General features: G+C 39.3%; 2 protein-coding genes across 2 annotated transcripts; one reads left to right on the forward strand and one right to left on the reverse strand.

Annotated features, from left to right (window-relative positions):
• The first annotated feature begins 897 nt into the window (after window positions 1–897).
• Window positions 898–43,239, forward strand: myofl (myoferlin like). The gene is made up of 54 exons (XM_062994816.1): window positions 898–1,044; window positions 1,491–1,546; window positions 3,587–3,678; window positions 13,839–13,947; window positions 14,061–14,157; window positions 15,767–15,942; window positions 16,649–16,777; window positions 19,057–19,119; window positions 19,295–19,345; window positions 19,499–19,529; window positions 19,688–19,803; window positions 20,611–20,737; window positions 20,854–20,957; window positions 21,741–21,809; window positions 21,900–21,943; window positions 22,047–22,129; window positions 22,894–22,932; window positions 23,026–23,150; window positions 25,136–25,249; window positions 26,454–26,631; window positions 26,731–26,855; window positions 26,946–27,055; window positions 27,186–27,378; window positions 27,903–28,058; window positions 28,206–28,337; window positions 29,323–29,486; window positions 29,939–30,053; window positions 30,402–30,504; window positions 31,540–31,676; window positions 32,107–32,271; window positions 32,696–32,783; window positions 33,996–34,073; window positions 34,212–34,393; window positions 34,564–34,722; window positions 34,876–34,977; window positions 35,086–35,247; window positions 35,814–35,979; window positions 36,062–36,135; window positions 36,875–36,886; window positions 36,984–37,082; window positions 37,193–37,321; window positions 37,810–37,965; window positions 38,076–38,167; window positions 38,246–38,416; window positions 38,542–38,690; window positions 39,633–39,772; window positions 39,912–40,000; window positions 40,588–40,683; window positions 40,841–40,982; window positions 41,535–41,634; window positions 42,090–42,271; window positions 42,612–42,721; window positions 42,808–42,955; window positions 43,149–43,239. The coding sequence occupies exons 1-54, from the start codon at window positions 957–959 to the stop codon at window positions 43,182–43,184; spliced, it is 6,153 nt and encodes a 2,050-aa protein (XP_062850886.1). The 5' UTR covers window positions 898–956; the 3' UTR covers window positions 43,185–43,239.
• Window positions 43,240–56,363: 13,124 nt separating this feature from the next.
• LOC134314259 (gamma-aminobutyric acid receptor subunit pi) lies at window positions 56,364–114,423 on the reverse strand. Its single transcript, XM_062994817.1, has 10 exons — window positions 114,341–114,423; window positions 95,963–96,045; window positions 69,840–69,952; window positions 67,856–67,923; window positions 66,134–66,351; window positions 63,979–64,061; window positions 59,817–59,954; window positions 58,955–59,107; window positions 57,615–57,801; window positions 56,364–56,730 (listed from the first exon to the last, which is right to left on the reverse strand). Exons 2-10 carry the CDS (start codon window positions 96,007–96,009, stop codon window positions 56,364–56,366), a joined length of 1,374 nt encoding a protein of 457 aa, XP_062850887.1. The 5' UTR covers window positions 96,010–96,045; window positions 114,341–114,423.
• Between the last annotated feature and the right edge of the window lie 29,756 nt (window positions 114,424–144,179).

Consider the following 144,179-nt stretch of genomic DNA (forward strand, 5'->3'; position numbering starts at 1 on the left):
ACGTCATGGCGACTGCTGGTATGGATGCTGCCCCTACAGTAAACGCTAAAAGTTTTGAGCTTATTAGCGGTAGTTTTGCATGTTACATGTAAAGTTCAAGCTTGTATACATTTTGTACACAACGTGCACTTGTTCTGATGAAGAATAGCAACAAAGCTGATCAGAAAAACCCAAAAAGTGTTGCCTCATGAGCAGATATTTTGTGCACAGATATTTTTGTGTTGTTTACGTACATTCATCCACCTGTTTTGGTATATTCGATCGATTAGCTAACAAGCCGCATTACATATAAATATGCTTTGTTATAATAAAAGCATAAACAAAAGGAGTTTTATCATGGCGTCCATTTTTACCCAACCAAAAACCACTTGGACGCACATCATGTCGTAATTACGACCTCCGAACTCGTAAGTAGGAACCTCCGAGGAGGACTTGAAGGTAGCATAACAGTTTTTCCACTGCATTGCATGTTTTCTTATGGCCACTAGATGTCGCTAAATCACTACAAAGTTAAATAACGCTCCGGATAAAATAATTGCACTGTGGCCGCAATATTTAAATAAACAGTTAAATAAAATGCATTGCTCAATTATAAATACAGCCTAATTACTAACATGCTTCATGTTAATATCATGTGTATTTAAAAAAAAAAAAAGTCAGCTCAGCATGATATTAGACAGTTTAACTGATTTCTCAGCGCACCTGAGCTGTAGTTCATCATGCACTCCATATACAGACTGTACAGCACTGATTGCCTTAATAAAACAGGGTGGATACCAGATTTCATTCTATTGCTTAATCTAACGTGAGCTCCATCATCTCCCTCCTCTCCCTCCTCTTCCTCACTCTCTCAGTCCGGCTTCAGCACCGAGCGCTTCCTACTTCAGCCAGCAGCTCTCAACTCCATGTAGCCTAGAGAACATTTTACTGTTCGGATTCGTCTTTTATTCGGAACCATGCTTAAAGTGGTGGTCGAGTCCGCTAAAGGAATTCCTAAAAAGACCCTCGGTATCCCGGACCCCATCGCAACGGTCATTTTTAAAGGTGAGTTTGGAGTTTATGGAGTTTTACATTGTTCTATAGAGTTGGACAAATGCTGTATGTGGAGTCACTTTCTGTACAGACTGTAGTCACTTAAACCAGTGCTGTTTTCCTTCTAAATGTTTTAAATGCCTATAATAAGGGTCTTTATAACATGTAAAACTTTAAATATTAGATATTCAGCTTTTCTTTTTGTTACTTTTCTTTTATGCATCTATTGTTTGTATATAAAATCCTGTTTTGTGAAGTACAACAAATTTCCTTAAAAGGACAAAACCGGCTCCTCAGTGTTTGGAAAAAACGCCTCATTTTCAGGAGCTTTATAAACACAATTCTATATAAATCTCAGTGCTTTGTGTAGAATATGCTACAAAAGTGTAACCATGAAGTAAGTTTGAGTAAACCATGAACTATTTTTGGTCTGTGCTAATTTGCCTGAACTCTTCCAGGTGAAAAGAAGAAAACCAAAGCCATTACCAGTGAGTTAAATCCTGTCTGGAATGAAGTAAGTACTGTACACTGATGCTCATCCAGTTACTGTTTATTTACACTACTGTAAATCTACTCTCCTGAATCATATAATACTAACTGTTTTAATATTTATTAAATCTTTACCTCTTCCATCAATCTCCAGGAAACTCTGTATGCGTGTCCTTTAGAACATACAAACCACCCCCCAAAATGTACATGGTACAGTAGACCCTTGACTTACGAATTTAATTGGTTCCGAGGGGCTGTTCTTAAGTCAAAATGTTCGTTAGTTAAACCTATTTTCCCCTTAAGAAATAATGTAAATAGAATTAATCCGTGCCAGACCTCCCAAACCACCCCCTTACCTAACCTCTCTAATGTCTTAAAAGGTCTTTTTTGTTATAAATACAAGTATATTTTCCCTTAAATCTTAAATTATAGAATAGACATTACTGTAATAAACAATAATAAACAACAATACACAGTACTGCTGTACTGTACATAAACACACACCACATTTCACACAGTACGTGTGCTATACCATACACCATAATAAATTTCATTCTTTTTATCTAAAATGAATCTACCAGAAACAACAATAACTTTCATATTTCTCTATTATTTCCTTCTTTATTTCAATAGTGTTGTATTTTTAGGTGCAGCTGAAACATTTAAGTACTATGTTGCTGTCATTGCAGTTCTGAAAATGGTCCATCATCCAAATAATATCTGATTATCTGATAGGTCATGTCTGAAAGGGGGAATCACCTCCATGTCACTGTAATAGCCACTCCTACTACAGCAGAAGAATACAGAGAGTATAGCGTATTCCATTATATGTGTTTGGATCCTCTGTAAGAACGCTGATTGGTGTAAAGAATGGCAGCCGGCTTCACGAGACAGGATGAGACAGGATGTGACAGGATGTGTTCTCCCTGCCCAGTGAACCTTTAAAGCAACAGGGAATTGCCAGAGTGCACAGATGTGTTAAATACATCCAACTACAAACACAAAATAGTTTGCAGTGTATGTTGTGACAAGTATTAAAATTATCTGTATTTTGAGCCAAATTGAATTTGACAAGGGCAAAATCATTATGGACAGATCAATGGGTTAAAGTATCTCCAAAATTAACAAGGGATGCTTACAGACAGCCCTGGTGAGCACCCACCGACAGTGGTCTGAGGATTGACAAGCTAATCCAAGAAAAGATTGATGCCAATTGATATGAAAGCTTTGCTGTCTTGTACAGACCAACAGAAAGGCTACTCTGGCTCGATTTACAGATAATTTGTAATACTTGTCACAACATACCACTACTCGGGCGATCCCTGTTGCTTTAAAGGCTCACTAGGTGAGGAGCACACATCGTGTGACACTCCTGAAACCAACTGCCATTCTGTACACCAATCAGCATTAGGTTCTTACAGCGGATTCAAACACGTATGATGGAACAAGTTATACTCTCTGTATTCTGGCTGATACAGTGACATGAAAATGATTCCCTCTTTCAGACCTGGCCTTCAGTGTTTGCTGCCTGTCCGAACATCAGTAATCAGATATTATTTGGACGGTGGACCATTCTCAGGATTGCAATGACAGTAACATAGTAATTGAATGTATCAGGTGCACCAGTGTTGTTGAGATTTTTAAACACTGCAGTGTCAATAAATGAAGCAGATAAGCAAAAATATAAAGCAGAGTTCTGAGCTCAAGAATTGTTCTAGTTCATAATGGCTAGAAGGGAATTAACCTAGACTTTAGAAGCACTTTATTAGGTACTGGGACATTATTCATTATTATTCATAGTTTTATAAGTTACACCCACCATACACTAGACTCTACAGCCCCTGTAAAGGTAGTGAAGGTAATAATCAACAAATGTGCATAATTTGAGTGAAAATAATAAAGTGCATGAAAGTGCATGAAAGTTCATGGAATTTTAAGTATCTAACTGTACACCAACATTGTGTGCCAACATGGTATGTGTCCCTTGACAAACTCCACAGAATTCCAGCATTCCTTGTAAATACTTTACTTGTTAAATGCATTTTTTGATTTTGCTTCATTTTAGGTTCTCGAGTTTGATTTAAAAGGTTCAACTTTGGATGCATCCTCCTTCATTGATGTGGTCGTCAAAGACTATGAGACCATCGGCAAGGACAAGTAAGAAGTTCACACAGATCATAATTTAAATAAATAACCACTTCAGATTGCTTCAGTAGAGCATGTAGTATTTTTAACATTGTGGTAAATGAAGCAGGCAGCAGCTGTTTATGGCACATTTGAGACTTGCAGGTCACTGTAGTAGTGAACAGAAGGTCAAATCTTTGTCATTTCATTGCATATATTGTTTAAAGCTTTTCTGGACCTGTGAGTAGAGACAGATATACATTTTGCTGTTTTGTAACTACATACCTTTTTGAACAGATTGACTGTAGTTACTAAATAATGTGCAGTAGTTACTGAATGATACATTTCCAGATGAATAGCTGAATAATATGGTTTAAAACAGCCTGCATTTTTCAAAAGTTAAACATCAAGCAGTCAGAGTTTCAGTGCTGTTTAGGACGTAATGGTTAAACCTATGTGGACGCTTGTTCCAATCATTGAGTTTAGGTTTTTCAGCCACACTTATTGCTAACAGGTGTTTTAAATCAGAGGAAACAATTTAGGGAGGTTCCTTTCCTGTTCCACCATGACTGTGCCCGTGTTCACACAAGATCTATATTGACATGGTATGTCAGGTTTGGTGTGGAGGATCTTTAGACTCTGACCTCGAGCCCATTAAAGACCTTTGGGATAAATAAGAATATTAATTGGTAGCCATGCCCAACTCCCCAAAAGATCAAATTCCTACAGACACAGTTCAAAATCTTCGGGAAAGCATTTTTTTTTAGAAGCGAGCAGGCTGCTGTGGCTGCAGAGTAGCAACTCCATATTAATGCAAATGGTTTTTTAGAAGCTCGTTGTCAGATGTCCACACACTTCCGGATGTATTTTATGAAAACAAACACTACTTTGCAGGCAAATACTATGTGTGGCAGTTTTATTAAATCCACAGAATAAAGAGCATTTTTTATTTTCCAGTCTATTTTTATGTTGCTAACCTGTATTTGAAGAAGAATTTTCCCAACACTACAGTAAAATTCCTTTTAAGGTGTTTAGTTAATGCAGATTGCAGAAGAGCCCATTTGCACAGCCATCCATTACTGCCCCACCCAGCTTTCACGTCTCTACTTGTGGTGCTATGTGAGAAGTATCCACTCTGAGGTAATTTAATACAGCAGGCACAATTCAATGTCCCACGTTGCTGTTTTACTCCAGATAAAAGCTCCCCAACTGTCAGGTACTCAGGTATTTAGTAAAGGCTCGGTTTAACCTGCAATGCTTTTCCTGTGACCAGGTTACTCCATATGTTTTTTTATTTTACACTGTGCACAAACACTGTATAATATTAATAATGGTGTAGTACTGATTAGAGTGAAAGATTACCAGTGCTTGAAAAAGTAATTTGCTTTTAAATAAGTCATTCTTTCCTATTTTTAAGGGGCTGGTAGACTAAACTCTCTTAGGTTTGCTTTGTTGTATTTGGAAAGTGAGTAGCCTTGCAGCACAAGGTAAGCAATGTGAAAATGCTTGTCAAGACTCGTTTTTTAAATCTCTTGTTTAGGTAGAGCATTTCTCTGTGATACACTGCTTCAGACATTATGAAGCTTTCTAGTGGAAGTTGGTTGCAGGAAATACATTTTTACTGAGAAGTTGTGATGTTTTGTAAAACACAATAAAAAGAATAATCTATGGTTTGTTAGTTCTCTTGAATCTTAATTTAACTGATAAAAATAGAAGAAAGATTTCCAATGTTTGTACTGATAGATTTCATCGTACTGTGTAAATACACTGATCAGCCATAACATTAAAACCACCACCTTGTTTCTGTCACGTGGGAGAGAAAGGACTCAAGTGCGGAGATTAACTTAAACAATAATTTTATTTTTTAAATGAAAAATTAAACACAAAACACAAAACAAAACCAATAATGAACCCCGCTGGAGGCCGCTGGGCGATGCAGGCAACGAAAACTGAAAAAGGAAAACAAAGATTAATGCAAGGCGCGAACCCGGGTCGCGCCAGTGCACGACGGTTGTGTTGCCAACGCGCTAGCGTAGCGCGGGTGAGGGGGTGTGTGTAGACGCTGAAAATAAAGCGGTAGGTATGAACCGGGTAATGGCGTTATAGCCGAGCGCTTGACGGCATCACCATCAGGCAGTTACTAATCCCACTATCGCTGAGAATAAAGCGGTGGGTGTAAACCGGGTAATGGCGTTATAGCCGAGCGCTTGACGGCATCACCATCAGGCAGTTACTAATCCCACTATCGCTGAGAATAAAGCGGTGGGTGTAAACCGGGTAATGGCGTTATAGCCGAGCGCTTGACGGCATCACCATCAGGCAGTTACTGACCCACCAAGCTGAAAGCGCTAAGGCACTACAGCAATATGACACGGGAGTTAAGAACTCCCGGACATCAATAGCCCCCCGCACGGCGGTGGGCTACGGGAAGAACGCGATCGGCGTGGCTTCGCTGAAGGTTGCAGCTAATGAAGTTCGCCGATCTGAAAAGAAAAGAACAGAACAAATCAGTTAGACAGCCTCAGAAGTGCGGATTCGAACCGGGGATGTTGGCGCGAGAGCCGAACACTTAACGGCCTCGCCATCCAGCGGTTACGAAACCAAATGACCACTTAAGATGAGAGGATAATGCGGATACGGCTGCAAGCGATATCGCTTGCTGTTTAGCAGCACCGCTAACGCTAACCGAATAAAGAAAAAGCAGCACGAGGGCTGCACGGCGTCGCACCACGCTAAAGCAATAGGCTAAATAAAGATGTTACCTCGACCTTGCAGTCTACACACCCTAATGGCACATGCCACCAGGGGATACCGTCTGACCTATAAAAGCGTGGATGCGCTGCCACCAGAGAACTGAAAAAACAAACAAAAGAAACAAAAGCAGACAAAAGGTGCGACACCCGCTGCTGTGCAGAGCTGGCTTAAGTAAGCCAGCCCACAGCTGCAGGCGATTCGCCCTAATTGGAAGGCCTATTATTTAAGGCCTTCCTCTACTGAGCTCTGTAAGGCTCTGTGACATCAGGGAAGAGTGGTAAGTACCACTGACGCCACAGAACCTTACAGTTTCTACAATCACTGTCCTTTTTATCAGCTCCACTTACCATATAGGAGCACTTTGTAGTTCTACAATTACTGACTGTAGTCCATCTGTTTCTCTACATACTTTTTAACCTCCTTTTACTGGATAATGGTCAGGACCCCCACAGGAGCACTACAGAGCAGGTATTATTTAGGTGGTGGATCATTCTCAGCACTGCAGTGACACTGACATGGTGGTGGTGTGTTAGTGTGTGTTGTGCTGGTATGAGTGGATCAGACACAGCAGCGCTGCTGGAGTTTTTAAATACCGTGTCCACTCTATCAGACACTCCTACCTAGTTGGTCCACCTTGTAGATGTAAAGTCAGAGATAATCGCTCATCTATTGCTGCTGTTTGAGTTGGTCATCTTGGGACCTTCATCAGTGGTCACAGGATGCTGCCCATGGGGAACTGTTGCCTGCATATTTTTGGTTGGTGGACTATTCTCAGTCCAGCAGTGACAGTGAGGTGTTTAAAACCTCCATCAGCGCTGCTGTGTCTTATCCACTCATACCAGCACAACACACACTAACACACCACCACCATGTCAGTGTCACTGCAGTGCTGAGAATGATCCACCACCTAAATAATACCTGCTCTGTGGTGGTCCTGTGGGGGTCCTGACCATTGAAGAACAGCATGAAAGGGGGCTAACAAAGCATGCAGAGAAACAGACGGACTACAGTCAGTAATTGTAGAACTACAAAGTGCTTCTATATGGTAAGTGGAGCTGATAAAATGGACAGTGTCTGGGAAACAAGAAGGTGGTTTTAATGTTATGGCTGATCCATGTATAAACACATTTAGAATTTGATGCCTGTGTTTTATTAACTTTTCTATTAATGAGACCTTTTAAAGGTTTGGGAACTGATGAGTGCATGGAATTTATTGCCATTCCTGCTTGATACGAGACTTGAGCTGCTCACAGTCCGTCGTCGCCCCTGTCTGATTAACAAGAGTTAACAAATCATAGTTTCAGCTTTTTATTATATAACTATTCTGAAAATGGGGTTTGTATTTTAGTGTTTGGTTTAAGTTTTTGGTCACTATTGCTGTCTTCATAGAGATCTTGACCTTTTTGCTGAGATGTGACTCATGGCTTGGATGATAACAAACCTGATTAAATTCCATTTATTCCCCAAACAAATTAAAATGTTCCACAAATGTAAATTGTCATCAGCAAGACTTCAGTGCAGTAAAATAAAGACTGGCAAAGATTTTTTCCTTACATTCCACTGCAGTGAGATTGGATTTAAAATAACAAACCTCCCTTTTTGTGAGCTATCCTAAAGAACATGTTAAATTATGATTAATGATTAGGGAATTCCAGACTGAAAGCTAACATGATGAGAATTCTGTATGGAAAATGTTACTGTATTGCCTGTTGTTTATATCTACTAATGCTTCTGATGGTGGATGTGGATGGAGTCTGTTCATGGAGAGGCTTAATGTGGCCGCTCAGGTGGCGCAGAGGTAAAATACGCTAGCACACCAGAGCTGGGATTTCAAATACATTGTATCAAATCATTCTGCCATCCGGCTGGGCTGGGCGGCTATATGAACAACGTTTGGCTGTTGTTCATCGTAGAGAGCCGGATAGGGTTCTCATAACTGATTCTGGCTGATTGATGGCGTCTGCACAGAGTAGAGGAATAATGCTGATCAGGGTGTGGCTCTCCGTGCACAAGGCTGGTTGGCATGAGAACTCGCCTCAAGCAGGTGAAAAGATGCAGTCAGGTACTGTTCATGTGTGCTGAATCAGGGGCGGGGGTCAGTACCAGTAGAGAGGAAGCATAACACAATTGGGAAAAAATTGGACACGCTAAAATTGGGAGATCAAGGGAGAAAAATGCATTTAAAAAAAAGTATGCTTAGGCTAATTTACAGGCATATATGTAACATACTGTGCATATCTCGGTCAGGAATATATTAAATGTTGGGCTGATGGTAGTTACTTGTAGTACACGTGGTAGATCCAGCAGATATGGGCAGCATAAAGAACTGAGTGACTTGGTTAAGGATCAGATAACTGGAGACACACATCTGGGTTGAATCAGAACTGTTTTCTCTGAGATCATGTAGACAGCATGCACTGTAGGAAGATCCAGAGACATTGTACAGAACTTAAAAAACATGCGGGTAATGTTTAGGTACCATATACCACAGCACACCTCCAGATGTCTTGAGGAGTCTGTGTCTTGGTAAATTAGGCATATTAGGCAGCTGGTTCTAATGTATTAGCTCGTCAGTGTAAAATGTGAAGACTTCGGCCATCTGTCATCAGAGAACTGATATAGAGCAAAGAGGAACTCTTTTTTTTTTCATTCAAAACTCAACAAATGGCACCATGTGAAATCATATCCACACCAGTAGGAAACTGTGGTTTTCATCAGTTGTTGGCTTCCTTTTTTTCTGCATGATATTCCATTGGTTCCTTCTCTTCCCTCTCCTGCTGCATAGCAACCGACATTGCCAACAAAATAATCACAATAATGACTTACAATACTGTTATGGTGAATGTACTGTATATGGACCTCAGTTTTGAATAAAGGGCTACAGAACATTTACAACTGTGCCTCAATGCACTCAAGTTTACGTCTCCTCCCTCAAAGCCTGGTGGTTAAACGTCATGCTGGCTGGAACTCATGGACCTCATGCCTGTGGCTCACTCTGATTACTCACAGTCTTGCTTTTTCCAAGCCTCCCCCACACTGCTCCAGTAGGTCCTGGACTGACTTCTCTGTCCTGCTTACCAGCACAAAAACAAGGCACAATTATGTTGTTTAGTTTTTGTCTAAACCTGCTGCTAAACTACCACCTGTAAAAGCTTGTTTTGCTATATGTGGAGATTACATTGATACAAGATTGTACAATGATGTCTAACTTTAATGCCATAAATTGCGAAAGCACTGGCAGTTAAAATAATCTTACTCTCAGCCAGGGCGGTGAGCAGTCTCCTGGCTAAGATTTAAACCAACCTGGTTATAAATTACTTTAGTAAATACAGTATAGCAAACTGGTTCACAGATAGTCTGAGGCTGGATTGTAAGGTTTGCTAGGCTATTGTTCTTGACAGGTTTGCGAGCAGGACTATTGCAAAAGTACTGCTGAAACAGGGCTATAGAGTGCGACCAATTTGGTCACATGTGCGACCTAATTTCTCAATGGTGCGAATAAAAAAATTCTGAGGTCGCACCGGTGCGACCAGCCGTTCGAGGGGAAAAAAGTGTCCGCGACTCTGAAAGTCCCCCTGTGGTTCAACAACAGACACACATTAGGCCCATATCGTGGTCTAAACAGGGGTTTTCAACCTTTTTGGACATGCGCCCCGCTCTGTGTGCCGACCGCAAACACCATCTGCCCCCCCTCCCCCCCGACGTCACCAATCGCACAAAAACATTGCGAAAGCTCTCGACAAGTCAAAATAATTAACGTTGTGCACATTATACACACGATGCAATTTTGATAATTAAAAATACGTATTACTCCATAAAGATAATTACATTTAACTTCACAGGCAGAACGAGTCTGGCTCGGTTACCACTCTGTGGTAATAGCAGTGTAATTAAGCCTGAGCTTTATAAGGTAAGCGAGTAGGGTTGCCAACCGTCCCGTAAAAAACGGAATCGTTCCTTATTTGGAAACTAAACGTCGCATTCCTATTGAAATAATACAGGACGCGCTTTGTTCCGTATTTTTATCAATGGGAGAGAAATGCTGCTGATTAGACTGAGACAGGCCGATATGTATGAAACAGAAGGAAACTGCTGCTACCGTGGTAATTAGAAAGCATTTGGTTGTTATTTTAAGTAGTGTTCACTTTTAGTCTTAGTAATGCCGTGTGTGGGCAGGCATATCAGCATAACAACCTGTTTAATACACCGTTGTTTGAGTAGCGCAGTGGGCAGAGCGCATCGCGCATATTTTTCCGTCCTAAGTTCGAATCCGGCTTAGGGTGAAACACAAGCAGGGCCAGCGCTATGGGGGCACTTTTCTCACTGCCCCCCTAAGCAACGCAGTCCAGAACCGGGGCTGCATGTCAGTGTGCAGATGGATTATGTAAAAATGTTGTTTGCACTATTGAGAAAAACTGTTACCTATGACGGTGTAAGACCCGTTATATTTTTTATAGGTGCAACCTTAACCGCCTACCCCCCACTCCCGCTCAGGTAAACACCTGCCATCCCACCCCCCACCCTATGCCCTCTGCCAACCCGCTAGCCCAGGATGTTCCTTATTTTCAGTTCTGAAAGTTGGCAACCCTATAAGCGAGTCACAAAAATTTTTCCAGTGACTGGTGTTTATTTAAAACCGCAACATTCATTATAACAGTAAAAGAGATAACTGTGCTTGCTGTGAGATGACAGTACTGCCCACTTAGCCACTGTGCCCCCCCCCCCCTTTCTTGTAGAATTGTGCTTCAAATAAAGAACTTTATATTGACCAGATTGTTAGTTATTTACAAGTCAATATTGCTTATATGGACAGCGATAAAAAAAAAAAAGTGAACCTGTTAAACTGCGGTGTTAAATGCGATGTGGTCGAAAATTTGGGTGCACCTAACTTTTGTGCTGGTGCACCTAAGAAAAAAAGTTAGGCGTACCAGTGCAACCAGTGCAAAAAGTTAGTCTAGAGCCCTGTGAAAGTCGAATCTGGATCTAGAGTAATAGACTGTTGTACTACCCGTGCACCATTATTATTATTATTATTAATTATTATTATTATTAAAAGGGAAGATTTTACTGGAACCCTTAATTTTTTTTATCATTATTTTTTTTCTATTTATTTATGCATTTCCTCCCAATTTTAGTGTAGTCAGTTTGTCTTCTGCTGCTGGGGATCCCTAATTGCACTCGAGGAGGGTATATTGCTGCTCACGCCTCCTTCGACACATGCGCAGTCCTAGCGGACCCCTTCTCATGCATTCTGCACATGTGCCTCTATATGCTAATCAGGGCCCTTGCACAGCGTTTGAAGACCCCACCCACATAGTCCGGTCATCCCGCAGACACGGTGGCCAGTTAGTCTCTGCTTCAGGCAATGCCAATTATGCCTGCTAGATGGCGCCCAGCCGACCGGTAGCAATGTTGAGTTTCGAACCGAAGGAGTTCAGAATCTCGGCGCTGGTGTGCTAGTGGAATATCCTGCTGTGCCACCTGGGCGCCTACTGGATCCCTTTAGTGTAAAATAACTACACACTGTGTATGCAATTTTGTCTAGCAACTCTTAAGTCTGTATCGTTTTTTAATCATTTCAAGGTTTTTCACTTAGTTTCACTTTTCCTTTCTGTTTTTACCACCCTTGTACTGCTGTAACAAGTTAATTTCCACACGGCAATCAATAAAGTCTTATCTTTTTTTATCATTTTCTTCTTCTTCTTCTTTTTCTTCTTCTTCTTCTTCTTCTTATTATTATTATAGGTTTGCCCAGCATTAAGCAGGTGTATAAAAACAAATACATAAAATAAATTTTACGCTTTAAGCATTGTGGCAAAGGTCAATTCCCTTTTCCAACATAGCTATGCCTCTGTGCTATGTGCACAAATCGTGGTCTGTAAAAGTTTAATAAGTTTGGTTGGAAGGAGCTCCAGTAGATAGAGCCTTGACCTCAAACCCACTACTACCTTTGGGATGAAATAGTGCATCAATTGAGTATCAGTGCCTGAATTTACAAATGCTCTTTTTAATGAATGTGTATAAATTCCCTCTGATATACATCCAACATCTTGTGAAATGCTGTTCCATAACAGTAAAGACAGTCATGCCCATGGTTTTGAAATGAGTGCCCCAAGACTTTTGGCTGTTTAGTGTGAGTATGTGTGTGTGAGATTTATCCAGGTATTTAGGTTGTCTTGTTCACATAGCAAGAAGGGGTGCTCAAACAATGTAGCATAACAGCAGACCATTTCTGGTTAAAATCTCTCATCCATATGTCCATAAAAGTATGTGATGTAATAAATGTGGTGAAAATAACATGTTGAAATCTCATGTCTGAGTGCAGCCTGTACTTGATCGTGTCAGTGATGTGTCACAGTGATTCACTTAGCATTGCAAAAGCAAACAAGGGAAATTCAGAAATCTCTATTATTGCGCAGCATTAAGCAAACAGGTGGGGCATGAGGAAGCGAGAACTGAAACTATATCCCCCGCCTGATGGGAAGGTCAAAAAAATGTTGGCTTATACCAAGTTCACACTACACGATTTTCCAAGTCGTCAGGTCGCTGTACAGTTCACACTACACATCTGGATCTCTTGTAATCGGGAGTCTTTCAAGTCGGTGTGGCTTTCACACTACACGACTGATCAGCGATAGGGGGTTTCACACTACACCATCTATCACCAAGTGGAATCGCAGGCGAGCTTCTCTGGTCTCCCAAAGTACTTTCTGTCACGAAAACAAACACGAGAAGTGACAAAGGTTTAATGATACCACGTCCAAAAATGCATGTCAACAAGTAGCGAGCGATTAAAGTTTGTGCGCTGATGTGCAGCGTAAAATCAAGTAGGAAAAATAGGAACAGCATGGATTGTTCTATAGTGAGGTAGAGGTTAATAAATATTTTTTTGCAATGCAACGTTAATGTTATGTTTTGTAGAGAACGATAAGGTCAGAAATACTGTAAAACTTGTGTGTGTACTGATGTATTCTGATATAAACTATATTATGCCCCTGTCCCACCTTTTTACAACTCCTCCCCTGCATTCCCCCTCACCCCGTATCTTGCGTTCTCATTGCCTGTTTGACATAGCACTCATTGCCAGTCGGGCAACTCAGATCCAGATATTTGACATGCTAAATATCTCTCTTCGGTCGAGCGCTCGGTGAGCCACTTGGATCGAGTTGTTGAGCAGTTCACACATAGCGATTGAGAGCTGAGTTTCGATTGCCGAGTGAATGCTTAGTTGCTCCGAGCCGGCAAATCTAGCGCCGACCAGGGAAAAAATCGTGTAGTGTGAACTAGGCATGAATGTTTCCAGTCTTCCATCATAAGATTACGTTGAATTTTACTCATCATAGTCTAGTACAAATTTTAGATCAGATTTGAACTTGTATACATCATGTATCATGTCTTTAATGATGCTTATATACTGTTTTTATGTTATCATTTTGCAGATTGATTGGCTCTGCGAAAATCTCTTTGCGTGACTTGGCCGGTGGTCAGTCCAGGTCTCTTCCTTCAAGAAACACCCCTCTTTTTAATGAAAAGAAGCAAGATACAGGGGTTAGCCTGCTATTTACAACATTATTACAATTAACACTTTACGTACAAGCTTTATACGTATACACAATGTTGAATGTGCTAATGTGTAAGATGTCCGGGATTTAATATTTCAGGCAACAGTCAGTGTAGTCATTGGATATGAGCCTCCTGCTAGTTCTATTCCTAATCCAAATGCACAAGTGGATGGAGATGTCAGTGCTGGGGATACAGGTCAGTCATTAATGTTTTGATTTAATTATATAATGGATTGCAGTGTTTTCAATACATACATTAAACTAGGGTAATGTGTCCATTTTGCCAAACCACTGTAAGATAGCACACACTCACACATTTATCTGTTCCAAACTATGGGCGATTCAGTGCAACCGATTCACCTTTTGCATGTTGGCAGGATTGAAAAAACTAAAGCAAACTCAGATGATAGTAACATGCTAGGGTTTAATAATAGCATACCTGAAGGTCCCTGTCCTCTAACAGCATGTGTCACGGCTTGCCACTTTTGCTTCAGCAAATAATCCAACAGTATAAAAACTATGTTCCTTAATAATGAACTTCACCCTCTACAGTGCATATTATTATCAAAGTATTCAGGGAATCTGGAGAACTCTGTGGTTGTAAAGAGCAAAGCCAAAAACCACTGCTAACTGCCCTGATTCTTTATCCCTCGGATGGTGCTGCATTTTACCCCTATTACAACTGGTACTAGACTAGCCTACCTGCAGTCCAGAACTGTCTCCAATTAAATATGTTTGGCACATTGTATGATTTTTCCCAAACTTTTATATCTAGTTTAAAGAATTTTGACACAGCTCATATTGGTTTGGGCTGAACTTTAGTTCTATTTGTGTTTCAAAGGGCCAGTGTGCACTAGTGCAACATGCAAATCAATGATGCAAATTAGTGTCTGAACCAAAAACAAAAAACACAAACAGACAACAGCCTGAAGAATGGTTACCAGCACCCTAACAACGCCCATGACCCTGTCGCCAGTTTACCGCTGTTTCTTCCTTGGACCACTTTTAATAAATACTGACCACTGCAGACCGGGAACACCCCATAAGAGCTGCAGTTTTGGAGATGCTCTGACCCAGTCGTCTAGCCATTACAATTTGGCCCTTGTCAAACTCGCTCAAATCCTTATGCTTGCCCATTTTTCCTGCTTCTAACACATCAACTTTGAGGATAAAATGTTCACTTGCTGCCTAACATGTCCCACCCACTAACAGGTGCCGTGATGAAGAGATAATCAGTGTTATTCACTTCACCTGTCAGTGGTCATAATGTTATGTCTGGTCGATGTATACTAAGGCCCTAGGTATAGCGCTGTATCAGCAAGAATTGAAAATGAACCCAGTTTGCATGATCATTAACCAAGGTAGAGCAACACTGGAGCTAAAACAAGCTAGACAAAAAGATAAAAATGCAGTGGCCAAAGTTATGGAACCAAAGCAACAAATAAAAGACACAAAAAACATCTACTGACTGCAACAAAGAGAGTGGATAGAAAAGGCATAGTGTAGAAATGAAAACTTAGTGTCACAATATGGCGAGCTGATCAGAGCATCTGCAACAATCAAGTTCTCTGAAAAAGGAAAGAGAGAAATCCAGAACACCTGGAGCGAATTAACTCTCAACAAAGTGCAAGTGACTGCCAATGCAAGCGACACACTATATTTGATCACAAATCCAGATGAGTTTAAATGAAATGAAAAAAAACAAACATCTGTCTCAGTTTCTTTGACATTTATAAAGCAAAATCTTTATAGAACGTGGTGAAAGGCAGCTTTCTTAAATTGAACTCTGTTTTATGTACCTCTAGCCGTTGCTCCTGCTGGAACAGAGGGTACTGATGGGGAAGAAGAAACTACTGATTGGGGCAGTCCCAGAGCTCCTGGGGAGGCACCCACAAACCAGTCAGGAAAAACTCCCCAAAAGATAAATCGCATGGGACGAAAGAGACACAAACCTCTGGCTAATAAACCCCAGGATTTTCAGGTATGAATCCCTTAGAGAAGCAGAATAAAATTTAACATATGAAAGTTTGTCCAGCATGTATTTGTCCGGTTGTTACTAAAGTAACATAGTAATATAGGCCTAGTATATAAAACATTAAAACATCTGCCATAGAGCATAGGCCCAGTTTACACTAGATGGACAAAAGTATTGGGACACCTCTTTTTATTACTGTATTCATATGTTTCAGCCACAGAAACTGCTAACAGGTGTAATAAATTAATTATATCAAGGTAATTGCATCCAAATGTGCAGCAACAGTTTATGTAAGTGGCCCCCTGTGCACAAAGCAAGGTATATAAAGACCCGAGGAAAAGCTCAGTCTAAAGAAACTCCAGTGTCCTGAACAGAGCCCTGACCTCAGTCCCACTGAACAGCTTTGGAATGAACCGTAAAATCAACTGAGACTTTCTTGACCTACATCAGTGTCTAGCCATACAGATGCTCTTTTATCTCAACGAGCACAAATTCCCACAGTCATACTTCTTGTGAGAAGCCGTTTTTAGTAGAGTGGCTGTTGTTAAAGCTAAAAAGATCTCATAGAGGTCACTATTTTAATACCATTTGCTTTTGAAATGGGAGGTCAAACAAGCTCATGGTCAGGTGTCCAAATACTTTTGGCCATATAGTGTATATGGTGGAGCAATTTATGTGTTTAGTGATTTAACTCAAATGCATGGTTCTCTAGATTCGCGTCCGAGTCATCGAGGGTCGGCAGTTGCCTGGCAATAACATCAAACCAGTAGTCAAAGTAAGTGTTTGTGGACAGACACACAGGACAAGAATCAGGAGAGGAAACAATCCATTCTTTGATGAGGTAAGCTAATTTTCATTACATGCCTGAACTTGCATTGCTGAACTTGCTTTGAGATACCCATGTTTAGTCAGTAAATTGTTACAGTTACACCATAAAGGTTATCAGAATGGGGTCTTGGTTACAGAATTATGTCCTGCTGCCTTGCCAAATATGGCTGGCAGATGGAGCATGGAAGTTCCTCTTAAGAGACAGTCACCTGCACCTCGTTGTCCATTAATCTGCTTCAGGTGGAAGCGTTTCTATTTATCACAGTTTCTTCCTCACAGATTTGCCAGCTCCTTTGTTGGGAAAACTGCTTTTCTATTGAAACGCTGAGGTTGGTCGGGTACAGTTTTCTGCTGGTGCATGATGCCAGCATACTTTGCATCTTTTTAAAAACTTAGCCAGAGAGAACCGCCCTGGGAGGTTTTTTTTTGCATACACGTTCCCACATGTGGAACGATTGTGGCATGTTTGAGTTAATAAAATAAACTGTAGAAATAACACTAAGTAATACAGATTCTGTGCCCCTCATCATGTTGCTACAGTTAGTAAATTTTAACCTGTGCATATTTTTTTTTGCTCTGGAGCAAAACCAGTTACTACTATTTAAAAAGAAAATGCAGAACAATAACGTATATACCAGAGATATGCAGTTGGGGGTGAAGTGAGGGCGAAGGAACAAAAACTACAGAACTCAGTGGAAAGTTAATGTTGAAGTCAGGATGTTTAAAAGCTGCGTCTTGGTTTTTTGCACCTTGCTTTAGTATCTTAATCCATGTTGGATGAGGTTAGTTTGACTTGTGAAGGTTGAGTACAGTCAAGTCTATTTCAATTTCTGGTGACCATATTGATAGTGTTTCTCCTGAAATGAGCAATGTTTTTGTCTTTAGGCTTCTTGATAGCTTGTTCATTATTTCTTCAGTTGTATCCATCCATCTTGTTGCTGGCCGTCCTCTTTGTCCTTTACCTTCAACTCTTTCAAAGATAACTGGCTTTACTGTGCTCCTAAAAACTAACACACACACACACACACACACACACACACACACATATACATTTATTTTCATTTATTTTTCCCAATCTGTCCTGGTCAGGCTAGTAGTGGGTCCGGTGCCTCTCTGAAGTACTAGGATATAGGCACAAATGCAACCTGCACAGGGTGCAATTGAAAAAAAATACAATGACTGACAAAACAAATTACTACACTAAAACAAACCCAGAAAATGCTGCTGATTTTGAATAAAAGTCTAGTGGGAAACTTGACGAGCCAAAATATGCCCTCTTGGTTATAGTCAAGTCTGTGTGGGCACAAGCCCAACAATAATGAACAAAATAAAGAGGGGAGTTGGTGATAAATCCAAAGGCCTTGACTAGACATGAAGCCTAAAGGAACCCAAGCGCACCCTATGGAATAAGGATTGTCCAGAAACCACGTCCTGTTTAAATCATCTTATGCAACTCGCGTGTCTGACATGTTTTTTAGCTGTCACGGCTACTCTGTAACTTAAAATATAAAAGTTGACAACAAAACAGATATTTAGCAAGAAGTACAAAGAAATATACTTGTTGTTGAAGGCTTTGTGTTTATTATGCAGTAGGATTTTTATGAGAAAGGAATAAAACCTGTCGACCCATTTTAAGACATCTTCACAACAGGAACTGTGCAGAAAACCAAGTTCTTGCTAAATCAGTTTAGCAGTTTAATGAAAATCAGCCAACAGTACAGTAAGGGGGATGGAAAGTGTAAATAATTATAAGCCAAAGGTCAGAAATCCAAACATACTAACAAAAGTAACTAAGGTCTGAAAACAGAAAAGAGTTATACAAGGTAATTCTCTCACAAAAGCACACTCAGTATGCTACTCACAAGAAAATAACTAAACTTCACAATGAACCAGATACAAACAGGATTATATATACAAACAGGCAAACAAACTGATATAAACCAGGTGCAGTGAGTAGAACTGTGGCGACGTCGAACAAATGAGCAAATAACCCTCCTGGTTGGTAGCTGTAGATGCCGATGGAATCATGACCCTCCGCAGACTCCTGGGATATGTAGTGCCTGGTGGGATTCACTGAATCATATGAGTTAGTTGAGAGAGTCAGTTGAACGACTGGGTTGTGGTTGATGGGCTGTGTGACACTTCAACACTAACTCTCCACAAGGGTCCAAGTCTCCTGACCATGTTTCTGATCTCTCATTAACTATTGTTTTTCTTGTCTCTCCTCCACTCTGAACTGTTTTGCTATCCCGTTGTGATTATACATTTATAACAGTGCTAAATGTTTGACAGATTTTCTTCTACAACATGAACATGCTGCCTTCTGAGCTTTTTGATGAGAACATCTATATCCGGGTAAGATAAATGGACAATTGCTTAGTCTATTTATTTATTTACTTACTTTTTTTTTAATTGAAATTCCACGTCTCATAAGGCTTTGCAGTAATTTCAATAGTAACATTTACTTTTACACACTGTTGGTCATGTATGGCTTCCATTCTTACAGATTTCTACCTCTCTTTGTATTTAGGTTTATAACTCATCGTCTTTGAGATCTGACTGCCTTTTGGGGGAGTTTAAGGTTAATATCTTATACATTTGTTGTACCTTTTTATAATGTATTTTTTGCTCTTGATTTTGCTTATAGCTAAATGTTCAGTGTATAGTTTTGATAAATGACTTTTATTACATGGTCTGACTAGTTTAAATAATATGTATTTAAATCTTCCAACAGCTGGATGTGTGCTATATCTATGATGAACCTGGTATGTAAAATCTTGATCCTTCACATTACATATCATACTCCAAAATGTGATGGAGTCCTGTAACCATACAAATTAAAGAATTATAGCTTCTTCTCTGTGCATGTATAAAGGTGATATTTTTGACTATATGTATATTGTTTGTTACTTCATGTCTAAAGCTCATGCCATCATGAAGAAGTGGCTCCTCCTGAGTGACCCAGACGACTCCAGTTCTGGAGCGCGAGGGTACTTAAAAGTCAACATGATCATCGTGGGAACTGGAGATGAACCTCCGGTACATTTAAATACCACAATTCTATTTTACTGGGTGCATGTGCATGACTTAACTGGAGAAGAGATGGCACCAGGATGTATTATGGAAAGAATGCTAGTCTGTGGAGGCAGTGTATTGCTCTGGGCAGTGTTCTTCTGGTAAAGCTTGGGTCCTGCATGCATGTGTTACTTTAACATGAACCACCTGCATAAACATTGTTGCAGATCAAGTACATGACTATTGTATTCCATAATAGTAGTGGCTTATTTCAGTAGGATAATGCGCCATGCCACACTGCAAAAATTGTTCAGGAATGGTTTGAGGAACATAGCAGAGAGTTCAAGGTGTTGAAATTGGCTTCCAAATTTCCTAAATCTCAGTGTAATTAAGCATATGTGGGATGTGCTGGACAAACAAGTTTGATGCATGGAGGCCCCACCAATATCTGGGTGCCAGATACCACAAGCCACCTTCAGAGTTCATGCCTCTACAGGTCTGGTTGCAAGAAAGGGACCTACACAATTTTAGGCGTAGCTGGTTGGTGTACATGTTAGTGTAAACTAATAAGTATGGGTAAAAATTTTTAATTAGTGTGTTTACTGGGGAATTACACCAAAGGTTTTATGTACAATATTTGTTTGTTGATATAATGTTTGCATATTGCTATTTTGGTTGGCTTTATTTTTCCAGATATTTGCACCCAGTATTTGTGCTCAGTGCAAAATTTTGTATTCGGAAATAAATGGCAAGAATCTGTAGCAATCATGTTATGTTTGAGTAGTGGTTGATTCATTTATTTATTCTGTATCTTTCTGTTCGGCTAAATAGGTGGAAAACAAAGAGCAGAACGAGGAGCAGGACGATATTGAGAGTAATTTGTTGCTACCTGCTGGGGTCACGTTGCGCTCAGCCACTCTTGCACTGAAAGTGTACCGTGCAGAGGACATGCCACAGAGTGAGCCAGCCATCACACTACAGCTTAACAGCAATGTCATTAAATACTTAATTACAGTGGATTATTAACATTGTGCTAACTGTGGCTGTTTTTCTTTTTTACTCTTTTTTTTTTAGTGGATGATGCTTTTGCCATGACAGTCAAGAACATGTTTGGAGGAGAGGGGGACAAGAAGAACCTGGTGGATCCATTTTTGGAAGTTAGTTTTGCAGGCAAAAAGGTACAGAAAAAAACATAACCTCTAAACCTCTGTACATGAGTTATTCGTACATTATATTGAGATTATATTGCAGAGGGACTCAGGTTGTACAGCGGTCTAATACGCCAGTGCACAGCCCAAGCTCTCTAATTCTGGACTTGCTCGGGTATCCAACAGACACAATCGGCCATGTCTGTGTGAGTGAAGGTCAGATGGCGTTCTCCTCATTGGCATTAGGAAAAGCAAACATCCCATTTTGTAAAGGCTATGGCATAAGTGATTGAGGATTCACATAGAGCATAGCACGACTTCATATGCTGTTCTGCGCTGATACTGATGAAAAAAAGAGACTGGTCACTGCACATGTGTCAGAGGGGGTGGGTGCTAGTTTGTGGCTGTGCAAGCAAAAAGAGACATTGCAGTAGGGAATTGGAAATGACTAGATTGGGAAAAAAATTCCCATTAAAAAACATGTTATAATATTCCACGTTTGGGTTTACCCACCACCCCTGTAATCCGGGTTAGGTTCACAAATGTTTTTTGCTTATATAAATTGTTTGCTTTGAATCGTCTGACCAGCCAAATCCTGTCCTTTGGCTGAAATAAGAATGTTTAGTACTTGATACTATCCCAAAGCCATGCTCAACCCCAGCTCCTGAGGAATCCCTAGCCAGTACCGGCTAGCACAGATGTAGCCTGTAATATTGTTACATCGGCAGGTCATTGTTCCATGTTGAATCCTTGTTAATAAAAGTGCTGGTTAAAGAATTGTAATAAGTTATTATTCTTTTGTTTCTCCTCAAGCTGTGTACAAGAATCATTGAAAAAAATGCAAACCCTGAGTGGAACCAGCTGGTAAACCTGCAGGTTAAAGTAAGAATGTGTGATTATACAGTACACATAAATTAATGCATGTCAGGGAAAGAATACAGCTAAGTTACATGTGTTTTGTTCTTTTTTAAGTTTCCATCGATGTGTGAACGCGTCAAGCTTACTGTGTTTGACTGGTAAGCTCCCAATGCTTATGCTTCCAATGGCTTATTTCATGTAACAATGTTCAATTTTTGTTTGTGTTGCACCCCAGCACACTACATTATTTCTGTTTTGCAGGGATCGCTTCACAAGCAATGATGCTGTAGGAACCACCTTTCTAAACCTGTCCAGAATAGCATCATCAGGTGGTGATGCAGAAGGTAAAAAGTTTTTTGGCTTTAGATTTGCTACATATTTTGGATTTATTTTAATATTTTACCACCACTTTGTCCTGATCAGGGTTGTGGCGGGTCAGGTTTCCCCAGAATCACTGGGTGCATGGCGGTAACACATCTTAGACAGGGCGCCACTCAATTACAGGGCCTTGATCATCCCCCATCAGACACAGCCGATCATGTCTGTATGTGTTTACAATCATGTAGACACTTGACCGTCCGATAGCACCACTGGCGATATGTGTCCCAGCTGTAGTGGGCTAGAGTAGTTAACCACTGCACCACCTGAGCGCCTTTTGGAAAACATGTCAAAACTATTCTATATTAATCTAGAATGAAATTGCAATTTAAATTGATAATAGATCATTAGAGGCGCTCGGCTGGCACAGCTGTAAATTACATTATCGCTGGGGTCCAGGGTTTAAATCCTGTGGTGCTTTTGGCTGGTCGTGCATCTACATACAGACATGATCGGCTATGTTTCCGAGGTGGCCGAGGTCCCGCGATGGATTGTCTTGTTGCCCAGGGTGTGTTACTGCATTGTGCTCAGTGATTCCAGGGAAGCTGTACCTACCACAACCTTGACCAGGATAAATTGATGGTGGTGAAAATATGAAAATGAAATAAAAAATGAAACAGATCACTTGATGCTAGACTGTATTTATTAATATAATTTGTTCCCTGCAAAAGAAAAAGTGACTGAAAATGTTATCTACATTTTTCTATAACTGAATACGATGTCTTTTCAGCTGGAGCAATTACTGAAAATGAAGGGCAAGGATCTGAGGGTACCTGCTTTTAAAATGATTTTGTAGTAATCTGCTTGATCATTTTATAAATGTATATGAATTTTAACACTTTACTCTGTTTTTCTTTTTCAGTAGAAAGAGTAGGGACTGACGTCGGCTTTCTTCCAGCTTTTGGCCCTTGTTACCTAAACCTTTACGGGAGTCCAAGGGAATTCTCTGATCTTCCTGACCCATATGTAGAGCTGAATTTAGGCCAGGTATAGGCTACATCTGTACACTATATGATCAAAAATATTTGGACCCCTGATCACAATATTTTCAAAGACAAATGTGGTAAAATAGAGTGATCTCAATGTGATCGTTTCAGCTATTACAACAGCCACTCTTCTGTGAAGGCTTCTCACAAGACTTTAAAGTATGTCTGTGGGAATTTGTGTCGATTCAGTCAAAAGAGCATTTGTATTCCTGGGCAATTAAGTTGGTCAAGAAAGCCTTAAGCGATGTTTCAGTTTATTCCCAAGCTGTTCAGTGGGGCTGAGGTCAGTGCTCTGTGCAGGCCACTGGAGTTTCTTTTTGTCTTAATAGACTTTGCTTTGTGCACAGAGCACAGTTGTGCTGGAACAGGAAAGTGTTACGTGGAAGAAAGGAGAACTCAAATGCAGAACTTATAGAAAATTAATATTTTATTTTTATTTAGAAACAAACAGAAGAGAAAAAGGTAGAGAAAAACAAAAACCAATCGGGAAGTCCGATGGCGCCGCTTAACCAGCAGGCAAACAAAATACAAAAGGAAAATAATAAAGTTGGGCGCGAACCCCGGTCTTCCAGGTACTAACCGGGCGCGCTAACTCCGCGCTATTACAGCACGGATGACGGAGAGCGGAAAAGCGCTTAAGGCGCTAGAGCGCAGGAACGCGGGAGGCGTTAACTCCCGGAAAACGCTAGCCCCAGCACAGCGGAAGGCTAGCGATGTACGCAACCGACGTCCACCTCGCGAAAGCTTGCAGCCGAGGGAATTCGCCGATCTGGAAAAGAGAGAATAATGAGTTAGGACTTTGATAGAAAAAAGAGCGGATTCGAACCGGGGATGACGGCGTAAGTGCCGAATGCTTAGCGGCGTCGCCACCCAGCGGTTATTAAATCCAATTACTAATTGGATACAAGAGGTTGCACGGATACCGCAACAAGCGCACACGCTTGCTGTGTAGCAGCACCGCTAATGCTAGCGATAAACAATAAGCAGCGCGAGGGCTGCACGGCGTCGCACCACGCTAATCCTAATAGGCAAAATGACGAAGAATACCTCGACCTTGCAGTCTACACACCCGAATGGCGCATGCCACCAGGGGATACCCTCTAAGCCTACGAAAGCGTGGACGAGCTGCCACCTGTGAACCAGGAACAAACAAAAGGTGCGACACCTGCCGCTGCACAGGGCTGGCTTAAATAGCCAGCCCCGCAGCTGCAGGTGATCAGCCCTAATTAGTCCTCCTCCTATTTAAGGCCTTAGTTTGTTTGGCTCTGTAAGACCTGTTTCGCTGGGAACTCGGGGTGCATTCACCAGCTACCGCAGGTCTCCTAATAGAAAGGGCTTTCCCTAAACTGTTGCTGCAACATTGGAGCATACAATTTCATTTACATATTTGATAACACATTAGTATTTGTTGTGGTTGAAACACAAGAATTCAAAAATTCTAATCTTTGGTGGTGCTGTTGGTCTGTCGGGCAACTACATGATACAGACATGATTGGCTATGTCTGATGGGAGCAATGGCAGAGGCCTGCCATTGGATTAGTGTCCAGGGAAAAATGGGCCCACTGCAACCATGGCCAGGATAAAGCTGTGGTAAAATAGTGATGATTAACCATTTAAAATTGTTCTGAGATACCTTAGATTGTCACACTGATGGTCACATGGTCAAATCTAACATTGTTTCATTAGTATGTTTCATTTCAGTAGTTGATCATTGATATATATTTTGCAAGCACACGGTTAATAAATACTTATAAATCAGGATATATAAGTCAGGGTTGAAAATCAAACAAGGTGAGGGATTACAGGAATGTATCCTATATTGAGCACTAAAGTTAAGTAAAAGACAAACATTTGCTAGTTCTAAACCTCTGACAAGATTTTACTGTAGTTTGTCACTATTTGCTTTTCTTTACAACTTTTTTCCATATTTGAGAGTTACCCCGTGGCTGTAGGTGAGGTGGTTCATACCATGTCTTTGTACCACAGGGCGAGGGGGTGGCCTACAGAGGAAGAGTCCTTATTGAGCTTATGACTCGGCTGGATAACAAGATTGACAAGAAGGTGGATGAAATTCCCAGTGATGACATCCTTGTGGCACAGGTAATAACATCTACAGAGAAAAGTGAGGTTGTTAAAGCAATGATAAATGTAACAGGTGGGTTGCGCCTCACCGCTGAAGTGGCAGGTGTAGCCCCATACCTGTGAGACCGGGAAGACAGAACCCAATAATCTGAATAACCTTCGTCATGAATTCAATGTCTAATTAGAATCCTCTCCACTTAGGCAGCGGCCTAGGTAGGCAGTAGACAGCAAGGCAGCTCACTAGGTTTTCGAACAGACCCAATATTAAAGTTGGGCAAAATAACAGAAACAAATTAAAGAAATAAGAGTCGAAGGTATGACACTGTACATGCTTTGCCATGGCAACTTACTTTCTCTGGAACCAGGTTTTCTGCTGGAGCGGGATTCCAGCATACTGCATCTTTCTCAGGAAACTCAGTCGACATCACAGCACTGTTACCGTCACAACAGAACCGCCCTGGATGAGCAAGCTGCACCAGAGGCAGCCCTTTTCTGGAGCAGGGACCACATTTTGGAACTAGTTGATGGTGTGGTGGTCCCGCTCATATTGTGCCGTACCCAGCTTGTTTCTATTTACATTCACATTTACATTTTCAGCATTTAGCAGACTCCTTTATCCAAAGCGACTTACAGTAGTGAGACAGTATACAGTCTAAGCAATTGAGGGTTAAGGGCCTTGCTCAAGGGCCCAGCAGCAGCAAACTGGCAGTGGTGGGGCTTGAACCAGCGACCTTTTGATTACTAGTCCAGTACTTCAACCGCTAGGCTACAACTGAGTTTTAGAGTTCACTATTGGGTTGGGAACTGGAATGTTGCAGTCACAGCCAGAGTAGCCTATCATATTGTGAACCCAGATCTCAGTTCTGCGCTATCCCTGGTCTGTCCTCTTTCTCTGTGGCAGGCTGTGGATGTTTTTGTGTCTTTCATTTGTTACTTATTTCCATTATTTTGGCTATCACGTTTATTTTTCTATATCACTTTATTGTTTGTGGCTTAGCCACAGTATTGTCCTGCCCTGGTCAAGCATTCAGCAGTTCGAATAATTTTCAATTTATGCAGGTGCTGGACTCTGAGGGGTCAAGGGCCACTGGTCAAAAATTCCCCCTCTAAATGTTTCAGGAATTTGATATTCCACAGTAAAGCACTTTGATCCAAATATTGCTCCACTGTTTTTTTTATCCACATAGTAATGTTGTGTATTGAACCTCCCTTTTGTGAGCAGAAATACCAAAGAAAAAGAAAGTACTCGCTGTGTGCAGTGTTCCACAGCGCATGCATGCTCCAGGAACCTGGAGAACCCATTCAGTTTGAGGTCAGCATCGGCAACTATGGCAACAAGTTGGACTCAACATGCAAACCTCTGGCCTCCACCACCCAGTACAGCTGTGCTGTTTTTGATGGTAAAAACCTATGGCTACTTGAATACATAAATATATGAACCTAGTAACTATGAAATGAGTGTAAAGGCTCAATGTATGTGTGTTCATTTTTTTCTCCAGGAAATCGCTACTACTACTTACCCTGGTCTGACACAAAGCCAGTTGTTATCCTTACATCGTTCTGGGAGGACATTAGTCATCGTTTGGATTCAGTGAATATTGTTGTCTTCATTGCTGATAAGCTGGTAGGATTTAAATTACTCTGTGGCATGACGCATATAGTGATACACAAAATCTCAGAGTTTTGATAGACAGTGTTTTCATGTCTCCAATAGCAAAGCAACATCACCTCACTTAAGACAGCTATGTTGGCAAAAGTTCCTGAAACAAGGCTAGCTGAGATCTGGCTAAAACTTATCAATCAGCTCATCGAAGACCTCGCCAGGTAAATCCTAACAGTATCATGAGCAGTTGCTTTGCCGACATATGAAGTAGTGTTCCAGTTTTAAAAAGGATAAATGTCTACTTTCTGTTACTTCTAATAATAAATAGAAATGTGGATTTCTTTCTGTTAGATATCCATTGCCAGACTTGGAGGGCAAGTCTAACCTGACAGCACTTGATTTTCAAATAAACAAGCTACGAGAAAGAACCATCATAAACATCAGAGATGCAGCTCAACGCATGAGGGAGGAGGCTACAGATGTTAAAGCCACAATCACTGACATCGAGGAGTGGCTGGAACGGCTACAGCAGATTGCAGAAGAGGTCTAATATTTACTGTCTTACTTTTAATTGCAATTTTTTAAACAATGTTTAACAATGATGTTGCACATTTTCATTTATTTTTATATTTATTAACCACTTTATCCTGGACACAAGGCAGAAATACCCTGGAAAGGGCACCAATCCATCTTAGGACTTCAGCCATCTTCTCCCCTCAGACATAGCCAGTCATGTGTGTGTAGAAACAGAGACATTATCCACATTCTCTACTCACATGCACTGCAACACATCTCCCTTAAATTATGCCAGTAGTAGAAACAGGGCACCAATCCATCTCAGGACTTCAGCCATCCTTTCCCTCAGACATAGCCAGTCATGTCTGTGTAGACGACCAGTTGGTCGACAGCACCGCCGAGATTCGAACCCGGATCTCAGCGGTGAATGGGCTAGCACAGTGCACCACCTGTGCCAGCGTTACACATACAATTTCTTATTTCTGCTTATTGCTAGAAAAAGGAAGACTTATAAGTAAAAATAGATTTAAGGACATTTTCTTTCTATTGCAGCCTCAGAACAGCTTGCCTGACATCATTATTTGGATGCTGAGAGGAGAGAAACGAATGGCGTATGCACGCATCCCAGCCAATCAGGTTCTCTTTTCTACCCATAGTGAACAGGCTACTGGAAAGTATTGTGGCAAGACACAGACCATCTTTATGCAGGTAAATTGTTTGTGGGTCATACATTAATTATGAGAAACATACTGTAGTTCCTGAGACAAGAGCTATTAAGAATTACTCATGTAGATGATACATACTCCTGGATTTGTAGACATGAGCCCAGAAAACACTCTGACATGTTCTTTCCAGTACCCAATGGACAAAAACAAAGGGGTGAAGATTCCTGTGCAACTGCGTTTGAACATGTGGCTGGGCCTGTCAGCTCATGAAAAAAAGTTTAACAGCTTTGCAGAGGGAACATTTAGTGTCTATGCTGAAATGGTAATGTATTCTTATAATTATAATATATAATTCTTATATATTCTTATTAAAAATGAGGGCAGACAATGGCCACAGACCAAGATGGCCAAATCTGACCTATAACATGAGAATAAAATATATACAAATATTTAAAACAACATTTCTTCTGAAACAGCAGTCATCGTTAACTAATCAAATTTTTTTGCCTTGATGTTTTCTTTGCAAAAAAAAGTGGATGACTTCCAATCACAGGGTCTGTAATGGGTCTGTAATGTTTTTTTTTTTTTTTTTTTTTTTTTTTTTTTCACCATCTACAGGAAATGCTAAAAAATCTCAGTCTGTGTAGTCCAATGCCTTTGACCTTTGAGCCCTCAGACTGCATAATGCTACTGTGATAAATACAGCCAAATGGGCTTGGAAGTACTTCAGAAAACCGATGTCAATTAACACAGTTAACCACTGCATCAAGAAATGCAATCTGAAACTCTATTACACAAAGAGAAAGCCATACGTCAATTCCATGCCAGAAATGCCATCTCTCTGGACCTGAGCTCATCTCAGATGGACCAAAAGACAGGAAAAGCATGTGTTGTTTCAGCTTTTTAGAAAAAAACTAAAGACAGTTATCAGTGAAAGGGAAAGGTGCAAAAGCCAAAATCTGTTATAGTATGAAGGTGCATCAGTACCCATGGCATGGGTGACTTGCTTGAGGGCATGATATGAGTATGTTTTTCCAATGGTTATATGTAAGAGCAAGAGAAAATGTCCCAATTTTTCCAGAAATGGGGTTTGTATCTGGATTAAATTGAAACTAGGATCTCATTCTTATCAGTCTTTAAATCAGCCCACTATTAAGAAAACTTTCTCTACAGAGTTTTTTAGATGAGAATTGTGAATACTCACATCTGGCTTGATAACTGGAGTAACATTACACCATACATGTTTATCTGGATTAGTTACATTATGTAAGATGTGTGTAATGATTGAAGTATTTTCTCTGTGACAGTATGAAAACCAGGCTCAGGTTTTTACCAAATGGGGCACCACAGGTCTGGTGGGCCGCCACAAGTTCTCAGATGTGACTGGTAAGATTAAGCTAAAGCAGGAGTGCTTTTTGCCCCCACGAGGCTGGGAGTGGGAGGGTGACTGGTACGTCGACCCCGAGCGCTGGTAAGTAATGGTTAAAAAATACAGTCTTTTTTAACATGGGAAAGAGTCTCAGGCATGTAATTAGGAATGTGTTTTTATAGAAATGTAAACAATACCCCAGTGCCAGCTGCTAACATCCTGTAGAGGAGAGTGCATGAGTTGGTCTGGCTGGTATTAGTGGTGCTTCCTGAGATGTTATTCACACTATTAAGCTTACAATCGGAGGAAATGGAGGCTCTTGGCTTAAATTTGCAGTTGGCTTGGGGGTCAGACACACTTTTAATGTGCCAGTTTTTCTCTCTGGCTGCTGTGTTTAAACAGTCAGCTTGGCTCATAAACGCATGAGGACTGTTATGGTCTGAACTTAGAAGCCCTCCTCCTCCCCTTTCAGCTGCATACCACTAGGTCATTTACTCTAAGCTTGGAAATAAATGTGTGTTTTTGAGAGCAGTGTGTGTGTGCACTGTGAACAGTTTGCTGACAGAAGCTGATGCAGGGCACACAGAGTTCACGGATGAAGTATATGAAAATCAAAGTAGATTTCCTGGTGGGGAGTGGAAGCCAGCGGCTGAGCCCTGCACTGACGTGGTAAGGAAGGAAAAAATTCTCTACAGTTTTTCCATTGAACAGTGCAGTTTGTAGTCATGCATAGTGTAAAATAGGGCCGGGTAACATGTCACTAACATGTCACTAAAAGGTTTTGCTTCTGCTAAATCAATTGTGCAAAAATGTTTTATACAAATACTACCCATAAGCCAAAACTGATATTTCACTGATCCTATCCATTCAGAGCATGCTCCTGCCCTACATTTTACCTTCCTGTATTTTGTTGGCCGGCTCTTATGACAGGTGCTGTAATTTGAGCCCATACAATGGCTAGAGCGAATATGCAGAATTTCACATATTTGCTTAGAACCGACTAATGTGTTTGTGCAGAATGGAGAGAAAGCACAGAGGCCCGATGAGATTGAATGTCCTCCAGGCTGGAAGTGGGTCCAGGAATGGAGCTTCGATAGCAACAGGGCTGTGGATGAAAAAGGTTTGATTCTCTGCAATATCACTCTTAATGAGCTGCATTTAAAGTGAAAGTCAGTCACGCACAGTCAGTTAAGACAGTAAGTTAATATGAAAAAAATACACGTCTGTATAAAGACTGAACTTTTGCAACAACAGGAAATTTTTTCCCCCAACATATAGGGGTGTATTTATACGTTTTCTATTTCTTTGCAAGATATCTACTCCATTTACAAGTAGTAATAATAGGGTTTCTTTGTTGAATATTGTGTAGTATATATATATTTTGGTTAAGTTTAGGACAGTATACACTATACACAAAGTACTATAGAAGTACATTTTTGTATTACTTTTAATTTATTTAACCAATTCTGGATTGCCCCTGGTGGCATGGTGGTGCAGTGGGTAGTGCTGTAGCTCTACGCCAAGAAGGGCCTGGTCCTTTCTTTGTTAAGTTTGCATGTTCTCCTTGTGTCCAGATGGGTTTTCTCCAGGTACTCTGGTTTTGTCCCACAAGTCTGTAGAAATTGGCTTAAGTGTGTGTGTGAATGTGTGTGTGTTTGCCCTGTGATGGACTGGCGACTTGTTTGGGGTGTTTCCTGCCTTTCACCTATTGAATCAGACCCACCGCAACCCTGACCAGGTGGTAAAACAGACAATAAGTAAACAAATGAGCAGCCGAAAGAAGCAGGCTTAAAGCCAACTGCATGATTTCAAAAGACACTTAAAGTGTAAATGCAGAAACTCACACTCTGAGAGCAATATTCAGGAAAAAATGGCAACCTTGGATGTGTGAACTGCACACAACTGCACACAATTTTTGAATGAGTGGAGCACCAATCTAAAAATCAATAACCTTTCTGTGTCCTCTCTACCTAAGTTGCCTAATTATGTTGATTTGACTGTTGCTGAAAGTAAATTACTATCAATTTGGTACATCAATAGATGACATTCTGAATGGTCTTATTGTATAAAAGTCATAGGCTCAGCTACAGTGTATAATAGGGATGCATTTGACATGAACAAAACACAATGATTTTATCTTTCTGTGTCACACAAGGTTGGGAGTATGGCATCACCATTCCTCCTGATGATAAGCCCAGCTCGTGGGTAGCAGCAGAAAAGATGTATCATGTGCATCGCAGGAAAAGAATGGTCCGACCACGCAAAAAGACAGCGAATGCCCCCACCATAGAGGTGATCACCTGACACAATCTGTTTAAAACCTAGGATATAATTTGCTCCGTGATTTATAGGCATGACTCAGATATGCGTTTTATCTTTCTGCTTCAGGTGAGATTTGTGCTTAGTGCAAATTAAGAAAACAGATGTTCCCAAGTTGACATAGAGTGTATTAATACATCTGCATGGTGTTAGAGTTGGTGGAGGCGGTCAGCAGTAAATACACTATATGGGCAAAAATATTTGGACACCTTGTTGGACATCTCGTTTCACACTTAGTGAGAGCATTAGTATGGCTGGGCACTGATATTGGTCAAGAAACTTTGAACAGTTTAGAATTTCTTGAATATCAGTTTGGCAAGATTAATTCCTGCTAAAGTGAATAATCTAATCATTGATTGGATGAAAACTTTGTTGTGTCATATTTGTCTTTCTGTCATAACAGAAGAAAGATGTAGGTGACGGATGGGAATACTCCTCTTTGATTGGCTGGAAATTTCATAGGAAAGAGCGCTCATCAGATACGTTCAGGCGAAGGCGCTGGAGGAGGAAGATGGCTCCGTCTGATCGTGTTGGGGCATCTGCCATATTTCAGCTGGAGGGGGCTTTGGTGAGTTAACAAATGCTCATGTGACAGTTTACAAGATAGCTACTAAACCACATTAAGCCCACAAGTTACATGTGGTAAGGCATCCACATGACAGCATTAAATGAAGTGTAATGACAGGACTTGTAGAAGGACTGAAGACAAGGAAGTTCAGGAATAAGCTGGATTGACAGCAACATGCTGTGGATTGTATTATTAGTGGCTAATCTGCCACAGGAAATTGGAAAAAGCTGACCTGTACAGCCAACCATGGCTCTAGAGACGTGACATGTATATAACATGTATGAACAGTTATCTCACCATATTCCAGTCATACATATGATTACTGGTTTCAGTTTGAAATCTTTTGTTAAGTAAAAGTCACACAAAGCTATAGCTGTTTGTAACTGTAAAATGTGGGTAAATGTTCTTTGTATTTGGTTTCCAGGGGGTAGATGTGGATGAAAAGACCAGCAAAAATGATGCAGCCAAGCTTTTTGGTGCCAACACACCCACAGTTTCCTGCAACTTTAGCAGTGAGTAGCTCTGATTCATGCCATCTAATTAGGGTCCTGTTTAAAAGATCCACACACCCCTCCCTTTCCTCTGAGGAAAACAGGGCTGCTGAAAACACACTAGATTAAGATATTGTGAGTGTACAAATAGTTTTGAATGGTACTGATTAAATAAACAAATACTTTTGCAGCAAAATAACATTGACACACAAGATTTTAACAGATTTTCTCTATATAGGGATATGGTTTTTCATCTTGTTTCCAGTAAGGGAATAGACACATAGGCAATGTTTTGACACAAACATAGGAGTTTTTGTCACTGATGGTTATTCCTAATTAGTCATCATTCAGCTGTGAATCAGCTTTGGCTTTTAGCCATTTGTTAATGTATCTATTATTTTATCTAACCCTAACTGAAGGTCAGGGGTTTGGTTTAATGTTAGGTTTATCCAGCCATTCATTCTAAAGGTGTTTATTAGGGTTGAGCTCAGGGCTCTGTGCAGGCCACACCAAAGTTGTCAAACTATGTCTTTATGGACCTTATGGTCTTTGTGCACAGGGGCATAGTAATGTTAGAACAAGAAACAACCCTCCCCAAACTGCTGCCACAACATTAAAATTATACCATTTCTTTTTCATTTCAGTTTTATTAATTGCTTTATCCTGGTAAGAGTCACGGTGGGAAACACTGAGTGCAAGGCAGGAACACTTTGGACAGGGCGCCAGTCCATCCCAGTCCATCCTTTGACTATCCCCCTTATCCACCCAACATAACCATTCATATCTGTATAGACACCTGGCCAGATAGCACCTCTGAGATTCAAAGCCATGTATCAGCGGTGGTGGTGTGTTGATGTGCGTATATTGTATATTGTTCACCCTGAAAACAAAAACACACTAAAGAACTCTTGTTAACAAAGGATTATGTTGTCCAATTAAAACACTTGAAAAAAATAATTCGTCCATTGTCCATCGTGCCCTGTTCGGGGTGTATTACTGCACTGCACCCAGTGGTTTTGTGGAAACTAAACCCACCATAACCCTGCCAGGACGAAGTGGTGGTGAACTATAAAATAATGAGCAAAAACATTGTAATCATTATTTTATAACAGTTTTTCATGCTATGTTCATTATATTTGACTGTAAGCATTAATTATTTGCCTCTTTAATATTATGAAGGTTTTCGTATTATTATAACACATAAATAAATACATGCTTTTGATGTCATTTTAGAGTCTTACATGTACCATCTCAGAGTGTATGTCTATCAGGCCCGGAGCCTTCTTCCCATGGATAAAGACAGTTTTTCAGGTGAGAAAATGTTCACTACAATGTATTGCTATACTTTTTGTGGAAGTGGACAGTATTATCCTCTGCTTTTCATTTTATTAATGCGTCCACTGTTGCACAGCACCTGTTGGCCTCATTTGCATTTGGTTTTTCCTACAGATCCCTACTGCCACATATCCTTCCTTCATGTAAGCAAGACCACAGAGATTATTAAGGCCAACCTCAACCCCACATGGGACCAGACCCTTATCTTTAATGATATTGAAATCTATGGAGACCCACAGACTGTTGCTGAAAATCCACCCAGCGTAGCCTTGGAGCTTTTCGACAGTGACCAAGTGGTATGAGTCTGCTTGATGAGGAGCTTTATTACAACACAGAATTTAGCATTTACTATCTCTCATGCATTTGAGAATCTGCTCCGATTTATTACTAATATGAGTAAGGTTTAATAAAAGAACAGATCAAATCACAAAAAAACAGCTTCTGTTGATAAAGCTATGTATTGCAGGGGAAGGATGAACCCATGGGTAGGTGCATATGCCCCCCAGTAGTGAAGCTAAACCCCAGCACACCAGTGAACACCAAACTGCTTTGGTTCCCCATCACCATGAAGGGCCGAAATGCCGGACAGATGCTGGTGGCTGCCGAGCTCTTGCTGAAAGATAAAGTATGTTATTATGATTAAATCACAGTGGTTGCCATGTATGCAGGATTGTTTAGTCACTGTTGTAATGACATGGCTATACATAATGGTACAGTTTGCTTGCACTTGTGTACTTCACCTCTAATGATCTGGTGTGTTTCTGTTTGTTGTGTACAGGGAAATGAAACTGAACTGCCACTGGTTCCACCCAGAAGAGGTGAGCAACTCTACATGGTGCCTCAAGGGATCAGGCCTGTGGTGCAGCTCACTGCTATTGAGGTACTACTTTAAAGCATGATAATATTCCATTAGTCAGCAGCAAAAGAAGAGACTATCTGTTCTGTATGCATTTCCCTGATTCTGTATGTGTATGTGTGTGTTTTACAGATCTTGGCTTGGGGTTTGCGTAACATGAAAGCATATCAGCTGGCTGCTGTATCCTCCCCCTGTCTTATCGTAGAATGTGGAGGGCAAACGGTTCAAACTGCTGTCATTAAAAACGTCAAGAAAAACCCAAACTTTCCTGGATCGGTTCTCTTCCTCAAAGTGGTAAGGTTCATATAATGGTATACAGTGGGGAGGAGAGACTAGTATTCAACCTTTGTTTTCGTTCACACTTGCAGATTATTGAACCAGTTGTACTGACAGTGATGTTTAAGGTGTTAAGACTTTGTAGCTTTTTTCCATTTAAGCGTTGTTAAATCATTGAGAATTTGGAAAGACTGCCTTACTGTTGGTGATGGCCATTTATTGTAAAAATTATTCCCAGTCAGTGTTTTACTATGTATTTTATGTGTTAATACAGCAAGACTCATATCAGATCATTTCAGATACTTTAAATTATATATATGAAATCTTGGGTGACACAGCAGCAATCTACGCTAGCCCACTTCCACTGGGATCCAGGATTCAAATCTTCATCAATGCAATCAGCATGTCTGGCATTTACACACAGGCATTATTGGCTATGTTTGTGGATGATGGGGGGTGGCCGAGGCTTTGGCTGATTCCGGGGAAACTGGACCCTAGACAACCCTGACCAGGATAAAGCAGTGTTAAAAAAAATCTAAATTTACAGAAATATATAACATATACAGCATATATTCTCCCTGTAGCTTCTTCCCAAAGAGGAGATGTACACTCCACCCATAGTGCTGAAAGTGATAGACCACAGGCCCTTCGGGAGAAAACCCATAGTTGGCCAGTGCACTATCGACTCTCTGGAAGATTTCAGATGTGATCCCTTTGTAAGCACCACTGAGGTGGCAAGGAATGCCAGAGGTAAGAAATCTGATACTGCTTGCTGTCTTTGTCATTAAATACTGTGCTAAAGATTTGAATTCCCTGGATGTTTGTGTTTCAGTGGCCATGATGGCCGCAGGCCCTAGGGATGTGATAGTTGATATAGAAGGCAGAGGACCAGTTCTAGAGAATCAGGTAGAGAAATCATGTGCAGAACCATGTGGTTTATATATATATATATAAGTTTATGAACTATGAACACAGTATCAGCTGCTGCTCGGCCTGTCATGATTATTATACAATTGTCAAAAAACATAGTGTGTGCTTGTTTAACTACAAATCTATGTATATAAATAGAATTAAACATAATATAATGCTTGCAACTAGTCTAATCATAGACAATAACTGTTAGCACATGGTTGGTGCAGTGCTTAGTGTTGTCCAGTAAAACCAAACCTGCCACACCAGGATAAAAAATTAAAAATAAATAAATAAATAGATATTACTAGCTGTCAACTTATATTTTTGGTTATTTATGACAACTCAGATGGTTTAGCAGTCTAATATGCTAGTCGGCTTCTGCTAAGGCCTAAACTCTCCAGTTTAAATCTTAGCGAGCCTTGTCTGGTGGCTGTAACTGAGAAAGGAAAGGTTGGATTGGGTTTCTCCTCTATGTCTCTGCTACGTCAGCTCCTGCTGCTTGGCTTAGGCACCAGCACAAGTAACAGAGCAACACAAAGGACACTGTGCAAACTTCATAAGTGGTACAGCTCTCTGTGAGAATCTTCCACTGGTGTAAAGGAGGGGCCGATGCCAAAAATTGTATGATTATGACAGGCCTAGTTGGTGCCGCACTGACTCATTTAGAAAATAAATGTATATTGAAAAAAGAAATTCTTAAACCTAATGTTTTGCCTTGCATTTGTTTTTACAGCCTGCTGAAAAGGTAATGCATGTTTTTACACCAGTCAGATGCTTAATTTTGATTCTGGATTTTGATTCTGTTTCTGTGGAGTTTAATACTGATTCTGAACTATTTGTAGGTGGACGAAGCTGTCGACTGGTGGAGTAAATTCTATGCATCTATTGGAGTACATGAGAAATGTGGCCCCTATCTCCAAAAGGGTTATTCCACCCTAACAGTAAGTTCATCCAGCCCTTCCTCAACATCCTGTATAAACTGCTATGATTCTCTTCTACTTTAGGAAGACTGAAAGAATGATGATGATTATGTTACATCTTGTCTTTCCAGGTCTATGAAAATGCACTTGAGGATGTACCAGATTTCCACAGGCTGACAGACTTCTGTAACACATTTAAACTGTTCAGAGGGAAGAGTGATGATGGGGAGGAGGATCCCACTGTAGTGGGCGAGTTTAAGGCAAGTATTTACGGTGATCATCACAGACTGGGTTTCAGAAAGCAGCTAATTTTAACTGTTTAGTCTGCTGTCAGGAAATACCAAACGTCTGTGAACAATTAGGCTCGTATTGCAACGAAATCCATAAATGTTTGATGTTATTCTGCCACCTAGTGATGAATGTAGTAAAACACGTATCATGTCTCCAAAACATTCCACCTATAAATTTGCACAGCCTTAAACTAATACTTTGTAAAGTACTTTGTAGGAGTAACAAAAATGGACTTGGCCATCTTTGCTCACTCTTCCTTGCAAAAGCCCTCCAAATCTGCCATGTTGTGAGGGCATCTTCTGTGCACCGCCCTCTTTAGATCAACCCCACAGATTTTCAGTTGTATTCAGCAAATCATGTCTGTGTAGATGCCCAGCTGACCAATAGCACCACTGAGATTCAAACCAGGAATAAATATGAATAAGTTAATAACTTTAACCACTGAATGTGTTTACAGGGTTCATTTCGAGTGTACCCCTTATCAGATGACCCAGATGTCCCAACACCTCCTCGGCAGTTTCGAGAGTTACCCGAGAGTGGGCCTCAGGAATGTGTGGTTAGGATTTACGTGTTGCGCTGTATTGACCTGCAGCCCAAAGACAACAATGGTCTGGTGAGTGTTCAGACAGCACACCTCTAAAGCAGAGGGAGTATTTAACAGTATAAAACAGAGGTTTGTGTTGATTTTTTTCCTGCAATTGATTTTACGTTTTTTTTCATTAGTGTGATCCCTACATAAAGATTACTCTCGGAAAGAAAACCATTGACGACAGAGATTACTATAAACCAAACACACTAAACCCTGAGTTTGGAAGGTCAGATGTTAGTGATGGCTTAAGTTTGAAACAATAATGTAAAAGCATGTCATTTATTATGATCCATTTGTTTTGCAGAATGTTTGAAATGAGCTGCTTTCTGCCACAAGAAAAGGACCTGAAAATCAGCATTTACGACTTTGATTTATTGAGCCGGGACGAGAAGGTCGGGGATACAATAATTGACCTTGAAAATCGGCTCCTGTCTCGATTTGGTGCACATTGTGGCCTCTTCCAGTCATACTGTATGTAAGTATTAGTCCTAAATGTCAAGGGTTGTAAAGATATTCAGACACAAGCTTGATTTGATCAGTTTTGTGTATGTGTGTATTATATGTATGGAAATGTGTATATTATAACTATTTCCTGAGCAGTTCAGGAGTGAACCAGTGGAGGGACCAACTCAAGCCATCTCAGATCCTGCAAAACCTGGCCAGACTGAGAGGACTCCCTCAAGCAGAGATTGCAGAAGATGGCAGTACACTACGCTTTGGAGGACGGGAATACAACCTGAATGACTTAGGTATTGGAGGCATCCAGATATATACAGCATTTATTTATTTATATTTTAATTATTTAATTTACACTGCTTAATAATTTAGATGTTAATTTCTGTCTTTTTTTTTGTTACTTTTATTTTTTGTGGTTAATGCAGTTGTAGTTTTGCCACCCATTATTTGGTCTTGTTGGAACTTTTTTAGGTGCCTTTTTTCATTTTTCTAATCTTGGTCAAGTTCACAGTGCATCTGGTTTTCCAAGATTCACTGGGTGCAATGCAGTATATCACACTGTATATTGGGTGCCGTGGTGGCGCCGTGGTGGCGCCGTGGTCTATTACAAACAGCAGGTTTAAATTCCTGCAGTGCATTTGGCTGGCCGTCATCTTCACATACACGATTGGCTATGTTTGGGGGGTTTGGGGGGCAAAGCCCTACGATGGATTGGTACCTTGTCCAGGGTATTCCTGCCTTGTACTTAGTGAGATTCAACCCCAGATCTCAGCCGTGGTGGGATAACATAATAGACTATTGCATTACTAGAGTGCCCACTGTATCTACTTGCAATATGTAATTATGGCTCTAATATGATGTTTTTTTTTTGTTTTTTGTTTTTTTACTGAAAATACTTATTAAGTTCAGTTTTGTTTGTTTGTGTTATGGCTAGATCGCCTCAGCATTATGAAGTGTTAAAATGGCCTTATGGATATGTTGAAGGAACATAGATAACAAACATTGAATTTTAAAAACATTGAATTTAAATGTAATCTAGGTGTTAAATGGCTTGTCGTAGTCAGTATAAGTCTTCATGAGCATACAGCTCCAGTCAAATTATTGTAATCCATTTTTCATTCATTAGTAGGTACTCGTTATTTACTACAATATCAGTACTATTGTTTACATTAGTAATTAATGAAGTAGTGTCAGTGTGATACTAATAGTAACTGTATGTAACACTCCATTGCTAGAGGCCAGTAAAGTGTTGCACCAGCACCTGGGTCCAGCAAAAGAGAGAATCTGCCTGCATGTCCTGCGCAGACAGGGCCTGGTGCCCGAGCATGTAGAAACCAGGACACTGTACAGCTCCTTCCAACCCACTCTTTCTCAGGTAAGTACTGGGCAACAGCACCACCCAATTCCAGCCTGCATGAAATCTCATGTACAGGCATGTTCAAGAGAAGAGTGTTTATGAAACTCAGGACATATTTTAATAAAACATATCTAACCTGGCTGATATGTTATTACAGGGGAAAATTCAGATGTGGGTGGACGTATTCCCTAAAAGCCTTGGTAATCCTGGACCTCCGGTTGACATCACTCCACGCAAAGCCAAAAAGTAAGAACCTTGTCTAATCATATTGCAGGCTTGTAGGTAGGAAGTGGATGGAGAGATGGATGTATAAAGGGAAAATATGGATAGATAGGGCAGATTAATGGTTGAATGAATGGATCAGTGATTAGATGAATAGGTGATTAACGGTAGGATCGGTGGATGGATGGTATAGTGGTGGGGTTAGATTATTTGCAAAAAAAAAAACAACTAACCACTCACAAAAATATGCAGCAGCCATATTTGCTAGCCCACCACCACTGAGATCTGAGTTGGAATCCCAGCTGTGCGATCAACTGGCTTGGCACACACACAAGCACAGTTAGCTGCTCTCAGTCCTCCACAGCCAGCGCAGAGGGCAGTAAATAATTTCAACAGAAAGAGAATTGGAGACGACTAGATTGGGAGCAGATTGGGTCATTTAATTCTTTGTGCTTTTTTAAAACAATCACAATTTGGGTTTTAAAAACCAATAATAGTGACTCAAAAATAAAATCTGTATTTTTACATGAAAGCGTGTTTGTTCTTAAAGCTTGCATTTGTTAAAGTAGTGCTGATGTGTTTTATTTCCCATGTTCCTCCTTTTGTTAAAGGTATTACCTACGAGCTGTCATTTGGAATACCACTGATGTTATCCTGGATGAAACTAGCATTACTGGAGAGAGGATGAGCGATATCTATGTAAAAGGGTAAATATCTGTATCATTGTATATATAATTTATGTGTAGAAATGAATTCATCATGAGGTAAAATTTAATATTTAATTTTATAAATGTAGTTTATATGTTGCAAAACTGAGTAAGTAGTAAACTAGTGTTGTAGTTTAAAAAAACCTGCGTTCTACAGGTGGATGCCCGGTATGGAGGAGGACAAACAGAAGACTGACGTACACTACAGGTCTCTGGATGGAGATGGAAATTTCAACTGGAGATTTGTCTTTGGTTTCAACTACCTGCCTGCAGAGCAGTTGTGCCTTGTGACAAGAAAAGTGAGATAACATAATAAAAATGCCATATATAATGTTTTAGTTGCTCCCTTATTTTATTAAGGGTCACCACAGCAGATCATTCTGATCTGCATACCTGAACAGTTTTATCACAGATGTCCTTCCTAGCGCAACCTTTCTTATTGTACCTGGGCTTGGGACTGGCACTGAGAGTGCACTGACAAGTGCTGGAGTCAGACATAGTCAGTCACGTCTGTGTAGATGCCTAAACTGCTGATAGCACTACTTCACTATCCAACCACTGCTAAGATTCAGGTTAGAATCTCAGCGATTTTATTAGCTGGCCAGTTGTCTACACAGATATAATTAGCTATGTCTGAAGCGAAGATGGACGAAGGCCTGTATGGCTTTGGCGATTTGCGGCTCATTTAGAAACAGCATTTTTTATTGAATTATGAAATATAATAATCACAAACCCCAAAATATGTCAGTAAAAACTAGGCAATGTTTCATTCATGTTGCAACAGCACAGTTACTTTAGTTTTTTTTTTTTTATTCAACCACTGATGAGTCACTTTCCTTTTCTGTTACCAGGAGCACTTCTGGAGTCTTGACAAAACTGAGTTTAGGATTCCTCCCAAACTGACCATCCAGATATGGGACAACGACAAATTCTCTTTGGATGACTACCTAGGTAAATCAAATAATTTCTTAAAACATGAGTATTTTAAGCCACTTTTTTAACCTTTTATTAACTGCCACACAAGGTGGACTAGTTTAGCTAGCAGCTTTATTAAGTTTTTAGATTTACATTTAAGGGATAAATAACAGATAACAAAAACTTACTTATGCTTGAATATGGTCTGCCAGTTGCAGATGTTTATTGTAAATCTTGGGTACATATATTGCATTGTTACCCACCCACAAAAACAGCTGTTTAACAGTGCATTTAATTTAGTACTTTATATAATTTTATAAAACAATGCAATGTGCTATTATGGAATGAAACACCATATAAACTCCATAGCAACATTAATATGTTTGCTAGTTAATGATAAAGCAAATGTAGTATGAAACAGTGTGTATTAGCATGATGCAACATTGTGCAACATCTTTTTATACAATTGTGCTGTTTGGACTTCTTTGTAGGCACAGTAGAGCTGGATTTGATTCACCTTATCCCTCCATGTAAGACACCTGAGAAGTGCAGTCTTGCCATGCTAAATCAAGAAATAGACAGGAACCAACCTGCCAAATCCCTCTTCGCCCAGAAGTCTGTCAGAGGCTGGTGGCCCTGTGCCATGGAAGAGGATGGCAAGAAAGTTTTGACTGTAAGTTAAACATTAAGACTTTACTGAGCACTTTTTGTATACTTTCTATATACAGTTAATATCAAGAATATGAAATCCACCTAAGAAAATAAGGGTTTCTAACTCTAAACTGCTCTACAGAGCTATATTTTATTTTTAACGGTTTATTTGTTTATTGGTTGATTTGTTTTGTTTATATATATATATATATATATATATATATATATATATATATATATATATATACACACTCTAATCATTTAGTATGATGTAATAAAGAATTGTTTAATGTCGTTTAGAATAATTAACCTTGCCAGTGCTCTAAATTCAGCCGTTTATAAGATATTGTATTGTGTAACAGGGTAAAGTGGAAATTACTTTGGAGATTGTGGATGAGAAAGAAGTGGAGGAGAGGCCTGCTGGAAAAGGAAGAGATGAACCCAACATGAACCCCAGACTGGAGCCTCCAAAGTAAGATTCCATATAACATACGAGATCTCTCTATAGCACATTAATTAATTTTATAATAATCTTGCCTCATTTATATTTCCCAACAGCCGCCCAGACACATCATTCTTGTGGTTCACAAATCCATGCAAAACTATGAAATTCATTGTGTGGCGACGCTTTAAATGGGTCTTTATTGGAGTCCTTATTCTCATCTTAGTGCTCCTGTTTGTTGGAATCCTGCTCTACTCCTTACCAGTAAGTCATTTTAAATCAGTTAGGTGTACCATCCACTACTGCTGATATAACTGATATAATTTGATTCAATGAGTTTACAAACGACTATAATATGACATTGAGAGTTAAAATAAATCAAGTTCAAATAAAAGTTACAATCAGATAATAACCATGTGCCTGACTAACTCTCTCTTTATCTCTCTTTTTCTTCTAGAACTACATCTCAATGAAAATTGTGAAGCCTTTCTAAAGGGTAACTAAATGAACACGTGTCAGGCTTATATGGCCACAACACATTAACTAGGAAACATGAACTCAATTTATTAATTCAACTACATTCTTGTCATATACAGTGTATCACAAAAGTGAGTACACCCCTCACATTTCTGCAAATATTTCATTATATCTTTTCATGGGACAACACTATAGACATGAAACTTGGATATAACTTAGAGTAGTCAGTGTACAACTTGTATAGCAGTGTAGATTTACTGTCTTCTGAAAATAACTCAACACACAGCCATTAATGTCTAAATGGCTGGCAACATAAGTGAGTACACCCCACAGTGAACATGTCCAAATTGTGCCCAAAGTGTCAATATTTTGTGTGACCACCATTATTATCCAGCACTGCCTTAACCCTCCTGGGCATGGAATTCACCAGAGCTGCACAGGTTGCTACTGTAATCCTCTTCCACTCCTCCATGATGACATCACGGAGCTGGTGGATGTTAGACACCTTGAACTCCTCCAGTTTTCGAAGGGAGGGGATCATGCTCTGTTTCAGAATGTCACAGTACATGTTGGAATTTATGTTTCCCTCAATGAACTGCAGCTCCCCAGTGCCAGCAACACTCATGCAGCCCAAGACCATTATGCTACCACCACCATGCTTGACTGTAGGCAAGATACAGTTGTCTTGGTACTTCTCACCAGGGCGCCGCCACACATGCTGGACACCATCTGAGCCTAACAAGTTTATCTTGGTCTCGTCAGACCACAGGGATTCCAGTAATCCATGTTCTTGGACTGCTTGTCTTCAGCAAACTGTTTGCAGGCTTTCTTGTGCGTCAGCTTTCTTCTGGGATGACGACCATGCAGACCGAGTTGATGCAGTGTGCGGCGTATGGTCTGAGCACTGACAGGCTGACCTCCCACGTCTTCAACCTCTGCAGCAATGCTGGCAGCACTCATGTGTCTATTTTTTAAAGCCAACCTCTGGATATGACGCCGAACACGTGGACTCAACCTCTTTGGTCGACCCTGGCGAAGCCTGTTCCGAGTGGAACCTGTCCTGGAAAACCGCTGTATGACCTTGGCCACCATGCTGTAGCTCAGTTTCAGGGTGTTAGCAATCTTCTTATAGCCCAGGCCATCTTTGTGGAGAGCAACAATTCTATTTCTCACATCCTCAGAGAGTTCTTTGCCATGAGGTGCCATGTTGAATATCCAGTGGCCAGTATGAGAGAATTGTACCCAAAACACCAAATTTAACAGCCCTGCTCCCCATTTACACCTGGGATCTTGACACATGACACCAGGGAGGGACAATGACACATTTGGGCACAATTTGGACATGTTCACTGTGGGGTGTACTCACTTATGTTGCCAGCTATTTAGACATTAATGGCTGTGTGTTGAGTTATTTTCAGAAGACAGTAAATCTACACTGCTATACAAGCTGTACACTGACTACTCTAAGTTATATCCAAGTTTCATGTCTATAGTGTTGTCCCATGAAAAGATATAATGAAATATTTGCAGAAATGTGAGGGGTGTACTCACTTTTGTGATACACTGTATATATATAACTGTTCTTTAATATTAATAACATTTATAGACTGGTCAACATTTATGCGGTGTGCTGATGTTCTTGCACTGTCACTGCACAGATTTGTATTGTTTTTATTGCTTAGCTATTATAATTTACATTATTAGTTTACATTACAGTAGTTACATATAAACATCACACGTAAATACAAAAATCTGCTTTTAAATTATCATTCCATTTATTGAAGATATAGAAATGTACTTAAAGTCTATCTCACTGACGAGTCTTTCCAGGCAGGAACTACTGTACATGTGTAAGGTCCTGCCACAGTGTCTTAATGGAATTCAAGTCAGGACTTTGACTCGGTCACTCCAAAACCTTTATTTTGTTTCTTTTAAGCCATGCAGCATAACTGAACTGCACTTGAGCTTTAGGTCATGAACAGACAGGCGGAAATTCTCCTCCAGAATTTTCTAACAGTTCTTTCCAGTCCTACAGGAAAAAAGCAGCCCCAGACCATCACCCTACCACTGCCATGCTTGACTGTTGGTCTTCTTATGGTGGAATGGGGTGATAGCTTTATGACATATGTAACAGGACCCATGTCTTTCACTCCTGGAAAGGTTCGCCACTTTTTTCATTTGTGGAGAATGGCTCTCACTGTGGTTTGCTGGAGTCCCAGACCCTTAGCAATGACTTTGTACTGTATATATTGACATTTTATATTCACTGACACTTTGTTTTAGGCTTTATTTGTCAAAACTCTGAACAAAAATAAATATTACATAAAACTGTCAGAATCGTATTATGTGTGTGTTATTGGATTATAACACCCATGGAAAAAATTTAATTTTTGATTTATAATCAATAAAATGTAATTATGGGCGATTAAGTGTAGAATGATTTAATTCCATTTTCATGTTTCAAGACTTTGTCCTGGTCAGAGTCGCAATAGGTCTGGCTTTCCCGGAATCACTGAATGCAATGCAGTAACACACACCGGACAAGATGCCAATCCATTGCTGGACCTTGGCCAGCAACACCCCCACCTTACATATCCTATCTTGTCTGTATGTACACGCCTGACCAGCCAATATCGAACCATGGATCCCAGCGGTAATGGGCTAGTGTCCAATTCATTTGCAAAATCAAACTGAAATCATTGAGAGGAAAAAAATTAATAAATAGTGTTGTGGTTGCATAAGTGTGAGAGTGTGTCTGTGTTCAGAATTAACCAATCACATTAAAACTCATTTAATGAGTTAGCTCTTTTATGCCAAGTTCACACTACATGATTTTCGGAGCTGTCATATTGCTGTACAGTTCACACTACACAACTGGGTCTCCTGTAATCGCGAGTCTTTTAAGTCGTTGTGTATTTCACACTACACGACTGATCGCAATAGGGGATTACACACTACACCATCTACCATCAGGAGGAATCTCAGGTGTCAGGTGAGTCTGTCTGGTCTCCCAAACTATGTTTTGTCAAACATACACGCGAGAAGTGACGAGGGGTTTAATAATACTATGTCCAAAAATGCACGCCAGCAAGAAGCAAGCAATCAAAGATGTTTGAGCGCCGATGTGAAGCGTAAAACAAGTAGTTAAAATAAATGAATTTGAGTGGATTGGGCTACACGGCCAGCAGGGATCGACTGTTCTGTAGTGAGTTGGAGGTTAATAAATATTTTTTGCAATGCAGCGTTGGTATTATGGTTTGGCGTGGACGATAAGATGACAAATACTGTAAAGCTTGTGTGTGCCAATGAATTCTGATATAAACTATATTATATGGGTGGGCGGATCGATCCAAATATCGATATTATTGATACCAACGTTGGTATTGGAATCGGATCGATACTAGTGTGATGGGATCGATACTTTAGTTGAAACTTTATTTTCGCAACATTCAGTACGTTTCTCCCGTTTTATCAGAAAGTAATGACCATGTGTGTACCGGTACGACAGTAGCAGCTCCTCTCACATCTTACATGCACAGCTTGCTCCAACCCTCCTTCTCTGCTGTGTTTTGTTGTGGTACCGTTACGTTGTTGTTAAAATCCTAACGGACATCAGTAAATTGGTAGGCATTGGAAGATTGTAAGTTTGAACACTTTGCTTTGCACATACAGAAATAGGGGCAATTTTATGGGAATAATAGTGTAAACTATAAGTACGTAAATTACAGACGCACTTTGCGCACCCTACGCATGGTACGCAAATGAATCGGAGCATGCGCAGTGAGGCTTTTATTCCGTGTGTTTGTGTTTTGGTGAATAAGAGCTCTTTTCTTTTGACTTTGTGATTATAAATGTAAACACAATAGCATCTATTTTTTGGCATTCTTTATTTTAAATCAACAAGGACACATGTATTCGGTCAGTATTAAAAATGTACACATTTATTCACCCAGCAAACACAACTACGTGGTATGAGTTAGCCGCTTGGTGGTAATACGCCATGATGGTAACGTGAGAAAGTAAAGCACCCAGAAACAAGAAATCGGACCGCTTTAAACAACTAAATTTATCTACAACCCGACTGAGAGCAGCTACTTACAAAAATGTATGTATTACAATAATAATATGATAGAAAAATCACTGCAATTAGCTTAGCAGCTAATACTAGCGACTAAGCTAGCAAGTACCGGTGTTGTTGAGCTTGGATATTAACTCACAGCTGTAATGTTTTTGTATAGTTAGTGTACTGCACACAGTGCACAAGTCTTTATCTTTCATAACAATAATAATAGTGATGATTTATGAGTTATTTGGGTTTTAATCAGTATCTCAGCTGTGAACTAGTTGGATAGGCTAGGTATTGACAACTTTACATGCTATTCTAACTTTATTACTAGGGATGGGCAGATCGATCCAAATATCGATAGTATCGATACTTAAGTTTTACTTTTTCTCCGCCACATTTAGCACGTTTCTCCCATTTTATCAGAAAGTAGAAACCATGTCTGTATAGCCACCGCTCCTTTCACATCTTACATGCACACCTATAATAACTTAAAAAGAAACAAAATTTAATTTTTTTTTCATATTTGTACAACCTATGCATAGTTTTGAGCAATATATTACTGTCCCCAGTATTATCGTCATTACCGCAACAGTGTATGGTTTCTGTAGGGAATCATTTGAAGGTAACACTTGTTTATGTTGTAACCATGGAAACAAAGACTTGCAAGGAAGCACATGCCTGCCATGAGAGAAGATTGACATTTTAATGTCTGGAAATGGAGTATTTTAATCATGTATTCCTCCTGATCATAGAGTATATTTATTCAGCGTCATTACCATTTACATCAGTATGGCAGTACTTTACCAAAAAAAAAAAAAAAAAGAAATTTACACATTATTTATATGTATTTAAAGTGCATCTTGTACTAGCTATTGACTAGCTTTAGCAAATCCATGGCCTTGCTAGTTTTTTTCTTAAAAAAAGTAAAAATTGTCATTACCGCAACACGTCATTACCAACACATAATGACATTTTGCTATGCCACTTCGCAAATAAATATGATATATTAAAATTCTATATAAGCTCATTTGTAGCCATCATTAAGTCTTTGCTCTAGCATTATCCTGACATAATTAAAACTAAATTATTCCTAATTTTATTTTTCAAAAGTTAAGATGGTCAAAAGAGCCCACAATTGAAGAATCACCCAAAAATGAATTTAAAGTTTAAAACATTTGTTCTCCAGTAAGTAATACTTTTGTTTACTTTGTTTTTGTAAGCCACAGAAGTGCAGTAAAAATGTAGTTTTGTTATAATATTATTGTATATGATTGTATGAAAAACCTCTAACTGAAAATAAATTAAGTTATTTAATAATTTTGTGTATTTTGTTTGTTTTACATCCTATTTTAAGAAGTAAAAACACGTTCAGCTCGCATAAAACCACCCGGTTTCTTGTGCTCGCTGTTCAGTTTGACAGTGAAACGCTGTTTTTTCTCTCGTGAATCATCCGATATGCCTCAGTGCTCAAAACACAACAAGGAAACGTGTTGGATTTGATTTTCTTCAGTATTTGAGCTCCTGTACAGCCGCTGTTGCGGTGCAACTGGACAAATTACCTCAGCAAAGATCCACATGATGGCGCAAAAACACCACAAAACATTCTGAAAACGGTTCATTTGGTCAAATTTCCGTTTATTATCAAAGCTGTTATAAATAACGAGTACAGATTATTATTTTCATATATGGAATTGCAATAAAGTATTTCATTTAAATGTAAATAAGCAATATTATTTATATCAGGGGACTGAATTGACTGGGGACAGCACCAAAGCTTTAAATTAGCCCCGCCCATTTCTGGTGGTTGATTGATATTTTCGAAGCTTCCGATGTCATAGTCACGTGAGGGTAGGGACTCGAATATAAGCTCCGATACACTGAGTCGACTCTAGTGTTGCCAACGTAGCCACTTTGTCGCTGTATTTAGCGAGTTTTTAGACTCTCTAGCAACTTTTTTGTTTGTTTTCATCTGTTAACAGCATTGATAATATTGATGGGCCAGTGATAGCTCAGTGGTTAAGGTACTGGACTAGTAAACAGAAGGTTGCCGTTTCAAGCCCCGCCACCACCAAGTTGCCACTGTTGGGTCCCTGAGCAAGGCCCTTAACCATCAATTGCTCATTGTGTAAGTCGCTTTGGATAAAAGCGTGTGCTAAATGATAAGCTAATTTGGTTGCTAGCGGGTGGAACAGCAACCATGTTGAGGTTGTAGCGGTAAATGTTTGTACCGTTCATGCTTCTTATTTTGCACAAAGAGAGTATTTTGTTTGTGTCTGTGTCTATTTACAAGTACAAATAAAGTACTTTTATCTGTAATTGTACATAACTGTTCTTGATTACTGTCTTAAAAACAATGGTTCTTTAGTCTTGACGATGGTTTATTTGTATACTTAAAGGTTTTTGTGCATTATGAAATGTAGGTCTAATTATCATCAGAAAAACAAATAATAAAAACCACATTTAATGTTGGTCCACGATTTTGTTTTGTGTCCTTGATGCCACTTAAAGTATATATCAATCTCCCTAATTAATATTTTCTTTCATTCTTCTTTCATTTCTGACAGAAGATTCTACATTTTTAAATACTTTTCTTTGCACACACAGAAATAGGCGCAATTTTATGGAAATTATAGTGTAAATTATACATAGGTAAAGTACGAACGCACTTTACCTACTTTACGCACCTTGCGCAAATTCGCGAAACTACCATAATACGTAGGTCAGTTTCGTGAATCCGAGCATGCATAGTGAGGCTCTCATTCCGTCTGCTCATGTGTAGTGAGGCTCTCATTCCGTCTGCTCATGTGTAGTGAGGCTCTCATTCCGTCTGCTCATGTGTAGTGAGGCTCTCATTTCGTGTTTGTGTTTTGACTAATAAGTGCTCTTTTCTTTTGATCTTGTGCTTATAAATGTAAACAGAATAGCGTCTGTTTTTTATTTAAAATTAACAAGGACACATGTATTTGGTCACTTAAAAATGTACATATTTATTCACCCAGCAAACACAACTACGAGTTAGCCGCTTGGTTGTGATAGATAAGATACTTGACTCATCCCGAGGGAAATTACGCTATGATGGTAACGTTGTGAGAAAGCAAAGTACCCAGAAACAAAAAACCTGAAAAAATGTATGTATTACAATATTATTATGATGAAGTTATAAATACAGAGTGCTTATAGAAACAGAAATCACTGCAATTAGCTTAGCAGCTAACACTAGCGACTAAGCTAAAAAGTACAGTTGTTGTAAAACTTGGATATTAACTTAAAGCTGTAATGTCTTTTGTATCGTTAGAATACTGCACACGGTGCACAAGTCTTTATTGTATATATTTTATAATAATAGTGATGGTGTATGGGTTATTTGGGTTTTAGTCAGTATCTCAGCTGTGAACAAGTTGGCTTGGCTAGGTATTGACACATTCACACGGCTGTTCTAACTTTATTACTAGGGATGGGCGGATCGATCCAAATATCGACAGTATCAATACTTAAGTTTTACGTTTTCTCCGCTACATTCGGTACATATCTCCTGTTTTATCAGAAAGAACCATGTCTATACAGACACCGCTCCTCAAATGCACACTTTACTCCTCCTGCTCTGCTGTGTTTTGTTGTGGTACCGTCACGTGACTCAGGGCACTAACAAGAGACCGAACACATGTAGCAGAGAGAGAGAGAGAGAGAGAGAGAGCATAGAGGCTGAGAGAGGAGCGCTGTGTGGGGATATTTTCAAAAAGGTGCAATTAAATAAATTATGTCTTTTAAGTAGATATAGTGCATATAAACTGGTTACAAGTGTGATTTGTTTTTATTTCCAGCACCAGTTACATGTCACAGATGAGGTTAAGTACACATTATTGTTGCATCACATGAGTTAAATCTAATTATTTCTTACAATTTTGGGCCAATAATGGAATGACATTAGATTCGAGTTTTTCTCAGCTTGTTGTGTTGTTCCAATAAAAACAAAAGAACCATGTGAACCGTGTAACAGTGTGAATTAAAAATCATTTGTAACTGCAACAGTTTCCTGGTCGAACTGAAGCATTTTCTGAAGCAGAGATGCCAGTATTGGCCATGACTGTATGCTGCCATCAGCTGAAGTCCATGGTTATTTCAGCAAGACAATGTCACTCCAAGCTCAGTGATAAACATGTCTCTGTCCCAACTTTTTGACTATGTTGCAGGCATCACAATTCTAATGTTTTACAATCTACAATTAAATTGGAGAGTGAAGCACTGTAAATCTTTTCTCTGTACTTTTGTCAGTTAAACAAAGGTTTTTTTTACACCCAGCTCAATTCTGGGCACTGTTCAGTTTTTCATTACTAGAAACTTAACATTACAGCAATGTAAGGCACATCCACTTTTAAATAAAGCAATGTTTATTTGTGATTAGTGTGTATAAAAATAGAAAATCACATTCCACACAAAATAAAGTTCAATGTAAGTTTATTGTAAAGAAAAGTTACCCTGAACTTCCATGCATTGTAGCTGTACAATAAATTGAGACAATTGGCATGTATTTCATAGATACAGACTCTGACAGTATATAACTTTTAAAAGGTCTCCGCTCTGTCACATAGATGCTTTTCCAACCTTTGCCAAAATCACTAATTCTTTCTTTAAAATAATAACTACAGACTGTATTCCAGGTATTGACTAAAGTTTGTTTAAACTTTTTAAACTTTCACCTTCCTAAATTTTATACTAACTGTATTGTTTATGAATTAAAGTAAATGAGTCAATCATTTTATATTTCAGATGTTATTTACACTCTAAAAGCAGATAGCACATTTAATCATTTGAAATTTTAAGTAAAATGTACGTATATCATGTACAGTAATGTCATATTAACAAATGAAAAAGAACCATTTACAAGGATTAACACCAATGAGCTTTCTTTTTTGGCAGGAACAAAATGGAACATGCATTTATTTAAAAAAAATAAAAATAAAAAAAAAACTTAAAAAAAGAAATGGAAAGTTATTGAATGCTATAGGATTTCACTTATGTTTCCCCCCATTTAATACTTACAAAAAATGAAACTATGCATAAAAGTATAAAAACTGGAAGCTCCTGTAGCAACAAACAAGCCTCCAAACTGCTAAGCACAATTCCATTTGTTCTCATTTAAATATCATTATAAATCAGTTTTACAAACCTATGAATACCAGTTGCATCATTTTGCACAAAGTGGTCATCTACAAACATGTAATTTAGAGGAGCATTTCAGTCATTAAGCAGAGTATAAAACAGTACTGATTTAGTTTCTCCTTCACTCGGTCAGAGTTGCGCCCAAAGGGATCACAAGGTAACTGTATCATACTCAGCCGTTCTGTTCCCTGACTGCTTCACCAACAACCCACATTTTGTAGTGCTGCACCTTCCACCACATTCCCTATTTCTAAATCAAATAGAGGAGTTCTTTTCAGCATTCCAGTGGACAGTGTGCAAATGTAAACATGGAGTAATGCCAGGCAATGGAGGACGCATGTTATGACATCCACACAGATAAATGCCAGGGATGAATCCTCCATGCCAGGCCTTACCCTAACCCACATACACACACACACACACATACACACACACACACTGCTTGGTCAGGATTAACATTGAAGCCAATGCTTTTTTTGTGTTTAGAGTTTTGAGAAATTGAGCCACAGTTTCTGGAAATGAATTTAAACGTTTGGGGAAAAACTGTAAAAGCCACAGCTTAAAAAAAACCCCATCAGGTTTTAAACTGATTTTTATGTTTTGTGCACTTAATTATTTTAAAAAGGAAGAACAACAGACACATCTTTGGTGGATCATCCAAGTTAGATGAAGTCACTGTTAAGAGTCTATCTGTCTGGGTGGTTTAATCTGTGCCTAATAATCTGATATTGAATATACTTGTCACTTACAGACATCAAAAACTAATCACGTCATTTACCCTTTAAAAATACAAATTAACCATTTGTGTGTATGCTAATTGTTCTCATAAACATAAGTTTAGATTTTAGAACAGAATGACCTGAGACACCAGCACAGAACAGACCTGGCCAAAACATATGTGTATGTAAATAAATAAATACATAAAATTACATCATTTTGCTGTTATGAAATAATGTGAAGTCAACAAGGCATCTAAATCTGTTCATACTAAATGGTTAAAAAGTGAACACAAAACCTTATAGAAGTGAATAAATGTTAACATTCTTGATATTACTTTCTGGTTGGTTACATCACACAGCTGCTCCTCAATAAATTAATTAGCATTAAAACAGCTGTGCATTGTGTACACTTTAGCAGAAATGCAAAATATGGACAAATGTACAAAACATGCATAAATTATCTTTTTAAATACACAATCCTCATAAATTTGTTAATAAATCAGCTTGGATATTTTATCCAGGTCAACTCAAGGTCAAAGTATTTTAGGAATGTCTAATAAAAATGATTAATAACAACACTTAAAAGATGTTAAATCACAATATGACAGTGTTTAAGAAAAAAAAAACCATTCATCCCAGAAAACCTGCCACAGAGGTTTCACTTACTAGAAAAATCCTAGTCATATTTCAGGGGTATGATGGACCCCCACCCACACCCAATCTATTTTGTCAGCACCCTGTTGCTCTGCAGCCAGACATCTCAGACATCATGGCACCTCTTCTTGTAAAATTAATGACTGAATCAATAATTTAGTGCCAAATCATATAAAATCATTTATACCTGCCTGTGGTATTATCTCATACATGTCAGGTATGAGCCAGGAAGGAAACCAGGGCCAGACGATTTACTACGGCAATAAAGAAAGAGAAATAGCTTCAGTTCATGCCCCCACAGCACTACCTAGCAATTCAAGCAGAACACTTACCCCTAAAGAAAAGCCCTGTGGTGGTAAAACTAATAACATGATCCAGTGTAATGCTTGAATTAAAGCAGAACAGCACATTACAGTTAACAGTACATTACACACAGCAGGAAGAGGTGATAAAGTGCTCACTCTTGGGGGCGCTCGAGTGATGCAGTGGTAAAGCATACTAGCCCACCAGTGCTGACATCTTGAGTCTGCGAGTTCAAATCTCAGCTCTGCTAACAGCCGGCCAGGCGCCTACAGTAACGGCGATGATTGGCTCGTCCATGAGGGAGGCCGCAGGGATTCTTCATAACTGACGCAATTACGACCTCTAGCTGATTGATGCTAGCACAATTAGGCAGGTGAAAAGAAGCGGTCTGCTACTGTACGTGTCAGAAGGGGGATTGTGTTACCTACGGCCATCCTCAATCAGGAATGAGGGTTTACACTAGTAGAGGCGAAATACGATTGGGTAATTGGATATGACTAGACTGGGAGAAAATATAGGGAAAATGCATAAAAATGCTGACTATAAATAAATTATTCATAAATACACCTTAAATAAATATTATAGCTTCTCAGCATCATCTTATTTGAATGAACTAAAATTATTATCTCCCTCAGTATTCTGTACTGTCATCCCTTTCATTTTCCTCTTTATTAAAGTCACATCCAAATAGCATGACCCACAATCACTAACAGTTTTAAAGTTGCTAGGTAATTTTAGTTGTCTATGTTGCACAAGAAGGATGAGAACCCTCGAGTCTCCATCCTCTTGAGGTTACTACTTTAAATAAGAATAAAATATATATATACTGTACACAACAATGTGAATGTTACATCTACCGTGCTCACTGTAAATGAATAATACAGGTATTTCAGCTGGACTGACATCAGCGTGACCCGCACTTTAACATCATTGTTTATCACATTTTATGTCATTGTTATACCTTGTCAAAACAATGCTAGAAGAAAGAAAAACCCTACATATTTTAATAAAGCAGCACAATAAAGTTCAACACCAAACTCATGTGGTCTGGTGTGTCTGCAGAGAATAGATTCTTTTTATCTCAAGGAACTTGATTAATATGCAGGTATGTTATGTAGATTACTAGTTACTGGCTATATGTATACTTTGCTAAACTAAACTTATTGGCTACATATGGTTTTAATAAAATTCAAGCAGCAAAGCTCTTAACACTAAGTTATGTTACAATACTAACTGTTGATGTGAAAAAGTAATTGTCCCCTTTACAAATCCTTGTTATTGCATATTCACCGCACTAAATAGTTTTAGATCACTAAACGAAACATTTTACATAAACAGTATTTAATTAAATACACTGATTTATCCTGGTCAGGGTCATGGCAAGTCAGATTTCACTGGGAAACACTGCGGTCTTGTGCCTAGCAGTCAGTTGTGCCTGTTGGGTGCCTAGCCAGGACTATAGCAAAACCCAGTGTTGATGGACTAGCACCCCAAAGAGAATTAATCTTTTAATGTAGCCTAAACTGAACTCAACAGATGCTGTGGTATGACCTAAAAAAAATAGCAGTTTAAGCCTGAAAAATCTAGCAGTGTGTCAGACTTGAAGCAGTTCTATTGGAAGTGTAGCTGCTAGATAAAAAGCTTTTTTAATTTTTTACAAACATGATTTGGTGATGGATCGTTCTGTTTTACAAAAAGATGTTGTGTTTTACTGCAGTTCCAGTTTGGGTAATTGATTTTGTTTATTTATGTAAAATGAAGGTCACACTGGTGGCACAGATCCGGGTGAGATCCAGGTTCAAGTCTAAATGGGTCTACACAGACATGACTAAGCCTGGGAAACCAGATGGCCAAAGCCCCCCTGTCCAGGGTATTACTGTCATGCGGACAGTGTTTGCCCATGGAACCGGACCTGCCAGGACCCTGACCAGGATAAAATGGTTTGAGAAGAAGTCAAAGATAAAAGCATTTAAAAACGATTCAATTACTTTTTCACAGCACTGTAACTGGTTCATATGGGATTCCACAGCACGTATGTTGTCCTTTTTTTTTAAATATTGCATCATATTAGTATAAAATCTAAATTTAAATTAATGATGCAGAATGACACACCTAGGCAGGTCAGTAACTATACACTCATGTTATGTTGAACCTCCACCTTGATATCCATTCAATCATAAGAACAACCGACACACTTAGTATTTAAACACTAACGTTGCTTCAAGTTCAACAAACACACCCATCATTTGCACCCACAGCAGAAATCCCACACACCCACTCGATCGCTGGTGCATTAGAAGTACAGATAGTAAGTCCAGTAGAGCAGGTTGACTACGACGAAGGATAGAGGAAATGTTACACGAGAGTAGTTGTCTATGTAGTGTGGGTTCTGCACATGACAGCAGTGCACAGAGGACAGAAGTTGTCTTATGAGAGACAGGTATCTAATGCAGCGGTTCAGCGGCTCCTCCAGCGCCTCAGAGTTCTTAGGTTCTGGATCAGAGGAGTCCTCGGGTATGACATCAACATTTCCAGTTGCGGTGGAAGCCGGGGTTGGAGAGTCCGTGTGGCGTTTAGCTCGGCCGGAGTCGCTGGCAATGGTCATGACGATGCCGTTCATCTCCTCTTCACAGTTCTGCATGTGCTGTCCACCACACCAGAAAAGCAGAAACAACAACAATGAAAGCTTAATTAGAGGAGAATATTTTTTGGGATGTTATTAATAAATAAGGGAAATAATTGAATAAAACATTCTTGAAAGCATTGGGGGTGTTATTGATAAATACAGAAAATAATGTGGGAGCTGGTATTTGGAATTGAGGCTGACCTTTTGATAAACAGAATAGTTGGCATAATACAAAAAGTGGTTATTTCAGATACAAAGCATTTCATGGATCTGGCTGTTTATTTAATTACTAAATCACTTACACACAGTCAATCTAAATAATTAATGTAGTTTGTGTGTTGGGAACACTGATGCTTTGCTTGTGATGCACTAGCTCAGTGGTTAAGGAACTGTGTGATTGAACTGGCAATCAGGAAGTCATTGGTTCAAGCACCACCACATCCAATTTTACACTAAGCAAGCTTGTTAATCCTCAATTGCTTGTATTGTGTTAGACCACAAATGTAGCTCAATTTGAATAAAAGCATCAGAAACACATACATATTTCACAATATTTAGAAAAATTGGTTTAAATGTAAAGCTGAAGTATTTGCCTCTTCCCAATTTATATTTTTGCATATTTGTCACATTTACGAGTTTCAGATCATCAGACTACTTTTAATACTGGACAAAGACTCAAACACAAAATGCTTTTTTAAAATGTTTAGCCCTACCTGACCTTATGTGAAAAGGTAATTGCCCCCGCTAGCTACTAAATCTACCAGTTAACAAAATTAAATGGACAATTGTGTTTAATTTCACTAGCAACACCCAGACATGATTATCACAAACACTGAACTACACCAACAGTGTTGACTGCTGCAGATGAAAGATAATAATTAGTACAAGGTGATACAATCTTGTAGACTCACCGTAAGCGCATGGTTACAATCTGGATGTTGAAGCGTGCAAAAGTGGGCAACAGCATACTCTATCAATGCTCCAAAGATGAAGCTAAAACAGATCCCCAGATACACATCTATTGCTTTGATGAAGCAGTTAGCATTGGGTAAAGACGTTCTTGCTCCCATCATCAAGGTAGTCATGGTTAACACTGTGGTCACTCCTTTACCATAAAACATTAAACACAAGGTAAACACAGTCAGCATCGAAGTTACAAAACAGTGAAAACTTCATGTTCGCTAAAATGTATCTATAGCAGTGCTTGGTTTGAAAGATCATGTGATTTCTAGTGTATGTATATTTGATTTCTGATAGCAGATTTGCACATAATAACATTGTTGAATTTATTATGACATTTACTAGTCTTTAAATGTGATTTATGGACGTGCCATAATAAAGTAGACAATAATGTGACACACTTGCACCCTGCCATAATCTTCCCTCACTTTACAACTATGAAATACCAGTAGTAAAGTTTTATTACAAAATTATGATAGTACTTATCTTAATTTAAATTCTGAATTTTATGGGATTCATTATATGATCTGGTTTTTTTCTAATACTGCTCTGTAGAAACGTTCATGTGGTTTATATGACACATGAAATGACCTTTGCTGTAATTCTGATGACCTGATTTTCAAGATCAAATCTAAACTACGTGCTAAAATGCTTTAATTTGACATTCTGTTTCAATTTATTCACATTTTACAGTGATTCGTCTTTGCTTGTCACACTTCACTTCATGCCACTGAGAAATATGAGCAAAATCAATATAAGGCCTTTAATGTATTTTTGACATTGTGGAAAGAAAGAAGAGAGCTGTAAAATAAGATCACTGTGTGTCCAACCAGGGAAAGGCTGGATGGAGAAGCACCTTGTTGCTCCTGCAATAGTGGCTCTTACAGTGTATTTAAGGTGCTGCTATAAATGTACGTTTGTGATGAAAATTCTTTTTGGCATCAGAATGATTTAACTGTTTCTCAATCACTCTCTCGAATTGTATCTCCAGACAGCCCACCAGTTCACACCTCGTAGCCAATTCAAGGTTCAACACAGCACCACAGGTATATGCAGTTTCTAAGTTTGCAGTAATTTAATAACTATATGCATTACTACTACAGAAATATGCCATTTAAATGGGTATGACAGCTGACAACATTCATTAATTATTTAACTGATATCAAGTGTCCAAATCTTGAATGCAACTTGGTGAGGAGTCCTGTGCTATTTTCTTTTTTTATCATCATTACAGACCTTAAATTGATTTTACTCATTGACTCATTAGACCAAGCATGTAATGTGTAGATAAGATGTACCTATACATATGCGAGCTGGCACTGATGACTGGCTGATCCAGAAGGAGACCCATGAAAGGACCACCAGCAGACTAGAGGGCACGTAGGTTTCCAAGATGAAGTAGAGAATGCTTCGCTTTAGCTCAAAGTGGAAGACGAGTTTAGGATAGTTACCTAAATAAAAAAATATATTTTTTTAAAAACCCAAGCAGGATGCAGCTTAGAAGCAGCAGACCTTATAAAAAGTACAAACATGAAATATGATCACATTATACAATTAATTACTGGATACTGATTATAAACTGGGCTAGTTTTGTTTCTCATGGTCATAATTGGCTTGCTGTCTATGTAAGGCCTTCAAAGTCACCACATCTTTCTCCTGTAATAGCAATTCTGTGCTCAAGTAACTAAGTTGGTTACTTATGTAACTTTAAAATCCAAAATGTTTTGCATAATAGACGAAGAAGTAAATAACAGAGATTACAAAAAATATTACAGCCCAATTCATTTGTATTTAATTTACCTAGACAAATAGAGCAAGTAATTAATTGTGTTATGTGCAAAAGCTTGGACACCTTTTTAAACAGTCCTTTTAGCACCTATCACAGTGTGTAGCCAACTGGATATTAACTGAATCTTTATATTGTTGTTTTACGATTTTTACTTACTTTTCCTTTCAATGCATTATTAGCGTAGTAGTATTTTGTTCATCTTGTATAACGGAGTGTCAGAAAGCAGAACAAAAACACAATACATCTTATATAATGTAAAGTTCTGCATGCTTGCTTTTGTAACATTCCTAAAATGTAAAACAATAAGATCACACCCATCATGGTACAACAATGTGCTAGTGACACTTTATAGTGGTTGTAGGTTTCAATACCTGTTTCATACACAGCTTCAGAGACAGACGTGTAATGGTCCTCTACAGTGTACTGGGCCAGACGCAGTGTGTCCAACCCACTGACCGAATCGTTGCCTCTTGTCCAGTAAAACATCACATCATTAATGTTATATCCCCCTTTAAAAAGGAAAAAAGAGAGTAGGGTTACAGGAAGATTCTTAGACATAGGTAATTTATCTGTGATGTATTTGAACAGTATAGATAAAGAATTACATAAGAGAGATTACTTAACATGTTAAAGCGCAATTAATTTGTATTTAATTAACCTAGAAAATCAAGAAAGCAATTAATTGTGGCATGGGCAGAGTACACTAAACACTCCCAGCTGGGAATTATTACATAGTTGTTTCTGATTTTTTTACCCACTTTTCCCTGCAAATTTAAGATCTACACAAAGTTGTGTCGTTGTTCATGCCAGGGGATTGAGCAGGGCTGACTGTTTTACATCTGCTTTCTAAATCTACTAGTGTTTAATGAAATCCAATTTTTTCATAAATGGAATTAATCTATGCTACTAGCTGTCATGCCTATTTTTGCTTTCTCCATCCGAGTGACATGGTTAGTTAGTGTTGGTGTGCTCCAGTTTATTCAGTGTTACTGTATCTCCTCTAGAGGGCGCTGTGTAACAACCAGTATTTTCAGACTGTGTTTGGCATCTCCAGGGTGGGCCATTTATATGGATACACCTAAATAAAATAGGAATGGTTGGTGATATTAACTTCCTGTTTGTGGCACATTAGTATATGGGAGGGTGGAAACTTTTCAAGATGGGTGGTGACCATGGCGGCCATTTTGAAGTCGGCCATTTTGGATCCAACTTTAGTTTTTTCAATGGGAAGAGGGTCATGTGACACATCAAACTTATTGAGAATTTCACAAGAAAAACAATGGTGTGCTTGGTTTTAACGTAACTTTATTCTTTCATGAGTTATTTACAAGCTTCTCTTTGTTTACATTGACATGTCGCAGAGGTTAACACGTGAGGAGCGGATAGAAATTGTGTTGATGTCTGGTGAACGCAGTACCCGGGTCATTGCAGCAGATTTCAATGCAAGACACCCTACGAGACCACCCATCTCCCATGCTACAGTTAGCAAACTGCTTGCCAAGTTTCGTGAAACTGGTTCAGTGTTGGATTTGCCAAAATGTGGACGCATGAAAACTGTCACTAATGAAGAAACATCAGTGGCTGTCCTAGCTTCATTCAGCAAGAGCCCACAGCGTAGCACTCGCCGCATGTCACTGGAGAGTGGCATCAGTCGAACATCCCTTCTGCGGATATTAGCTACTCACAAATGGCACCCTTACAAACTCCAGCTGCTGCAGCATCTCAACGAGGATGACCCAGATCGGCGCACTGAATTTGCAGAATGGGCAAAACAAAAATTGGAACAGGACCCTCAGTTTACACAGAACATTTTGTTCAGTGATGAGGCAAACTTTTATGTGAATGGTAAAGTTAACAAACAAAACCACCGCTATTGGTCTGACACTAACCCACATTGGATAGATCCCTCCAAGACTGTTGGAACACAAAAATTGATGGTATGGTGTGGTATATGGGGTACAAAGATAGTGGGGCCATTCTTCATCAATGGAAACCTCAAGGCCACTGGATATTTGAAATTGCTACATGATGATGTGTTTCCCTCTTTATGCACTGAAGCTGGCACGTTCCCTGAGTTTTTCCAGCAAGATGGTGCACCACCACATTATGGGTGTCAGGTCCGAGCATTCCTAGATGAACAGTTTCCTGGAAAGTGTATTGGTCGTCGTGGGCCAGTTGAATGGCCCCCAAGGTCTCCCGATCTGACCCCCTTAGACTTTTATCTTTGGGGTCATCTGAAGGCAATTGTCTATGCTGTGAAGATACGAGATGTGCAGCACCTGAAACTACGGATACTGGAAGCCTGTGCTAGCATTTCTTCTGCGGTGTTGCTATTAGTGTGTGAAGAGTGGGAGAAGAGGGTTGCATTGACAATCCAACACAATGGGCAGCACTTTGAACACATTTTATAAGTGGTCAGAAACTTGTAAATAACTCATGAAAGAATAAAGTTACGTTAAAACCAAGCACACCATTGTTTTGTGAAATTCTCAATAAGTTTGATGTGTCACATGACCCTCTTCCCATTGAAAAAACTAAAGTTGGATCCAAAATGGCCGACTTCAAAATGGCCGCCATGGTCACCACCCATCTTGAAAAGTTTCCCCCCTCCCAAATACTAATGTGCCACAAACAGGAAGTTAATATCACCAACCATTCCCATTTTATTTAGGTGTATCCATATAAATGGCCCACCCTGTATATAACGGTAGGAGTTTAACAGGCTTAGTTCATGTGATCTTCATTAATCTCTCCTACAAATCCCCTAAAGAGGAGAGATGTATGGTTAAGGGATGCCAATATTAATAAAGTACTGCTGCTATATGAGCTCATGGATCATTTGGATCATCTGTATTAATGAACTGTATGGTCCTGTCAGTCCTGTAATATATTTCCCTAAATGCTGTTAAATATAAAGAATGCTGATCATACAGTAACGTGTATCAGCAGCATGCTGTAAGAGCAATTTGTGGTGAAGATAAAATAGGAACATACAATGTTATGGCATTATGCAGTAATCCAAGTACAGTAACCAGTTAGGACAAGTATCTAACGCCAGTTGGTCCAGACCTTAAACTACTGTATATGGAAGTGAACAGCAAAATGTGTTGTCATAATGAATTGTGTGTGATGTCTGTGAACATCCTGCAATAGGGCGGGATATGCCTCGCTACAAAAGCATGCGGTAAAGCCCTATACCTGCAAAAACTGAAAATAAACCCAAATACAGGATGCTAGACCAAGGTAGTATAATATTGTGGCTGAAAAGACACTAACAAAAAGGGGACCAGAAAAAATAAATGCAGTGGCCAAAATAACAAAAATTAAATGAAATGACACAAAAACATTTGCAGCCTGCAAAGTGGACAGAAAAGGGATAGTGCAGAACTGAGAACTGGTTGTCTCAGTATAACAGGCTACAGGCTATAACAGGCCATCTGCAACAACCCAGTTCTCGAAAAAAAGAGAAAAGAAAAGGAACCCTAAAACTCCCAGCATGGTTCCTTAATGCAAGCCTCAATAAAAACATTTTCAAAATGAATGAAATTGTAATTTTGTTATCTAAGATACTATATGTTGTTATTTTAGCATTTTTGCGTAAAAGCTTTATTTAATGGACAGCTTTACCTCAAATTGAAAATGTGCATGTAAAAGATGCCGAGATTTAAACTCCAGACCTTGGTGGTGGTGGGTTAGCATATTTGATTATTGTGCCGCCCAAGCTCCTGAATAAGCTCCTGTTAAAGCATCATTAAATCAGCCTAATTGGCTGCTTGTTTTGCAGTGAATTCTTCCCTTATATTTTATGTATTTATACATTTTGATTTTATTCACATCAGCCTTTTGACATTTTATGCTTTATGTTGCTGCAAATGCACAAAAATACATGTAAGAGAAAAAACAATGGGAAGAAATAACCGGAAAGAAAGAAACCAAGGAAAGGGTTTGACAGCTCGAGGATTAATGGGATGACGTCTCTAAATCTGGTTTGCATGAATAATAATCTTGCCTCAAATAAACTGACTGTCACACACTGGTGTCGTGTCTTAAATAATCGTTTTACAACTCTGACTGCTGCCGTCACCACCCTTGTCTTTTTGTATTTCCACATTTGACCAGAATTAGAAGCTCAGATCATTGTAAGCACACGGTAATGCAGAGTTTCCGAAAGTGAGCTGATTACGTGGGTGGCTGTGAGTTACAGTAGGTCATGTGTGAGAGCAGTTGGCTGTGGAGGTGTTCACTAGTGTGTGAGTAACAAGACAGAGACAGAGACGTTTATATGTCACATGCAAGACGAACTGTTTTATGATGTATAACCACATTACGGACAAATGAATCAGATTATGTTGCCATACGCTGCCAATGTGGGAGCTGAAGAGTGAAAAAGAGCCTATAGCTTGTTGCCAGAGCAACGCTCCCGTTAATGCCTTAAAGAGAGACTGAGGACTTTTTTTTTTACATGTTTTATGTATTTAGAAAGGAGAAAGAGCAAGAAACTAAGACAGAGGAAAGAACATTAGTTTCTCTCACAGCTTTCCAGTTGGAGGGTGCACGTCTGCTTATCCATGGGGTATTTGGTTAGGTCCATGTTGCAGGCTACAGTGGTGGTGATCCTGCATAAACAGAGAGATTTAGGAGAACACATTACATTTTAATGCATCATTAATTCTAAAGCGTTCAGTAACTTGCCAGAGATAAACATTCTAGCTCAGTATGAAACAGACCTAAATTTTACACCATAAAATATCGCTAAAATAACAGACCGATTTTGAGGTACAGGCATCGATATTAATTGTTTGATTAATCTCTTATCAAACAATTTTAAAATGAAGTACAACTCTACTTCTGGTGCAAATTAGGGGAACAAATTTGTCCCAAATTTAGTCCCAAAAATTTATTGACATATTACTCACTTTCTTAACTGCTTATCGAAATCAGGGTCGCGGGGTTAGCTGGAGCCAGCTGGAGCTGGAGCTTTATAATGGGCGCAAAACACACAGTAACACTCTGGATGGGGCGTCAGTGCATCGCAGGGCAGACACACACTCATACACACACACACACACACACACAGTGTCTCCAATTAAGTTGACTGCAGGTTTTTGGACTGTGGGAGAGTTCATGGAGGAAACCCACGCAGACACGGGGAGAACATGCAAACTCCGCACAGAAAGGACCCGGACCGCCCTGCCTGGGGATCGAACCCAGGACCTTCTTGCTATAAGGTGACAGTGCTACCTTTATAGTCCAATGGCTGTGTGCTTTATACCACTCTGACCAAGACTTGAACTTATACATGATAATCTTGTGCATGTGTGCAGACAATATACTTTATGAAGCTTTAAATAAAGAGTTGTGTGTTCTGCTGACATTGCTTAAGGAGACATGGAGACAGGGAATGTGCTAGTAAATGTGGTTATCAAGGACAGATTATTTTTACCATTTTCACTTTAGTACTTGGTGGTTTAGTTTTGTGAAATGGGATGCCTGACAACTCATGGTCAGGTGTCTATATACTTTATTATGTATAAATATTGCATTAACTTTAAATCAACATGACAATATGTTTAAATGAGTGGAATCCCAATTATGTCCCTTTTGCTTAGTACATTGCATGTTTTTTTTTAATGCAAAGATTTTAACTACTAATCTACCCACAGTATCTACTATCTACAGTATGATAACTATTAACTAAACCCTAACTTTATTCTCATGCTATACTCTGTGCATTGACATTTTATTATTAATGATTTTGGTTATATTTTAACTACATCTTCTGTTTTTACCCCAAGGTGGTTTTGGCCTGAACCTTTCACTCACCTGAGGCTAAAGCACATAAGTTTGAGACTGCCATGCTAACAATGCCATTACTGCTGGATTGATGGATGTCATGGGATATCAAGAGCTCACTAGTAGATTTTATTCTACCACAGAATAAACTGAAGGATGATGAACCTATTATATTTATTATGATTTTTATGTTTTATATGTATTCATTGTAATTTTAATCTAATTTTTAAAATACATTTTATTTGTTACTTTTTTAATATCTGTGTATTTTATTCTAACTCTACCAAATACCCTCAAGGCCACCCAAGGAGAATGTGTCCCTGGTGAGTCAAGTTCTTTTCAAGATTTCTTCTTTGTGTTATCTAGGGAGTTTTTCATTGCCACTGTTGCCCTCGGCTTGCTCATTAGGGATTTTTGGTCCTGTAAAGTTACTTGGAGACAATAAACATTGTAACCTTAGCAGAATGTCCTGTTCCTCAGTGGTATTTTTCACCCAGAATTTTTGTGTCATTCTAAAAGGGTGTAAAAGATTCAAACCTAACTAACCACCTTGAGATGAATCATAAGCTTACAACAACTATTTTAAAGTGAAGAGATTAAAAATGTCTACTGAGCATTATATTTATGTTTTAGATTTATATTTATCTTAATTAAGGTTAGATTTTATTGTTAATAAAGTTAATAGATTAGGCAGACATTCTTATGGCTTTTTATTTACCAAGTGTGCCAATAAATCTGCAGCTGACTGAACACTGTATAAACTTTAATTATAAAAAGTCTTATGCCATAAAAAAACATCTAACCCTAACTTTAATCACTCAATTACTTAAAACCTACTACAAGTTTTAATACATTTTGCACCTGTGTTGTGCTTAGTGCAAGTATGTAGTCTTACCGGAGAGCATAAAGCACAGTTCCATTAGGAAAGATTCGAATCAGCCGGTTCTCCACTGTGATGTCATGCAGAAAAGACTTCTTGGAGTCCACAATAAAGGTATCAGGAACCCATAGTAGTTCCACCAGACGGCCATCTAAACTCAAACTCTTGTTGCCTTCAAACACCAGCCTTTCATCTGTCCAGCGCTGCCGCAGGAAGATAGTGGCCGTGTAGTCCTACAAAAGAGACTCATTACTTCAACTTAACTGGGATAACATTTTATCTTTATCTTTATTTCTTCTTTATCCTGATCGGCGAGCATAAAACACCAACAAAAATTAAACTACTAAAATAATAGCAATACCTACAATAATAATAATAGCAGTGATAAGAAGAAGAACAACATCAATAATAATCCTAATAATAGCTATAAGAACAACAACAATAATCATAATAATAGCAATAAGAACAACATTTATAATAATAAACAACAACAGCAGTAATAATAACAGCAATGAGAACAACAATAATCATAATAATAGCAATAAGAACAACATTTATAATAACAAATAACAACACCAGTAATAATATTAGCAATGAGAACAACAACGACAATAATAATAACAGCAATAACAACAACAATCCTAATAATAGCAATAAGAACAACAACAATAATCATAATAATAGCAATAAGAACAACATTTATAATAATAAATAACAACAACAGCAGTAATAATAATAGCAATGAGAACAACAACAATAATAACAGCAATAACAACAACAATCCTAATAACAGCAATAACAACAACAACAATAATCATAATAATAGCAATAAGAACAACAATAATTATAATAATAGCAATAAGAACAACATTTATAATAATAAACAACAACAGCAGTAATAATAATAGCAATAAGAACAACAATAATAGTTACAATAACATAATAACAATAATTATAATAACTTAACTCCCCAACCACCAACAAAACCATGCCACCCAGCACCTTTTGTTTCAATACGCAATACAGCACCACTACAGTTGTGCACTTTTTTTCTAAACTCTTTCAGTAGACAAAACTAACTAAAGGCATTGCATCAGACTGCACAGTGTGAGCAGTGATTTGCAGGCTTTGCATCACATCAGTTAAATCCAAGCATGCAAACCACAAGATTTCTGCACAGTCTGGTTATAGGAGGTCCTGATATTTAGCCATTCCTAAACATGATATGCAGGTAATGACTATATGACCCAAAACTGTTAAATTTATTCTTTTTTTCTTTCGGCTGCTTACATTAGTGGTCATAACATTGGATCATTAATCTACATCTTGCCCTGTCTGGAACTTATGTCACACCAACCACCTGCATGTCCTCCCTCACCGCTTCCATAAACCGTCTCTGGCTGCTCCATCCTCAGCACCCTTCTACCAATAGAACTCTTATTCCTCCTCTGCACATGCTCAAACCATCTCAATCTCACCTCCCTAACTTTGTCTCCAAAACATCCTACTTGTGCTGTCCCTTTAATAAAGTCCCTCTAATAGACTCTTTCCTAATCTTGTCCATCTTCATCACTCCCAACAACAATCAAAGCATCTTCATTTCTGCCACCTTTACATACTTTTTAACAGTACCACAATGCCCCCAAGCCAAGCCCAATGTACCCATGTATTTGGAAACACAAAATAAACAGAAAAAATAATTAACATGTAATGTTTTTCTGAATTAAGTGAACATACCATGTTGATCTCTGATATAGTGTCAATGCTGGCAATGTCCAGGCTCATCCCTACAGTAACTGGACCATCTGATAAAAGCAGGGGAAAAAAAGAGAAAGAGAGAGAACAGGCAATATATCACACATTCTATGGCTTATGAGAAACATAATTGGATGATAAATCTGAATTCATCACTTTTCTTGACAGAATAAACAAAATTATCTCTCACGGTGACAAACTCGCACAATAAGTTGGAAGCCACCGCAGTAGCACTGTGCTAATGAAGCTTATTATACATACATACTATACAAATCACAACTATACTTCAGAACAATAGCATATTACTGCTGAGATCTGACTGGGGTTCCAGATTGGTTGGTCAGGCGTTTTTATGGACATGACTGGGTATTGCCTGAGGGTTGGAAGTGGGGGGTTGTCAGTGCCTGTTCCAAGCCGGAATAGAAATAGGTGGGCTGCATTAGGAGAGGCACCCACAGTAATAACTGTTCCAAGTCTGCTTTGCTGACCAGATTGTAAAGGGTTGATTACCTTTATCCAGCGTCCAATGGCACGCTACACTTCCCAAAAGCCACAGCGCTGATTAGCGCTAACTCGCAGCACCTGAGGGTTTCCTATTTAAGGAAACCTTGAGCGTTACTCTGTGCTGAATCATACTCGGTCGGGAGGTTGTTGGCCGGTGAACGGTTGCTTGCTCCTGGCTTCATTTAGAAACGTGCTTTTTCGCGTTAAAGTCAAAAGACAGTAGCACTTCGGCATCTGTCTCGGAAAGCCATTACTCTGGTAAAAGTGAATCCTCTCGTGACTCGATTCCTCATCGCAACGATTTTTTTTCGGGAGCAACTCAGCGTTCGCTTGGGGATCAAAACTCGGCTCTCAATCGCAATGTGTGAACCGAAGACAGATATCTAGCTTGTCAAATATCTGTATCTGAGTCGCACAACTGGCAATGAATGCTATGTCGAACAGCCAATGAGAACGCAAGATATGGTGTGAGGGGAAATGCAGGAGAGGAGTTGTAAAAAGGTGGGACAGAGGCATAATATAGTTTATATCAGAATACATTGGTACACACACAAGTCTTACAGTATTTCTGACCTTATCGTTCTCTACAAAACATAACATCAACGTTGCATTGCAAAAAATATTTATTACCCTCCAACTCACTATAGAACAATCCATACTGTTTGCGTAGCCAAATCCACTCAGATTCATTTATTTTTTTCTCCTTGATTTTACGCAGCACATACGCAGTGCACAAACTTTGATCGCTCGCTACTTGTTGACGTGCATTTTTGGATGTGGTTTCATTAAACCTCTCGTCACTTCTTGTGTTTGTTTTCGTGACAACACGTAGTTTGGGAGACCAGAGAAGCTCACCTGCGATTCCAGTTGGTGATAGATCATGTAGTGTGAAACCCCCTATCGCTGATTAGTCATGTAGTGTGAAAGCCACACCGACTTGAAAGACTCCTGATTACAAGAGATCCAGTTGTGTAGTGTGAACTGTACAGCGACCTGACGACTTGAAAAGTCGTGTAGTGTGAACTTGGCATCAGACTTTGGTAATAAGCATTAAGGATCTTGGCTTGTGTGTCAGATGATCGGTGGATTGAGTAGCTGGTTGCCTGACCGTGGTCGCAGGTCCCACCTAGGGCTTTTCCTGCACCGATGGGTCCTGTTTTTCAGCTGGTATGTCTCTCTTGTATCAGCCCACCCTATTACACAGATCTGCTGTGGCAACCCCAAAATATATACAAGAGCATCAATCAATCAAACTGAATGTCACTATTGCCTAGACTGAAGTACAATTTTTCAGCTTAAATTCTATTGAAAATACTGCAGTCTGATTAACATTTTGCACAATTTTGGTATTGTTTGGATCAGAAGGTTTCAGTGTCATTTATCATCAAAAGTTAGTGTGATAAAACTTTTTAATTCCATTTTTAAATGACTGTATAATCACATGCTTTCGTAATTTACTTACTGTCAAAGAAAGGCCTTAGGTACTTGTTGTATCCTTTCATCAGCTTCTGAATAGTGGGAGGTAAAATCTCACCCTCCTTCACCTCAGCGCTTAAAAGTGGCTGCTTCAGCATGCTGCCAAGCAGATGGAGAGAGAAATTGAGAAAAATTAGTGAAACAAGCCAAATCTTTTTTCTAAACTGATTGCTGGGAGATCCAGCTCCTGCTGAACTATGCCACATTAACAAAGCAGTGGTGTGATGATGAGTGTAATGTTACAGACTAAATGACTTGCTCTCTCCAGTAACACAGAGCAGGAGATTAAACCCTGAAAAATACTTTACATTATCAGTCAGAGGGGAATAAAGTTATTGTCTTTGTTTTAAAGAAGAAAGTGTGAAACCCAAAATAGTAAGATCCTTAGAAGTAAGGGGTAGTAGTAAAAGTAAGGGGACAGTGGTAGCCTAGTGCAGTGGTCCCCAACCTTTTTTGCACCACAGACCGGCTTTATATCATATATTATTTCACAGCCCGGCGGGGGATTTAAAATAGAACAACTATACAGTACTACTCACAAATAAGCTTTTTTGCAGCAACGAGATGCTGCTCCCACCTAGGGGTGATTAGAAACAATAACAGCCGTAAAAAGTAGTGTTTTCATTGCTGATGTATCAATCTCTAATTATTTATTCTTTCTGTGCGGCCCGGTGGTTGGGGACCACCAGCCTAGTGGATAGAGCTTTGGGCTATCAACTGAAAGGTTTAGAGTTCGAATCCCAGCTCTTCCATGCAGCCACTGTTGGGCCCTTGAGCAAGGCCCTTTACTCTCTCTGCTCCAGGGATGCCGTACAATTGCTGACCCTGCGCTCTGACCCCAGCTTCCAAAACAAGCTAGGATATGTGAAGAAAGAGTTCTGTGGTACTGTACATCTGTATGTATATACAATATATGACAAATAAAGGTATCCTTAACCATTGTGGTAAAATTTCTTTTAAAGACACAATAAATTGCATCAATGGGCAAATAAACATATCATTTCAGATGGTATACTGTATTTGCCACTGGCTGAACCCTGTGCCTTCAACCAGTAAAAAACACAAAAGTAAAACGCAAAAAAAAAAACAAGAAGATTTAAGAAGATTTAACACTATGCAATTCTAAAATACAACAATAAAAATAATGGCTCCTTTTTGTGATTATGCTGCTTAAAGTTTCTCTTACTATTTTACTGATGCCAGATATTCATCAGACAGAATGATCTCTGCTGTATGTCTGGAATTCAAGCCAGCAGTAACAAAAAAAGATTTGCATTTCTTTTTTATGACTGTTCTTCTATAAAGGTAAAAGAGGTTCATCTTCACACAAGCCTCAAAGAGGCTTATCAAAGTTTTTTTTTTTTTTTTAATATAACCCAGTTCATCCTTCAGCTTTCTCCCCTTCTTCCTTCTAACCTACAATATGTTATTGCAGTCTTGGAAAGCAGCTCTTAAAATAGATATTATTTTGTTCCATTTGGTATTGGCTTTTTCTTCCTGCAGCAATAGTTATCTATATCGCTAGGAACCACAAACATTTACAGTTCAATCTAGGGCACTTTTTTGTTTTATATTTATTAATGCTGCAGTAATATGTACAGTGTATCAGAACATAAAAACACAACCAGGCGGGAGCAAATATTTACTGACCTCACTATTTACACAAAGGAAACTGGACCATGGGTGGCACTAAAAGAAAGGAAACAATAAAACCTAATCGATCTGCCCTAGCTTAGTTTTGTTACTTCTTCTATAGACAAAAACTAAATCAAATCAAAGGGGCAAACTACACTATTCTTTACTATTCCAAAAACAAAATACATGGGCTGGTGACCACTCCTTTCCTCATAAGTCTAGACATGCACACCCCTGCATACCTGGCTAGAATCCACATAAGAAAATAGTAAACACAGCAAAGTCATACAAAACACTCTTATGGATCCTAACATTACACAAAGCTACTGGGCACGGTGGCTAAGTGGGTAGCACTGCTGCCTCACACCATAAAGGTACTGGGTTCGATCTGTGTGGAGTCTGCATGTTTCCCTGTGTCTGTGTGGGTTTCCTCCGGGTGTTTCGGTTTCCTCCCACAGTCCAAAGACACTGAATTGTCCATGACTGTGTTCGATATAACCTTGTGAACTGATGAATCTTGTGTAATGAGTAACTACTGTTCCTGTCATAAATGTAACCAAAGTGTAAAACATGACGTTAAAATCCTAATAAACAAACATTTACACTTAAAGCATTTATCAGACGCCTTTATCCAAAGCAACTTACATTACAGTATACAGTCTGAGCAATTGTGGGTTAAGGGCCTTGCTCAAGGGCCCAACAGAGCAACCTGGCAGTGGTGGGGCTTGAACCAGCAACCTTCTGGTTACTAGTCCAGTACCTTAACCACTAAACTACTGTTTGCCTACTGAGCAAAGCTACTGAGCAATTCAGGGTCACAGTGGGCATGATTCACCAGGCAAAAGACAGGAAACACCCCCGAACAGGTCGTCAGTCCGCCACAGGGCAAAACACACACACACACACACACACACCTAGGGGGAATTTCAGTATCACCAATTAACCTGGCTGCATGTCATGGGATTATTGTGGAAAACCGAGCATCTGGAGGGAACCCACACAGACACCGGGAGAACATGCAAACTCCACACAGAAAGAAACTGGACAGCTCCACCTGGGAATCAAACCCAGGCAGCATTGATACCCAACGAGCCACCTGTAAGCACAATATGTTATTGTATAACTTCTACATCAGTGTGCTGGCGGGTCGGGTGTAGGGCATTTTGAGCATATCTAAATTCTGGGGGGACATGTCCCTAAACCCACACATTCCCCCACCCACATTATCCACTGTATTTGTATCAGAGAGGCCAAAATACTAAAGTGTATAAGTGAAAAAATGAGTTTAAAATTCAAGCATGTTGTAGAGAGAATGAGTGGGGTGTTCTGCCTTCAGGTATTTAGCTAATAGCACCAGTGTTTCCTTCACTTACTCATTAAACAAATGCATGCATATGTGTTTGTTACTGCAGTATGTTACAGTTGTATTTGGGATGATAAAACAGCTTTCCATTTCACACTGTGCTGCTTCAGGAAGCCTAGCTTACCCAGTATAACACACCCACCCACTCTCACACATACAGACAACAGAAGCACACACACACTTTCCACACTATCACTGCATGGTGCAATGTGTTTTTATGTCAACATGAATAAAGCTTGTTTTTAATGTTAAAAAAATTATTTCAAGGAATTCCTTCAATTTATTTTATTTAAAAATTATATTTTAGTGAGTATTAGCAGGAAAGCAAGGCAGTGTCAGTTTTACATGAGAAATCTGTAGAACTTTAAGGCCGCTCAGGTGGCGCAGCGGTAAAAACACACGCTGGAACCAGAGCTGGGATCTCGAATACATTGTATCGAATCTCAGCTCTGCCTACCGGCTAGATATGGGTGGGATTAAGCCGGATAGGGTCTCTCTCATAACTAATGCATAACTTACGACCTCTGCTGGCTGATTGATGGTGCCTGCACAGAGATGAGAAAAGAGTGCTCTCAGGGTGTGTCTTTCCATACACAGTGCTGAGCTGCACTGCACTCGTCAAAATGTAGATGATAAGATGCATATGGCATGCTGCCCACGTGTTGGAGGGGGCGTGAGTTAGCTTCATTCTCCTCAATCAGAGCAGGGATCGGCATTGGTGGAGAGGAAGCATGACGCAATCGGGCAATTGGACGCACTAAATGGGAGAAAAAGGGGAGAAAATGCATAAATAAAAAAAATATAAAAAAATAAATCTGTAGAATTTTAATTATTAATGTTATTAATGCCATCCCACTCCCACCCCACTTCAAAAAATTGTATACAAAGTTTGATGTACTGTTATGACGAATGTACAGAGATTCTTCAGAGTCCATAGGCTTACACTTATCTCTCCTTCAAAACTAACCCCACAGGTTTTCTATGAGGTTTTGGTCAGAGGACTGAAGTGGCCATGGCAAAACCTCATTTGGCGGTCAGTGAACCACTTCTGATCTTTAAGCGTGTCTTGAATTACCTGCCTGCTGGAAGCCTGCAGAAGGGAAATGTAGTAAAGCAAGAAAAGAGACATGGGAGGTATGTATCATGAGAGAAATGTATCTGTCTAGACACTTCTATTCTAATAATGAGATTACACCCCCCACCCCACCCCTCAGTTTCCACAGATGTAATTCACTCCCGTTTTGGATGCTCATTTTGTGCCGCGGTGCTGCTTACAGATGGAATACAGGTACAGGCCAATCTTAACCCATCTAATGATGGTGGAAAATCCCAAATCTCATAAACCTGGGCAGGCATTTGAGCTGATCGAATTATTGACAGAAGTGGGAGCAGTGTTGGCCCTTGAGAAAACATGAAGTATATCCAGTGGTATAATGTATTTTCACCATGAACCAACAATGTAAAAACATTTATTTTTTGCTCTGGCTCTATATGTAATTTCATCTCCAGTCTCTTTTGCTCTACCTCATATTAATGGAAGTTCAGCCAGATGGATTTTGACAGTTATCATACTGTCATCAGTGAAATAATGACATAATAATAACCCTCATCAGAGTCATGATCAAATACGCAGTAAGACACGCTTTACCTCAATCTCCTGTCAGGGGTTCATAACTGACATACCGTGCGTCCAGGTACTCATGCATAAATTTAAAACATAGACACAGTATCTTTTTGAATCAGAGTATATCACAGGAGAGATGAATTTCTGTCTGGCCTGTCAGTCATTCTCAACAGAACATTTCCCAGTCATAGCCATGTTTAATGATGGGCCAGACATTAACTGCCTAGTCAATGCATCAATCCTTTAAAGAGAAGTGTAATTAATTGTGATTGGATTCTTTAGATAATTTATATTTCAGCCATAACATTAAATAACATCACTGTCCATAACATCACTGTCCATGTCATCAGTTCCACTTACCATATAAAAGCACTTTGTAGTTCTACAATTACTGACTGTAGTCCATCTGTTTCTCTACATACCTTTTTAACCTGCTTTTACTCTGTTATTTAATGGTCAGGACCACCACAGAGCAGGTATTATTTAAGTGGTGGATAACTCTCAGCGACACTGACATATATACAGTATATATGTATGCATCTTATCACCTACACTTTGAGGAGCGCAGTGCAGCTCAGCGTTGTCTACGGAGAGACACACCCTGAGAGCACTCTTTTCTCATCTCTGTGCAGGTGCCATCAATCAGCCAGCAGAGGTCGTAATTGCACCAGTCATGAGAGAGTGACCCCATCCGGCTAAGTCCCACCCATATTGTGCTGGGATGAGTGGATCAGACACAGCAGCGCTGATGGAGTTTGTAAATACCGTGTCCACTCACTGTCCACTCTATTAGACACTCCAACCTAGTTGGTCCACCTTGTAGATGTAAAGTCAGAGACGATCGCTCATCTGTTGCTGCTGTTTGAGTTGGTCATCTTCGGGACCTTCATCAGTGGTCACAGGACGCTGCCCACGGGGCGCTGTTGGCTGGATATTTTAGGTTGGTGGACTCCATCAGTGCTGCTGTGTCTGATCCACTCATACCAGCACAACACACACTAACACACCACCACCATGTCAGTGTCACTGCAGTGCTGAGAATGACCCACCACCCATATAATACCTACTCTGTGGTGGTCCTGGGAGAGTCCTGATCATTGAAGAACAGCATGAAAGGGGGCTAACAAAGCATGCAGAGAAACAGATGGACTACAGTCAGTAATTTTAGAACCACAAAGTGCTTCTACAGTGGGGCCAAAAAGTATTTAGTCAGCCACTGATTGTGCAAGTTCTCCTACTTAGAAAGATGAGAGAGGTCTGTAATTTTCATCATAGGTACACTTCAACTATGAGAGACAAAATGAGAAAAAAAAATCCAGGAAATCACATCGTAGGATTTTTAAAGAATTTATTTGTAAATTATGGTGGAAAATAAGTATTTGGTCAATAACAAAAGTTCAACTCAATACTTTGTAACATAACCTTTGTTGGCAATGACAGAGGTCAAACGTTTCCTGCAAGTCTTCACCAGGTTTGCACACACTGTAGCTGGTATTTTGGCACATTCCTCCATGCAGATCTCCTCTAGAGCAGTGATGTTTTGGGGCTGTCGCTGGGCAACACAGACTTTCAACTCCTTCCACAAATTTTCTATGGTGTTGAGGTCTGGAGACTGGCTAGGCCACTCCAGGACCTTGAAATGCTTTTTACGGAGCCACTCCTTCGTTGCCCGAGCGGTGTGTTTGGGATCATTGTCATGCTGGAAGACCCAGCCACGTTCCATCTTCAATGCTCTCACTGATGGAAGGAGGTTTTGGCTTAAAATCTCCCGATACATGGCCCCGTTCATTCTTCCCTTAACACGGATCAGTCGTCTTGTCCCCTTTGCAGAAAAACAGCCCCAAAGCATGATGTTTCCACCCCCATGCTTCACAGTAGGTATGGTGTTCTTGGGATGCAACTCAGCATTCTTCTTCTTCCAAACACGACGAGTTGAGTTTTTACCAAAAAGTTCCATTTTGGTTTCATCTGACCACATGATATTCTCCCAATCCTCTTCTGGATCATCCATATGCTCTCTGGCAAACTTCAGACGGGCCTGGACATGTACTGGCTTAAGCAGGGGGACACACCTGGCACTGCAGGATTTGAGTCCCTCTCGGCGTAGTGTGTTACTGATGGTAGCCTTTGTACTTTGGTCCCAGCTCTCTGCAGGTCATTCATCAGGTCCCTCCGTGTAGTTCTGGGATTTCTGCTCACCATTCTCATGATCATTTTGACCCCACGGGATGAGATCTTGCGTGGGGCCCCAGATCGAGGGAGATTATCAATGGTCTTGTATGTCTTCCATTTTCTTACAGTTGCTCCCACAGTTGATTTATTCACACCAACCCGCTTGCCTATTGTAGATTCACTCTTCCCAGCCTGGTGCAGGTCTACAATTTTCTTCCTGGTGTCCTTCGACAGCTCTTTGGTCTTGGCCATGGTTGAGTTTGCAGTCTGACTGTTTGAGGCTGTGGACAGGTGTCTTTTATACAGATAACGAGGTCAAACAGGTGCCATTAATACAGGTAACGAGTGGAGGACAGAAGAGCTTCTTAAAGAAGAAGTTACAGGTCTGTGAGAGCCAGAAATCTTGCTTGTTTGTGGGTGACCAAATACTTATTTTCCACCATAATTTACAAATAAATTCTTTAAAAATCCTACAATGTGATTTCCTGGATTTTTTTTTTCTCATTTTGTCTCTCATAGTTGAAGTGTACCTATGATGAAAATTACAGACCTCTCTCATCTTTCTAAGTAGGAGAACTTGCACAATCAGTGGCTGATTAAATACTTTTTGGCCCCACTGTAAGTGGGTAAGTGGAGCTAATAAAATAGACAATGTGTGTTGAAACAAGAAAGTGGTTTTAATGTTATGGCTGATCAGTGTATATGTACAATACAACTTTTGTAATCCTTGCTTTTAGTGATTAACTGTAAGGAGTTTCACATGTCTTAGATTCTGCATGTTTTCTCTCAGATGCTATATTCACCATTTAAAACAAAGAAGACAGACTGGTTTGTTTTATATCCTTTATAAACAATCATATTTTACTCCGTTATCAGCTAGGCCTGAATTCTCTTTCATTTTGACAAACAACTTAGCAGGCTCCATTCAACCTTGAATTAGAGATAGCCTGCTTCTTGTTATTTTTAACAAGACACATCCTAGACAGTCATCAATGTCAGAAAGATATTTTGTGTCAAACCAGATTTGTATTATCATGTTTTTCTGTTCTCTTCCTGCACAACTGCCTAGTCTCAATCTTAGGGATATGCGATTGTTATTTAAATATCATTAAGATTACGTAGACTTGAACTCTTCTTTATAGTATCACGCAGAGTTTAGGTCCATGTGACCCCCTCTTCTGTTTACTATATATTTGCATGTATGTTAACTTGTACTTATTATGATCTCCTGGTAGGATTTACATTTTACATTTTTGGCATTTAGCAGTCACTTTACAGTACTGTGACAGTATATTGTCTAAGCAATTGAAGGTTAAGGGCCTTGCTCAAGGGTCCAACAGTGTGTATGCTACCCTGCTAAGGACTGGCACCCTGTCCAGACTTGACATAACCACCGCTTTTCACCTATAGGCGTAGTCAGGTGTGTGACTTTCACTACATGGACAAAAGTTTTGGGACACTTGAACATGCCACCTACAGGAGCTTTCATGACATCCTATTTCAAATCCACAGCATTACTTTCTTTCCCCAAATGTTTAAACACATTTTCAGAAGTTCTAAAAACTCTAAACACAACCTGAAAACTCCACAAATCTTAAAATAAAAATGAAACGTTGCAGCATGTTCTCTCTTCTTATAAACTGTTCCCTCGTACCTAAACAATACACACAGCTATTACATGCTTATCTCTTACAGAGCATAACATAAACACTATGTTTTGGCTTCGTGAAGCCATGTTACATATCCAAATACATACAAGTGTGTTGAAATAAGTTTCCTTTTTTTAGTTTGGGTGAAGTGTAGGGTTTTTTCAGACAAATTAGCATTTACAGCACTACATGTACACCGATCAACCACAACATTAAACCACCTCCTTGTTTCTACACTAACTGTCCATTTTATCAGCTCCACTTACCACATAGAAGCACTTTGTATTGTACAATTACTACTACAATGCTGATGAAGTTTTTAAACACCTCACTGTCACTGCTGGACTGAGAATAGTCCACCAACCAAAAATATCCAGCCAATAGCACCTGTGGGCAGCATCCTGTAACCACTGATAAAGATCTCAAAGATGACCAACTCAAACAGCAGCTATAGATGAGCGATCGTCTCTGACTTTACATCTACAAGGTGGACCAACTAGGTAGGAGTGTCTAATAGAGTGGACAGTGAGTGGACACGGTATTTAAAAACTTCAGCAGCGCTGCTGTGTCTGTTCCACTCATACCAGCACAACACACACTAACACACCACCACCATGTCAGTGTCAAATAATACCTGCTCTGTAGTGGTCATGTGGGGATCTTGACCATTAAAGAACAGCATGAAACATGTAGAGAAACAGATGGACTACAATCAGTAATTGGTCATAATGTTAAGGCTGATCGGTGTATATGCAACACAAATGTTCCCTAGTTAATGTAATATGTATCTCAGTAAAAACTTAGTCAATTTTACCTATATAAGTACATTACGACATACTACAAAAAAATCTGTGCACAGAAACAAACAGATAAGAAAAGAAACATTTATTTGTTACTGCAATACAAGTTCAGCTGAAACTGGAAGAAAAAATTGCAAACCACAATGAAACAGATCACTCTGCATCTTATCCACATCAGCTGCAATGTTCTCCCTGCCCAAGCAAGCGGGGGAAAAACGCCTGCCATGGAGAATTCATCCCTGGCATTCATCTATATAGATGTCATAACATGCCTCCTCCATTGCCTGGAGTGGTGCCACATGCTTGTGGGGTCTGAATCTGTACACTTTTCAAAGCCATGCTGAAAATAATCTCTCTATTGAGTTTAGAAATGTGGAATATGGCAGAAGGTGCAGCACTACAAAACGTGGGTTGTTGGTGAAGAAGTGGTAGAACAGAACGGCAGGTATATTGTGTCTTGAATCAGCACCAGCTGAGGATGACACAGTTATATCATGATCCATTTGAGTGCAACTCTGACAGAGTGAAGGAAAAACGATACCAATACTTTTTACACTTTAATAAATGATGATAGGTGTGCTTTTCTGACTGAGTTTGCCCAGGTGAAACATGAGTGAGACTAATTGGTAATCAGTGTGTTGCATTTTGAAGGCCAAGCTAAGCTAAATGATGCAACTGGTGTTCAGAGATTAGCAAAGCTGATTTAGAATGATATTTAAGTGAGAACAAATAAAATCGTTCTTAGATAGGGTGACTATAAAGGCTGTCGTTAATTGCGTTAACTAATTGAGAATAAATTTTTAATTAAATGATTTTTATTGGGCTATGTTTGTGCCACTTTAAACACATGTCCAGTTTGCAATCGTGAGTTACAAATGAAGCTGCTGCTGCTACATATTGCGAAATGTAGGGGTGTTTTGAATACTAATTTTTGTTTTCAAAAAGCGTGAGAAATCATCACTAGAAAAAATTACAGTTATTAATGGACGCTTTAATATCATCTTTGGTCAAAGCACGCCTCTGACTTGTCAGGCATCTGTGCGCACGAATACGAGTTACAGGCAAAATGAGCTCAGACAACTTTATTTCAGATGAATTTGGATGGAAAGCCCATCGACTGTACACGTCGTGGGAACATTACAAACACTGGTGTTAAGTGGATCACAATGGACTGTGATTTAACATAGTAACGATGTGGGTCTACATGACGTTACATGTGTTGCATCTAGAAATGGTGCATTGTAGTACCCTGATCGCCTGTTTTCAGTGTCAGAGTTACGAACAGAAAAAGATCCTCACTTTTGCCAGATAATGTGAACAGACTTGTCATTTTAAATAACTGGCTGAAAGATGGGTCGCTGTTAACAACTCTATGTAGGCATTGGCTGGGTTTCTAAAGATAATTTGGATTTAATAATTTTATCATAATTTTATTTTTTATTGGTAAACATTTTCTTGCAATAAAAATGTGCATAACTATTCAAATTTTGCCAAGTTATTTTTGCAGTCAATTAATCGTGATTAATCTCGATTAATAAATGTAATCATAACAGCCCTAGTGACTGTTAAAAAAAAATGAGGACATGCGAGAAAGCAGGACCTAAAGAGAAAGGTAAAATCAGTGCAAAAACACACAAAGAATAGCACAAACACAGACTTTAACAGCCGAATCCCTGACATTTTTGGTGATTTAGAAATCCCGGCTGGACGCATTTTATAGGTCCAAAAAAGAGGACTTGTCCGGAAAATAGAGGACATATGGTCACCCTATCTTAGAGTTTAGCAGTTTGGAGTCATGCTGTTGCTACATGAGCTTCAAGTTTGAGTTTTTGTCTGTATTAAATGGGGAAAAACCTGTAATATGGAGTTGGTCCACACTTTGTAGTTATATTACTTTCTACTCTTGTGGGAAGGCAGATGGTAGATGGTTGGTGCTGCAATAACTTGCTTTACCTAACACCAAGCTCTCTTTTGTTTTGCCCTTTTTGCCATTTTGTATCTCAGATCTCAGATTCTCTGTTGCAGATTAGCCTCCGCCTTATTAGCGCACCTCCTAAAGTCGGTTTAGCCTTCTGACTCCGTTTAGTGATTCCATTTTTTTTAGGGTTAAGGGAAAAACACCAAGGGTGTTATTGGGTCTAACACACCACCACCATGTCAGTGTCACTGCAGTGCTGAGAATGATCCACCACCCAAATAATACCTACTCTGTAGTGGTCCTGTGGTGGTCCTGAACATTAAAGAACAGGGTGAAAGCAGGCTAAAAAGTATGTGGAGAAACAGATGGACTACAGTCAGTAATTGTAGAAGTACAAAGTGCTTCTATATGATAAGTGGAGTTGATAAAATAGACAGTGAGTGTAGAAAGAAGGAGGTGGTTTTAATGCTACGGTTGGTAGGTGTAGTATCAAAATCTTTGCTGAATAACAGCCAGTATTCTGACTTGGCCCACAAACCCCACCTGATTTTCCTGTTTGTTTTTCCTCGTTATTGACCATGACAAGTGCTACAGTAAGTAATCAGAACAATATAGAAGCTGGAACAAAGGGTGAGGGGTAAATAAATTACCTTATTTGGGTCTGGCAGAGGGAATTACTTCACTCCAAACCTATTTCTGCTCTGAAAATAACATAACGATTGTTACCGCATACTTTGGCATGACAATGAAGAAGCATCTAAAACCAATTTCAAAGTTCACCTTCCATATCAGAACATGAATAACCCAACAAATGTGTTTCTATTCCAAGCAAAGCATTGTCAGTATGAATTGCTAAATTACATTTCTGATTAAATTGTTAGGGGAAATTCATCTCTTATTTTAGGTAACCAAAAAAATTACAGTTAATACATATAATTCAGTAAGATTGTTTAGTATCTAAACTGTACAATTAAGCAAATTAAGCAATTAAGCAAAGCCAATTTATCTACTGACATGTTTTTGAAAATGGATGGAAACTAAAATACCTGCAAAAACAGCAATAAAAGGTGATGAACATGCCACACTAGAAAAAGGATGTAAGAACCAAGCCCACGTCTCCAGGTTCATTTCTTATATTAATTTTTGCTGTTTGATCCGTGCATGTACTGAAAGCCATTTTCGTAGCATCTTCATTTAGTTTAGTACAGTAAGTCTGCTGAGCACTCCAGCAGAGAAAATCGATCTACTCCCTAAACATTAGATTGCCTTCTTAATTTCAATCTGTTCCCCACCCAGGCCAAATGTTCAAGCTACACAGTAATTACCCAACCGCTTCTTCCTCATTCTGCATTACACCTGCAAACACTAGACACAAAGCAGGAATCACCCCTGACATGACAACACACACGAATTTAGGTACAAAACACCTGTTTCTTCTGCTGCTGCTGTCAAAGGCAACCTACAGTAGATGTGACCATATACTGCCGTTTTCTCTCTCTCTCTCTCTCTCTCTCTCTCTCTATCTCTCTCTCTCTCTCTCTCTCCTCTCTCCTCTCTCTCTCTCTCTCTGCTTCTCTTAATTCAATTTTAAAAAAATCAATAACATGTGATTAAATATACAACACACCAGCGCCAAGATTCTAAACTCCTCGGTTCAAAACTCGGCGTTGCCAACGGTCAGCTGGGCGCCATCTATCGGGCATAATTGGCAGTGCCTGCAGCAGACACTAATTGGCTACCATGTCTGCTAGGGCGGGATGACCAGACTATATGAGTGGGGTCTTCTAACGCTGTGCAAGGACTGATTAGCAGATAGAGGTGCCTGTACAGAGTGCATGGGTGAAAAAGAAAGGGTCTGTTAAGGACTGCGCATGGGTCGAAGGAGGTGTGAGCAGCAAATATAATGTCCTCAAATGCAATCGGGGATCCCCAGCAGTGTAAGACAAATTGACTATGCTAAATCGGGAGAAAATGCATAAATAAATAGAAAAAATACATTTAAAAAAACACTATCAATCTATAATGGAAAAAGTTTATTTTTTAATTTTTGAACCCAATATGCCAGTACAAATCGATTTACAATAAACAACAGTAATCCAAAAATCTGTAAATATGTCTGCAAATGGTCTGAGTTCTTGTACACAAAAATATTGATTTACAGGATATTAAAAGTGCAAATTTTTCTCAAATTGGCCCTCCATTCACACCAAAATCATGTTTCTTACTTTTTAAAGTGTTTATAAAGGCCAGATACAGTTGTTTGTTTTATTATAATTTTAACGTCTAAAGTGTTTTACACTTTGGTTACATTCATAAAAGAACAGTAGTTAGTCACTACACAAGATTCATCAGTTCACAAGGTTATATCGAACACAGTCATGGACTGTATTTAGTATCTCCAGTTCACCTCACTTGCATGTCTTTGAACTGTGGGAGGAAACCGGAGCACCCGGAGAAAACCCACGCAGACAAGGGGAGAACATGCACACCACACAGAAAGGACTTGGACCGCACTACCTGGGAATCGAACACGGGGCCTTCTTGCTGTGGGGCGACAGTGCTACCCACTTAGCCACCGTGCCGCCCGCCAGATATAGATAAACTGCTGTGAAAGCAATGTATTGTGAATAAAACCAGGGATCATAAATATAACAATAAATATATAAAATGATCAATACAAAAAAAATATGAGTGTAATTCAACAGTTTACTTAATATTATAATTCTGATATGATTTATTACTAAAAAACCTAAATAACCATAAAGGATTAAACTAAATAGAGTTAGTAACATTTGTTCTTTATTGTAGAATATAGTTACATAGAATTTGGCAGCATTTAAAACTATTTGAAGATTGTTAAAAAGAAATAAAACATTCAAAATTCTTTTTCAGTGAACTGTGGAATGATTTGTTTTATTGTATGACAGAGAAGATCTATTGTCCATGCTCATTCTGATTTGTTCCTTGCACCTTATAAATAATGGCACTACTTAGTGTTGAAGGGAACAGTTTATGTTTATCAGCCTTAATTTCTTTTTCCTTTTCTATCTATGTATATTTAATGCAAGAAAAAGCTAATTAGTTCATTTCTTGCAGTCCGTTTTCTAATCTTAAATTCATATTCCAAACATAGCTGCAACATTAATCTTTCCAGCTTTAATTAAATAATTCAAACCACTGATCTCTCCGCAGTGCTATTTTAAGTTAAAGCAGTAAATGCTGATGATTTGTATTTCTCGGGAATAACGTCTGTGCTATTCGCTTGTATCTTGCAGACAGGATGTTTTGAGTAAAAATACATCATGCAGCATGTTTAACAGCAGATAAGCTGTGTAACTGTACCAACGTATGTCAAACAGGGTTACCCAGTTAGAACCAAGAATTAATGTTAACATTTAGCAGCACATTGCTATAATGAATAAGAAAGGATTTTTTATGTGTTTTCTTTTCTCCCCATTTTTCTTCCAATTTAGCACGGTCAATTTCCTCTGCTGAGGGATACCCGATTGCATCCGAGGAGAGCATGTCACTGCCCACGCCTCTTCTGACACGTGCACAGCCCTCCTCTTCTCGCCCCTGCATTCTGCACGGGCGTCTCTTACGCCAATCAGGGTCATTAGACAGCGTATAAAGAACCCACCCACACATAGTCCGGACATCCCACCCTAGCAGATACAGTGGCCAATCAGTATTTGCTGCAGGCAGCCCTTAGCGGAACCCTTTTCACTTATGCTCTCTACACAGGCGACTCTCTATCTGCCAAACAGAATCCTTACACAGCGTTTAATGGCCCTACCAGAGACGTGTCTGCTGCAGGCACTGCCAATTATGCCTGCCAGATGGTGCCCAGACGACCGGTGGCAATGCCGAGTTTCGAACCAAGGAGTTCAGAATCTCGGCGCTGGTGTGCCTAATACAAGGGTTTTAAACCTACTGTACATGGAGAGAATGTATACCGGTGTATTCCGGTTTTGAAAATATCAGACGTCGTGTTGTGCAACCAGTTGTAAAGAACAGTTTTAGTTTGATTTTGCTGTTGCAATCCTAGAGCATTTATTTCAAATTGTTTTAATAATTTTAAAGCGTGCAGGTAAACTAAGACTTTCATCAGATTGTTGAGTAAAATATGTATTTTTATGTAGGGTACATATAAATCTTTGCACGTAAACATAGCCATTAGGAAACAAGTTTGGCACGTGTCTGTAAATAGTCAGAAACAATGTAGACTGACAGATGTAAGTGAGATGTAGATACAGAGGCCAAGCACATGATTTCTATTCAATGTTTTTGGTCCCTAGGGCTGCCCTTATGGAAAGTAATATGGAATTCAGCATCTGTGTTTAATTCCTCTGAACTCCTCGGTTCTGAACTTTCTGAACTCCTCGGTTCGAAACTCGGCATTGCCACCAGTCGGCTGGGCGCCATCTAGCGGGCATAATTGGCAGTGCCTGCAGCAGAAACGTCTCTGCAAGGGCGGGATGACCGGACTATGTGGGTGTGGTCTTCAAACGCTGTGTAAGGACCCTGATTGGCAGATAGAGAGGCGCCAGTGCAGAGTGCATAGGTAAAAAGGGCTGCGCGCGGGTTGGAGGAGGCGTGAGTAGCAATATAACCACCTTAATTGCGATCAGGGATCCCCCAGCAGCGAAAAACAAACTGACTACACTAAATTGGGGAGAAAATGGGAGAAAATGCATAAATAAAACAGAAAAAAAAGAAACAATGTAAACTGACAGATAAAAATGAGATGTAGGTATAGAGGCCAAGCTCTATGGTTTCTAGTCGATGTTTCTGGTCCCTAAGAACACCTTTACACAAAGTAATATGAAATTTAGTATCAGTGTTTAATTCCTCAACACATCTTTAGGCTGGTGGGAGTAAACAAAAAAATACAAAGGTGAAACATGGCAACCGAGTGATGGTACAACAGGTGGCCTTGTTGCCAAGAAGCTCAAGTGACCCATGTTCAATCCCAGCCTCAGGATACTGTATAACAAGAACAGCATAGCTGTTTTTGTGTTAGTCTGGGTTTCCTTCATGCATTTTAGTTTCCTCCAACATCCTGAAAACACACCTTTAGGGAAAACTGAGCAACACAAGCCAGTCACAAGTATCTGTTTGCTTATGAAGTGGGAAAATTACTACCCCCCTCCAGAAATATTAATCTGCTCAGTGATGTGTGCACTGCAGTGCAAAAAGAAGCACCAGCTGGATCTAAGTGTCTTAAAGTAAGCATGTGTTAGCCTTCACTTTCCCTTACAGCAGACAGCAAATGTTAGAAAAGATTCTGCTAAACTGGAATGAACAAATACTTAAATTACAACTGATATACACTGATCAGCCATAACATTAAAACCACCTCCTTGTTTCTACACTCACTGTCCATTTTATCAGCTCCACTTACCATGTAGAAGCACTTTGTGACTGTACTGACTGTAGTTCATCTGTTTCTCTACATACTTTTTTTTACCCTGTTCTTCAATGGTCAGGACCCCCACAGAGCAGATATTATTTAGGTAGTGAATGATTCTCAGCACTGCAGTGACACTGACATGGTGGTAGTGTGTTAGTGTGTGTTGTGCTGGTATAAGTGGATCAGACACAGCAGTTCTGCTGGAGTTTTTAAATACCGTGTCCACTCACTGTCCTCTCTATTAAACTACCCATCCTAGTTGGTCCACCTTGTAGATGTAAAGTCAGAGACGATCGCTCATCTGTTGCTGTTGTTTGAGTTGGTCATCTTCTAGACCAGTGGTTCTCAAACTTTTTAGACCGAGTACCACCCATTATCAAATCGAAACTTCCAAGTACCACCTATGTTTCTCATCACAGAACCACGTAAGGCTCACATTAATTAGGTGTGTATATATATATATATATATATATATATATATATATATATATATATATATATATATATATATATATTAGTGATGGGAATTATGGCTTCTTGACGGGAGCTGGATCTTTTGGCTCGGTTCCTTTCAAGGAGCCGTTCAAAAAGTGACTTCACGCTACTAGGTAAACTATAAGACACCCTCGATATTAACATCAAATTTGCATTAAATGTAGGCCTAATTCAAACATCACTTAAATGAGAAAGATTCATTTCAAAAGGCAAAAACACTACAGGGAAGAGGCAGACTGTGGTTGCATTTCATTAAGTTTCAGAAAAATCCTCTCTTGTACAGAGATGTGACTGTGTTTGTTTCTGCTTTAAAACATAAGCACAATGAAATAATCAGATTTAACAGAATTAAACAAGTTTATAGTTTATTTCTCAATTATTTGTAATTATACTACTCTCTCTCTCTCGCTCTCTCTCTCTCTCTCTCTCTGTGTGTGTGTGTGTGTGTGTGTCTCGTTCTCCGCAATACTGAAAGTGTTTCGGATTTGAATATCGACAATACACAGCCTTTATTACGATTTACGATTAATTCCCCTTTACTGATGGAAGCTGAATGGGTGGATTACAGCCGATAAGAATTGTGCAGAAATAAAAGACTCGGCTCCTTTCGTTCATTTCAAAGATCCGTTCAATAGAATCGGCATGTGAGTGAGTGAGATGCGTCTGTTTAGCGGAGCAGCCAGGAACGAGATCAGTGAGCTTCAAACGCAGATCTGATCTGATAAAAGCGAGAGATCTACTGATAACTTTACTGATACCGTTTCGGAAATTTCCAGATGGAAACCGCGAACGTGAAGTATAGACGTAATGAAGTACGTAGCCCCGAATATTTTAAATAACACATTAGTTTTAATACGATTTGTTTTAATTAAACTGATTTTATTAAAACAGAATTATAAGAATTTTATTAGTAATTTACACATTTTGTTATTTATTATTATTAATTTTTTTTTCGGTGCATGTAATGACTTTTCCGAGATTACCTGGCATACCACCTCGTGCTGCTTCACGTACCACCAGTGGTACGCGTACCACAGTTTGAGAACCACTGTTCTAGACCATCATCAGTGGTCACAGGACACTGCCCACGGGGCGCTATTGGCTGGATGTTTTTGGTTGGTGGACTATTCTCTGTCCAGCAGTGACACTGAGGTGTTTAAAAACTCCATCAGCATTGCTGTGTCTTATCCACTCATACCAGTACAACACACACTAACACACCACCACCATGTCAGTGTCACTGCAGTGCTGTGAATGATCCACCATCTAAATAATACCTGCTCTGTAGGGGTCCTGACCAATGAAAAACAGCATGAAAGGGGGCTAACAAAGCATGAAGAAATAGATGGACTACAGTCAGTAATAGAACAATAGAACTACAAAGTGCTTCTATATGGTAAGTGGAGCTGATAAAATGGACAGTGTGTGTAAAAACAAGGAGGTGGTTTTAATGTTATGGCTGATCGGTGTATTTTTATCTAATATTAATTAATACTATATGTATTAGAAAATTATGAAAGACAAGGTAGTATGATGGAACTGGCTTGATGGCAGACATTTATAAAAGGTTGTTGTTTGTTACAGGGAAGTTATTTTTTGCATTTTAGCTCATCATGTGGGTGGAGATTTAATGTCAGCAGCACAGCAAGGTCTACTTATCACATCAACTACGGACAGCTAAACAATTCAGGAAAGAGAAGTCACAACGGATCAACTCCTCATTAGTATTTCAGCTAATGACAAATAATGATAATACTTAATTATGGCAAATGAGTATACAGAACCAAAATGGTTATGAATGTGCATTATAAAGTTCCATATGTAAAAATATCTCCCAAAGTCTAAGTGGTCAAGAAAAAGCTCCAACACACAAAAGAAAAACTAAAAAGTATCACCAGCTATGGCACCTGTCACCAGGGATGGGTGTCTGCCCTTGCAGTGAGACACAGGTAGAATAATAAATACAGTCAGTTTCACAGACATGAATGCTGTCTGGGCTGATGTAATTTTTCATCAAATGTGGATATAGAAGCCAGAACTTCACTAAAGCGAGGCACTGTCATTTTATAGATGTAGCATAGTTGTACCTACAGCTAATGTTTATACTACGTATTTACAGTGGTAGCCCAGTGGGTAGAGCTTTGGCCGATCAACTAAAAGGTTGAGAGTTCAAATCCCAGCTCTGCCATGTAGCCACTGTAACCCTCTCTGCTCCAGGGGCGTCGTACAATGGCTGACCCTGCGCTCTGACCAAAACAAGCTGGGATATGCGAAGAAAGTACTGTATTGTACTGTACTGTACACCTGTATATGTATATATGACAAATAAAGGCATTCTATTAAGCTTTCAATATGACATAACTAAGGGCATTTTAGACCAAATATCTTGCAAGCAACTAATGGTTAACCCTCATGTTCTGTTTGGGGTCCCCGAGATCCCAAAACCTCCTTAACAGATAATGGAATATACATAGCGTCTTTCAATCACCTTAATACATCATGACTTTATCTAATTTTATGGAAACTGCAAATATATTTTTTTATATTGATATTGTGTTCCAAACCCCCTAATACCCTTCTGTTTGGGGTCTCAGAGACCCCAGCTAGAATACATGATTCAAGGCAATAGATTTTTATGTTTAGTTTCTGTCTGGTGTTAAGGGCACAGCTGACACTCTCTCGCTCTCACACACACTCAATGTAATTTTATTTTACCCACACAACACCAGTGTCTCTGGGACCCCAAAGAACAACGCATTAAAGTCATTATCAACAGAACACATGAGTTAAGGGCCTTTCTCAGGAGACCAACAGTGGTAACCTGGTGATAGTGGGGACTGAAATGGCAACCTTTTGCTCACTAGCCCAGTACCTTAACTCCTGACCTACCGCTGCCCTGCGTTCCAAAATTCCCTGCCTAACCCTACTGCCAGTTCCCACATGGCTTACACATCACAGTAACTATACTGCCTCAGCCACACACAGTTTACACTGTTCAAATGTTCAAAACCTACCTATTAACACACTCGGTTAATTATTTAATGACAAGCCCTAAAACCACCCATTAAACATAGCTAAAATCTGTTTCTGCTCATTTGTGCAGTGGTTAATATTTTATCATCCTTGTTACAAGTAAGATGGAGCAGCAACTGAGAGTGAATAATTGTCACAGTACTTATTTGTTTTGCTATGAAAAATTATGTAAGGAACAAAAAGTATTTACTTTATTAATTCCTTCTATTTTGGCGTTATTGTTACACTTTATATTGTTCAAGATCTTCAAGATAAATTAATATGAGAACAACAACCTAAGTGAACACAAAATACAGCTTTGCAATACTAATTTTAATTGGCTGATTTTGTGTATTAAAAGGAAAATGTTATTTAACACCGGCTGGTCCTGTTTTATTCACATTTCCATTATAATCTAATAACGTGATGTTATAAATGCTATAAACCACATCATGATGTCATAATACGGCAGTTGTAGCCTAGGGGTTCAAAAGGTCACTGGTTCAAGCCCCACCACTGCCAGGTTGTTGCTGTTGGGCCCTTGAGCAAGGCCCTTAACCCCCATTTGCTTAGACAGTATAGTGTCAAAGTACTGTTAGTCGTTTTGGATAAAAAGCGTCTGCTAAATGCCGAAAATGTAAACAACATCAACAGAACCACAGATTAGGTTTAGTCATACCTAATAACATAACATATTTAACATAACAATATAACAGCACCACCATTATGATGATGAGTCATTATGATAATTACGATGTCAATATCACATATAAACTTTTTTACGATTGCATTAATACCTGCATTACAGTTATTATCATATACACATTGTGCAATAATAATAATACCAACTCATTATGATCTAATAATACAAGTTTATTATTTACATGATTACGATTATTGTAAAGGGGGTGGAACATGTCTCAAAACATAAGGCATGAGACAAATTCCACACACCTGCAAGAATGGAAATAGAACTCATTTGCAGATACTTAATTAAGGTACCACATCCACAACCCACAACGGAGAAAGTGGATAAAATAGGGAAAGCGCAGAACTGAGAATTGCATGTTACAATATGACTGGCTGTTCTGGTCCTTTGCAACAAACTAGCCCTCATAAATAGAACAGACAGGGAATGATCAGAACCTGCCAGCTCGCTATGTATGAACAAAACCATTACCCTACCAATGGCGCCACCCGCACAAGAAGTGGTTTAACTGGGTTTTTACAGATTTTTATTGTATTGCATTTTATAAAATGTCCCAACCTTTCTAGAAATAGTATTTGCAATAATACAGCTTTTATGATGTCATAAAACCAGTTTATGATGTAACAATCATTGGGGTCCAGATTCACTGCAAGCCTGATGAGGATAAAGCAGCAACTGAAAACTGAATGTCATTATTATTAAAAGAGAAAGTATAAGAGAGGCTCAGAAGACTCTGAGACAAAATAACTAGTAAATTAATTTGGAATCCTTACAGACATGGTACGTAGTAGTAAAGAAGGAACAAAAACACAAAACGATGGGTGCTAAGACCATTCACTTAGTAATATTTACATAGCCGTGTATCACCATGAGTAGTCTAAAACCAAATTATAATCATTTTCAGTGGTAAAGCATAATTCTCCCACATTTTTGTCTCTCGTGAGTCGTGCCAGATTATGTTTAACTCTGCATAAAATTAACTCTAGCAGAAATTTGTCTAGTTTTCACTGTGCTACACAGGATGAGGTTAATAAACAAGCAGAATAATCAGTGTGTCATCACCCAAAAAGCAAAACGGTATAACTGTGAACCCACAGAGAAAAACACAAAAGGAGAAAATAAAAAACACAGTTAGGGGTAAAGCTTCCTTTCTGGGCTCAGTATGTGCAACAAAGGTTTTTTATTAAAAATATCTAGAGTCTTTTGTAAACAGAACACTCATTACAGTACCTCTTATAAAACATGGTAATGCATTCATTATTTTATTGTATACTGTATGATCTGCTACAGATCACTGCTGGAGTTCTGCTCTTGAACTGAGAAAATCTTTCATTAGCAGCAGTACTGAGAACTGGACAAAAACTGAAGTTATTAAAAGGAGTGGAGCATTGATGTTATGAAACTGTAGGTGTTATGGTTGAAAGTATAATCTTGAAGATAAGAGTATGATGTTGGAGAGTATAGTGTTCCTAAAAAAACAAAGAAAACTAAGTTTACTGCAGTGTTTCATTACATCAGCTAATTATTGAATCATTTTTGTCCAGTTCTCAGCTGTACTGCTGCTAATGAAAGATTCTCTCAGTTCAAGAGCAGAACTCCAGCAGCGATCTGTACAGTGGCGTAACTACCGGGGGGGCAGGTGCACTGGGGCCCACTGCAACACCCAACCCCCCCCCCCTTTGGCTGCACTCGCCAGGTCGTTATTATTATATTACAATATTGACATTCAGCTCAGCAAATCAGAATGCAGCACCCGGTTCAGACGGACATTCTGCAGTTAGTTAGTTGTATATGAGACTCACCGTATGGCCCCGGCATTAAACCCAGTAGGTAGTTTGCTGGAGCTAGGCAGTCTAAAATGTTGTAACACTCATTGAAGTCCTGACTAAACAGTTAAAGTGAACTCTACCTTGTTGTGTGCCTTTATTCCCACACATCCACCACCGCACGCAGCAAAAGGCCCGTAGCATCCACGCCAGACAGTAGCAAGTAGCTAATGCTAGAGGTAAAGCGGCGATAACGAAAGTAAAAACGTTTCGTTAAGTAAAACATTAAAATACCTAGAAGACAATGAAATATCAGAATAAATGTAATCAAAATATACAGTGAGTGCACAGCAAGGGATTTAGGGAATCTGTGTGACCTGCTTAACGTTACTAGACCAATATGAAATTTGTTGGGGGGGCCCAAAATTTTTTGTTGCACTGGGGCCCATGAGCTCCTAGTTACACCACTGGATCTGTAGCAGTTCATACAGTATACAATCAAATAATGAATGCATTACACCAGGTTTTATAAGAGGTACTGTAATGAGTGTTCTGTTTTTACTCCTGTTTACAAAAGACTCTAGATATTTTTAATAAAAAACCTTTGTTTTCATTGCACATACTGAGTGCAGAAAGGAAGCTTTACCCCTAACTGTGTTTTTTATTCCCTCCTTTTGTGTTTTTCTGTGTGCGTTCACAGTTATACCGTTTTGCTTTTCGGGTAATGACACACTGATTATTCTGCTTGTTTATTAACCTCATCCTGTGTAACACAGTAAAAACTAGACAAATTAATTTTATGCAGAGTTAAACATAATCTGGCACGACTCACGAGAGACAAAAAAAAGCCTGTTATTAGGGAGAATTGTGCTTTACCACTGAAAATGATTATCATCAACTGTATTAAAACCGTCCTTTTGGTCTTAATGACATGGAACTCAATACAGCACACTGCTGCTGGATACTGGACTTTCTAAGCAACAAATCATGTAAACGTTTCATGGCTCTGTTCTGTCCCAGCTCCCTTTTTCTTATTGAAAAAATTCCTTTGACAAGTGAACATAGATCTGTCAAGTTCTTCATTTGTGCAGGTAACATCACAATTATTAATGTAATCTCAGACAAAAATAAATAGCACTTATAACAGCAGGAGACCTGCGCTGTCTCATAGCATTACAATTAACAACCACCCAATAACCACAACACTTCAGCAGCTCACTTACATTGGACCTGAACACCAACAACGACTCTAATACCTCCAGAATGAAAGAATGATCTGGTTTGCAAAGAATAAAGAATCAGTTTCAAGCTTTCCAAACTAAAAATTATTCATACACTGATCAAGCATAACATTATGACCACCTCCTTGTTTCTACACTCACTGTCCATTTTATCAGCTCCACTTACCATATAGAAGCACTGGACTGTAGTCCAACTGTTTCTCTACATGCTTTTTTAAACTGTTCTTCAGTGGTAACGACCCCCACAGGACCACCACAGAGCAGGTTTAATTTGGGTGTTGAATGATTCTCAGCACTGCAGTGACACTGACATGGTGGTGGTGTGTTAGAGTGTGTTGTGCTGGTAGGAGTGGATCAGACACAGCAGCACTGCTGGAGTTTTTAAATACCGTGTCCACTCACTGTCCACTCTATTAGTCTCTCCTACCTAGTTGGTTCACCTTGTAGATGTAAAGTCAGAGACGATCGCTCATCTATTGCTGCTGTTTGAGTTGGTCATCTTCTAGACCTTCATCAGTGGTCACAGGACGCTGCCCACAGGACGCTGTTGGCTGGATTTTTTTGGTTGGTGGACTATTCTAAGTCCAGGAGTGACAGTGAGGTGTTTAAAATCTCTATCAGCGCTGCTGTGTCTAATCCACTCATACCAGCACAACACACACTAACACACCACCACCATGTCAGTGTCACTGCAGTGCTGAGAATGATCCACCACCTAAATAAAACCTTCTCTGTAGTGGTCCTGGGAGAGTCCTGACCATTGAAGAACAGGGTGAAAACAGGCTAAGTGGACTACAGTCAGTAATTGTAGAACTACAAAGTGATTCTATATAGTAAGTGAAGCTAATAAAATGGACAATGAGTGTGGTCATAATGTTATGCCTGATCAGTGTATGTGCCATTTCTTTCATAAAACAATCTTATCATTTAAGGATTTCACAAGTGTCTTTAACCTACTCTTTTACCAAATGGGTCCATAAATCAGCTGGTCACAATTTAGTTTTAGCTGTTGTTCCAAATAATGCTAATAATGAGGTCCAGTGATTCTGATGTTCAGTCAAATTTTCCAGTGTGTCTCTATGCTTGATAAAAATCAGTTTAGACGCTATGGTTGGTTAAAGTTGGCTTCCTAGACAACAACAATCTTGTTTTCAGTTTGCACAAAAAATGTCCCATCACCCATCATGCATGTAATCATCCAGGACTGCACTAGACAAGTCAATTTAAAGTAAGTCAACCCGCAGACATTTACTGAATACAGATCACAGCCATACTTTAATATACAGCTACTAAATAAACAGCTACTAAAAACTGCAGAGGCTCTGGAGTGATTGTTACACATACAGACACACAAACTATGTTTGACTATAATAAATGTAACTATTATCTTTTAGAATGTTTAAACATACCATAGCACTCCAGGCAGTCCCAGACATGGCACTACGTTTGTGAATAGATTTCTTCAGTAAAATAAAAAAAGGCATTTCATTTATTTATTTATTAGGATTTTAACGTCATGTTTTACACATTTTGGTTACATTATGACAGAAACGGTTACTCATTACACAAGATTCATCAGTTCACAAGTTTAATGTCAAACACAGTCATGGACAATTTTGTATCTCCAATTTACCACACAGACATGGGGAGAACATACAAACTCCACACAGAAAGGACCCAGACCGCCCCACCTGGAGATCGAACCCAGGACCTTCTTGCTGTGAGGCGACAGTGCTACCCACCGAGCCACCCCATTTCAAGGCATTTCAAGATACAAAAAATAACTGTTAATATGATTACTTATTTAGGTAGCAAATACTATTGCAACAAAACCAACAACATGTGTTGTGAGGCTGCTCCTTATAGTAACAAAGTTCAAAGCCTAAAGATAAATTATGAGCGAGTATGAACAAGTTCTATATGCGTTATTATCATTGTGATGGGCTTGTGTTATCAATCACAATCCCATCATTTGTTCTCTATTTGTGCACCACAGGAATCATGGCTGTGATTGGCTGTCTGCAGAGGAACATGCGGTGATGTAAAATGTCCTCGTCATGTTAGTGAGACATTCATCCTGGCAGTTAATGTCAGATTTCTCTCATTTAAAGCAGCTCTCACAGAGCTGGTTTAGTGCATATGATTGAGCCATTGCATGCACAGCAGGTGACTGAAACACCCTCTATTCCACTTTCTTCAGGTGTTTAAAAGTATAACTTTGTTTCCTTAACAATGAAGTGGCAGACGTGTGAAGTGTACATTCTGAAGCAACAGCATGCAGCAGCCGAATGAAGAGAACCAGCTAAGCTTACCCGCTGAAGAGGATGAAGGTAAACAGGGTGCACCAGGATGGCATCATGATCAGAGAGGACAGCAGGTGTCTTCTAGTGTTTATCTAAAAAAAAAAGTGCAAAAATATGTTATGTGCACTATGTCTATTAAATGTTGGGTATGTTTAAACACTTTACATAATAAATAACAGAATTTAAATCCAACAGTAATTTACACTGATCATCCATAACATTAAAACCACCTCCTACACTCACTGTCCATTTTATCAGCTCCACTTACCATATAGAAGCACTTTGTAGTTCTACAATTACTGACTGTAGTCCATCTATTTCTCTACATACTTTTTTAGCCTGCTTTCACCCTGTTCTTCAATGGTCAGGACCCCCACAGGACCACCACAGAGTAGGTATTATTTAGGTGGTGGATCATTCTCAGCACTGCAGTGACAATGATATGGTGGTGGTGTGTTCAAGCTGGTCCACCTTGTAGATGTGAAGTCAGAGACGATCGCTCATCTATTGCTGCTGTTTGAGTTGGTCATCTTCTAGACCTTCATCAGTGATCACAGGATGCTGCCCACGAGGCTTTATTTAACTGACAAAAGTACAAATACATGGCAGGGCTTAAACTGGCAACCTTCAGATTACTACGTCTTAACCACTGAGCAACCACTGCCTTATGGTGGTAAGTACTTTGTAGTAGAGTGGTCCTGTGTTACAAAATGTCAACTAAAACATCAGCTAAAACCAGTCATGTGATAATTAAGTCTGAAGCAAAATAAAGAATTAAATAAAAAATACAGATCAAATATGTAATGTGGTTAGACAATGATGACTAAATTAAAAATGACTCTCCCAGCAGGGAAACATTATTTCCAATTATTATAAATTATGGAATTTAGTATTAACATCAAGCAGAAGCACAAATCTTTGCCTGAATGAGAACACTGCTGATTATAATCATGAGTAATTGTATATACTACGTTCTGTTTGGGTTCTGGTGAAGGTGATGCTGAGTTTTAGTGCTAGAACCAACATACTGAAGCTGTCGCCTTTCTTTCTGACCTACATGTTTCTACCCACACAATCTTTAATACTCACACACAGGCATGTCGCTAACAGGAACCATGACAATCTGAAGTTCAGTGTTTCCTTTTTTCAGTCAGCCAGCATGGTGAATACATTTCAATATCTTACTGTATAGTGAGTGAATATATTTCAATACCATCCAAACTGGTGCATGAATCAATATTACAGTTATGACATCTACAGTCAGAACTACAGTTCCGAGCATTTAACCAATTTATTTTGTTTTGGTAATGTATCCACTTAAAATGTACACACATAACGTCTTTTAACTTTGTAGGGATGTAACGATGCACCACAAGACAGTTAAAAATCGATTCACATGTTCAACGATTCAAATAGGTTTAGATGTATAATGAAAAAATCGTATCATTAAGGGGCACTAGGAGTAAAAAAGGGCAGTTGTAGCGTAGCGGTTAAGGTACTGGACTTCACAGGTTCACAGGTTCAAACCCCACCACTGCCAAGTTGCCTTAAACCTTAATTGCTTAAACTGTAAGTCACTTTGGATAAAAGTGTTGAAAGTGTAAATAAATTGTATGAAATATTAAACATTACCACCTACACCATTTAATGTAAATACTTTTATTAAAAATGGATTAAAATATACCTGTAACCAAGTATAACATATGTGTGAAAACACAAAAATAAGCACAAGCATTAAGCAGGTATTATTCAAGGGGGCAATACGCTCTTCTCCAAACATGGGGGAAATGCCCCCCCCCCCTCCCCCCTATGCACTACAGCAGATTTCACAACATGCTCCCAGACTAATAATAAGGAAGGTAAGGGAGAAGACACCAGTCTATTCTAAGACAAAATTAGTTTTTTTTTGCTGCATTGTGGTTTCATTTTCACCAATTACTCTTGGTATATTGGCTTTGATTTCCACAGGTTACAAGGGTCTCTTTAGTGGATTTGTAATTTCAAAATAATCTATATATTTTCAGTGGGATTTAAGTCAGAAGATTGGCTTGGCCATGCAATTACCTTTTCATTTTTGAAACCAGCCTTACATAATTTGGCGGTATGTTTGGGGTTGTTGTTTTGATAACAGTTTATTTTTATGTAACCTGTACAAATATATATTTTATTGTGAAGTCCCTAACACAAACATGTATTGCTCTCCTGTAATGACAGTACAAATACTGTCAAATTTTTTTTTTTAATCTGTCTGTTCTACATTGTTGGTTTGTTTGTTTGTTTGTTTGTTTATTAGGATTTTAACGTCATGTTTTACACTTTGGTCACATTCATGACAGAAACGGTATTACTCATTACACAAGGTTATATCGAACACAGTCATGGACAATTTTGTATCTCCAATTCACCTCACTTGCACGTCTTTGGACTGTGGGAGGAAACCGGAGCCCCCGGAGGAAAACCCACGTGGACACAGAGAGAACATGCAAACTCCACACAGAAAGGACCCGGACCGCTCCACCTGGGGATCGAACCCAGGACCTTCTTGCTGTGAGGCGACAGTACTACCCACTTAGCCACTGTGCTGCCCCTCTACATTGTTGGCACCACTTATTCTTATGAATAAAATCTAACAAAAGTATGTTGCTCTGTAAACTTTATTTTAAGGTTTACCTAAGAACACTTAAATGGACAGCCATGACTTCCTGTTTTACTGGGGTATAAATATAAAATGAAACACAGGTCTAACAATTACTATAAGAAAGACAAGCAATACTGCACAAATCAGAAAATGGCTAAAAAATATAGCTTAACAAGTGCAGTGGTGCAGTGGTTAGCACTGATGACTCACAGCAAGAAGGATCTGGGTTTGATTCCCTGTCTAAATCCTTGTTGTATGGAGTTTGCATGTTCTCCCTGTGTCCACATGGGTTTTCATGGGGGTGCGCTTGTTCTCTTGTTTTCCCACAAGCTCAAGGACATGCAGTCAGTCCAATTAGAGCTACTGAAAATTGCCTTAAGTGTGAGCATGTGTGTTTTTTTGCTGTGATGGACTGGTGCCCTGTGATGTCCGGGGTGTTTCCTGCCTTTTGCACGATTAATACTGACCAGGATAAAGCTGTGGTAAAATAGATAATGAATCAATGAATGGCTACAATGCAGATGGGGATGTTATGAATCTGGATGAAAAAGGATGTATGCCTATATAGACCGCACATACAGTAAGGAGTACGGTTTGAGTGGCTAAAGATCACAGCTGAGGAATTAAATATCTAGGTCTTGGGGTCAGAACTTCTGTAACTACAATCGGAGTCCACCTACATAGTGCATGAGAATGTTTTACAATCTGTTTTCCAGTGTGACCAAGATTTGTGAAAAGTACTCTAGTGTTATAGTTTTATTTATGTGTAACAAATTCCAGCTAAAATCTTTCCATGACCTTGTCCACTTTGCAGTAAAGCAAACAGCAAGTTTCATGACTAAAGCTGGTTAGCTGTTGTTTAAGTGGATAGCAAAGTGCACTTGACCTTGATTGTAACACTTACTAGGAAGCTTCAAACTGTTTTTAATACAACATCCTGAAAACTGTTCGTGGAGAGGTTTCTGTATTGGGTTTATATGACCAAGCACACATGCTTAGGATTATCAAGCTTTTTTAACTTGCATTTTGATCTAATGCATTATTGAAAATCCAAGAATCAACATCACAGAGCTCATAGCGATCAGAAAACAGGCTGAAGGTGTAATTGCAGGCAAATCCATAACCATGACAGCAACACACAAAGTAAACAGAGAAACTAGGCACAGAAAACAGATTTAGGAAGACGTGTTGTTGCTTTGTATGCATTTAGAAATTGCAATATATATACACTGGCATATACTGTATATACACTGTGTGGTTTACTGGATAATGGGAAACACTGAGGGGGGAGGTGCGGTGGCCGAGAAGTGCAAAACAAATTAACATTTTAGAAAAAAAAATAAAAAATAAAAAATAAAAAAAATAAAAAAAACAATTTACAACAAAAACAAATTTACAAGAGCTGAAACACTTTTACCAAAAACAAAAACAAATTTACAAGAGCTGAAACACTTTTACCAAAAACAAAAACAAATTTACAAATGGCTGATCTGACGGAAAGGGTAGGTACAATACACAGGAAGTGCTTGTTGCTTACCTGCTGTCAATCAAACTGTTTCTCAGGGGTGAAGTGAACGGAGTTTGTGATAGTAACGCTAAACAACAGTGATGTGCAGATGAAGCCTCATTAAAGCTTTTGAAGCTTTTTCCTGATTGTGCTGAAAATACCTGAGCGGGGGAGGGTGGGGGTTAGGATTGCACCTATAAAAAATATAACGGGTCTTACACCGTCATGAGAAAATTATCAAAATGTTTTATTTAGGGTGTTTAACATTTACTATTTTCATTCATTATAATAATAAATCAGAACCATATTTTAGGCAAAACAACGCACTCTGCCCACTGCGCTACTCATACAGCGGTGTATTAAACAGGTTATTATGCTGATAAACCTGCTCACACACCGTTACTAAAAATAAAAGCGAATACTACTTAATATAATAATCAAACGCTTTCTAATTCCCACGGTAGCAGCAGTTTCCTTCTGTTTCATACATATCACCCTGTCTCCCATTGATAAAAATACGGAACAAAGCGCGTCCTGTATCAGTTCAATACGGAACGCGGCGTTTAGTCTCCAAATAAAGAACAATTCTGTATTTTACGGGACGTTTGGTAACCCTGACTGTCTCTTATATAGTCAGTGAGAAAAAAGCACCAAAGCTTTGAATCAGTCCCACACATTCCTGCTGGTTTAACACAAGCTCCGATACACTGAGTCGAGTCTTACAAAAGTGAAACAAGCTCCAAAGCCTCGGTATCAAATGTTCCGTCACTAATAAACAATGTTTTGTCCATTTTGTGTAAATCATTTCAGCCAGTTGGCAGCTTTTGTTTTTCTTGTGGGAATTCCTTAGATGTTTAGAAGAGCGGACGGTAGATGCACAGGCCACGTCTAAACATCTGCACAAACAATCTATAAACTTCCCACAAGAAAAACAAAAGCCGGTCAACTGGATAAAATAATTTCCACAAAATAGACAAAACATTGTTTAGCGTTACCATCACAAACTCCATTCACTTTACCCCCGCGAAACAGTTTAATTTCAGCACCTTTAATTTCCTTCGGGATCAATAAAGTATCTATCTATCCATCCATCCATCCATCTATCCATCTATACTGTAAATGATGTTTACTAAATGTCTTGAAATAGGCCTATGTAAATCTATATCTTATTGGCTGCTCCAGGCATGATTGGGCCCCACAGTTCTCTATTGAAAGTGCATTGAACAATCACACAAGTGATTTCAACTCCTTACTTGATTATACTAGGTTGTAGGGCCGGCCCCCTGCTACCATACTAAGACTGCTATGAGAAATACTGGCCTTTACGTAACCGGTACAAGAAGCTGTAATGTATAATAAACGAACAACAAAATAAATTTAGCACATATATATTACAACGACACATCTGGGGGGGTGGGGGTCTTAGGACCCAATGGCCCCTAATGTATAGTTGTGTCTGGTAACCAGAATAATCAACCCTCTACCCTTGGAATCTTAAAGGTCAGACGAATTCATTGGCCCCGTGAGTGCAACTGCTGGGACAGATCTATGTGAGTGTGCTGTTGGTTGGCCTCATCAGACAATAACCTGGTGAGACAGACTTCATTATCCACTGGTGTTCTGTCTGCCCAAACTCGTTATATCAAAAGCAATTATTTGGTTTTAGTCTTCCTTGGTAATGCAGACATGTTTTTGTTGCATCTACTTGCTCTTTCATCTGCCTCATCTAATAACTGTAATTTATTCTCACTCATCTGATTATAAGGGTCAGACAAGCACATCGGTATTATATGTGTCCGTCTGTTGGGGCTTAATTTAAAGACATGGCTGTACTGCAGTTATTACTTACTGCAGCCTGTGAAAGTGTCACCTCTGTGATCACAGACTACCTCTGGCACCACGGCTGGACAGATGTATGGAAATGTGCTGTTGACTTTCTTCTACAGACTTTCCTATGCCAAGACAGGCTGAAGCATCTGCTAAGGTTCTGTGTTTTTCCAGTATTTCCTTCGAAAGGCTCAGCCATTAATGAGCCAGGATAGAAGAATATCTGCCACGGTGTGAAAAGCTGCTACTCAGTAACATCACTGCTTCTGAAAAATACACAATATTACGATGCAAATCTGATAATTAGGTCATAACGCTTCTGTGTGATCCGTCATGTGCTGGCTGACATTTGCTACAAGAGTTTCCCAATCAATCAACCGGGAATTTCATACAGTAAAACACACACACACACACACACACACACACAAACACACACAAACACACACACACACACATCTACAAGATGTACAATAATATCAGACTGCGGGGTGATTCATGCAGGGAATTAGAAAGAATAATAATGGCTCAGGAAAAAAAAGCCATTCTGCAACAGCTCCCCCAGGAACAATCACAACCAACAAACTATACACCCCACAGTGCATCTGTGCTTGAGAGGCTATAAGTCTGGTTATACTGGTGTAAAAAAATAAGTGGATTGTGTTCCCTGTACAAGATTGTATAAGCTATGCTGTCAGGTTCCTCTGAGGAAGCTGAGCAATGGGGGTGGTTGCATTCATCACACAATCACACAAGTCGAATTTTAGCCGTGTTTTATCAGCATTGCTGGGATTTTTAAATGGTTTAGAGTCAAAGCTGGAAAGAAAACGGTGCTCCAAATAACATTACAACAGCCAAAGCTGACAGTATCCTGTGATCATAAAGCAGCCACTGATGAAAAAGCAGGAGAAAGAATGACACACATTGTGCATGAAAAAAAGATAAACCTACACTGAGTGCTGGCAGGGCTTAGCCAGTTTTCAGTGGGTGTTCCTAACAAAGAGGTCAAACAAAGAGGTCAGTAAGTTTAAACAGTATAAAACTGTATAAAAATCCCAACAAGACTTCCGTACCTGGGTGCTCAGGTGGCGCAGCGGTAAAACACGCTGGCGCACCAGAGCTGACATTTCGAACTCATCGGTTCAAAACTCAGGTCTGCCATCCGGCTACAGGAACAACGTTTGGCTTGTTGTTCATACAGGGTGGGAGCTGGATATGGACTCCTTATAACTGATGCAATTATGACCTCTGCTGGCTGATTGATGGCGCCAGCACAAAGAATAGTTGAAGAATAATGCGTTGATCGAGGTGTGGCTCTCCGTACACAAAGCTGATCCGCATATGAACTCGCCTCGTGCAGGTGAAAAGATGAAGTCGGCTACTGCACATGTTAGGGGTGTGTGTTAGTCACGAATCTCCTCAATCAGGGCGGGAATCGGCATCATTAGAGAGGAAGAATAATGCAATTGGGTAATTGGATATGCTAAAAGTCGGTAGAAATCAGCAAACTCGACAAACACAGAGTGGGTCAACAACAACAGCCACTAATACTTCTTATTTCTTAGTGTCACTGCAGTGCTAAGAATGGTTCATTTGTACATTATGTAGTAAAGCTAACTGGTCAGCTAGATAACCAACGAAGCACGGATGTAAAAGAAGGGGTCCGCTAGGACTGCGCACATGTCAGAGGGCGCGTGAGCAGCAATATACCCTCCTCAAATGCAATAAGGAAATCACAGCAGCGGAAAACAGATTGACTACGCTAAATCGGGAGAAAAAGTGATAAAATGCATAAATGAATAGAAAAAAAAAAACACTTCTTTAACCTGGCCTGTTAAAAGTTCTTGTTCAAATCTTATTTTAAAATACTTTTTAGAATTTGTAGTATTTGTCAAAAACAGTAGGTAAATATTAGGTATTATAATCATTTTTAAAATAAATAATACTTCCACCTTAATATATCCACCTTTTTAAAAATACCTTTAAAAATGTGTAGTATTTTCCATAGATAGTAGGTAAATATTAAGTATTAAAAAACAACTTTTATGTAATAACAGTTGGAAGCCAAATGTCTTCTGAGTCTGTGCTTAATTACAAACCATATAAAAGAGGTACTTTTAAGGATACCACTCCAAAGGCTTGAGTGAAGTACAGATATTTTCTAAGAGGCTGTGGTCAGATTGCTTAAAGCTAATTGCTAATGCCAAGCCGCTGATGGATGGAATCATCACTTCATGATGGCTCGAATAGTTGACCTTTGGCGTGTGAAGCACTCTGATTGCTGGGTTTCTTCAGTGAGATAAAGCAGCTAATAACAGCCTGTCCTGCTAGCCAGAGCTGTATGAGGGTGAAGAGGGAATAGAGAGTAATGTAGTTATAATGTAGTGTCATCCTTCTTTCTTTCTTGCTCTGTCACACTTTATCTCTTTTCCTGACAGTGAGAGCCGATTGCTTATCAAGTACCACGTGTTATTCCAGCACACACACACACACACACACACACACACACACACACACACACACACACACACATTGGACCATCGGACATTATTCTAGCACAGACTGACCTAAAGGATTATGAACTCTATCTTCATTATGCTTTTTATTTTTAATTAAATCTAAATATTCTCTAGGCCACCCATGGAGGATGAGTCTTGTTCCTTTTAAGGCTACTTATGCCTAGTTCACACTACACGATTTTTGCCCTGATTTTCGCTCGCCAACTGGTCAGCGTTAGATTTGCCGGCTCGGGAGCAACTCGGCGTTCGCTCTGCGATCGAAACTCAGCTCTCAATTGCTATGTGTGAACTACCCAACAACTCGATCTGAGTGACTGAAGAAATATATCTAGCTTGTCAAATATCTGGATCTGAGTCGCCCAACTGGCAATGAGTGCTATGTCGAACAACCAATGAGAACACAAGATACGGTTTTATACAGTATTTCTGACCATATCGTTCTCTACAAAACACCAATGTTACATTGCAAAAAATATTTATTAACCTCCAAATCACTACAGAACAATCCATGCTGCTCGCGTAGCCAAATCCACTCAGATTCATTTATTTTTTCTCCGTGATTTTATGCTGCACATCAGCGGACAAACTTTGATCGCTCACTACTTGTTGACGTACATTTTTGGACGTGGTATCATTAAACCCCTCGTCACTTCTCGCGTGTGTTTTCATGACAGAACGTAGTTTGGGATACCAGAGAAGCTCGCCTGCAATTCCAGTTGGTGATAGATCGTGTGGTGTGAAACGCCCTATTGCCGATCAGTCATGTAGTGTGAAAGCCACACTGACTTGAAAGACTCTTGATTACAATAGATCCAGTTGTGTAGTATGAACTGTACAGCCACCTGACGACCTGGAAAGTCGTGTAGTGTGAACTTGGCATTACTTGTCACTGTCACCACTGGCTTGATTTTTGGTCATGAAATCTATAAAGTTGCTTAAAACTGGCATGCGTACACTAATAGTGGGCAATGGTAAGAAAACCCATTTCCACACCACTCACTTTTACACCCTCACTGTACACTGCCAGCTGTTGGAAATGAATAAAAATTATATTACAATTTAATCAACAGCATTAATTGAACAATGGCGTTTTAGCTGGTTAACAGGCAGATTTGAAGAAATCAGTTTATATTCCAGTACCAAAAAAATCAATAATACAATCTCCATCATATCACACGCCAGTAAAATTATGTTAAAGATTATTTAATGCAGACTAGAGCTCTGCATTGTAAGAGAACTTCCAGATGTGTAAACATGATCTAAAAAAGACAGAGAAACAAAGACATCACAGATCTGCACTCGTTTACAGAAAATAACAAGAAATTCATATAGCAGCACATACTACAACAAAGATTTCAACAGTGTTGACCACACAAAATTATGGAACTTTCTCAGAAAAATGGGCATACAAAGCATCTCATAAGCATCTCATTTCTTCTGATAAGAAATCTCTACAATGATCAACAAGTCACAGACATGACAAAAAAGACAAACAGGCTGCATTCAATCACTGTTCCTGTTCAACCTGTGCGCCAAACATATAATGAGAGAGGCAAGACCGGAGGAAGATAATACAGGATTCAGGATTGATAGAAGAAAGATCAATAATTCTTGAGGTTCGGATGACACAAAACTCACAGCAATAAATCTGAGGACCTGAAGGCCTCTTATAAGGAAAGTAAATATAACCGAGTGCAAACATGGAACCTCAGCTTATTATGAAGAACAGAGAAGTATTGACACAAATTTTACTATTGATGGAGAAGGTATCGAAGTGGTGGACAGCTTGTGCCTACTTGGATCAACTTTTAACAGCAAAGGACTGGCACTTTGCAGAACAACAATTAAGAAATTGGAAAAGATTGTCATATGTAATAATTCGTCTTACCAAACAAAGATCAGAATTGTCCAGACTATGTTATTCACTGTGTTTTTTTATGAGGCAAAATCTGGACAGTAAAAAGCAGGACAGAAAGAACGCCAATGCTGACTAGGGATGTAATGATATACTCTACCCATGATGCAATGCGGTTATGATACTGGGTTCACGATACGATTTTTTGAACAAAATTAAATTGAAGACAAATTATGACAAAGTTTCCTTTTATTATTTCTCTTTAAAAAAATAATGAAATAAATCCCACATTAAATAAATAAATGAATAATACAAATAAAGAAAGTATCCTCACATAAATAAATTTGGCTGGAAAATTCCGAACCTGGCAACCCTGTCACGTCAACGTCAACCAGGCGAGGTGAATAGCACCAGTGCCCTCTGCTGTTTAAAGTGAATATCGATTCATTATACATGTAAACCAATTTGAATCGTTACACATGTAAATTGATTTTCAACTGTCTTCTGGTGCATCGTTACATTCCTAATGCTGACCCTCGACAAAATCAAACCTAACCTCTCAATAAAAGCCCAGATAACCAAACTAAAGCTCTCTTATATTGTACACATTATAAGAGCACCATAATTAAAAAGACAGTTCTGCTTGGGAAAGTTAATAATAATAATAATAATAAGTTACACTTATATAGCGCCTTTCACAAAAACCCAAGGTCGCTTTACAAACAAAAATAACAAAAATAACAATCACACCAAAATAGCAGGGGAGGAAGGGGAAAAGTGCAGAGAAAAGTTTTTAGTAAAGTTTTAAATTTGGATAGAGGAATAGTAGAACGTAGCGAGGATGGAAGAGAGTTCCAAAGCACAGGGGTAGCAACACTGAAAGATTGGCCACCCATGGTGCTCAGTCTGAACCTGGGAACCACTAGGAGACCGGCATCGGATGACCTTAAGTTACGGGAGGGATTGTAAAATTTTAGGAGGTCTGAAAGATAACGGGGACCCAAACCATGGAGTGCCTTATAGGTGAGAAGTAAAATTTTGTACTGTATGCGCATGGTAATGGGCAGCCAGTGAAGCTGCTCCAGGACTGGGGTGATGTGATCAAACTTCTTTGTATGGGTTAAGATCCGTGCAGCAGAATTCTGGACTATTTGCAAGGGGTATATTGATTTAGAGGGAAGCCCATGGAGCAAAGAATTGCAATAGTCCAGCCGAGAAGTCACAAAGGCATGGACCAGCGTCTCAGCTGCCGTAGAGGACAGTAGAGGGCGGATACGAGCGATGTTGCGGAGATGCAAGAATGCAGACCTGGATAAAGATTTTATGTGCGGTTCAAAACACAGAAGGGGATCGAACAGAACACCGAGATTGCAGACAGTGTCTGAGGATGTGATTATGATGTCATTGATAGAAAGGACAGAGTTAGAGAGAGAGTGGACAGTGGACTTTGTACCAGTAATTAGAAACTCTGTTTTCTGAGCATTCAGTAAAAGAAAATTTGCCCGAAGCCAGGAGTTTAGTTGATTAAGACACCTAGTTAGGTGAGCGGGAGGAAAAGGATCTGTCGGTTTGAAACTGAGATAAACCTGAGTGTCATCAGCGTAACAATGAAAATTTAACTTGTACCTGCGAAAAATGTTACCGAGTGGGAGGATATAGATAATGAAGAGGAGGGTACCAAGGACGGACCCCTGAGGGACACCTTGCTTGATGGACACTGTATCTGATACATAATTCCTGATTGCGATAAACTGATGCCTGTCAGTCAGATACGAATTAAACCAGGATAGTACAGTCCCTGAGAGACCAATCTCAGTGAGCTGAGTTAGAAGAAGGCTATGGTTGACTGTATCAAAGGCAGCAGTAAGGTCCATGAAAGGAGGTCATTTAGGACACACAGAAGAGCAGTCAGGTACATAACCAGAGGAGAGTGAAAGATTGACTACGTGACAGATAGGTTCTGATAGGACAGAGACACAGCATTGAAGAAGATGGGTGGGGACAGGGTCAAGTCGAGAGGATGAGGACTTCGAGCTTGTTATGATTTTGACAATATTGGCTGAATCAGTCAGAGAGAAGGTTGAGAGTGAAAATGATGGGGAAAAAGAGGAAGAGAGGGACCAGTGGTGGTCAGCAGGAGAATTCAGCCAGTAATTCAGACGGAGGGCGTAGGAGCCTAGAGGGTTAGAGTTAAGGGCAAAAGAGGAAAAAAAGACAGCCAGCAACAGGATGAATGGATAAAATTAGAGGACTAACGAACAAACTATTAAGAAGCCTGAAGACCCAAACATTCACTTACTCACTTTTTAAGCCGCTTATCCTAATCAAGGTTGTGGAGGGTGCTGAAGCCTATGACAGCTCTCAATGGGCGCAAGACACACAGAAACACCCTGGACATAATGGAGTGCCAGTCCATTGCATGGAAGACACACAAACACATTCACACCTTCGAACCCAGGATCTTCTTGCTGTGAGGTGAAAGTGCCACCACCAAGGCACCGTCTTGCCCCAAGACCCAAACAGAAGACATTATATTCTTCTGTTAATCAGAATTGACTTGATGGCGCTAAATAATAATAATCTTTAATCTCTGCTTAATCTGCACTAGCATTATGAAAGGTTTTCCTAGTTGCAACAATGCATCTCTGTAAGTCTTAGGATAAACTGAAAACTTTGAATTAATTTTAGTGTTTTAAGTAATTTCAAGACTGGCAAGTTCACATTTAAGTTCCCTCTCTCTAAAATATAAAAGTGTGGAAACTTTTAGAAGATCCCTCGTATTTTGTAAATATAAACAATCTTAGTTTTTTTTTTTTTACTGCTGTTACATCAGCTTTTCTATTAATTACATTTTTCAATCATTTAAGAATTGATTATACTAATTTTTGCAGTTTTGCAAGTGCTTATACTTATACTACAGCTGTTCAACATTTTGTAGTCACCAGTGTCTAGTTCTCCCCATTATGGTGCACCACACATTTTCATTAACAGACAGATCAGGACTGCAGACAGGCCAGTTATGCACAGGTACTCTGTCTCTACGAAGCCTTGCTTTCACACAAATGCATGTCTCCAAAGGTGTTGGCACTGGTGCTCCCCCATACCTTAACAAATTTTGCCATTTGCACCTTTAGCTAACATTTGTTGTTGAAATGTTTTTTTTGAACTGACTATTTTGAACTCATTTTAATGGGACATAATAAGCTTGTCAGTTATCAGTTAACCATTTACTAATAATGGTCAGTTACTGGTTAAAAGAAAGAGGCTATTTTATACACACTCCTGATACCTTCACCTGTTTCTAAAGACTGTAACTTAAATATTCAATAAACTTTTCACTCTTATTTTGCCTCTATCAGAAGTTTTACTGAGTGTGTTAAAGACATCAAACTGCAAAAAAAATGTTGGTCAGTGAAAACAGTGGAAATATTTTCTTTAAACTTTTGTCAGCTAAATCAAGGTTCAAGAGATGTCCCAAGAGCTCCTGAGTCTTATTTATTTGACTGTTTCCACCTTCATACATTCAGGTCACTCACTCAAATTCCGAGGTTAAGTCCAGTGCACACCAGGAAACAAGTCAGTGAACACACTTCACATTTCAAACAAACTACTAAAAGAAATTAAATTGAATGAACTGCTTTGTTGCAAGGACATCATGCTCAGGTTGGCATGGACTCCACAGCTACTGATAATCCATGCTAACCAAGCATAATTTCACAATATTTCAAAGACTATCTTGTGATGTTACTGAATGCCAAATTTTCTCTGCCTTCAAGTGCCAAGTATAAATACTTAATGTTGAGTAGTTAAGGTGACTGTAAAGGAAATGATTCAATGATTGGTCTTCTTTGGTCATTGGTCTTCAAGTCACTGTTGCAAAACATCAAATTATTCATTCTGTTTTATCACAGGTTTCTCACAGGTTTATTCTGTTCAGGCTTATAGTAGGGCTTATTTATTGGGCAAAAGGTAGGAAACACCCTGGACAGATCGTCAGTCTATTACTACGCAAACACACATTCAAACCTTGGGAAATTTTAGTATCTCCAATTAACCTGGCTGCAAGTCTTTGGACTGTGGGAGAAAGCCAGAGCTCCCAAAGAAAACCCACATAGACACAGGGAAAAGAAAGGACCCAGACTGCTTCACCTGGGAATCAAACCCAAGACCTGCTGTTATGAGGCGAGAGCACTACCCACCATGCCACAAACCCAAGACCTGCTGTAATGAGGCGAGAGCACTACCCACCATGCCACAAACCCAAGACCTGCTGTTATGAGGCGAGAGCACTACCCACCATGCCACCTCTGTTGCAAAACACTGGCAAAATAAAAGCATTTTCACTAGTGGTCGTAGACTTGCTGTGTTTTTGGGATCATATGCACAGTGCTTTTCTCCACACTGTAAAAAATTATTTGAGCAATAAGTCAAGATAACATCTTTCTTTCATTTACTTTAACTTATCAAAATCATTTTTGTAATTTCAACTAGATTTTACGAGTTTTCAGTGTTTCAACTTAAGTTTTTTAATTAGTTCAATGAAATGAAAATCTGAAGCAGTCAAATGAACTTAAATATGTGAGTTCTGCTCTCTAACAGTGTGTAACTGTGTGAATGTGTCATAGGAGGAGCCCTTTGTTTTGATCAATTAATTTAGCAATATTATGGTCTTTTTCGGTAATATACTAATATTATAGATATTCCAGATGTAGTAATAATTTAACCTAGAGAATTCTAAACGAAACACCTAACGGGCATCTGCAGACACCAGCTAATAACAGGAACTACACCAGGAGGCGGAGGAATACATTTTGAGGGCGGAATGTTGAACGTCACTAGCTACAACCAGGCGGAGGAAAAATGACCGTTACGGACAGTGTTAGTGAGGTGAGTGGGTGCATTAATCATTGAATTTGAAAACTATCTTAAGTGTTGGGTTCATCAGGTGTCTTGTAAAAAATAAATGCCATAAATTGCTCTTATGTTAGTATATTCTTTACAGGATGCCGCTTCTATCAGTTTTGCGTAGTTTTTGTGAAAGATATTAGCTAGGTTGAAAATAATTTGGCAAACCGAGACAGCTAGTTAAACCAAACCGTTAGCTTACACTAAACTCTAGCTGCCTTCCCGCCCTTTTTATTCAAGCCAGTTGCCGTTTAACAAATGCACACATACAGTATATACCGACGTGAGTTTAAAGCAAATAATAATGATAACTCAAAATCCAAATATTTTACATACTACAGATGTAATCGATCATTTATGACTTGTTTGGAGTTTAAATTCTACATCCAGGTCTTAATTTATGTCAGCGAGACTAGTCAACATGGTTTATTTCACAGTATCAGTTTATCTGAATTATAAAAATAAATGAACTTCACCTTAACACCTGCTGTTTAAAATGGCGGGCTGCAGTTTTCAGCTTCACGGTAAAGTTTATTGAGTAGTTTGAGTATATAAATTAAGACCTGGACGTGTGTTGAGAACCTTTTTGGGTACATATTTACAGAGATAATAATAATAATCTTAAAAAGATTTCTTTAGGGGTTCTTTAGTAAATAAATACATTGATTCTATGTAGAGCCATGAAAACTCAAACAACCATTTACATGATTAAATAGTTTTTTGTATGCTCAAATTGCGCTTCAGATTGATGAGAATGTGTTGTGTATGGTTCTATAGCACCAAAAGGGTTCTTCTATTGTTATAAGCTTGAGATCGCAACAATAGCAGAACACTTTTTGGTGCTAATCATACACAACACATTCTGCATCAATCTGAAGAACCTTTCATCATACAAAGAGCCATTTAGGCATGCACATGGTTCTTTATGTGTTCATGGTTCTATATACAACTAATGTCTTTACTAAAGAACCTGTAAAGAACCATCTTTTTAAAAGTGTGGGTGACAATTGATTCCTATTGTTTAACAATCTTAGCCTAGCAGCTCCAGTTTTAACTAAAGAAAAACAATTTGGACTCCAAACATGTCTTGACTGATCTGGGTGAACTCGCTGAACTATTCCTATAATGGTTTGATGTGTGTAGTTTACTTATTTCATTATGTTTGCAGTTCATATGACTTAATCACGGTATCCTATATGTGTTCTGATAATGAATTTTCTGTTTTACAGGTTTTGTTTGAATTAATTGAAGTTTCTAACAGTTCTCCAGTCCCATGTGGAATTTGCACAACATGTGAAGAAACACAGAAAAGGAACCAATCTAGTCGCTAAACTTAGCTGTGAGCTTTGTACTTTTTCTACTCCAAGCAACATCAAACAATATGTGGTTCATTTAAAAAGACTTGAGAAATAGAGAAACTGTGAATTACCCCTTTGTGGAGTGCTCTTTTAAATCTAATGTTTCACCCTTTAGATTCTCATGTGGATTATATTGTGTTCAATATTTTGTTGCATTTAAGTAAACCTTCTGCACTCAAACTTTCTCTAGTACACATACACTGATCAGCCATAACATTAAAACTACCTCCTTGTTTCTACACTCACTATTTTATCAGCTCCACTTACCATATAGAAGCACTTTGTAGTTCTACAATTACTGACTGTAGTGCATTTGTCTCTCTGCATGCTTTGTTACCCCCCTTCATGCTGTTATTCAATGATCAGGACCACCACAGAGCAGGTATTATTTAGGTTATTTATGAGAGGATCTGACACAGCAGCACTGCTGGAGTTTTTAAACACCTCACTGTCACTGCTGGACTGAGAATAGTCCACCAACCAAATATATCCAGCCGACAGCGCCCCGTGGGCAGCACCCTGTAACCACTGATGAAGGTCTAGAAGATGACCAACTCAAACAGCAACAATAGATGAGCGATCGTCTCTGACTTTACATCTACAAGGTGGACCAACTAGGTAGGAGTGTCTAATAGAGTGGACAGTGAGTGGACACGGTATTTAAAAACTCCAGCAGCGCTGCTGTGTCTGATCCACTCATACCAGCACAACACACACTAACACACCACCACCATGTCAGTGTCACTGCAGTGCTGAGAATGATCCTCCACCTAAATAATACCTGCTCTGTGGGGGGTCCTGACCATTGAAGAACAGGGTGAAAGGGTGATAAAATGGACAGTGAGTGTAGAAACAAGGAGGTGGTTTTAATGTTATGGCTGATCGGTGTATGCATGCATTATTATGTAGTGAGTTGCTCTTGCTGAAATGTGTTTCATATTTAATTAAATTTATCATATTTAATTAAATTTCCTAATGTTTTGGTTTTTTTTAACATGTCACTTGTAATAATTTATTTTTGTACTTTCTTTGTTAACATCTAATTACACTGAAATGTGGTGTTGAATTCAACTGTTCATCCAAAAAAAATTAAAGTGAGTTGTTACCTCAGAAATTGTGTTTGTTGTTATAACTATAATTCACAATTTAAAACTCTAAATAATTTTACATTATCTTAACTTAAAAACTAATGTCAAGACTGATTTTAACTTAAATATGTAGGTTGAAGCCAATGATTAGGACAAGTGAACAAAACTCATAATGCTTTGTCATCTGTATTTTAAACTTGCATTTCTAAGTTGAAACAACAAGCATTACATAGTCATATCAACCTGAAGACCGGAATCCAAAGCAAAACTAGACTTAAAGTAATGAGTTGAAGTAAATAGTAATTATAATTTGATTCTACTTGAAGCTTTAAGGCAGCTTTTTAACTTAAGTTTTTGAGTTGAAGCTGATAAATTTTTTTACAGTATACCAGAATTTTTATACAGTACTTACTATTTGCAGCATTTATGAATGTAAAACGTATTATTATAATTATTACTTGTTTTTTAATCTTTACTTCTATTCAGTGTACGTGTATGTAAAAAAACATTATTCTGCATGTGTTGGCTTTAAATATGGCTAAGCATTGTGTAACAGCGTCAAAATGTTTTACTGTCATTTATTAAAATGTGCGCTTAAACTTCCTTCTGCAAAACACACATTTTTTTGCCAAAATTCTTAAAATCTAAGAAAATACAAAAGCAAGACAAAAGTGATGATTGTTTTTAAATTACCTGTGATGACGTGTGTCCACGAGCATTTTATCAGAAATGTGATTATAACCTGTCAGCCAAAATCAGAGACGCCGAGTTTTCATCTGAAATTCAACAAAAACAGGCGCAATGGTGGTGCGTCTTTTCAGCTCTGCGGGTTGCGCGCAAATACACGCACAGCCTTCCTTCCTCTGCACGCGTTCAGTCTGAGCACCAGCACAACAACACGCAGTCCGCGCGCCGCCTACTTCTCCAAACCGCTCCACACGCGCACCACTGGAAATGTCTCAGTCCACGCGCTTCCTCCACCTCGACATGCACGTGCTCATTGTGCGCACAAATGTATCAGAATAACTGTGCGTAGTCCGCGCCTGCACCGATATAACTGCGCTCAGTGTGCGTGCACAGGTGTGATTGCGCTCAGCCCACGCTTTAGCTCCGCCTTTACATGCACCAGTTTAGTTTGCGCACCAGTATATCTGGTCTCAGCACCAGCTCCGGTATAATTGCGCCATGCAAAAAGCGGTATAACTTGAAACACACCAGCATGAATGTGCTCTGCAAACGCACCAGTATAACTGAGCTTTGCAACCGAACCAGTACAACCGAGCTTTGCAAACGCACCAGTACAACCGAGTTTTGCAAACACACTGGTATAACAAAGCTTTGCAAACGCACCAGTACAACCGAGCTTTGCAAACGCACCAGTACAACCGAGCTTTGCAAACGCACCAGTATAACCGAGCTCTGCAAACGTACCAGTACAAGACGCACCAGTATAACCAAGCTTTGCAAACGCACCAGTATAACCGAGCTCTGCAAACGTACCAGTACAAGACGCACCAGTATAACCAAGCTTTGCAAACGCACCAGTATAACCGAGCTCTGCAAACTCTACACTGTTCCACAACCAGATTCACAGAACTTCAATGTTTTTGTTGCCCATATCCTAAATCAATTGAAGTAAAGGCTAATTGACTTTTTAATTAAAATATATTGTGGAACAACGCGCTTTTTTTAGTTCTGGTGCTGACAATATCTATTCATTCATCCACCTTTGTGCCCACTCGCCCATCTCTGTATGCTTAAAGCCCTGACTGTTATCAAATTTTGTTGGATGTGTTCACCTGAGCTACTTTGCAAAATAGATGTACTGCAGCATAAAATAAAGAAGTTAAAGAGAGAGAACATCTGTCTGAGGCAGTGCATTAGTGCAGGTGAAGGTAAGTCATGTTTTTCAGCAATAAATATTTTGTGCACCATAAAAATTAATGCTGAGATCACAAAAGTTTATATATCTCTTGCAATATACTGACCACCCAAACAACAGATTATCTTTAAAAATAACATTATCTTTGAAAATAACGATACTCTGTCCCTTTAACTCCTGCTTAGGCTCAATCAATGTTGTGACCATAAAAGTATTTCTTTTCTTTTTAAAGATTTTTTTTTCAGTTGCTGATACTATTAAAAAAAACATTCATAGAGTTTAATACCATATTGCAGCCAAGAGAGTTGTACCAAGAGACTGTAAGAAAAGTGCTCTTCCCAAGTGAAAGATTTAATCTGACCAGTCAAACCAGCTGCTGACTCACAATCAGAGCCATAACAGGTAAGTTTATAGTGCCTCACATTAGAATGTTAAAGCAATATGGCACAAGTGAGAGTGGTGATACATTCTTAATAATATGGACTATACCCTGCTAGATGTGAAAATTTTAATGGAACAGTACTTGGGCTGCGAATGATGACGTTTCTCAAAACCATTAGATTGAGGAAGCAACCAATAGCTGATCTGTTGCTGCACAGTTTGTGTTAGTCATTCTCTAGTCCTTCATCAGTGCAAAAACATTTTTATTCATAACTTCAATAGCATTTAAAGTATTCAGCATATTAATAACTTCAATAGCTTTACATTACATACTACAACTCTTATACTGACACTTTTACACTTATTACATAATAAAAACGGATTTTTTTTATTTTTATTACTTCAATAGCGTTTAAAGTATTCAGCATATTAATAACTTCTATAGCTTTTAAAATATGCATCAAAATGCTCCAAAACAAGTTGTATTTTATCAAGTGTAACCCACATTACATACTACAACTCTTATACTGACACTTTTACCATTTATTACATAATAAAAAACAGATTTGTATGAATAACTTCAATAGCATTTAAAGTATTCAGCATGTTAACAACTTCAATAGCTTTTAAAATTATCAGCACATTGCTCCAAAACAAGTTATATTTTATCAAGTGTAACCCACATTACATACTACAACTCTTATACTGACACTTTTACCATTTATTACATATTAAAAAACAGATTTTTATTCATAACTTCAATAGCATTTAAGACTGTAGTATATTATTAGAATTGTATTTGGTGATATATAACTGTAAGTTAGTTAACGGTTAGAAGGTGGCAGTAAATACTTAATAACTATATAAGATAATGTGTGTTGCAAATAAATGTGCAGAGTTAAACGGATTCTCTCTGTGCCTGCAATCTCTTTCATCCAGTATATCACAGAGACAGAGGGATTAACATTGTCTTGGATTAACATTATCTGTAGTTATGTTAAAAGTATGTTAAAGTAACATTTAAAACATTTAAACATGTTTTTGGGTATGTTCTTTAACTGTATTAAATGTCTTGAGAATATTAAGAAAACGGACAAAAAACTGACAAAATAACGTTGAAGGAACGTTCTAATAAAACATTCATACAACCAAAATGGAACGTTAAGGAAACGTTCAGAGGACCTTATTTAAAATGTTCTTAGAACATTCCAAGACAACGTTCCCAGAACGTTAAATTATGGTTGCAAATGAGGTTTGGGTAACGTTCTATGAACCTTTTCATAACTTTAAAAAAAACGTTCTGATAACATCTAGAAAACTGGACAAAATAACATTGAGGGAACATTCCAATGCAACGTTCCCACAACCAAAATGGAACGTTTGGGGTACGTTCTCAGAACATAATTTTGTTAGCTGTGGTATAACCGAACTTTGCAAAGCACCAGTATAACCGAGCTCTGCAAACGCACCAGTATAACCGAACTCTGCAAACGCGCCAGTATAACTGAGCTTTGCAACCGCACCAGTACAAGCGAGCTCTGCAAACGAACCAGTACAACCGAGCTCTGCAAACGCACCAGTATAATCTAGCTCTGCAAACGCACCAGTATAACCGAGCATTGCAAACGCACCAGTATAACTGAGCATTGCAAATGCACCAGTATAACCGAGCTCTGCAAACGCACCAGTATAACCGAGCTCTGCAAACGCACCAGTTTGATTATGCCCTGCAAGGCATCGGCAGGATTGCGACAGTACAACTGCACTCTGCAAACATTTATATTTAGATTTATGCATTTGGCAGGTCTAAGCACCAATGCCCTCGAATTCAAATATATCGTGGGCATAATAGGATGATGAAGAAAACTAAATTTCCTAAAGTAAAAGTACAGACATGGGAAGAACATGCCAAAATTTCACACACAGGTCTTCAGAATAATCAGCTAATCTACAGGGTGCAGCATGAGTTGTCCCTGCTATCAAACATGAATTCAAAAGAGAACGCGTAAATTTCTTTCAGTATGTAATACATTTGTATAACATATATTTGACCCAGTATATTTTCGGAAAACCAACAATAAAATGATATAAATTGAATTTAGAATGAAGTCAGAACCATTGACCCTTTTTGCACACTTTATTGTGTAATGAATTAGCTCATAAAAAGATATAATTGACATTTTTCCCATAAATTGACCGAAAAGACAAAGTAAAAACGTAATTATAGAAAATCTTTTAAACATAAGGCATTCTGACCCTTTAATCAATATTTTGTAGAAGCACCTTTGGCAGCAATTACAGCTGCAAGTCTTCATTGATATGACTCTACAAGCTTTGCACATCTGGATTTAAGCAGTTTATTCCATTTTCATGCATATCCTCTCAAGCTCTGTCAGATTGGACAGTGAGCGTCATCAGACTGTGACTAAAAAGCCCCCCAGAACGATAACTACAAAATTAGATTAGATTAGATTCAACTTTATTGTCATTACACATGTACACGTACAAGAGCAGTAGTATGAACAAGATATACAGGTGAATATATTATTAAATGTACTATAAACATGGTATATAGATGGGAGAGCTATAGACATAGTATACAGATTAAGGTGCTATGAACCTACAGATTAAGGTGCAGATTAAGATGAAGGTGCTATGAACATAATAGACAGATGTATAGGTGGAAATTATGAACAAATGAGATACAAGAGGTATGTACAAATGAGATATACAGTATGTAATGCAGAAAAAGGTTTGTAGTGCAACCTTTACCAGGAGGAAAGATGTGTGTGTGTGTGTGTGGGGGGGGGGGGGGGTGTTAACGGGGGACAGAGTTCAGTAAGGAGACAGCTCTGGGGAAAAAGCTGTTCCTCAATCTGCTGGTCTTGGTCTGGAGGCTCCTGAAGTGCCTGCCGGAGGGCAAGAGGGCAAACAAAAAATAAAGCAGGTCAAAATAACAGAACAAATTAAAGAAACTAACAAACCAAATAAAATCCTCAGCTTAAAGCAGAGAGGCGAAGGAAAAGATGGATGAACGCATTAGTGGAGTAGGGGATATTAAACTCCACATGCTTGCCCAAAAAAGAGACGGAAAAAAGATACAAATGTAGGGAAACTCACCACACTGGCAACATGCCCCCAGTGAAATCCATGACCACAGAGGAAAACAATTTTTTTTTAAATATAACTGAGTTACCAAAGCACTAACTACTTGTTGTGAAAAAATCTGTGTTGCTTCGATCAAAATGTGACTTCTAGAGGCAGCTCACTCAGCGCTGCAACACTGGCTGAGTTTCCCAGAAAAAGATTAAAGAATGCCAGCAGAAACAAAACGTACAAGCCTTGCAGAGCATGCAGGTGTAACTGAGGCCCAGACACCATAAAAATGCAAAGCCAATGAACCAGCAATAAAAAGCCCAACAGATAGTCAGCTGTCACAGTTAGAATGTAAGGACACATCATGGATACACCATGTGAATTCACTACAGGCCCTACATTTTCCATAATTTCCCATGCTTGAACAGCTAATGCTTTCAGTCAGGGCCAGTTTTGTAGTGTTTTTGCATGGAGTAAAAAATGTCTAAATATTACAAGGAAGTCAGGAGACTTTGTTACCCATTTTCATGTTTTTGGAAGCCTTTTTTCCAGCAGAATGACTCTTGGGCAGAATCAGTTCAATGAACCGACTCACAGAGCAGTGACTCTTGCAATCTGTTTCTTTTAGTTTACTCTTCATTGGAAGACAAGCACTAAGTACGGAAAAAAATAAGGAAGGACATCTCTCCGAACTTAATGAAAGTGGTCAGTCTTTATTACAAGAAGCAGTAGCAACTGAACATTTAGTGACTGAAGAACACAGTATACAGTGTATCACAGAAGTGAGTACACCCCTCACATTTCTGCAGATATTTAAGTATATCTTTTCATGGGACAACACTGACAAAATGACACTTTGACACAATGAAAAGTAGTCTGTGTGCAGCTTATATAACAGTGTAAATTTATTCTTCCCTCAAAATAACTCAATATACAGCCATTAATGTCTAAACCACCGGCAACAAAAGTGAGTACACCCCTAAGAGACTACACCCCTAAATGTCCAAATTGAGCACTGCTTGTCATTTTCCCTCCAAAATGTCATGTGATTTGTTAGTGTTACTAGGTCTCAGGTGTGCATAGGGAGCAGGTGTGTTCAATTTAGTAGTACAGCTCTCACACTCTCTCATACTGGTAACTGAAAGTTCCAACATGGCACCTCATTGCAAATAACTCTCTGAGGATCTTAAAAGACGAATTGTTGCGCTACATGAAGATGGCCAAGACTACAAGAAGATTGCCAACACCCTGAAACTGAGCTGCAGCACAGTGGCCAAGATCATCCAGCGTTTTAAAAGAGCAGGATCCACTCAGAACAGACCTCGCGTTGGTTGTCCAAAGAAGCTGAGTGCACATGCTCAGCGTCACATCCAACTGCTGTCTTTGAAAGATAGGCGCAGGAGTGCTGTCAGCATTGCTGCAGAGATTGAAAAGGTGGGGGGTCAGCCTGTCAGTGCTCAGACCATACGCCGCACACTACATCAAATTGGTCTGCATGGCTGTCACCCCAGAAGGAAGCCTCTTCTGAAGTCTCTACACAAGAAAGCCCGCAAACAGTTTGCTGAAGACATGTCAACAAAGGACATGGATTACTGGAACCATGTCCTATGGTCTGATGAGACCAAGATTAATTTGTTTGGTTCAGATGGTCTCAAGCATGTGTGGCGGCAATCAGGTGAGGAGTACAAAGATAAGTGTGTCATGCCTACAGTCAAGCATGGTGGTGGGAATGCCATGGTCTGGGGCTGCATGAGTGCAGCAGGTGTTGGGGAGTTACATTTCATTGAGGGACACATGAACTTCAATATGTACTGTGAAATACTGAAGCAGAGCATGATCCCCTCCCTCCGGAAACTGGGTCGCAGGGCAGTGTTCCAGCATGATAATGACCCCAAACACACCTCTAAGACGACCACTGCTTTATTGAAGAGGCTGAGGGTAAAGGTGATGGACTGGCCAAGCATATCTCCAGACCTAAACCCAATAGAACATCTTTGGGGCATCCTCAAGCGGAAGGTGGAGGAGCGCAAAGTCTCGAATATCCGCCAGCTCCGTGATGTCGTCATGGAGGAGTGGAAAAGCATTCCAGTGGCAACCTGTGAAGCTCTGGTATACTCCATGCCCAGGAGAGTTAAGGCAGTTCTGGGAAATAATGGTGGCCACACAAAATATTGACACTTCAGGAACTTTCAATAAGGGGTGTACTCACTTTTGTTACCAGTGGTTTAGACATTAATGGCTGTATATTGAGTTATTTTGAGGGAAGAATAAATTTACACTGTTATATAAGCTGCACACAGACTACTTTTCATTGTGTCAAAGTGTCATTTTGTCAGTGTTGTCCCATGAAAAGATATACTTAAATATCTGCAGAAATGTGAGGGGTGTACTCACTTTTGTGATACACTGTATATACATTTGAAAATACCGCCTACCATTTAAGCGCTTCCTGTGAAGGATGTGTATTACCAAAAGGAGTGCAGACAAGACAACTGTCACCTCAGTTCTACATGATCTAATTGTCTTTAATCACTTTCATGTCTAGGCCAGTTTCCTCTGTCTGTGATGGTTGTTGATCATTCATTACAATAATCCCTTTAAGTTGGTTAGAACTTGTGAGAGCTGTCTTTGCTCTTCCTGTTTCGTATGCTAAATAAGCCAGATGGTCTCCCTAACACCCTGTTTTAGAACTTGATTATGATAATAATGCCATTGAGTGCAACCAGTCACAATTGGGTCCATACTGTAATTCTTACAACTGGTACCTCCATGTATCATTTAGCTAGTGGACTGAGTAGCTGGTTAGCCGGCTGTGGGTGCAGTTTCACCAAGTAATCTCTTTGACGCAGGAAAAGTTGACTCCTAGCCGCCTTCTTTTTGTTTTAGTGAGCAGAGGGCAGTGTAGCTGTTTAGTTTATACTGATGAGCCATCAACTTCAAAGCTCTAGAGTCAGATAGCGAATACTGCTTCAGACACTAATTATTATCATTGTTTTTATTATTTTATTATTATTCTTCATTCCCATTTTCCTTATTGTGCCTTTTTTGTATTAATTACACATTTTGTACAGTCTCCCCTCTTACATCCTGATTCCTTCCAGCATCTGCATTTGGAACCAGAATTAGTCTGGTGGTGAGACCCCCTCTGTTGTTCTCACCACCCCGTTACAGTTAGGGGAAAAAAAAGCTAGTCTTCAGTCCTCAGTCAAAACAATGTCCTTAGTCACAAACATTATTTAATTGACCATGTAAGAAACATTGATTACCTAACTGCTAAAAGGTTTTTTTATATTTGTATGCTGGTCCAAAACAACTAATTGCTGTAAAAAAAACATCCTAAATTCTTTGTATCATGGGTCCCAAAAGATGTTAGATACATTTGTTTGACATTTTGTCCAATACTAACACGATTGCCTTTCATAACTGCTGCAAATTCATCCGCTGAACATTCATGCTTGATTAGATTTAGATCTGTTGACTATGAAGGGCATACAAACACACTAAATTTATTGAGACTGTGTTTTGTGACATGGTTCATTATTATGGAGGAAGCAGCCATTATAAGATGGTAAATTGTGGTATAAAGGGATGCACACAGGCAGCAAAAACAATCAGATTGCCTGTGGCATTCACACAATGATTGACTGGTATGAGGGGACTCAGTGTGTGAAGAAAACATTACCCACACTATTACACCACCAGCAGCCTGAATTATTAACACAAGGTATATTGGACCCATGAATGTATAGTAAAATGGGACAGCAGAAGTCTCGTCAGTCTTCATCACGTCAGACAATGTGGATGGTTTTCCAATCTTTATCTGTACATTTTTGGTGAGCCTGTGCCCACTGCAGCCTCAGATTTCTGTTCCTGGCTGTCTGAAAACATTCTTCTGGTGTTTTTTTGATAATGTGTTTGATAGTGTGTATCCTTCCTGCCAGCCTGAGACTGTCTGGCTTGCTCATCTGGTATTTCCGCCCACAGAACTGCTGCTAACTGGATGTTTTTTGCTCTACTGCCCCTACTTCTGTGTAAACTCCTATACACACACTAAGACTGCTGTGTATAAAAAATACAGGAGCTCAGTGAATCAATACAAACAACAACACCAGTGCAAAATATCATGGATTGTTGAAATGGTACATGATTACTACAATCATTAAAAATAAGTTTTATTTTAGAACTTGTCTACATTTGTATGTCCTGAAGAAAAGGATAAAACATAATCAGATTTTTTTTTTATTCCACAATGTTTGAATCAAATGGCATAGAGAAGACAAACACTAGGGTCACCACAGTGGCACACTGGGTAGCATGGTCACCATACAGCAAGAAGTGCCTGGGTTTAATTCTCCTCCATGGTACATTCAGCACCATGGATAAGACACATTCCTTCAGTTAGTGATTTCAGCACCACAAACACTGCACATTTATCTGCACTGTGTATATTGTATTGCTTAACACCCTGGTCCTAGAGGAACATAGTTTCATTTTCTACTTAAATATAGTTGAAATGACAATAAAGCTTCTTGAACTTAAACTTCTGAGCCAGCATGAATCACAATTTCTGTGTTCAAAATGCTTCCTCATAATGCTCACAATGCAAGTGATATAATGACATTCAATATCGAAGCACAGTTACAAACGTTAAATCTTTGTAAATAATCTTTATTAAAATAAATTGAATGGATTGCTGTTGTGCAGGTAATTAGATTTATTTGCAGCATTTATTTATATTTTTATATAAAAAGTACAGCTGTAACAGGTTGATGAGAGAGTAAGACTCACCACAGAGCTGATTTTGGACCAAAGTGCAATAGCTGAACAGAATCAGAATAAAAAGAAGCCTACTGAAAAATAATCTGTCACACTAACAGCATGACTTAGAAGAAAAGGGAAGAATTCCATAGCTGAAGCCGGATTTAATACCACGCTCAAATTGACTGTGTGAGCAGAACAAAAGGAGAAATTATCCCAATCAACCGAGACAGGATTCAATACACTGCTGTAGAGCATTAAGAACAAACTCTATATAAATACGAACAAAAAGAATGTAATCATAATCACTGACTAATAAATGTTTATTCATTGTCTGTTATACCACCACTTTATCTAATTCAGGGTTGCGGTGGCAGGGCTAAATGAAGGAATCACCCTGAACAGATCACCAGTTCATCACATTGCAAACACACATACACACATACACACATACACACACACACACACACACACACACACCTAGGGCAATTTACTATCTGCAATAAACCTGATTGCTTGTCTGGACTGTGTGAGGAAACCAGAGTACCTGAAGGAAACCCACACAGACACAGGGAGAACATGCAAACTCCCTTAGAATTAATTAAGTTCCATCCATCCAACCAACCATCCAACCATCCATCTATCTATCCACACAGAAAGGACCCAGACCACTCCACCTGGGGGTCAAACACAGGACCTTCTTGTTATGAGGCAACAGTGCTACCCACCAAGCCACCATGCTGCCCTAATAAATATTTAAAAAGTTAATTGAAAAATAGGAACTGTATACTGAAACTAAAACATTAAACTATGTAATATCATTGTGCAAATTGTATACATTTTTATTTTAAAACAGTGCAATTGATTTGGAGGATTTGATGCAACATGTAGAAATCATAGTAAAGTTTTAATAGACCAAATATTAAAAATATTCCTAGAAAAAAAGGTATAGTGCCTAAAAGTAAAAGGTTTATGGAGCTATTAATTGTCCCAGGACAGGTCTGCTACAGAAAGCAATCAACTGCACATCTGGACGGTTCAACAAGACAACGACCTCACAATTAAGACCAAAATAATTGGACTTATTACTCTAATAATCAAAAGAATTCATATTTTTGAAGTGTTGAATGTCGTTTCACTGAGTAGCCAATTGCCTAACAAATATCATTAACGATTTTTAGAGTATTCTAAAGTCACAGTTACAGATATCCTTGCAACTTTAAGTAATTCATTCATTATTTAATTGCCTGTTTTACCACTGCTTTATCCTGGTCAGGGCCGTGGTGGGTGCAATTCATTGGGTAAAAAGTGTTGAAAGGTAGGAAACACTCCATCACAGGGCAAACACACACACACATTTTGTATCTAAATAAATAAATGAAGAACAAACAAAATTATATTCTGCCCTGATTTAGTATGAGAATTACCCCAACGAGAGAAGTAACGTCCTTGAAGAAATAATATGGTGTGAAAAAACTTACTGGCCTTCTCAGAGCTCTGATCTCAACCCCTTAAATAGAGTGTCAACTGCAAGCAGGTCTGATGCTAAACATCAATGCCCAAACTCTTCAATGCCACTATGTCTGAAAGGAAGTAAAAAATCTGGAAAATATTCAAACAAGAGCAGAGCCTGTTATAGTGGCAAAGTTTTTGATGTGATGTCTAGGTGTCTGCTGTCCACAAATATTTAACTGTACAATTCAACACTTAGTCTCCAATATGAAATGCATTTATAGGTTGTATTTTAGGCTTGCAGAGTGATCTTTTGTGCTGTAATTATGAAATGTATATGCTAATGAAGTTCATTTATTACAATGTTAGTGTCACTGCAGTGCTAAAAATGGTCCACCAAGCAAATATCATATAATTAATGTCATTATCATAATACGGTATTGTAAATGCTTAGTATGTTGAAAGACTTCCTCCTTATAACAATGTATAAATTCACCTTGATCTTCATCTTTTTAAACTTTTGTGCTAATAGTTTCAGATGCACTGTGTTTTTCTTTACTACTGCTTAAAAGCTTAGACTGTCATGTAATTAATTTTATTTTCCCTCCAGCAGACCTTCTGCCTGTTAAGTTTTATCTTCACCAATCCCTTTCTCTGTGGTCCTATTTTCATCTTTTAAAGAGTTTTAAGATCTCTATTTGTAAAGCTGGTCATTCTTCTCCTCTATTCTGCTTCTACTCTTCAATTTTTAATCTCTTCTCTTCCTGTCTCTGACATTTCAACTGCAATCCCTTTCTGAGTTACCCTCTTCCCACCTGGCCTTCATCCGATTTCCCATTTTAGTTTGTCCCATTCTCAACGTATTTACCATTTTTCATTTTCCATTTCCATGTACACTTGTACCTGTGAGTGTGTGTGTGTGTGTGTGTGCACCATGGCAATCACTAAGGGGCCGTGTAGGCATTAACCCTGCTTCAATCTTTGAAGAAAATTACAAACCCCATTTCCAGAAAAGTTTGAGCATTATGTAAAAGGGAGTAAAAAGAAGAATCTGTGATTTGTTAATTCTCTTGGATTTAGTTTAACTGACAAAAGTAGAAGAAAAAGATTTCCATGGTTTTCGCTGATCATTGTGTTTTGTTAATATAGAAACACATTTATGATTGATGGCTGCAACACAAGAGTGGAAAGCAAAATAAGAAAGAACATTTGAAGTTTTTATACATTTTACTGTATGTGGGTGAATTGGTAACAGGTGAAGGAATCATGATTAGATATAACAGGTATAATAGGATTAATAGGTCAAGCAATGATGGGTCTGAGCTAATTGCTGTGTTCCAAACGCCATGAGAGAATGGTCAATTTCCTAATTCAGTATTGCAAATTATTTAGATCTTTTACCATCTACCTTACATAATATTCAGTGTTCAGTGGGGATAAGGTTGTGGATTCGAACAGACCAGTGGAGTTCCTGCAGTCAGTTTTCTATTTTATTTATGCATTTTCTCCCATTTTCTCCAAATTTAGTGTAGTCAATTTGTCTTCCTCTGCTGGGGATCCCTGATTGCAGTCAAGCTGGGTATATTGCTGCTCACGCCTCCTCCGACCCACGTGCAGCCCTTAGCGGAACCCTTTTTCACCTATGCACTCTGCACAGGCGCCTCTATCTGCCAGTCAGGGTCCGTACACAGCGGTTGAAGATTCCACCCACATAGTCTGGTTATCCCACCCTAGCAGAACCTTGGCATTGCCAATTATGCCCGCTAGATGGCACCCAGCCGACCAGTGGCAACACCGATTGTCGATCCGAGGAGTTCAGAATAAAGCCAAAATAAAGAAAAGCTTAGGTGGTATCTAATGATCAGTAACACAATGGACACGGTGGCTTAAATAAATGTCTTAATTTTTTTAGCTCTTACTGCCCCCACTGTGCACAGATTTGACTCCCAGTGCTGCTGGGTAAATCTGAAAAGTGCCTCTAGTTCACCTCTAAACATCAGAGAAGATTTAGAAGTTCAGAATCTTGGTGCTGCTGTGCTATCGGAACATCCCGCTGCGCCACCTGGGCGTCATCACATTTTTAATAGACTTTGCATAGTCAAGTGGTCAGAAGAGTGAATGACTTAACAATTTATCCCAGTGTTGAGTGGATTTGAGGTCAGAGCTCTGTGCAGGCTGCTAGAGTTTGACCACACCAAAGTAGACAAACCATGTAGTTATGCACAGATGTTCGGGTCGCCAGTCCATCCCAGGGCAAACACACATTCACACATACTCACACCTAGGGGGCTTTTAGTGTCTTCAGCAAAAATAAGTTAACATAAAAAAATAAGTTAACAATGAACCACTAGGCATTCATTCATTTATTATTTGTTTTACCACCGCCTTTTTCTGGTCAGGGTGGTGGTGGGTTCGATTCAGTGGGGAAAAGGCAGGAAACACCCTGGACACTCACTCACTCACTTACTTTCTTAACTGCTTATCAAATTAGGATTGTTTGGGGGTTGGGTGCTGGAGCCTATCCCAGCTTTTCAATGGGCGCAAGGCACACAGTAAAACCCTGGACAGGGTGCCAGTCCAATGCAGGGCAGAAATACACACACACACACACATCCATTCCCCTATATGGCAATTCAGTGTCTCCAATTAACCTGACTGTATGTCTTCGGACTGTGGGAGGAAACCAGAACTCCCAGAAGAAACCCACGCAGACTCAGGAAGAATATGCAAACACCTCACAGAAAGGACTCGGACCACTCAACCTGGGAATCAAACCCAGGACCTTCTTGCTGTAGGGCAACAGTGCTACTCACCAAGCCACCATGCCAGCCAAGTATTGACTTAGATACACCTTTTAGCAACTGTCAATAGTGTGTGTGTGGGGGGGGGTGTCCACATACTTTTGGCCATATAGTGTATCATATCACCCTAATGTCTTCCATAATATTTTCACTTTTTGTTAAACTCTCTTCTTCCTCCAGACACTCTGCATTATTTTTCCATATGCTTTGCCCAGAAGCCAATATGTTAATAAACAGCAGAAATGCTGAAGCATGTCTTAAATAAGTCCTGACATTTCAAAGTTCTTTTGCGCCTCATTAAGGGTGAAATCTGAAGCACGACTTCTAAATCTTCTGATGTTTAAAGGTGAACTAGAGGCACTTTTCAGATTTACCCAGCAGCACTGGGAGTTGAATCTGTGCACAGTGGGGGCCAGTAAGAGCTAAAAAAATTCAGACATTTAAGCCACCGTGTCCATTGGGTTAGTGATCATTAGATACCACCTAGCCTTTTTTTTTATTTCAGCCTTATGTGTACGCTGAAAGTGTTTTGGCTATTAAATATGTATCATTCTGACATGCTTTCATGGGCACAACAATGCAACCAGACCAACATATAACAGTGTACACTGTGTCTGTGAAGTGAAGTTTTAATAAAATAGCACATTAAGTTTTAATCTAAGGGTGGGTGCTATCCACTTTAATATGGGTGCTTTCCACTTTAATATTTTTTTAAGGGTGGCTCGGTGGGTAGCACTGTCACCTCACAGCAAGAAGGTCCTGGGTTTGATCCCCAGGAGGGGCGTTCCGGGTCCTTTCTGTGCGGAGTTTGCATGTTCTCCCTGTGTCTGCGTGGGTTTCCTGCGGGAGCTCCGGTTTCCTCCCACAGTCCAAAAACATGCAGTCAGGTTAATTGGAGACACTGAATTGCCCTATAGGTGAATGGGTGTGTGTGTGTGTGTGTCTGCTCTGCGATGGACTGGCGTCCTGTCCAGGGTGTTACTGTGTGCCTTGCACCCATTGAAAAGCTGAGATAGGCTCCAGCACCCCCCAACCCTAATTAAATAAGTGGTTAAGAAAGTGAGTGAGTGAGTGACTTCACTATTGTGTTACCATTTTTCCATTTTCCACAGTGCTTAGTATTGTTGACATCCTACAAAACAAATACAAAAGTACTTTTTTAAGAAAAAAAAACAGCCGTATGGATGCTGTTGCAACGTTGTTCTGAAATATAATATCATTTCCACATTATATCTAATATTTGAGTTTGTGTTTGTCTGTTGTCAGGAGATTTAGCTGACAGCTCGGTTGTCTTATTTACTTTGGGAAAAGTTTACCACCCACATAACATCTGCTGGAGAACGTAAGGGTCGGAGGGAAATTCGATATGGACAGCAGGAAGAGACAAAACATATTAACTCTATCAGGGCTGAAAGATAAATAAGAAATAATTATGATATTAGCCAATAAAAAGTTGCCATTAAAACCGTTTTTAATTGTTGCTGTAATTATCTTGAAACAGTAAATTCAAGAAAAATACACCCTAAACTGGGTGCCATTTGACTGCAAGGCATTATAATTACACTTTTACCTTTACATGACCAGGGCGGCACGGTGGCTAAGTGGATAGCACTGTCGCCTCACAGCAAGAAGGTCCTGGGTTCGATCCAGGTGGGGCGGTCCGGGTCCTTTCTGTGTGGTTTGCATGTTCTCCCTGTGTCTGCGTGGGTTTACTCCGGGTGCTCCGGTTTCCTCCCACAGTCCAAAGACATGCAAGTGAGGTGAATTGGAGACACTAAATTGTCCATGACTGTGTTCGATATAATCTTGTGAACTGATGAACCTTGTGTAATGTGTAACTACCGTTCCTGTCATGAATGTAACCAAAGTGTAAAACATGACGTTAAAATCCTAATAAACAAACAAACAAACAAACCTTTACATGACCAACAGAACGTGGTGGCAGCACAGTCAAACTTTCATTCACTCACAGACCTACTTCAGATCAGTGGCCAGTTCAACATCTGCATGTTTTAGTAAGGATGGGTAGAAACTAGAGTACCTGGAGGAAACTCATGTAGACATGTGGAAAACATCCTAAACTCCTCACAGTGGACTAAGGTGAGAATCAAATTCAGGTCCCAAGCATTTACATTGCTGTGCAGCACCCTCCTACCAGCTGTGCCACTTATTAAAATAGAATGATCTCGGCCGCTCAGGTGGTGCAGCGGTAAAACACACGCTGTTCACCAGAGCTGAGATCTCGAATACATCGTATCGAATCTTGGCTCTGCCTTGCTGGCTGAGGCTGAGTGGCTACATGAACAACGATTGGCCTTTTGTTCAGATAGGGACGGGATTAAGCCGGATGGGGACTCTCTCTCAGACTAGTGCGATTACGACCTTTGCTGGCTGGTTGGTGGCGCCTGCACGGAGATGGGGAAGGAGTGCGGTAGGGGGTGTGGCCCTCCGTGCACAGCTCTGTACCGCACTGCGCTCGTCAAGTGTAGATGATAAGATATTCGATTGCTGTGCACGTTTCGGAGGGGGCGTGGAGCTGCCTCGTCCTCCCCAATCAGGAGCAGGGACCAGCATTAGTGAGAGGATGATTGACGGGTAGAAATTGGATGCACTAAAAAGTGGGAGAAAAAGGGGTAAAATAAAAAAAATTTAAAATTTAAAAAGTTTGGGACAGAGGAATGGGACCACGGTGTTACATTAATTTTCCAAGTAATTACACTTTTTAATTAACTGAGACAAGACTTCAGTCCATAGTCGCCCTGATTTAATTTTTCCCAGCTATATTATTCCTAAATGTATTTGACTGTATAACTCTGCAATCCATATACAAGGCAACCATCAAATTAGCAGAATTTTCTTTCTCCAGTGGGAAAATTTCACTAGTGTTTTGTCACTACGGCAAACCCAGCACAGATGGCCAATTCCTGCTTCCTTTGCATAATGGATATGCCACTGTTTTTCCTTCATTATTAGAAACATGCATGCTAATACATTCTGCTACACACTAATCTTGTATGCAAGTCCATTTCTAGCATGTTGTTGCATTAGAGAGAGAAAAATGTAATGCATGTCTGTTACTCGCACTTACAATATGACTACTTACAGCACAACACACACAGCGTGACTCGAGCATTCCTCCCACAGACAATTAGATGATCTTTTCTTCACCCAATAAATTGTGCATTGATGTTCAGGGCACACGCTGGTGCAGTCGTTTAGACATGAGTTACAATAAATTGGCTTCAGATGTACACAGAGTCTGAAGGTTTCAAATCAGAAATAAACAGGCAAATAATAAAGGTTTTTTTTAATTAGTTAAATACATAAATTTAATAAAAATACGACTGGCTTTTTTTTGTGTCTACCTCCCCTTTTTCTCTTAACTTTTAGCACGTCCAATTGCCCGATTGCATCATGCTTCCTCTCCACTAATGCCGATCCCCGCTGTGATTGAGGAGAACAAAGCTAACCCACGCCCCCTCCGTCACGTGGGCAGCAGCCGTATGCATTTTTTCACCTGCACTAGGCAAGTGCTAATGCGGATCAGTACAGAGAGACACACCCTGATCAACGCACTCCTCCACCCTTCTGCAGGTGCCATCAATCAGCCAGCAGAGGTCGTAGCTGCATCAGTTATGAGGAGACCCTATCTAGCTTCCTACTACCCCAGCCCTATATGAACAACCGGATGGCAGAGCTGAGATTCGATACGATGTATTAAAAAATAATAGAGTTTTTAAATGTATCAGGAATTTAAATAGAAACTTTTGTACATATGCTTAAATGATACAATTATTCAATCAGCCAGTCATGTGGCATCAACGCAGTGCATTTAAATAAACACTGGTCAAAAGCTTCTAAATGGTTAAAGTCAATGTGAGTCTGGTGCCACCCAGACACACAAATGTAAGACAGACATGACCTTTAACAAAAATGTCAACATGACTACACAGCAACAGCAAAAAAAAATTTTGGACAAAACTTTTTTGGACAACCCTTCTAATTGTGGAACGTATGTGTTTCAGCCACAAGAACGGCTAAACAGAAACTATATGAAGGAAATTATATGCTTCCAATGTTTAGGGAAGGCCCTTTTCTGCTCCAGCATCACTGTGCCCCTGTGCACAAAGCAAGCTTTATAGAGACATAAAGAAAAGCTTGGTTTGAAGAAACTCCAGTGACCTGCACAGAGCCCTGACCTCAGCCCCACTGAAAAGCTTTGGAATGAACTGGAACACCACTTAAGGTTTTCTTGACCAACAGCAGTGCCCAGCCATACAAATGCTCTTTCAACTGACCGTGCACAACTCCCACAGATATACTTGTCTTGTGAGAAAGCCTTTTGAAAAGAGCGGCTGTTGTTGTAGCTGAAAATATCACATAGAGGTCAGTCTATTTTAATACCATTGCCAAAATACTGTATTTAGTTTGATTTTCACTGAGCAACTTACTTTATTTCTACAACACACTCAAAAAAGTTTGGGACAGAGGCATTGTACCACCCTGTTACATACATTTTCCAAGTAATTACACTTTTTAATTAACTGATACAAGACTTCAGTCCATAGTTGCCATTGTTTCCTTCTTCTCTTCATAACCCACCATACGTTTTTAGTAGGAGACAAGTTCAAGGACTCTACAAAGCCACACTATTGTAGTACAAGTCAAATATAGTCTTGCATTGTCTTGCTAAAATAACCCTGAAAGTTATAGTAAAGATGTCACTTTGACAGCAGCATTGGTCTCTCTATACGCCTCCATGACAATGGTACTGTAAAGGGGCTGGGTAATAGAACTACTGCACAGCCAACTCATCATCTAAATGGTTTTGTAACTAGATACATGGGCTGAACAGAACAAAAGGAAACAGAACCAACAAAGAACTAATACACGTCAAAAAAATAACTGAGTCAAATAAGTCAAAAACATTAATCACCCAAAGTGGGGTGAAACCAGCACTATAGAGCATCAGAGTCAAACACTCTACAACTTGTGCTACTGGAAAGCCAGCAAACCAGGCAGAAGCGAGCAAAGCAAACACAATCGGGTCCACAAGAAAATTAGATCAAGTTGCAAAAATAAAAAAATAAAAGACACTTTCTAGACTAGAGGACGTAAGAGTGCTAGAGCGGAACTGTGACCTGGTGTGACGCACCAGCTACTCAATCCACCAGCATCCAGTAACACAGAATCACAGATCTTAAAAGGTAAAAAGTTCAACGTGTCTTTTAAATAATCTGTTGGCATGGGAACTAAGAACATGGAGGTGGCATCTGATGGTACTTTGGTACTGATGGTACCCAAGATGCTTATTTTGTCTGTAACCTTTCAACAGTAATCCTTGTGGATTTTTTGGCCTCTCTTACCCTCTTTTGCACTGTGCATGGGGCAAATTCAGTCCTTGTCCAAGCAAGTTTGTCACCACTTCAATTGAATGGAACTTTGGAATTAATTGACAAAGGTCAACACACTTTCTTTTATTTAAATTGTGTCTGTCTCATGTTGAAGAATGACTAAGAGAAAAAAATGTCAATACAATAATAATAATAAGGTTCATATTTTATTAAGAGTCTAACCTGGGAACACTGAGGGTAAGACAGAACATTAATCAGACAGGAATTCTCCCCGGGCAGGGCAGCAGTTCACTAGGCATCATACACGGAGCAGTTCAGATCAGGATAAAGTGGTTACTAAAGAGGAATTACGTGGGAAAATGGGAATCCTTGTATTAAACTGTTGGCAATTTCATTAAAGTACTGTTTATTTGTAATTGGTAGACATGAAAAGGTATTTGTAGACCAGGAACTTTAATGGCTCATTATGTGATTTAATTGGCTTGTAAATAGTACAACACTTTAGAATTAAGCAGCTTTCTCAGCAGATTTAGAAGATTTAAATGCTTCACTGTGAATGTGAGTGTTCTGTCAACCAGTTTTTTCGGGTAGCATGGTTGTTCCTGAACAAGAGGATTTTTGTACTATTGTAATGCCTATATAATATTATACATCAATTATTAGTTTGTTTGTTTATTAGGATTTTAACGTCATGTTTTACACTTTGGTTACATTCATGACAGTAGTTACTCATTACACAAGGTTCATCAGTTCACAAGGTTATATTATTTTACATTTACATTTTCAGCATTTAGCAGACGCTTTTATCCAAAGCGACTTACACAATGAGCTGAACACAATGAGCAATTGAGGGTTAAGGGCCTTGCTCAGGGACCCAACAGTGGCAACTTGGTGGTGGCGGGGCTTGAACCGGCAACCTTCTGTTTACTAGTCCAGTACCTTAACCACTGAGCTATCACTGGCCCATATTATCATGGACAATTTAGTGTATCCAATTCATCTCATTTGCATGTCTTTGGACTGTGGGAGGAAACCGGAGCACCCGGAGGAAACCCACGTGGACACGGGGAGAACATGCAAACTCCACACAGAAAGGACCCGGACCGCCCCACCTGGGGATTAAACCCAGGACTATACATCAATTACATCAATAAATGTGATGCAAATCACAAACCTTCTTGTCTCTGTCAAGTCCTATGTGGCATGATTTTAGAAACATTTCTTTAACTTTTTGGTCCATGTTTCTGAAATTATTGATTCCAATAATGATTGCATTATGAAATTGTTCCAAATCCATTACATATCGAATTTAAATCTGTTAATGGTGAAGCCTGCTGTGGCACAAAGAATCCAATCCCCTATCCCAGACTATTAAGCTAAAACAAAAACTATTAACAATTTTCAGGTTAACCACAATTATATTCAAAACTGATGAATGAAAAAAAAATGTCAAGTACATTCTCATCCCTAAGCATTTCATTAAAAAAAAACCTCATTGAACCTCGAAAGTAGGCAGAAACTCAGTCTTGAAGCTTTTACAACTGGTACTAAGACATTCGAGGCCCAAGAAACGTCCCACTCCGGGTCTAAGCATTTCTGATACTATTCCATCCAGAGTGTCACTTTAATAAAAGGGATTTTAAAATAATCTTTTTAATTAAATAATTCTGTAAACCTTTTTCAAATTACCACATCAAGCCGCTGAAATTAACCAAACTCATTGTCACGTTTATGCAACCAGATCACGCCCAATATGTACAAAACCTAAGGCCATACAGCTCTTGTTGAATAGGAGTGAGAGGCACTGTATTATAAAATGGCAAAATGGGGCTATAAAGGGATGCACAATTAGTAACAATACACAGATCATCCATAACATTAAAACCACCTCTTTGTTTCTACACTCACTGTCCATTTTATCAGCTCCACTTACCATATAGAAGAACTTTGTAGTTCTACAATTACTGACTGTAGTCCATCTGTTAGCCCCCTTTCACCCTGTTCTTCAATGGTCAGGACTCTCCCAGGACCACTACAGAGTAGGTATTATTTGGGTGGTGGCAATGCAGTGACACTGACATGGTGGTGTGTTAATGTGTGTTGTGCTGGTATGAGTGGATAAGACACAGCAGCGCTGATAATGATGACCAACTCAAACAGCAGCAATAGATGAGCGATCATCTCTGACTTTATATCTACAAGGTGGACCAACTAGGTAGGAGTGTCTAATAGAGTGGACAGTGAGTGGACACGGTATTTAAAAACTCCAGCAGCGCTGGCTGATTTAATATTTATATAAATCAGCAGGAATTGAGTCTTAATTAAGTGGCCGGTAAGTCTAATTACTTAAATAAAGATATAAAATGTGTTAATGTAATGTAAAATAATAATAATAATAAAGATAATAATAATACTAAAATCAAAGTAGCAGCTTCAAAAATCAACAAATGTGTTTTTTTCAGAGCTATGTAAGGAGCTGATGGACTATGCAAGTTTAATCTACATATATTGCAGGACTATAGGGTATCTGGTACTAGGTTAGGCTATCTGGAGAGCTGTATCCAGATCCTTGACATTAGGTCAAACGCATTTATGTAGGTGGCTTATGTCCACTACTATTAGTGCTATTCACAGACAGAATATCAAGTCCCCTTTAAGCTAAAGAGGTGTCTAGTATGAAAGGCTGAGATAATATCTCTCTTATTTGCAGATGATAATAACCACTTGACATCTGTAGCAGATCTTCAGCATGTAATTTAATGTTCCATAGCTGAGTGTCAATGACTGGGATCAGCACTTCTAGGTCCTGGGCCTTGATTTCAAGAGTGGACTGTTTAATAGGGTGAGAGAAAAATAACCTCTCTGTAATGGGGTTTAAGTACAGCAGAGCCTTATTATTGACTAATAAAAGGAAGAGACCATGAGATTGACAAGATAATTAGATTGGAGGCAGCAATTTTGTAGTACTTGGCACAAGGATTCAGATGACAGTCCCGTACACGCATGGACATGGTGTCACAAAAACTCGAGACATTAAAAGCCAGTCTAACATCTAACAGAATTAAAGATCACTGCATAATTTCAGTGATCTTTTTAATTAGGGCAAATTCCTACCAATATTAACATCAGAGTTAATAAAAGGGGTCAAAAACAGGCATGGAGGGTTGTTGCAGGCAGATAGGGCCTACACAGCAATGGGCCTGGGTTCTTTCTGTGTGGAGTTTGCATGGAATTTACATACAGTCAGGCCAGTTGAAGCAACTAAAATTGCCCTAGGTGTGTGTGTGTGTGTCTACCCTGTAATGGACTGCAGACCGGTCCGGGGTGTTTCCTGCATCATGCTTTAATGAATCAGACCCACCATGACCCTGGCCAGGATACAGCAGTGATAAAAGGCAATAAATGAATGAATTGACTGCACAGAAAAAGACCACATACAGATGCAGATCTACAGTGCAATTTTCTACCTCACCTGATCCTGTTAGCCAATGCTTTGCAATATCAGTGCAATATGAAGAATGAAACTGTGCTCGGCTGGGAGAAATGCTATCAGGAAGCTAGTTGATCTCTATAAGCTGAAAGATCCCTACTGTCTAAAATGATTGAGTCCTACTGTATCTCAATTTTTCTAGTGATGCTTCATCACTCAGATGTGCTTATGTGCTCAGTAAGGGGACAATTTAAAAGATGGTTTATCTGTACTCCCCATATTTATCTCTTCGAGGGATGAGCAAAAGTACTTCATAATGCATTTTATTTTGTAACAGAATGCATATTATGAAAATGTAAAAAAGCTAAAGATGTTGCAATCAAACTGCAACAGACTGTAAACAAAGAAATAAAGGGAATGTCCACATATCTTATTATTTACATTTATTTAATAAAAAAAGTCAAGCAAGAGTTTTTTTTTCCTAAATACAACATATTTTAGATCTTTATTCCTATTATCATTCATATTCATTGTCTGTTTTATTCCCGCTTTATCCTGGTCAGGGTCATGGTGGGTAATTGGAAGAAAGGTAAGAAAGGTTGAAAACACCTACAGAAATTTAAGGAACTGCTGGTAACGGTCGGGACCAGATACCACCGGACACCCTACGATATCTTGTGGAGTTCATATCTCGTCAGGTGAGAAGTGTTTTGTCAGCATATTCGTTAGGGTACTTTTATTATAATGGTTGATCAGTGTAGATACACTTCTTACGGTTAATATAAACTCAGTAAAGGGCAAAGCAATGTCTAAACCAATACTGAATGCCCAAAATTTTTGGAATGTGTTGCAAGCCGTCAAATTCAGCACAAACTTATGTATACAATAAAGAAGGTTGATCAGTTAAAAAATAAATATAATGTCTATTAGGGCTGGGCAGTAAGATGGTACATTCAGTATATCGTCTCTGATTCCTCATACGGTTTGGAATTTTCATATCCTGCCATACCGTAACATAGTTCATTTTAACAGCTGTAGGCTTCAAAAGACAGCAGATCATATAATATTGTTCGCCGCTAAAAGGGCTGTAGCATGTCCTGTGTTAACAGATGAGAGAGGTTTCCTCAATATGTTAAAAAAAATAAATAAAATAAAATAAAAAATAAAAACAGGGGAAGACCAAATATACACCGGAAGAACCTGCCAAAGAAATGAGGTGTGTCAGCAGTTTAGAACAGACTAAAACACTGTATACTGTACGGTTTGTCGAGCCACGGCTGTTGCAAACAATAACATTACAAACGCAGTAACAATCCACATATGCAAAGACACGATAATGTCTATGTTATGTCTTTAATTCAATAAAGTTAAAAATGATTTGCCAATCATTGTTGTCCGTTATATTTATAGTTTTCCCACTGTTGCAACCTTTTTGAAATTGAGTTTGTGTATAAGGCAATAGAACACTTACGTAACGTTAAAAGTCATGTCCTTTATTCTGATATGTCGGTTTCTCTTAAATGTTGATCTCCAGCGCTTCATTAGCAATAATTTGCTCCAGGAGAAAGTTTTTATATATGTCACGGTTTCTCTCTTTCACAGTTGCCAACTCCTCTGTCTGCTAACCTTCTTTTCTCTGAAACTGTAATACCAGGCTGCAGAGTCCAGTCTAATTTTCTGAATTGTACCTGGTCTATTACAACCTAATAATGAATGTCATCACAAAAAACATCTATTTCTAAAATCAAGGTTTGCAAAACACTTTTATTTTTTCTTATTTGATTATTAGTTTTTGTTTATTGGATTATTGGGATTTGTTCTAAAATTTCAGTTCAGTTTTTTTTTTACACAAAAAGGAAATGTACAGCATTGTTTTGCATAGTTTGTACCTAGCTCAGAAATAAAAGGGCATTCATTATTTAGATAAATAAAACATAAGCACAAATACAGTATTTTATTTTATTTTTGTTTTGTAAAGGGAAATAATAAAAGAAAACTTTTGTCAAATAATTTGTCTTCAATTTTATTTTGTTTAAAAAAAAAATCGGGAAAAAATCATATCGTGAACCCAGCATTGTGAATAGTATCACATCGTGGGTAGAGTGTATAGTTACATCCCTAAGAATAAATATAATTTTATTTACCCATTAGTCTACACTTATTCACACATAATGAAGATGTAAAAATATTTATTAATTATTTTATTAAATAAGTAAAAAGTATCAGGCCAATATCCTGAGATGTGTCCAGAACTTAGCTGGAGTCCACTAGGTGCAACTTGAATTGATTAAACATGGTTTGGAAATGCACTTATACATTGGTCTACAGTGGGGGAAATAAGTATTTGATCCCCTGCTGATTTTGTAAGTTTACCCCCTTACAAAGACTTGAACAGTCTATAATTTTTATGGAAGGTTTATTTTAACAGAGAGAGACAGAATATCAACAAAAAATCCAGAAAAAAACCATTAAATAAAAGTTATAAATTAATTTGTATTTAATTAAGGGAAATAAGTATTTGATCCCCTACCAACCAGCAAGAATTCTGACCCCCACAGACCGGTTATGTGCCCATGAGGCACACAAATTAGTCCTGTCCCTGTATAAAAGACTCCTGTCACAGAATCAGTTTCTTCCGTTCAAATCTCTCGACCACCATGGGCAAGACCAAAGAGCTATCAAAGGACGTCAGGGACAAGATTGTAGACCTGCACAAGGCTGGAATGGGCTACAAGACCATCAGCAAGAAGCTTGGTGAGAAAGAGACCACTGTTGGTGCGATAATTCGAAAATGGAAGAAATACAAGATCACAGTCAATCGCCCTCACTCTGGAGCTCCATGCAAGATCTCACCTGGTGGGGTAAGAATGATTCTGAGAAAGGTGAGGTCAGTCCAGAATTACATGGGAGGAGCTTGTCAATGATCTCAAGGGAGCTGGGAGCAGAGAAATGCTGGATATGACCCCAAGAACACCATCCCCACCGGGCATTTCTTTGCCTCCAAACACGGCGAGTGGAGTTGATGCCAAAGAGCTCAATTTTGGTCTCATCTGACCATATCACATTCTCCCAAGCTTTCTCTGAATCATTCAGGTGTTCATTGGTAAACTTCAGACGGGCCTGTACATGAGCCTTCTTGAGCAAAGGGACTTTGCGGGCACTGCAGGATCTCAATCCATTACGGCGAAGTGTGTTACTAATGGTTTTCTTGGTGACTGTGCTCCCAGCTCCCTTGAGATCATTGACAAGCTCCTCCCGTGTAATTCTGGACTGACCTCACATTTCTCAAAATCATTCTTACCCCACCAGGTGAGATCTTGCATGGAGCTCCAGAGTGAGGGCGATTGACTGTGATCTTGTATTTCTTCCATTTTCGAATTATCGCACCAACAGTGGTCTCTTTCTCACCAAGCTTCTTGCTGATGGTCTTGTAGCCCATTCCAACCTTGTGCAGGTCTACAATCTTGTCCCTGACGTCCTTTGATAGCTCTTTGGTCTTGCCCATGGTGGTCGAGAGATTTGAACGGAAGAAACTGATTCTGTGACAGGAGTCTTTTATTTTTTGTTGATATTCTGTCTCTCTCTGTTAAAATAAACCTTCCATAAAAATTATAGACTGTTCAAGTCTTTGTAAGGGGGTAAACTTACAAAATCAGCAGGGGATCAAATACTTATTTCCCCCACTGTATAAGGGCCCACATTTACTCTGTATGATCAGCACAACAATGCCATGAAGTCCAAGAAACTCTCTGATGATCTGTATGAAACATACACCAATCAGCCATAACATTAAAACCACCTCCTTGTTTCTACACTCACTGTCCATTTTATCAGCTCCACTTACCATATAAAAGCACTTTGTAGTTCTACAATTACTGACTTTAGTCCATCTGTTTCTCTACATACTTTTTTAAACCTGCTTTTACTCTTTTATGGTCAGGACCTCCACAGGACCACCACAGAGCAGGTATTATGTAGCTGCTGGATCATTCTCAGCACTGCAGTCACAATGACATGGTGGTGGTGTGTTAGTGTGTGTTGTGCTGGTATGAATGGATCAGACACAGCAGCACTGCTGGAGTTTTTAAATACCGTGTCCACTCACTGTCCACTCTATTAGACACTCCTACCTAGTTGGTCCACCTTGTAGATGAAAAGTCAGAGACGATCGCACATCTATTGCTGCTGTTTGAGTTGGTCATCTTCTAGACCTTCATCAGTGGTCACAGGACGCTGCCCATGGGGTGCTGTTGGCTGGATATTTTTGATTGGTGGACTTATTCACAGTCCAGCAGTGACAGTGAGGTGTTTAAAAACTCCATCAGTGCTGCTGTGTCTTATCCACTCATACTAGCACAACACACACTAACACACAACCACCATGTCAGTGTCACTGCAGTCCCGAGAATGACCCACCACCCAAATAATACCTTCTCTGTGGGGGTCCTGGGAGAGTCCTGACCATTAAAGAACAGCATCAAAGGGGGCTAACAAAGCATGCAGAGAAACAGATGGACTACAGTCAGTAATTGTAGAACTACAAAGTGCTTCTACAGTGTATCACAAAAGTGAGTACACCCCTCACATTTCTGCAAATATTTTATTATATCTTTTCATGGGACAACACTATAGAAATAAAACTTGGATATAACTTAGAGTAGTCAGTGTACAGCTTGTATAGCAGTGTAGATTTACTGTCTTCTGAAAATAACTCAACACACAGCCATTAATGTCTAAATGGCTGGCAACATAAGTGAGTACACCCCACAGTGAACATGTCCAAATTGTGCCCAAAGTGTCAATATTTTGTGTGACCACCATTATTATCCAGCACTGCCTTAACCCTCCTGGGCATGGAATTCACCAGAGCTGCACAGGTTGCTACTGGAATCCTCTTCCACTCCTCCATGATGACATCACGGAACTGGTGGATGTTAGACACCTTGAACTCCTCCACCTTCCACTTGAGGATGCGCCACAGGTGCTCAATTGGGTTTAGTCCATCACCTTTAGCTTCAGCTTCCTCAGCAAGGCAGTTGTCATCTTGTAGGTTGTGTTTGGGGTCGTTATCCTGTTGGAAAACTGCCATGAGGCCCAGTTTTCGAAGGGAGGGGATCATGCTCTGTTTCAGAATGTCACAGTACATGTTGGAATTCATGTTTCCCTCAATGAACTGCAGCTCCCCAGTGCCAGCAACACTCATGCAGCCCAAGACCATGATGCTACCACCACCATGCTTGACTGTAGGCAAGATACAGTTGTCTTGGTACTTCTCACCAGGGCGCCGCCACACATGCTGGACACCATCTGAGCCAAACAAGTTTATCTTGGTCTCGTCAGACCACAGGGCATTCCAGTAATCCATGTTCTTGGACTGCTTGTCTTCAGCAAACTGTTTGCGGGCTTTCTTGTGCGTCAGCTTCCTTCTGGGATGACGACCATGCAGACCGAGTTGATGCAGTGTGCGGCGTATGGTCTGAGCACTGACAGGCTGACCTCCCACGTCTTCAACCTCTGCAGCAATGCTGGCAGCACTCATGTGTCTATTTTTTAAAGCCAACCTCTGGATATGACGCCAAACACGTGGACTCAACTTCTTTGGTCGACCCTGGCGAAGCCTGTTCCGAGTGGAACCTGTCCTGGAAAACCGCTGTATGACCTTGGCCACCATGCTGTAGCTCAGTTTCAGGGTGTTAGCAATCTTCTTATAGCCCAGGCCATCTTTGTGGAGAGCAACAATTCTATTTCTCACATCCTCAGAGAGTTCTTTGCCATGAGGTGCCATGTTGAATATCCAGTGGTCAGTATGAGAGAATTGTACCCAAAACACCAAATTTAACAGCCCTGCTCCCCATTTACACCTGGGACCTTGACACATGACACCAGGGAGGGACAACGACACATTTGGGCACAATTTGGACATGTTCACTGTGGGGTGTACTCACTTATGTTGCCAGCTATTTAGACATTAATGGCTGTGTGTTGAGTTATTTTCAGAAGACAGTAAATCTACACTGCTATACAAGCTGTACACTGACTACTCTAAGTTATATCCAAGTTTCATGTCTATAGTGTTGTCCCATGAAAAGATATAATGAAATATTTGCAGAAATGTGAGGGGTGTACTCACTTTTGTGATACACTGTATATGGTAGCTGGAGCTGATAAAATGGACAGTGAGTGTAGAAACAAGGAGGTGGTCATAATGTTATGGCTGATTTATGGCTGACTGGCTTCTCTAAAATGGCTCTAGGTGTGAGTAAGGCACTTGACAAAAAAAAAAGCACAATGCCACCATCACTATAGGAACAACAATATTTACATTCATCAGACACTTTTATCCCAAGCGGCTTACAGTTTTGACTGAACACCATCCAAGCAATTGAGGATGAAGGGCCTTGTCTAGGGGCCCAAAAGTGGCAATAATGCAACCCAAGCTCATAATCACAATATATAAAATGCCACCCCCCATATAATGTTGTGTAATGTTTGAATCCATCAGTGTTTCCATCATTGGTTGATATGTTGAATGTTTTAGAATGGCAGGAACCTTAGGGGGTAGGTTTATTCCCCCCAATGTTCAATTCATGGCTACGGTCTTAATACAACCCAGTTGTATCTTGAGTGATTCTGTAAAAACTAAATGTAAGACTTTTCTTTTGAATGTTTTTGTATTTTAGTTTATGTTTAGGGGTCACCACAGCGGATAATTCTGGTTCACTACCTGATTTGGCTCAGTTTTACGGCGAATACCCTTTCCTGATGCAACCCTCTTTGTTTATATTCATGTACGAGAGCGCACTGACATGTGCACCTCCCAAATGGGAAGATTGTTCCAACTTTAATTCGTCTGCTGTGACAAAATGGATGTTTGTTTCTGATACACACACACACACACACAAAATGTTTTCCTGTTCATTAATATGGATGAAGAGATTGCAGTTTGTGCACACCAAGCAGTTAAACATTTTCCCTTGATTATTGAATTTTATTCATTTATGTAACTAGAGACGTCCAAGAATGAATCATCTAAAGAAAACACAGCCAGTACAGCGTTAGGCTGCTTTAAACTAATCCCAGAAAAGTGAACAGCCTATACATCCATATTAGGGTACATACATACTGTATATAGCATACATTCAGCAACATGATTAATAATATTGACTGGCATGCTTAGAGTAATGGGCTGAATTTTTCCAGGGTAAGGATGAATAATAGGATGCGGGTTTTGTTTCTGCTGCATTTATTAATCTCAATGTTACGGTAACCATTGAACCCAGTAAAGTAATCTAAAGCTGCATCTGGGGAAAATAATGAGTAGCATACAAACAGAAAGAGAAAATCCATACCCAACCTGGAATTTAGTAGAATAGTATTA

The sequence above is a fragment of the Trichomycterus rosablanca genome, chromosome 5 (genome assembly GCF_030014385.1).
Source record: "Trichomycterus rosablanca isolate fTriRos1 chromosome 5, fTriRos1.hap1, whole genome shotgun sequence".
In the NCBI taxonomy this organism is placed as follows: domain Eukaryota; kingdom Metazoa; phylum Chordata; class Actinopteri; order Siluriformes; family Trichomycteridae; genus Trichomycterus; species Trichomycterus rosablanca.

What these genes read in the sequence shown, in the direction of transcription:
- myofl (XM_062994816.1), top strand. Translation starts at nt 957, where the DNA reads ATGCTTAAAGTGGTGGTCGAGTCCGCTAAAGGAATTCCTAAAAAGACC. An exon ending in CGAATGCCCCCACCATAGAG is followed by an intron (nt 31,677 to 32,106) that starts GTGATCACCTGA and finishes CTGTCATAACAG; the next exon opens with AAGAAAGATGTAGGTGACGG. An exon ending in TGCAGCTCACTGCTATTGAG is followed by an intron (nt 34,978 to 35,085) that starts GTACTACTTTAA and finishes TGTGTTTTACAG; the next exon opens with ATCTTGGCTTGGGGTTTGCG.
- LOC134314259 (XM_062994817.1), bottom strand. Translation starts at nt 96,009, where the DNA reads ATGATGCCATCCTGGTGCACCCTGTTTACCTTCATCCTCTTCAGCGG. An exon ending in CACCCTCCAACTGGAAAGCT is followed by an intron (nt 59,955 to 63,978) that starts GTGAGAGAAACT and finishes TCCTTTTTAAAG; the next exon opens with GGGGATATAACATTAATGAT. An exon ending in GCCAGCTCGCATATGTATAG is followed by an intron (nt 57,802 to 58,954) that starts GTACATCTTATC and finishes TTTATGGTAAAG; the next exon opens with GAGTGACCACAGTGTTAACC.